We start from the raw sequence: 114,528 nt of genomic DNA on the forward strand, positions 1-114,528 counted from the left end.
GAATGCTTTCAGCACCTTGTTGAATCAATGCCACGTAGAATTAAGGCAGTTCTGAAGGCGAAAGGGGGTCAAACACAGTATTAGTATGGTGTTCCTAATAATCCTTTAGGTGAGTGTATATGGAAAAGGAACAATATGTGTACATCTCTGCATATGGTGCCCTAACAGATGTGCAAGTTACATGACAGACAGACACTCACACACACTTTCAAAGACAGACAGACAGACAGACACTCACACACACTTTCACACACTCACTTTCACAGACAGACAGACACAGACACAGACACACTCACTTTCACACAGAGACAGGCACATTTTCACACAGAGACAGACACACAAACACACACAAACAGACACAGACACACATACTTTGACAGACAGACAGACAGACACACACACACTTTCACACACAGACAGACAGACACACACAGAAACACACACACATACTTTGACAGACAGACAGACAGACACACGCATATTATGGGTCTTTGTTGGGTAGTGAAATGGGTAGCATCAGTCGCAGTGTGGGTAATGTCAGGGAGCCAATCATAGTCCCCGTTATTTGCATATCTGGGAAAAGCAACTAAACACGTTTAGTCATGTATTTGTCCATAGTTTACACATGAGATGAAAGAGACAGTATGACGTATTGAGCACCTGGGATTCCTCATGTGAATGTGAGGGGCAGAGGAACCGGATCCCAAGTGTGCGTCCCAGGTGCTATAGGTTTCAAAGCATGCAGGGGAATAGGCACCCCACCCTGACACCTATAGAAGACTGGATAGGGAGATATAAATAGCAATGGGGAGACTCTTGTACTTGGTGTGGCTCTATCCATATAGTGGGGCCAGCAGCCACTTAGCAGGTGTAGCAATAGAAGCTCAGCCTGGGGAGACTGGATTTAGCATTTCCTCTCCATTTTGATAACTATCCATAATCATTTCTGCAAAATACTTCTATGATACCTATGTATGTTTTTTACTTGTACTATATTATACTATCAAGTATCAGTGTACACATACAATGTGACCTGTTACATTAATACAGAGGCCACGGAAGGCCAGATCACTAATAGCCACTGTCCCCTGATATTACACTTTTTTACAATCACTTTGGCACTCATTTCAGAACCTTGATGTCATTTTTCAAAACTCTAGACACTAAACTCACACCCGATGATCAAAATGCACATTTTTCAAAACTCTAACACTTTTTTACAATTGCTTGGATACAATACACATCAACCTCAGATCATTTGTTCATTGAACTAAAATGACACAACTTAACATCAAAGTATTACCATTTCAAAATGCAATTCACACATTACATCTGAGATCACTGTCTATTCATTTCATTACAAAGATCTAACTATCAATTGATACAGCTGCTCAAAATGATAAGTGACTGTTGCATTACTCTTAATGCATAGTTTTATGGAAACTGACAAACAGTATTCCATGTTTCGATCATGAAAGTTTCAGGATAATGAGATCCATTGACACCAATAACCGAGGAGCATGGTTTCTTAGGGTTACCATAGACTTGACTGTGTCTTCTTGTTTGTGAAGGAACAGGACTGTGTTTTCCTGTCTGGGTTCCCGCAGGCTTAAGTGTGTTTGTAAACTGCAGCGTAGGTTTGACCTACTATTAGAAAAAAAAAAAAAAAGGAGCGCTAATTAATTGTTCAATATCTGATACGCCGGTGATAATATAAAATAACGTGTTTATAGTTTATAGAAGTTTATAGTGTTTATGGTAAATGAAGAAAAGTCATTAAGTTATATACAAGTTCTATAAATGCAAACATTGAAAAGCATGTTTGTTGTTATTCCTATATAGGATTTAGTATTATTTGTGTTTTCTTGTTTTTTGCTATGTTTTCTCCCCTGTCGTTTATTGTTATTTTGCGGGCTTGCACGCCTTGGTTGTTGTGTACAAAACGATACATAGAAAATGGGAAAACGTGTTACTGTGTGGGAACAGCTCTAGTAAGACGGGCGACCCGCCACTTAAAGGTACACATGTAAGGTACATGTATGATAACTATGGAGTGAAGCGGTGCGTTTGACTGGACAATAGGTGACAGAAAATTAAGGTTTCCAGAAGATGGGACTTTTGATTCAGATAGACTTGAGCACCTAAAAACGGTTTTGCAAAATAGGAATACAAAGCATTAAGAAATGAGAAACCAAAGCTAGCTATCTTAAAACATTTGTTAGAGAAAAGAAAGAAAAGACAACAGGCATAATTCAATCTGAATGCCCCGAAGACAAATTAAAAATATATATATATGTTTTTCAGTATAAATGACAGTCCTCAAGATACTGAAGGAAAATTACTAGATAAGTAATAAATAAGGGTAGTTTGAGACACTGCAGGTCAATATAACATGCCAACCAAAACCATGGTATCTGAATTTACTATGGATATAAATTAATATGTGTCTCTTTGTATGTTTGTACGTTTTCAGTTTGCGCAAGGTAAATGTCCATATTTTGACTTTTTCATGTACTGTATAGTCCAGAATATGACTAAGAGAGTCATAAGTCACAAATAGTTACAGAATGATAGCTAAAAAACGCCAGTTAAATATGTTGTAATAACAGACCTACAAGAAAGTCAGCATTTAACTGTACACAGAATGCTATTGCAAACAGAAATAATAATACAAAATTAAGTTATTTAAATAGGTCTTATGAATACAGAAGTTAAAAGTAACATGTTAGAAATGGAATTAGAGCCAAATTTAGAAATAGGAATCCGAGGCAACCACAAACATTCGGTGAAGGTTTCTTACATATTGATAAATAGATAACCAGATACTCCAGGAAATTAACGATGTGCTCATTTGGAAGCTATGAGTTCCACAATGAAGAGTTTTTAAATCCCTAGAAATAGATCCCTAAATACAATGTGTAGGTAAGAAATTAACTATTGATCAGTTCAATCTGGATTCGGGAACAGTTCTTCTGAACCTGTACTGGTGTAGATTGGACTTCAATAGGAGGAAGTGACACAATAAAGACATGAGCCGCGCAGGAGGACAGTCTTAGTGCCCACGCAGGTTCTTAGTTGGGGAAATCATTGACTGGACACATTTTTTGAAAATGTGCTTTCCTGAAGTACCTGGACATCATTATTGAGATCAATGAAAAGGCTTATTTTCCAAAGATTAAATACATTCATTAACTACAATAATGTAGTGAAATGTATATAAATAGTAATAATACAAATCGATCAAATATAACTTGCATTTTCTTGTAAGAAATTAGGAATAGGAGAAAGAACAGCTGTTGGGATGCAGTGCGATGTTATCCAAAATTGAAAGCGGTTGAGAAAGGAGAGTTTGTTCTGTGTGAGACAAATGTACTGCCACGAGAGACTCTGATGGTGATTGACTGGAATATGAGGGAAAATAATGAAGTTACTACAGGTATAACTAAAGGTGTAACATAACTAATTTAATGAAACATAGTCATGGCAAGTTATAAAACTGTTTGGAAATAGTCCTTTCACAAACAGAAATACCCTATCAATTAGGAAGAGGGGGGCAGGGGGCAAGGGCCGTATGTGCTCCTCTGCTCCCCCTGTTCGCCTGAGCAGACAAGCAGCCTGAGATGAGAGAGAGAGAGAGAGAGAGAGAGAGAGAAGTCAGAGACAAGGCAGAGACTGTAAGTACGTGTAAGGGTTCATAACTTATTACAAACAGAGCAAGAGTGTAATGAATGGTAATTTACACTGCTTGTATTAATAATGATAATAATATTGATGTTGATACAGACGAATACATCACATACTAGATGACAACCGCATAAAACTAATAATAATGAAAATAGGAATAATAGGAGTATGGAAATAATTTCAAATTATGGTTTATTGGTAAAAAATGAATTGAGAAACAAAGATTAATAACTGCCATCATTTACCCAACTACTATTAACTATGGTGTTGAAGGAGCTGCTGTAATAGTTATTGTAATGTTCTCAGGTATTTAAGTTAGATAAAAGGACAAAGATAAGCACATTGTTTTGAAACTTTGACAACTCCACACAAAAAGAGTATCTACACTAGGAAGTAAAGCTGATTCAATAAACACAGGAGATATGATGCTGCTGACGACAGCTGAGTGCTGTACTGAAATAATTTGATAAATGAGATAAATTGGAATCAAGATTATTATTATTTTGAATTGTCCCTTTACTAGAAACCTTATAGATTGTGCGAATGTCAACTAATGTGATAGAGATGCCTTTTATAAGGACGATCTCTGATGTTGTGTGAACCACACATTGTGTCTTCAGACTGATTTATTCCACATGGCAGATATGCATATTATGAATCGTGTCCTGAAGGAACCGATGTCTGACCCATATGGAGAAGATGCTGGTGTTCTTGTTGAGACACAGTAGGCCGAGGGCGCGGCTTTAAAGACAGCCTCACAGCAACTTGAACAGACCAATGCTGAGGTCCACTACGCTGAAGTGATGCTTGACTCAGTGGAGAAATAAGTTAAAATACTATAATTAAAGGTTTTCCAGATTATAGGAATCTACAATATATTGTGAAACTGCTCAGATGACGTCCGCAGTAGCACATATTCTTCTATTGATAGTTTAATTTATAATGTACTATTAGTGGAGATGTCACATTATTCAAATGAATAGAATGACAGCCATGAAGTCAGAATCAGTCCATTGCCCTTCACTTAAGATTTGTACAATGTATAATGTTTATAAATCAAAACGCAACAAATATATGTACAATACAGTTTACAAACTGAATTTGTAAAAAAGAATGTTTTGCTGACTTTTGTATTCTCTTTGAAGCAACAAAATGTATGTGTTATGTATGTCGTAACTAGGGTTTGACTTTTATGACCTGGGGCTGGATGAAATTTAATTTGAGATGCACTGTAAAAGCTCCAGGAAATTGCAACTGGCCACTGCACCTTCCATAAGAGAGCTCAAACATTTGCTAATGCATTGGTTGCCTCACAGGCACTCTTTCCCTGGTTTGCCCATGTGGCGCATGGTGTTGGCCACACGGGCAAAGGGGGGATGTGTGCATCAGTCTTTTAAATTGGTTTGCCCCAGGTTTTATAGTAACAGCTTAGCAATATTGTAGAACTTGCCACATTTGTCAAGCTCATAATCCTGCAATATGCAAATAGATTGTGTTCAAAAGCTTAAATGTTGTGGATATGAATATATACTTGTAATAATATATAGGTGTTCTAAATGGGTTGAAGCCTATCCCGTAGGAAGGCTGAAGTAGTAAAAGTAGCAAAAATACAGTTAAGGGATGTTATATGTAGATTTCGCATTCCAGGGAAATTTCCAGTGATAGGAACACTCACTTCACTGGGACAATAGTGCAGGAACTATGCAAAGCCCTGCGAGGTAAACAACATTTTCACTGCCCCATCAGGCTCAGTCAGCTGGAGCAGTGGAGAAACAAAATGGGATATTAAAGAATAAGCTGTCTAATATATGCAAACAAACAGGACTCAAACGTCCAGATCCCCTTCCTATAGTCCTAATGACAATGAAATCGTCAGCAAATTGAGAAAAACAGGTCTTTCTCTGTGTGAGATTATTATGGGATGACTTATGAGACTCTCCATCACTCCTCCATTGTCTGTAAGGGAAATGGACATCCACTTGATGGATGATGCTCTGTTGTCTTTTTGTATGGGACTAACACGTGCTTTCGAAGCTGTCCATTCACAGATGAAAGCCGCCCAGACTGAACCATCCCAGCAGGTTTACCACCCCTTCCAGCAAGGTGACTGTGTATATCAAAGCACACAAGAGAAAGTCCTCCCAACAGCCCAGGTGGACAGGGCCCTACCAGGTGCTCCTGACCACCCACACAGCTGTGAAGTGCCTAGGAACGACGACATGGATCCACTCCTCACACTGCAAACTTGCCAATCGAGGCGAACAGCACAACCCTGGTGGAGAACAGAGGGATAAAGGAATTGTTCTTCCACATCAGATTTGACATTACTGTATGTATGCAGGCCCTTGTAATTGCTTTTCCAATACTGCCAACTGGTTATTGATGATTGATTTCACATTGTGGTACGAGTATCGAGTGAAATGAGTGCTATCCACCTCAACAACACAGCGATAACATGGAGCCGGCAGGTGATCCAGGTCACAATAGAGGTCAAGCAGTGGGAGGAGGAAGACGTGGTGGTCAAAGGTGTAGCGTAAGGTACACTTATAAAATTCAATTAAAGAAGTGAATTTATAGTATCACCTTATCACGAATCCTGGAATCTTGTAGAACTCAATTTCTGTAATAATTGGACGCAGACACCAATTCCAAAGATATAAATTGTCAAATTTATTCAAAAACAAAGACTAAATGTAGCACTACACTAATTATACAAAAGGGAAAAACTAATTAAAATTCAACTCTAGATCAACAAATCAAAGACAAATCACTTCCGTGACCAAATCAAAGACCATGGGATCGCATATGATAACACACAAATCATTAAACAAAAAAGGTTATAAACACATTGACTACAATACCGGTTAGTAAGACGAAGGTGAGTCTCTCATTAGTATTGTTAGTCAGACATTCAATAACTATGCAGGTTAGTATTTATGTCAGGTAACTTCTCGTTATATATATATCAGTCTCATTAACGTTTAGGTGGAGAGAAAGATCCTATCATTACTTGTTACCACAATTTCCCTTAACTGATTATTATTCAATGATTAAGGATAGGCAGGGCCACCTATAATCTGGTGTCTATTAACTTGTGTCAATTTCAGACTAAACAGTTAAATAGGAATGAGAAGATATTTCTCGGCGTTGACAGATTTTATTTCTAAAATTATCAACAAAACAGTTGAATGCAACACACATTTATATTTAAGAAAACTAAATGATATTACACATTCTAGAGTTATGAATCACAGATTAACATTTCTAATTGATTTCTCAAATGTCATGAATCACAAACTCCAAACTGTTAAACTTATGTGAACTTCGTCGCAGAGAGGCCTCTCTGGCTTCGGGCTCAGATAACAGCACACGGCACGAGGTCCGTGTGGTTTGGAACAAAGGCAGTCCGGTTCGGCTTTGTCCAAGAACTTCCACTCAGTCGATGCACCTGGAAGTTGGGGTTTCGCGAATGTAGAGTCTTTTCCAAACAGATTTTCCACTGGTTTGAAGGCTCCAAGGTTGTGCACAAAATCTTCTTTGTAAGCAGGGTTCCACCGTAGTTACTTGAAGACAAAGTCTTTGAGGAAAGCAGGGCCCTGTTCGTTCCAAGGGTCAAGTTTCTTAAGACTCAAATAGCTATTTAAATGACTTTCGTATTCAGTCGACTTAGTCAATTGTCCAGCTGGATGGCTGGGCACAGGCGGGCAGCGCAGTCTGTAAAGTTCTTTATTTAATAAAGTCCTTTAAAAGAATTCTTCGTACGGCTCAATCTCCTTCTCCCAGTTTAACCCTTCTGTTGCTGGTAAAGACTTAGTTGGTTTCTGGTTCCGGTTCTGGCAACAGAGATACAAGTTGAGCTGTGGCAGCGAGTTACTGGTTTAGGTGAGAGAGAGAGAGAGATGCCGTGCGTTACCCTTTATACGCCTGTCAGATCAATAGGTGATTGGTTCTTTAGTTTGTGAGATTGGATTTCGGCTTCAGCCCCCAGTGTCCTATTGGAGGGGGGCTTGATGTATGACTGATGTCAATCCATGCCATCTTTTGGAAATGCCGGTTGGCACGGGTTCGTAGCTCTGTGTCGGGATTTCGGCTCTCGTCCATTTCAAAGAGTTTTTATTTCCTACAGGCCCCCTTCCCCAGACATCTCACAGCAGGGATTCCAAGCTATTTGGCCCATTCTTGGTGCCATCCTCCCAAGACTGTCACTTTGATGTAAACCAGTTCACATGCTGATGAGTTAAGGAAATCTGATAAATTTGGGGGGGAGAGGTCTTCTTTAGATCAGTGCTTCAGCTCAGAGCTAAAATGCTCTTATCAGAATACACCCAACATAATGCTACACTGGTTAATTCTGTTCTGGGAAAACCACAATCCTGCAGGTTTAATAAGTCTCTCTACACATCAGTCCCTGAGTACCTTCAACCAATGGTCATTTTGACCAATTAAGCCCAAGAATTGAGTCAATTAAGTTGTCATGGACTACCCAGTGAAGACGTGAACTAACGACTAGGTCACACTGTGAGCTCACCAGAGCAGACATTACACTGAGCTCACTGTGAGCTCACTTAGCGCTTTTCCAGCGACATGGTGCCGGTGCTGGAGCCGGAGCTGCTGCTCGGCCTGGGATCCAGCTGATCTTTTTTGAACCGGCCCGCTTTTCCACCGGTTTTGACGTCACTGGATGTGGGCGTTCCCAAGCATGGAGTAGAAGTGGAGAAACACAGCAATAGTAATCAGCACCGAGGCGACTGCGTCTTTAAACCCCATTTAACATCACAATCAAACTCATTCCGCGTCTATGGCAAATCGTAACCCTAATGTTACAAATGTTCCCTAAACACCTATTTTGCAGGATCAATAAAAAATTATTAGGATTTTTTAAACTTTTACTGACACACATAGTTAATAGCAATGTGTTATAACTTTACCGAAAATAATAATCTGTATATCTTTAATTGTTTAGACGTTATTAAGATATAATGCATCTTTCACATAGGGAACATTTGTAACATGTTAGGAAAAACAAACAAATGATTTGAAAATATTCATAATTACAGCATACAATTTGTCAGGCTTCATAAGAATGGTATTTATAACATACTCTGTAAAAATCAAGCAAATAGCATTTGTGGTTCACGAGAAAATATGTATATATAATCAAAGCTATCAGACTATAGCAGCCGGTGTATGAAGACACATACGATTATACAGCATTATTTGGCAGCTTCGCAAGACCTAATTTTAAACGTTGTTGGTAAGTTAGATAATTAGTGGGGACCCGCTATTTGCAGTTCTTCCCCTCCATAATTGCTAAAATAAAGTTTTACTGACATTTTATTGACCCTACCACTGCATAGGGCACATCTGTAACATGAACGCTACTGAATGGCACATACATTGAAAACTACGGAGAACTGAGACAAATCCACTTTACACTTCATAAATAATCTTAAAACGTTTCCAACCAAGGCAACACCCACTTGAAATACGTTCATTCTCATTTTTGGTAAACAAAAAGAGAGATTGTTACATATGTTCCCTATGATGCATCTACAGAGAGAGAGAGAGAGACAGACAGACACTAACTCTCTCTCTCTCTCTCTCTCTCTCTCTCTCTCTCTCAGCTGGGAGTGTGTGGGAGGGGTCTGCAGTGAGCGGGAGTGCTGCTGAGAGCTCTGTCCTTTGGCTGCGTTTTTTTGTTGCTTTACTTTTTTCAGTTTGTTTATTTTGTCTTCTGTTTTCAGTGCTTTTCTTATTGTGGGGGAACAGGGGAGGGGAGGGGGGAGTACCGGTAGTTCTTCCCGGGTCGGGGGGTCGGACCCCCTGAATGCGTCTTTTGAAAAACTGACCCGACGCCATGGAGTCAAGATCGCTCCGGTGCAGTTCTGCCCCCTAGAGCAGTGTGTGTTAGCGGTTGGGGAGGTAGCAGGGTGTGAAAATATCAAGTCTGCTGCCATTGTTATCTTCTTAAAAACCACTGATCTGCTCAATCAGCTAGTGGCTAATGGCACAGTGTTAGACGACACTTTCACCCCGGTGTTGCCGCTCGCTGCTCCTGCCCGGAAGGTAACGCTGTCTAACATCCCTCCGTTCATCCGCACCGGCTCGGGCAGCTGATGTCCGGCATTAAGAGGGTCCCGCTGGGCTGCAAAGCCCCGCAACTGAAACACGTCGTGTCCTTCCGAAGGCAGCTGTATATGATCCTCAATAACATCAATGAGGATCTTAATGTCTCCGAAGTTGGATCTCTCTTGCTGCCACCACCACGAAGATTGCTCTTTAGTAATGTTGGAAAGTCAAAGACAGCAACCGTCAGGGTTCTTGCATATGACGTATTCGTGCTGCACCTCTCTGCAAGGATCCAGGACAGTTTGTCAATGTAAACTCCAGTGCCTGGGAACTTTTCCACCTAAAAGACAATGGTAAATAAAAAACAAGTTTATCCCCAAACTATTCTTATATTATGTTAAGTGGAATACATTATCAGTAAGGCTGTGATTTTGTTACAGAAATGTGTTATTAAAGACCACAGTATGTCTCAATTCTAAGTTTATTAATTTACAGACATAATAAAGTCAGTGAATCTGTGACACCCATAATTCAATTACATTCTTATTATCAACTATAACTATGAATATAACTGATAATGTAGCATCATTAGATTGTTTACAACCAATATTTGTTTTCAATATATATATTTTTACCTTGTCTTTGTAATATTGTAGACCAAGAGTGTTATACCTGTTTTGGTGATTCTTTGTCAGATTCAGAACAATTTGCTGTGGGGCTGTCAGAACCACTTGATGGTGACACACTTTTGTCTTCATTGCTGATAAATGTGGCTTTTGTTACAATTTTTTTCAGATTGTCCAAAAGGTCTGGAATCTCTGGAGAAAAAAACCTTAGTATTAAATGATAATCATTTCTAGTAATATATTTAATGCAAAGTGAAAACAAAACCATCAATGCCTGCAATTATACTTGAGAGACTTGCTCTATGTTATTGGCAAACTGACCTTTTTGTGGGTCATTAACATTAGCTACGAAAAAAATAAAAAAGATAAAATACAAGAATTTCCAGGTCTAATGTAATGCATATAGTCATTAATGTAGGATTATGAAGTTATGTTGAAAAACTTTATTTAATAATCAGTATTATTAAACTATTAGACAGTGCACATTAAGAGTCTGTATTGTGGTTCTAGATTACTTCAGTATGATCAACTATAATACATTACTCTGGAATCTAAATTACTGAAGAATAACATTTATCAAGGTAAGGAATTATTTGCTATAAATAAAAAAACTTACCATCAACCATACGGTTTCGAAGACATTGGTTTTCATTTTTAAGTCTTGTGTTTTCCTTTTCGAGCTGCTTAACGTTTTGCTGTAGCTCAACTTCACTGGACTCTTTAAATGTCTGTAGAATATGACGGGATCTAATTCTTGAAGCTCCATCGGTTTTCTTTCTTATTTTGTGCTGTATTCAGAGAGGAAAAGAGTTTAAAATGAAAATATATATATATATATATGAATATGATTAAAAAAAAACAATCCTGCAATACATTTATTTAATATTTGCAGTAATTATCTCACCGGTAACTGTGGTTCATCAAGGTCACTATCATCTGAAATTTGAAGTTTTTTGTTTGGTTTAGGTACTCTCTTCATTTTAGGACAGGGCATTTTTGTTAGGTCATTAAGTTTTCTTCTTAGTTCGCCTTCTTTTCCTAAAATAAAAATAAAATAAATAAAACCCTGCATTATGTCCACAGATATTTGGGGATTATATTTATTTGTCATAAAAATACTGTGCTTTGACCATACAAATTAAGATGAACAGCCAACACTGAATCAAAACTGAAGTTAAATTATATCTGGTTTAATTTATTTTGTGATTTGGGGGATTTTATTGTAAAGCACAACACACAATAAATCGTTCTTACAAATGCCAGTCAAGTATGACGAGTTTTTAGCGCCCTCACCACCACCTACCATGTTATAAGAGTATGTTAGACGTACAACACATTAATAACTTAAACATTCATTTCAAATATACTGTGATTGTATATATCAAATAGCATGTAAAGACTTTAATGTTTTTTTTTTTTAAATAAACATTGTTACCAGTCATAATGATCTGCGCTTCATGGACAGGCCATCCACCTTTTGGAGGTTTGTTCGTGTCTCTCCACTCTGCTCTGAAGTTTCGAGTCGTCTCTTCGTCATCATCAGCAATGCTGAATAAATCAAAATTGCGAAAGCAAGCAGTGGGAATCACGCTGTAAGAGTCTTTGTCGACCCCGCTTTCCCACTTCACCAACGCGTGCATCACCGCCATACTACCTTCACCTTCTCGTCCGTTTTTTCTGCGCGTTTTTCCCCCGACAAATCACGGCACAAAAAACAGTCCCGCTCTGCATTCTGGTACTTGGCGTTCTTAATAACACCAACAGGGTGTAATCGCATAGACCACTCGAGTATAAAGTACTACATATCCCATCTGTTACAGTTTTTTTTCTTCTTCTGAAACTGCAAGCGCACTACATAAAGTTTGGCAAATGAAGAAATTTGGATGATGAGTTTACAATCTTATAAACAGTATTTAAGTAAACCTAGATATGCAATTCCAAAAAGAACAGCATCGAGATGGAGAAACAGGATACAAAAATAATAATACAATGTTTATACTTTTTGTATTTTAATTACAGTATGTAATTATTGCCTTTTGATTTACATTTACAGAAAAAGAACGGCGGCAAACGTGGACTACCCAACAAGAAGCAACAAAGTTACTAAAATATCAGATTCTCAGGTAAGCTTCATGCAGCCATACATGTATAATTATAAAATCAATCCAAAAAATAGACCTTGTTTACCCTACAACTGATTTGAGTGTTAATTCTATTTAAGATATAAAAAAATATTTTATTTTCTGAACTAATAATCTGTGAACATTCTATTATCTCTATAATTTTAATTAATACATTTATTTTATTATTGGTGGAACATTATGTTTTTCAGCTCAGATGATTTCACGTACCATCAATTTTTCTGTTAATAAATGTGCAAAAACAAATCAGATGGATAGGCCCCTACATATGAACATTAAGTTAAAGGCCTAGAGTGAGTGTTCTTCACTTCCAGTCATGGCGGGCCACAATCCAGCTCTTTGTAACTCATCAACAACCAAAGACCTGGGAAAAGGGTTAAATGGCTTCAGTTAAGCCAATTAGGTAATTAAGAGCTCAACTGGAAAAAAAACAGCAGGCATAGGGGTACTTTAGGACCACAGTCACTGATATAACCTACAATGTTGTTGTAATGAAAATCAGCAGACAGTGGGCCTCCTCCAGGACTAAGGTTGAGAAGCACTGGTCTTGAAGACCACAATAACAATCGACCTCAAGGGCTAGGGATATTCGAGGTGATGCTAAACCAGTCCTGAATGTTTAAATATAATGTTATTTTCTTGTAGTGTGCCGTTGCTGTTAATGCAACCAGTTATATTGAGCCATCAAATACAGAAGCTGACGAAAGACATCAACATGTAAATTTAGTTGTAAATTTAAAGTGTGTGTGAAAAGTATTTTGTATATGGAGATTAACCCATAGTTTCACAGATAAATTGTGGACCAGTGATATTCAGGATCTTCAAAACAAGTCCTGAATGCTCAAACTTAACACTTCTTTTTTTAGAGTGTCGTTGCTGTCAATCCAGCCAGTGATGTGGAGCCATCAGATACAGAAGCTGATGAAAAACAACATGTAAATTTCCTAAATTAATATGGTGCATCAAAATACTTATTTAGCACTTTCAACTGTTTCTTTGTGATTCCTAAAATTACTTTACAGGCTGGGGCTGGGGGAAGACACTGCGCCCGCCTGGAGAAGCCTGTACAAGCCCCCCTCAATAAGAGAGCTGGCAATCTGCAGTGGAGGGTGTTACACACCATTATTGCTGTCAATTCTTTTATTACTGTTCTTAACCCTGCTGTGTCCGACGCCTGCCCATTCTGTGCTCAGAGAGAGACCGTGTTTCACTGTTTCAGCACTTGCTCTCGGTTGTCACCCATTTTTAGTCTTTTAACTCGTCTTTTTACTGATCTTAACCTGATTTTTAACACAAAGGTTTTTATTTTAGGGGCGCGATACACCAGAAAGACCAAACATGTGGACCAGCTGGTAAACTTCTTGCTGGGCCAGGCTAAAATGGCCGTCTATAAGACTAGGAAGAACAGAGTGTGTGGGGAGGGCAGTGAGGATGCAGTGAGAGTGTTTGCCATGCTGGTCAAGTGCAGAGTCAGACTAGAGTTTAACTATTACAGGCTGATGAATGATTTGGAGAGTTTTGAACAGGTCTGGTGTATTAATGATGCCCTTTGTGAATTGTATGACGGGGAGTTGGTTTTTATTATGTAATTCATTTATAGGGTTTAGTATTTGATGGTTGTTTTGTTGTGTGTATTGGGTTGCTTTCTTTAAAAGTGTACAGATCAGTGGCGGAGTTAATGCTTGTTGGGGGGAGACAAACAAAGGGGAACACTATTTTTTATTTATTTATTTATTTTCTTTTGTATGAATTATTGCGTGTTGCAAACAGGCAATGAAGTCTGATAAAAGTCAAAAAGTCTCTCTCTCTCTCACACACACACACACAGCCAGCAAGACACACAGAGCCAGCCAGCTCAGCGATGACATCACAAACATCTCTCTCAGGTGACTCCTATGACATCACAGAGCACGTACATTCCGTTGCTTGCCGTCTGTCAACCACTCAGTCACTGCCAGCCAGACTGGCTGGCTGACTGGATGGTGGGGCTGCTTGCTGCTGCTGCGTACCTTAGCAAGCTTATTTGCTTGACCGGCCTTCCTCCTCCGCCCACATGCCCACCTATGTCCGATCTGCTGTTCACCTGGATCACAGCTCCGCCCCAACAAGGCAGAGCCTCCCAAGAATGGTACAAACTCACCCACGATCCCCTCCACGGAAAGCTATAGCAAAAGGCAAAAGCATTATACGTAATGAAGAGGAACCCGAGTCCAAGACGCATCCGACCAGCCATACATATTTGTGTGTATTAAAGATCACATTTTATTACATTTAGATTTTCTGTACTTTATTACATCTTTTTGTGATTTTTAAATGTATTGTTTCTTTTCCTTATATATGTATGTATGTATGTATGTATGTGTGTGTGTGTCTGTGTGAAAGTGTATGTGTTTGTGTGTCTCTGTGTGAAAGTGAGTGTGTGTGTGTCTGTCTCTGTGTTTGTGTGTCTGTCTCTGTGTGAAAGTGAGTGTGTGTGCGTGTGTCTGTCTGTGAAAGTGTGTGTGTGTGTGTGGGTGTGACAGTGTGTATGAGTGTCTGTCTGTCATGTAACTCGCACATCTGTGAGGGCACCATTTTTGCAGAAAGAGATGTACACATTTTGGAGCAACATATGCTGCCATCCAGACATCGTCTTTTCCAGGGACATCCCTGCATTTTTCAGCAGGATAACGCCAAACCACATTCTGCCCAGATTACAAGCGCATGGTTGCGTAGGCAGAGAGTGCGGGTGCTAGCATGGCCTGCCTGCAGTCCTGACCTGTCTCCGAATTGAGAATGTGTGGCGCACTATGAAGTGCAAATTAAGACAACGAAGGCCCTGTGCAGTTGCGCAGCTGAGGAAATGCATAATGGATGAATGGGGGGAAATCCCACTTGCTAAACTTAACCAAGTGGTGTCTTCAGTGCCCAAGTGCTTAATAAGTGTTATTAAAAGAAAAGGTGATGTTACATAGTGGTAAACAGTCGACTGTCCCAACTTTCTTGGTTTCTTTTCACTGCTAATGAGATGCTGTAGAGTGAGTTAGTTATATTGCTTTCAGGAGCTCTAATCGTATTGATGAGTTCATGCAGCATTTGTAATTGAATTTCAAAAAGAAATCCTTGCTGTCTGGCCTGTGTGTATGAGATGTACTCTGTCAATCTTTGGCTAACAACTGAAACATTGGTAGAACAGAAATGGCAACATAAAAAAGAAAAGTACATTTTAAAAGAGCACATTAAATAGGATGAATATACAGTTTTTTACAATCACTTTGTCACTAATTTCAGAACCTTGATGTCATTTTTCAAAACTCTAGACACAAAACTCAAAACGGTCATCACTTGTAACACAGGCTGTCCAATGTTCAAAACATTGCATTGTGCATTCATATCTTTAAAGAAACCTTGCACTTGCAGACTTGTTGGTTCAAATAATTCATTTATCATGAAATACCATAGTAACATTTATTTAGATCACCCACACAGAAGATACCGATAGTTTCACTGTGTAGTTGTTCGTACAATCATTAAATATTGTAGTACAAAATATGTGATACATGTTTCATTATGGTACTACACATAAATACATCACTGTAAAAGGACTAGTAGAGAGAATACTACAGACACAGTGGAATCATTGAACAAAATCTGAAATGTATTGATGCAATACAATCAAATCACACCATAGGTTTCTTTGAAGCCATGCAACAATAATTAGCTACAAAAAAGAACAAAACTACAGTAAAATGTCAACTGCAGTGTTCCTCACCTGGCTTAGTGTAAAACAAAGGATTGATTACTGTACTTCTGAATTTCCATCAGCCCTGTGTTCAGGTTCAGGTTCTCACAACCATTTTTCACAAGAGGCATCTTGAAACTGAACATACCTGAACATACTCAGTCATCAGCTGCTTCACTCTGTCTGCATTTCTTTCAAAAGGCACACTATACTCTGTGCTACACATTGGTATGCAGTATACAGTCATTTGACAATTGAGAGTAGCCTAATGTTTAGTGCATGCTGAAGACTTGCCGCTTCTCAGTACGGAAATTTCTGATGATTGAGGCCACAGTTGATCCTGAGTTGATTCTGAGGTTTGATTGAATCATTGTAGCTGCCTCAGTCATGGTCATGCCATGATTTACAACATGCTCTACAACTATTTCTCGGATTTCACTGGACACTATTTGCTGTTGCTGCCGCTGTCTGGTCCGTGGCCTTGTCCTCTACCACGTTCCCCCAACACCTCTCAAATGAGGCCCATGGCTGCCTCTCTGGTGAGGCCTAAGCCCTCCTCTATGACGAGGCCCACGACCACCTCTCAGAAGGGGTGCATGTCCCCTTCCATTCCTTTGACCACCACGTCCTCCCACTGCTTGACCTCTATTGTGACCTGGATGACTTGCCGGCTCCATGTTATCACTGTGTTGCTGGGGTGGATAGCACTCAATTCACTCGATACTCGTACCACAATGTGAAATCAATCATCAATAACCAGTTGGCAGTATTGGAAAAGCAATTACAAGGGCCTGCATACATACAGTAATGTCAAATCTGATGTGGAAGAACAATCATCTTCAACCAGGTTGGAGCGTTAGTTGCAATGCCTTTAATACACGCAGCGTGGAGAGGAACAGTGACTCAAGTAGATCCCAAAGTCGCTCTGCCTTCATTTTAACAGTCAGAGCTTTTATACACAAAAATCAAAGAGCTGGTTATAATCAGAAAGTCATTACTATGTTATCTTAAAAGTTAGCTAAGCAGAATTTATATCATTATAGGACAGAGTTCATAGATCAACACATGGATTAGGGAGCAGGCACTTCAATCATACTGTTTGACATTGTCTCCAAGATTCTCATCGTAAATAACAAACAGAAATCAAACTACCTTCTGGCCTGACCTTCTAGCTTGACCTTATCTTTCTTAAGTATACAAGAGAGAAAAACAGGTATTAGAGAAAGAATTTCTAACTTTCCTTCCACACTGCAAACATGGTGTGGAAAAGTGCTACATGATGATGAATGATGATGAAATATTACATCCATAGATAATGTAGTCCAACTGGTTCATGCTCCTCGTTTATTGATGTCAATGGATCTCATTATCCTGAAACTTTCATGATCGAAACATGGAATATTGTTTGTCAGTTTCCATAAAATTATGCATTAAGAGTAATGCAACAGTCACTTATCATTTTGAGCAGCTGTATCAATTGATAGTTAGATCTTTGTAATGAAATGAATAGACAGTGATCTCAGATGTAATGTGTGAATTGCATTTTGAAATGGTAATACTTTGATGTTAAGTTGTGTCATTTTAGTTCAATGAACAAATGATCTGAGGTTGATGTGTATTGTATCCAAGCAATTGTAAAAAAGTGTTAGAGTTTTGAAAAATGTGCATTTTGATCATCGGGTGTGAGTTTAGTGTCTAGAGTTTTGAAAAATGACATCAAGGTTCTGAAATGAGTGCCAAAGTGATTGTAAAAAAGTGTAATATCAGGGGACAGTGGCTATTAGAGATCTGGCCTCTGTATTAATGTAACAGGTCACATTGTATGTGTACACTGATACTTGATAGTATAATATAGTACAAGTAAAAAACATACATAGGTATCTGCTCGTTATATATATATCAGTCTCATTTACGTTTAGGTGCCGAGAAAGATCCTATTTGTTACCACAATTTCCCTTAACTGATTATTATTCAATGATTAAGGATAGGCAGGGCCACCAATAATCTAATGTCTATTAACTTGTGTCAATTTCAGACTAAACAGTTAAACAGGAATGAGAAGATATTTCTCGGCGTTGACAGATTTTATTTCTAAAATTATCAACAAAACAGTTTAATGCAACTCACATTTATATTTAAGAAAACTAAATGATATTACACATTCTAGAGTTATGAATCACAGATTAACATTTCTAATTGATTTCTCAAATGTCATGAATCACAAACTCCAAACTGTTAAACTTATGTGAACTTCGTCGCAGAGAGGCCTCTCTGGCTTCGGGCTCAGATAACAGCACACGGCACGAGGTCCGTGTGGTTTGGAACAAAGGCAGTCCGGTTCGGCTTTGTCCAAGAACTTCCACTCAGTCGATGCACCTGGAAGTTGGGGTTTCGGGAATGTAGAGTCGTTTCCAAACAGATTTTCCATTGGTTTGAAGGCTCCAAGGTTGTGCACAAAATCTTCTTTGTAAGCATGGTTCCACCGTAGTTACTTGAAGACGAAGTCTTTGAGGAAAGCAGGGCCCTGTTTGTTCCAAGGGTCAAGTTTCTTAAGACTCAAATAGCTATTTAAGTGACTGACACTTTCGTATTCAGTCGACTTAGTCAATTGTCCAGCTGTAAAACTCCACTGATCAGGTGGGTCTGTGAAGTTATTTATTTAATAAAGTCCTTTAAAATAATTCTTCGCTCAATCTCCTTCTCATAGTTTGACTCTTCTGTTGCCGGCAAAGACTTGGTTGGTTTCTGATTCCGGTTCTGGCAACAGAGCTACAGGTTGAGCTGTGGCAGCGAGTTTCTGGTTCAGGTGAGAGAGAGAGAGAGAGAGAAAGACTGTCCGCTGTTCCTTATAGTCTGTCAGATCAGTAGGTGATTGGTCCCTGAGTTCTTGAGATTGGATTTCGGTTTCAGCCCCCAGTGTCCTATTGGAGGGAGGCTTTATTTATGACTGATGTCAATCCATGCCATCTTTTGGAAATGCCGGTTGGCCTGGGTTCGTAGCTCTATGTCGGGATTTCGGCTCTCATCCACTTCAAAGAGTTTTTATCACCTACAGGCCCCTTTCTCCAGACATCTCATAGCAGAATTCCAAACTATTTGGCCTCTTCTCGGTGCCATCCTCCCCAAAACTGTCACTTTGATGCAAACCAGTTCCAAGCTGATGAGCTAAGGAAATCTGATAACTTTGGGGGGGGAGAGGTCTTCTTTAGATCAGTGCTTCAGCTCAGAGCCCAAATGCTCTTATCCAAATACACCCAACATAACGCTACATATGTATGTATGTATGTATATATGTGTAGAAGGAAAATTAGAAATTATTTTCTTACACCTGTTTTTCTCTCTTGTATACTTAAGAAAGATACGGTCAAGCTAGAAGGTCAGCCCAGAAGATAGTTTGATTTCTGTTTGTTATTTACGATGAGAACCTTGGAGACATTGTCAAACGGTATGACCTACGTGCCTGTTCCCTAAAACCATGTGTTGACCTATGAACTCTGTTCTATAATGATATATGTTCTGCTTAGTTAGCCTTTAAGATAACATAGTAATGACTTCCATAGCAAATCCATAGCATGTATGGATGTATGTATATATATATACATATGTATGTATGTCCAATTGCTTTGACAATACAAATGAATTGAATTGAGAGGAAGAGAGAGAGAGAGAGAGAGAGAGAAAGAGAGAGAGAGAGACAGACAGACAGACAGACAGCTCAGCGATGACATCACGAGCCTCTCTCAGCTGACTGCTATGACATCACAGAGCACGTACATTCCGTTGCTTGTCGTCTGTCAACCACTCAGTCACTGCTAGCCAGACTGTCCCTAAGACAAAGTGTACAATACTTCAATTATATCTCCTCCAGACAGATAGAGAGTATTAAGAGCTACGATAAAGTTACCCAGGAGACGTAAAAGCTAGCAGCACCAGGTATTTCCAGGAGGTCTCACATTCATGTACTGACCAGGTCCTGCCCCGTTTAGTTTCCAAGGTCTGACGAGACCGGGCACGTTCAGGACGGTGTGGCCGCAAGCCAAGATGCCTGGCTGCATGATGTCTCTTAAAGGCTGGCGGGTATTGACGGAATTTCCAGCAAAAAATAAAAAATAAAAAAATAAAAAAATGGAGGGAAAAATAACAGTGCAGGAAAGGGTGTTGAAAGTAGCCGGGAACGTGTACAATTCTTCAATTATATCTCCTCCAGACAGAAAGAGAGTATTAAGAGCTATGATGAAGTTACCCAGGAGACGTAAAAAGCTTGCAGCACCTGGTATTTCCAGGAGGTCACCCATCCAAGTACTGACCAGGCCCTGCCCTGTATAGCTTCCGAGATCTGATGAGATCGGTCGCGTTCAGGACGGCGTGGCCGCAAGCCAAGATGCCTGGCTGCATGATGTCTCTTAAAGGCTGGCGGGTATTGACGGAATTTCCAGCAAAAAATAAAAAATAAAAAAATAAAAAAATGGAGGGAAAAATAACAGTGCAGGAAAGGGTGTTGAAAGTAGCCGGGAACGTGTACAATTCTTCAATTATATCTCCTCCAGACAGAAAGAGAGTATTAAGAGCTATGATGAAGTTACCCAGGAGACGTAAAAAGCTTGCAGCACCTGGTATTTCCAGGAGCTCACCCATCCAAGTACTGACCAGGCCCTGCCCTGTATAGCTTCCGAGATCTGATGAGATCGGTCGCGTTCAGGACGGCATGGCCGCAAGCCGAGACGCCTGGCAGCATGATGTCTCTTAAAGGCGGGCGGGTTTTGACGGACCTTCCAGCAAAAAAAAAAAGAAAAAAGAAAAATGGAGGGAAAAATATCAGTGCAGCAAAGGGTGTTGAAAGTTGCCGGGTACGTGTACATTTCTTCAATTGTATCTTCTCCTGACAGAAAGAGAGTATTAAGAGCTACGATGAAGTTACCCAGGAGACGTAAAAAGTTTGCAGTACCTAGTTTTTCCAGGAGGTCACCAATCCAAATACTGACCAGGTCCTGCCACGTTTTGCTTCCTAGATCTGACAAGATCGGGCGCGTTCAGGACGGTGTGGCCGCAAGCCAAAAAGCCTGGCTGCATGATGTCTCTTAAAGGCTGGCGGGTATTGACGGAACTTCCAGCAAAAAAAAGAAAAATGGAGGGAAAAATACCAGTGCAGCAAATGGTGTTGAAAGTAGCCGGGTACGTGTACAAATCCTCAATTATAACACCTCCAGACAGAAAGAGAGTATTAAGAGCTACAATGAAGTTACTCAGGAGACTAAAAAGCTTGCAGCACCAGGTATTTCCAGAAGGTCTCCCATTCAAGTACTGACCAGGTCTTGCCCCGTTTAGCTTCCGAGATCTGATGAGATCGGGCGCGTTCAGGACGGTGTGGCCGCAAACCTAGAGGCCTGGCTGCATGATGTCTCTAAAAGGCTGGCGGGTATTGACGGAACATCCAAGAAAAAAAAATTAAAAAAAAATAGAAAAATGGAGGGAAAAATATCAGTGCAGGAAAGGGTGTTGAATGTAGCCGGGTACGTGTACAATACTTCAATTATATCTCCTCCAGACAGAAAGAGAGTATTAAGAGCTACGATGAAGTTACCCAAGTGATGAAAAAAGCTTGCAGCACCTGGTATTTCCAGGAGGTCACCCATCCAAATACTGACCAGGCCCTGCCCCGTTCAGCTTCCGAGATCTGACGAGATCGGGCGCATTCAGGACGGTGTGGCCGCAAGCCAAGAGGCCTGGATGTATGAAGTCTCTTAAAGGCTGGCGGGTATTGACGGAAGTTCCAGCAAAAAAAAAAGAAATAAGAAAAATGGAGGGAAAAATATCAGTGCAGCAACGGGTGTTAAATGTAGCTGGGTACGTGTACAATACTTCAATTATATCTCCTCCAGACAGAAAGCGAGTATTAAGAGCTACGATGAAGTTACCCAAGTGATGTAAAAAGCTTGCAGCACCTGGTATCTCCAGGAGGTCTCCCATCTAAGTACTGACCAGGCCCTGCCCCGTTAAGCTTCCGAGATCTGACGAGATCGTGCGCATTCAGGATGGTGTGGCCACAAGCCGAGATGCCTGGCTGCATGATGTCTCTTAAAGGCTGGAGGATATTGACAGAACTTCCAGCAAAATAAAGAAGAAAAAAGAAAAATGGAGGGAAAAATATCAGTGCAGCAAAGGGAGTTGAAAGTAGCCGGGTACGTGTACAATTCTACAATTATATCTCCTCCAGACAGAAAGAGAGTATTAAGAGCTATGATGAAGTTACCCAGGAGACGTAAGAAGCTTGCAGCACCTGGTATTTCCAGGAGGTCACCCATCCAAGTACTGACCAGGCCCTGCCCCGTTCAGCTTCCGAGATCTGACAAGATCGGGCGCGTTCAGGACGGTGTGGCCGCAAGCCGAGAGGCCTGGCTGCATGATGTCTCTTAAAGGCTGGCGGGTATTGACGGAACTTCCAGCAGAAAAATAAAATAAAAATAAAAATAAAAAGATGGATGGAAAAATATCAGTGCAGCAAAGGGTGTTGACAGTAGCTGGGTACGTGTACAATTCTTCAATTATATCTCCTCCAGACAGAAAGAGAGTATTAAGAGCTACGATAAAGTTACCCAGGAGACGTAAAAGCTTGCAGCACCAGGTATTTCCAGGAGGTCTCACATTCAAGTACTGACCAGGTCCTGCCCCGTTTAGCTTCCGAGATCTGACGAGATCGGGCGCGTTCAGGACGGTGTGGCCGCAAGCCGAGATTCCTGGCTGCCTGATGTCTCTTAACGGCTGGCGGGTATTGACGGAATTTCCAGCAAAAAAAAAAAAAAAAAAATAGAAAAATGGAGGGAAAAATATCAGTGCAGGAGAGGTTGTTGAAAGTAGCCGGGTACGTGTACAATTCTTCAATTATATCTCCTCCAGACAGAAAGAGAGTATTAAGAGCTACGATGAAGTTACCCAAGTGATGTAAAAAGCTTGCAGCACCAGGTATTTCCAGGAGGTCACCCATCTGAGTACTGACCAGGCCCTGCCCCGTTTAGCTTCCGAGATCTGACGAGATCGGGCGCATTCAGGACGGTGTGGCCGCAAACCAAGAGGCCTGGCTGCATGATGTCTCTTAAAGGCTGGCGGGTATTGACGGAACTGCCAGCAAAAAAAAAGAAATAAGAAAAATGGATGGAAAAATTTCAGTGCAGCAAAGGGTGTTGAAAGTAGCCGGGTACGTGTACAATACTTCAATTATATCTCCTCCAGACAGAAAGAGAGTATTAAGAGCTACGATGAAGTTACCCAAGTGACGTAATAAGCTTGCAGCTCCTGGTATTTCCAGGAGGTCTCCCATCCAAGTACTGATCAGGCCCTGCCCCGTTTAGCTTCCGAGATCTGACGAGATCGGGCGCATTCAGGACGGTGTGGCCACAAGCCAAGACGCCTGGCTTCATGATGTCTCTTAAAGGTTGGCGGGTATTGACGGAACTTCCAGCAGAAAAATAAAATAAAAATAAAAATAAAAAAATGGATGGAAAAATATCAGTGCAGGAAAGGGTGTTGAAAGTAGCCGGGTACGTATACAATTCTTCAATTATATCTCCTCCAGACAGATAGAGAGTATTAAGAGCTACGATGAAGTTACCCAGGAGACGTAAAAAGCTTGCAGGACCTGGTATTTCTAGGAGTTCTCACATTCAAGTACTGACCAGGCCCTGCCCCGTTTAGCTTCCGAGATCTGATGAGTTCGGGCGCGTTCAGGACAATGTGTCCGCATGCCAAGAGGCCTGGCTGCATGATGTCTCTTAAAGGCTGGAGGGTATTGACGGAACTTCCAGCAAAATAAAGAAGAAAAAAGAAAAATGGAGGGAAAAATATCAGTGCAGCAAAGGCTGTTGAAAGTAGCAGGGTACGTGTACAATTCCTCAATTATAACACCTCCAGACAGATAGAGAGTATTAAGAGCTACGATGAAGTTACCCAGGAGACGTAAAAGGCTTGCAGCACCTGGTATTTCCAGGAGGTCTCCCATCCAAGTACTGACCAGGCCCTGCCCCGTTTAGTTTCCGAGATCTGACGAGATCGGGCGCATTCAGTACGGTGTGGCCACAAGCCGAGAGTCCTGGCTGCATGATGTCTCTTAAAGACTGGCGGGTATTGACGGAACTTCCAGCAAAAAAAAAAGAAAAAAATAAACAGAAAAATGGAGGGAAAAATATCAGTGCAGCAAAGGGTGTTGAATGTAGCCGGTTACGTGAACAATTCTTCAATTATATCTCCTCCAGACAGATAGAGAGTGTTAAGAGCTACGATAAAGTTACCCAGGAGACGTAAAAAGCTTGCAGCACCAGGTATTTCCAGGAGGTCCCACATTCAAGTAATGACCAGGCCCTGCCCCGTTTAGCTTCCGAGATCTGACGAGATGGGGCGCGTTCAGGACGGTGTGGTTGCAAGCCAAGAGGCCTGGCTGCATGATGTCTCTTAAACGCTGGAGGGAATTGATGGAGCTTCCAGCAAGAAAAAAAAAAAAAAAAAATAGAAAAATGGAGGGAAAAATATCAGTGCAGCAAAGGGTGTTGAAAGTAGCAGGGTACGTGTACAATTCTTCAATTATATCTCCTGCAGACAGAAAGAGAGTATTAAGAGCTACGATGAAGTTACCCAGGAGACGTAAAAACCTTGCAGCACCTGGTATTTCTAGGAGGTCTCCCATCCAAGTACTGACCAGGCCCTGCCCCGTTTAGCTTCCGTGATCTGACGAGATCGGGACTGTGTGGCCACAAGCCAAGAGGCCTGGCTGCATGATGTCTCTTAAAGGTTGGCGGGTATTGACGGAACATCCAGCAAAAAAAAAAAAAAAAGAAAAATGGATGGAAAAATATCAGTGCAGCAATGGGTGTTGACAGTAGCTGGGTACGTGTACAATACTTCAATTATATCTCCTCCAGACAGATAGAGAGTATTAAGAGCTACGATAAAGTTACCCAGGAGACGTAAAAGCTTGCAGAAACAGGTATTTCCAGGAGGTCTCACATTCAAGTACTGACCAGGTCCTGCCCCGTTTAGCTTCCGAGATCTGACGAGATCGGGCGCGTTCAGGACGGTGTGGCCAAAAGCCAAGAGGCCTGGCTGCATGATGTCTCTTAAAGGTTGGCGGGTATTGACGGAACTTCCAGCAAAAAAAAAAAAAAAAAAAAAAGAGAAAAGAAAAATGGATGGCAAAATATCAGTGCAGCAAAGGGTGTTGACAGTAGCTGGGTACGTGTACAATACTTCAATTATATCTCCTCCAGACAGATAGAGAGTATTAAGAGCTACGATAAAGTTACCCAGGAGACGTAAAAGCTTGCAGCACCAGGTATTTCCAGGAGGTCTCACATTCAAGTACTGACCAGGTCCTGCCCCGTTTAGCTTCCGAGATCTGACGAGATCGGGCGCGTTCAGGATGGTGTGGCCGCAAGCCGAGATGCCTGGCTGCATGATGTCTCTTAAAGGCTGGCGGGTATTGACGGAACTGCCAGCAAAAAAAAAAAAGAAAAATAGAGGGAAATATACCAGTGCAGCAAAGGGTGTTGAAAGTAGCCGGGTACGTGTACAATTCTTCAATTATATCTCCTGGAGACAGAAAGAGAGAATTAAGAGCTACGATGAAGTTACCCAGGAGACGTAAAAAGCTTGCAGCACCTGGTATTTCCAGGACGTCTCCCATCCAAGTACTGAGCAGGCCCTGCCCCGTTTAGCTTCCGAAATCTGATATGATCGGGCGCGTTCTGGACGGTGTGACTACAAGCCAAGAGGCCTGGCTGCATGATGTCTCTTAAAGGCTGGCGGATATTGACGGAACTTCCAGCAAAAAAATAAAATAAAAAGAAAAATGAAGGGAAAAATATCAGTGCAGCAAAGGGTGTTGAAAGTAGCCTAGTACGTGTACAATTCTTCAATTATATCTCCTCCAGACAGAAAGAGAGTATTAAGAGCTACGATGAAGTTACCCAGGAGACGTAAAAGGCTTGCAGCACCTGGTATTTCACGGAGGTCTCCCATCCAAGTACTGACCAGGCCCTGCCCCGTTTAGCTTCCGAGATCTGACGAGATCGGGCGCGTTCAGGATGGTGTGGCCGCAAGCCGAGATGCCTGGCTGCATGATGTCTCTTAAAGGCTGGCGGGTATTGACGGAACTGCCAGCAAAAAAAAAAAAGAAAAATAGAGGGAAATATACCAGTGCAGCAAAGGGTGTTGAAAGTAGCCGGGTACGTGTACAATTCTTCAATTATATCTCCTGGAGACAGAAAGAGAGTATTAAGAGCTACGATGAAGTTACCCAGGAGACGTAAAAAGCTTGCAGCACCTGGTATTTCTAGGAGGTCTCCCATCCAAGTACTGACCAGGCCCTGCCCCGTTTAGCTTCCGAGATCTGACGAGATCGGGCGCATTCAGGACGGTGTGGCCGCAAGCCGAGAGGCCTGGCTACATGATGTCTCTTAATGGCTGGCGGGTATTGACGGAACTTCCAGCAAAAAAAAAAAAAAAAAAAAAAAAGAAAAAGAAAAATGGAGGGAAAAATATCAGTGCAGTAATGGGTTTTGAAAGTAGCCGGGTACGTGTACAATACTTCAATTATATCTCCTCCAGACAGATAGAGAGTATTAAGAGCTACGATAAAGTTACCCAGGAGACGTAAAAGCTTGCAGCACCAGGTATTTCCAGGAGGTCTCACATTCATGTACTGACCAGGTCCTGCCCCGTTTAGCTTCCGGGATCTGACGAGATCGGGCGCGTTAAGGATGGTGTGGCCGCAAGACAAGATGCCTGGCTGCATGATGTCTCTTAAAGGCTGGCGGGTATTGACGGAACTGCCAGCAAAAAAAAAAAAGAAAAATAGAGGGAAATATACCAGTGCAGCACAGGGTGTTGAAAGTAGCCGGGTACGTGTACAATTCTTCAATTATATCTCCTGGAGAAAGAAAGAGAGTATTAAGAGCTACGATGAAGTTACCCAGGAGACGTAAAAAGCTTGCAGCACCTGGTATTTCCAGGAGGTCACACATCCAAGTACTGACCAGGCCCTGCCCCGTTTAGCTTCCGAAATCTGATATGATCGGGCGCGTTCAGGACGGGGTGACTACAAGCCAAGAGGCCTGGCTGCATGATGTCTCTTAAAGGCTGGCGGATATTGACGGAACTTCCAGCAAAAAAATAAAATAAAAAGAAAAATGGAGGGAAAAATATCAGTGCAGCAAAGGCTGTTGAAAGTAGCCTAGTACGTGTACAATTCTTCAATTATATCTCCTCCAGACAGAAAGAGAGTATTAAGAGCTACGATGAAGTTACCCAGGAGACGTAAAAGGCTTGCAGCACCTGGTATTTCTCGGAGGTCTCCCATCCAAGTACTGACCAGGCCCTGCCCCGTTTAGCTTCCGAGATCTGACGAGATCGGGCGCGTTCAGGATGGTGTGGCCGCAAGCCGAGATGCCTGGCTGCATGATGTCTCTTAAAGGCTGGCGGGTATTGACGGAACTGCCAGCAAAAAAAAAAAAGAAAAATAGAGGGAAATATACCAGTGCAGCAAAGGGTGTTGAAAGTAGCCGGGTACGTGTACAATTCTTCAATTATATCTCCTGGAGACAGAAAGAGAGTATTAAGAGCTACGATGAAGTTACCCAGGAGACGTAAAAAGCTTGCAGCACCTGGTATTTCTAGGAGGTCTCCCATCCAAGTACTGACCAGGCCCTGCCCCGTTTAGCTTCCGAGATCTGACGAGATCGGGCGCATTCAGGACGGTGTGGCCGCAAGCCGAGAGGCCTGGCTGCATGATGTCTCTTAATGGCTGGCGGGTATTGACGGAACTTCCAGCAAAAAAAAAAAAAAAAAAAAAAAGAAAAAGAAAAATGGAGGGAAAAATATCAGTGCAGTAATGGGTTTTGAAAGTAGCCGGGTACGTGTACAATACTTCAATTATATCTCCTCCAGACAGATAGAGAGTATTAAGAGCTACGATAAAGTTACCCAGGAGACGTAAAAGCTTGCAGCACCAGGTATTTCCAGGAGGTCTCACATTCATGTACTGACCAGGTCCTGCCCCGTTTAGCTTCCGAGATCTGACGAGATCGGGCGCGTTCAGGATGGTGTGGCCGCAAGCCGAGATGCCTGGCTGCATGATGTCTCTTAAAGGCTGGCGGGTATTGACGGAACTGCCAGCAAAAAAAAAAAAAAAAAATAGAGGGAAATATACCAGTGCAGCAAAGGGTGTTGAAAGTAGCCGGGTACGTGTACAATTCTTCAATTATATCTCCTGGAGACAGAAAGAGAGTATTAAGAGCTACGATGAAGTTACCCAGGAGACGTAAAAAGCTTGCAGCACCTGGTATTTCTAGGAGGTCTCCCATCCAAGTACTGACCAGGCCCTGCCCCGTTTAGCTTCCGAGATCTGACGAGATCGGGCGCATTCAGGACGGTGTGGCCGCAAGCCGAGAGGCCTGGCTACATGATGTCTCTTAATGGCTGGCGGGTATTGACGGAACTTCCAGCAAAAAAAAAAAAGAAAAAGAAAAATGGAGGGAAAAATATCAGTGCAGTAATGGGTTTTGAAAGTAGCCGGGTACGTGTACAATACTTCAATTATATCTCCTCCAGACAGATAGAGAGTATTAAGAGCTACGATAAAGTTACCCAGGAGACGTAAAAGCTTGCAGCACCAGGTATTTCCAGGAGGTCTCACATTCATGTACTGACCAGGTCCTGCCCCGTTTAGCTTCCGAGATCTGACGAGATCGGGCGCGTTCAGGATGGTGTGGCCGCAAGCCGAGATGCCTGGCTGCATGATGTCTCTTAAAGGCTGGCGGGTATTGACGGAACTGCCAGCAAAAAAAAAAAAGAAAAATAGAGGGAAATATACCAGTGCAGCACAGGGTGTTGAAAGTAGCCGGGTACGTGTACAATTCTTCAATTATATCTCCTGGAGAAAGAAAGAGAGTATTAAGAGCTACGATGAAGTTACCCAGGAGACGTAAAAAGCTTGCAGCACCTGGTATTTCCAGGAGGTCACACATCCAAGTACTGACCAGGCCCTGCCCCATTTAGCTTCCGAGATCTGACGAGATCGGGCGCAATCAGGACGGTGTGGCCGCAAGCCGAGAGGCCTGGCTGCATGATGTCTCTTAAAGGTTGGCGGGTATTGACGGAACTTCCAGCAAAAAAAAAAAAAAAAAAGAAAAATGGATGGAAAAATATCAGTGCAGCAAAGGGTGTTGACAGTAGCTGGGTACGTGTACAATACTTCAAATATATCTCCTCCAGACAGATAGAGAGTATTAAGAGCTACGATAAAGTTACCCAGGAGACGTAAAAGCTTGCAGCACCAGGTATTTCCAGGAGGTCTCACATTCATGTACCGACCAGGTCCTGCCCCGTTTAGCTTCCAAGATCTAACGAGATCGGGCGAGTTCAGGATGGTGTGGCCGCAAGCCGAGATGCCTGGCTGCATGATGTCTCTTAAAGGCTGGCGGGTATTGACGGAATTTCCAGCAAAAAAAAAAAAAAAAATGGATGGAAAAATATCAGTGCAGCAAAGGGTGTTGACAGTAGCTGGGTACGTGTACAATACTTCAATTATAACTCCTCCAGACAGATAGAGAGTATTAAGAGCTACGATAAAGTTACCCAGGAGACGTAAAAGCTTGCAGCACGAGGTATTTCCAGGAGGTCTCACATTCATGTACTGACCAGGTCCTGCCCCGTTTAGCTTCCGAGATCTGACGAGATCGGGCGCGTTCAGGATGGTGTGGCCGCAAGCCGAGATGCCTGGCTGCATGATGTCTCTTAAAGGCTGGCGGGTATTGACGGAACTGCCAGCAAAAAAAAAAAAGAAAAATAGAGGGAAATATACCAGTGCAGCAAAGGGTGTTGAAAGTAGCCGGGTAAGTGTACAATTCTTCAATTATATCTCCTGGAGACAGAAAGAGAGAATTAAGAGCTACGATGAAGTTACCCAGGAGACGTAAAAAGCTTGCAGCACCTGGTATTTCCAGGAGGTCTCCCATCCAAGTACTGAGCAGGCTCTGCCCCGTTTAGCTTCCGAAATCTGATATGATCGGGCGCGTTCTGGACGGTGTGACTATAAGCCAAGAGGCCTGGCTGCATGATGTCTCTTAAAGGCTGGCGGATATTGACGGAACTTCCAGCAAAAAAATAAAATAAAAAGAAAAATGGAGGGAAAAATATCAGTGCAGCAAAGGGTGTTGAAAGTAGCCTAGTACGTGTACAATTCTTCAACTATATCTCCTCCAGACAGAAAGAGAGTATTAAGAGCTACGATGAAGTTACCCAGGAGACGTAAAAAGGCTTGCAGCACCTGGTATTTCTCGGAGGTCTCCCATCCAAGTACTGACCAGGCCCTGCCCCGTTTAGCTTCCGAGATCTGACGAGATCTGGCGCATTCAGGACGGTGTGGCCGCAAGCCGAGAGGCCTGGCTGCATGATGTCTCTTAAAGGTTGGCGGGTATTGACGGAACTTCCAGCAAAAAAAAAAAAAAAAAAAGAAAAATGGATGGAAAAATATCAGTGCAGCAAAGGGTGTTGACAGTAGCTGGATACGTGTACAATACTTCAATTATATCTCCTCCAGACAGAGAGAGAGTATTAAGAGCTACGATAAAGTTCCCCAGGAGACGTAAAAGCTTGCAGCACTAGGTATTTCCAGGAGGTCTCTCATTCATGTACTGACCAGGTCCTGCCCCGTTTAGCTTCCGAGATCTGACGAGATCGGGCGCGTTCAGGATGGTGTGGCCGCAAACCGAGATGCCTGGCTGCATGATGTCTCTTAAAGGTTGGCGGGTATTGACGGAACTTCCAGCAAAAAAAAATAAAAAAAAAATAGAAAAATGGAGGGAAAAATATCAGTGCAGGAAAGGGTGTTGAAAGTAGCCGGGTACGTGTACAATTCTTCAATTATATCTCCTGCAGACTGAAAGAGAGTATTAAGAGCTACGATAAAGTTACCCAGGAGACGTAAAAGCTTGCAGCACCTGGTATTTCCAGGAGGTCTCACATTCAAGTACTGACCAGGTCCTGCCCCGTTTAGCTTCCGAGATCTGACGATATCATGCGCATTCAGGACGGTGTGGCCGAAAGCCGAGAGGCCCGGCTGCATGATGTCTTTTTAAGGCTGGCGGGTATTGACGGAACTTCCAGCAAAAAAAAAAGAAAAAAGAAAAATGGAGGGAAAAATATCAGTGCAGCAAAGGCTGTTGAAAGTAGCCGGGTACGTGTACAATACTTCAATTATATCTCCTCCAGACAGATAGAGAGTATTAAGAGCTACGATGAAGTTTCCCAGGAGACGTAAAAAGCTTGCAGCACCAGGTATTTCCAGGAGGTCTCCCATCCAAGTACTGACGAGGCCCTGCCCCGTTTGGCTTCCGAGATCTGATGAGATCGGGCGTGTTCAGGACGGTGTGGCCGCAAGCCAAGAGGCCGGGCTGCATGATGTCTCTTAAAGGCTAGCGGGTATTGACGGAACCTCCAGCAAAAAATAAAAAATAAATAAATAGAAAAATGGAGGGAAAAATATCAGTGCAGGACAGGGTGTTGAAAGTAGCCGGGTACATGTACAATTCTTCAATTATATCTCCTCCAGACTGAATGAGAGTATTAAGAGCTACGCTGAAGTTACCCAGGAGATGTAAAAAGCTTTCAGCACCTGGTATTTCCAGGAGGTCACCCATCCAATTACTGACCAGGCCCTGCCTAGTTTCTCTTCCGAGATCTGACGAGATCTTGCGTCTTCAGGACGGTGTGGCCTCAAGCCAAGAGGCCTGGCTGCATGATGTGTCTTAAAGGCTGGAGGGTATTGATGGAACTTCCAGCAAAAAACAAAAGAAAAAAGAAAAATGGAGGGAAAAATATCAGTGCAGCAAATGGTGTTGACAGTAGCTGGGTACGTGTACAATTCTTCAATTATATCTCCTCCAGACAGATAGAGAGTATTAAGAGCTACGATAAAGTTACCCAGGAGACGTAAAAGCTTGCAGCACCAGGTATTTCCAGGAGGTCTCACATTCAAGTACTGACCAGGTCCTGCCCCGTTTAGCTTCCGAGATCTGACGAGATCGGGCGCGTTCAGGACGGTGTGGCCGCAAGCCGAGATGTCTGGCTGCATGATGTCTCTTAAAGGCTGGCGGGTATTGACGGAACTTCCAGCAAAAAAAAAAAAAAAAAGAAAAATGGATGGAAAAATATCAGTGCAGCAAAGGGTGTTGACAGTAGCTGGGTACGTGTACAATACTTCAATTATATCTCCTCCAGACAGATAGAGAGTATTAACAGCTACGATAAAGTTACCCAGGAGACGTGAAAGCTTGCAGCACCAGGTATTTCCAGGAGGTCTCACATTCATGTACTGACCAGGTCCTGCCCCGTTTAGCTTCCGAGATCTGACGAGATCGGGCGAGTTCAGGATGGTGTGGCCGCAAGCCGAGATGCCTGGCTGCATGATGTCTCTTAAAGGCTGGCGGGTATTGACGGAACTGCCAGCAAAAAAAAAAAAGAAAAATAGAGGGAAAAATACCAGTGCAGCAAAGGGTGTTGAAAGTAGCCGGGTACGTGAACAATTCTTCAATTATATCTTCTCCAGACAGAAAGAGAGTATTAAGAGCTACGATGAAGTTCCCCAGGAGACGTAAAAAGCTGGCAGCACCTGGTATTTCCAGGAGGTCTCACATTTAAGTACTGACCAGGTCCTGCCCCGTTTAGCTTCCGAGATGTGACAAGATCGGGCGCGTTCAGGACGGTGTGGCCGCAAGCCGAGATGTCTGGCTGCATGATGTCTCTTAAAGGCTAGCGGGTATTGTCGGAATTTCCAGCAAAAAAAAAAAAAAAAAAAAAGAAAAATGGAGGGAAAAATATCAGTGCAGGAAAAGGTGTTCAAAGTAGCCGGGTACGTGTACAATTCTTCAATTATATCTCCTGGAGACAGAAAGAGAGTATTAAGAGCTACGATGAAGTTACCCAGGAGACATAAAAAGCTTGCAGCACCTGGTATTTCTAGGAGGTCTCCCATCCAAGTACTGACCAGGCCCTGCTCCGTTTAGCTTCCGAGATCTGACGAGATCGGGCGCATTCAGGACTGTGTGGCCGCAAGCCGAGAGGCCTGGCTGCATGATGTCTCTTAAAGGTTGGCGGGTATTGACGGAACTTCCAGCAAAAAAAAAAAAAAAAAAGAAAAATGGATGGAAAAATATCAGTGCAGCAAAGGGTGTTGACAGTAGCTGGGTACGTGTACAATACTTCAAATATATCTCCTCCAGACAGATAGAGAGTATTAAGAGCTACGATAAAGTTACCCAGGAGACGTAAAAGCTTGCAGCACCAGGTATTTCCAGGAGGTCTCACATTCATGTACCGACCAGGTCCTGCCCCGTTTAGCTTCCAAGATCTAACGAGATCGGGCGAGTTCAGGATGGTGTGGCCGCAAGCCGAGATGCCTGGCTGCATGATGTCTCTTAAAGGCTGGCGGGTATTGACGGAATTTCCAGCAAAAAAAAAAAAAAAAATGGATGGAAAAATATCAGTGCAGCAAAGGGTGTTGACAGTAGCTGGGTACGTGTACAATACTTCAATTATAACTCCTCCAGACAGATAGAGAGTATTAAGAGCTACGATAAAGTTACCCAGGAGACGTAAAAGCGTGCAGCACGAGGTATTTCCAGGAGGTCTCACATTCATGTACTGACCAGGTCCTGCCCCGTTTAGCTTCCGAGATCTGACGAGATCGGGCGCGTTCAGGATGGTGTGGCCGCAAGCCGAGATGCCTGGCTGCATGATGTCTCTTAAAGGCTGGCGGGTATTGACGGAACTGCCAGCAAAAAAAAAAAAGAAAAATAGAGGGAAATATACCAGTGCAGCAAAGGGTGTTCAAAGTAGCCGGGTACGTGTACAATTCTTCAATTATATCTCCTGGAGACAGAAAGAGAGTATTAAGAGCTACGATGAAGTTACCCAGGAGACGTAAAAAGCTTGCAGCACCTGGTATTTCTAGGAGGTCTCCCATCCAAGTACTGACCAGGCCCTGCCCCGTTTAGCTTCCGAGATCTGACGAGATCGGGCGCATTCAGGACTGTGTGGCCGCAAGCCGAGAGGCCTGGCTGCATGATGTCTCTTAAAGGTTGGCGGGTATTGACGGAACTTCCAGCAAAAAAAAAAAAAAAAAAGAAAAATGGATGGAAAAATATCAGTGCAGCAAAGGGTGTTGACAGTAGCTGGGTACGTGTACAATACTTCAAATATATCTCCTCCAGACAGATAGAGAGTATTAAGAGCTACGATAAAGTTACCCAGGAGACGTAAAAGCTTGCAGCACCAGGTATTTCCAGGAGGTCTCACATTCATGTACCGACCAGGTCCTGCCCCGTTTAGCTTCCAAGATCTAACGAGATCGGGCGAGTTCAGGATGGTGTGGCCGCAAGCCGAGATGCCTGGCTGCATGATGTCTCTTAAAGGCTGGCGGGTATTGACGGAATTTCCAGCAAAAAAAAAAAAAAAAATGGATGGAAAAATATCAGTGCAGCAAAGGGTGTTGACAGTAGCTGGGTACGTGTACAATACTTCAATTATAACTCCTCCAGACAGATAGAGAGTATTAAGAGCTACGATAAAGTTACCCAGGAGACGTAAAAGCGTGCAGCACGAGGTATTTCCAGGAGGTCTCACATTCATGTACTGACCAGGTCCTGCCCCGTTTAGCTTCCGAGATCTGACGAGATCGGGCGCGTTCAGGATGGTGTGGCCGCAAGCCGAGATGCCTGGCTGCATGATGTCTCTTAAAGGCTGGCGGGTATTGACGGAACTGCCAGCAAAAAAAAAAAAGAAAAATAGAGGGAAATATACCAGTGCAGCAAAGGGTGTTCAAAGTAGCCGGGTACGTGTACAATTCTTCAATTATATCTCCTGGAGACAGAAAGAGAGTATTAAGAGCTACGATGAAGTTACCCAGGAGACGTAAAAAGCTTGCAGCACCTGGTATTTCTAGGAGGTCTCCCATCCAAGTACTGACCAGGCCCTGCCCCGTTTAGCTTCCGAGATCTGACGAGATCGGGCGCATTCAGGACTGTGTGGCCGCAAGCCGAGAGGCCTGGCTGCATGATGTCTCTTAAAGGTTGGCGGGTATTGACGGAACTTCCAGCAAAAAAAAAAAAAAAAAAGAAAAATGGATGGAAAAATATCAGTGCAGCAAAGGGTGTTGACAGTAGCTGGGTACGTGTATAATACTTCAAATATATCTCCTCCAGACAGATAGAGAGTATTAAGAGCTACGATAAAGTTACCCAGGAGACGTAAAAGCTTGCAGCACCAGGTATTTCCAGGAGGTCTCACATTCATGTACCGACCAGGTCCTGCCCCGTTTAGCTTCCAAGATCTAACGAGATCGGGCGAGTTCAGGATGGTGTGGCCGCAAGCCGAGATGCCTGGCTGCATGATGTCTCTTAAAGGCTGGCGGGTATTGACGGAATTTCCAGCAAAAAAAAAAAAAAAAATGGATGGAAAAATATCAGTGCAGCAAAGGGTGTTGACAGTAGCTGGGTACGTGTACAATACTTCAATTATAACTCCTCCAGACAGATAGAGAGTATTAAGAGCTACGATAAAGTTACCCAGGAGACGTAAAAGCTTGCAGCACGAGGTATTTCCAGGAGGTCTCACATTCATGTACTGACCAGGTCCTGCCCCGTTTAGCTTCCGAGATCTGACGAGATCGGGCGCGTTCAGGATGGTGTGGCCGCAAGCCGAGATGCCTGGCTGCATGATGTCTCTTAAAGGCTGGCGGGTATTGACGGAACTGCCAGCAAAAAAAGAAAAGAAAAATAGAGGGAAATATACCAGTGCAGCAAAGGGTGTTGAAAGTAGCCGGGTAAGTGTACAATTCTTCAATTATATCTCCTGGAGACAGAAAGAGAGAATTAAGAGCTACGATGAAGTTACCCAGGAGACGTAAAAAGCTTGCAGCACCTGGTATTTCCAGGAGGTCTCCCATCCAAGTACTGAGCAGGCCCTGCCCCGTTTAGCTTCCGAAATCTGATATGATCGGGCGCGTTCTGGACGGTGTGACTATAAGCCAAGAGGCCTGGCTGCATGATGTCTCTTAAAGGCTGGCGGATATTGACGGAACTTCCAGCAAAAAAAATAAAATAAAAAGAAAAATGGAGGGAAAAATATCAGTGCAGCAAAGGGTGTTGAAAGTAGCCTAGTACGTGTACAATTCTTCAACTATATCTCCTCCAGACAGAAAGAGAGTATTAAGAGCTACGATGAAGTTACCCAGGAGACGTAAAAAGCTTGCAGCACCTGGTATTTCTAGGAGGTCTCCCATCCAAGTACTGACCAGGCCCTGCCCCGTTTAGCTTCCGAGATCTGACGAGATCGGGCGCATTCAGGATGGTGTGGCCGCAAGCCAAGATGCCTGGCTGCATGATGTCTCTTAAAGGCTGGCGGGTATTGACGGAATTTCCAGCAAAAAAAAAAAAAAAAAATAGAAAAATGGAGGTAAAAATATCAGTGCAGGAAAGGGTGTTGAAAGTAGCCGGGTACGTGTACAATTCTTCAATTATATCTCCTGGAGACAGAAAGAGAGTATTAAGAGCTACGATGAAGTTACCCAGGAGACGTAAAAAGCTTGCAGCACCTGGTATTTCTAGGAGGTCTCCCATCCAAGTACTGACCAGGCCCTGCCCCGTTTAGCTTCCGAGATCTGACGAGATCGGGCGCGTTCAGGACGGTGTGGCCACAAGCCGAAAGGCCTGGCTGCATGATGTCTCTTAAAGGTTGGCGGGTATTGACGGAACTTCCAGCAAAAAAAAAAAAAAAAAAATAGAAAAATGGAGGGAAAAATATCAGTGCTGGAAAGGGTGTTGAAAGTAGCCGGGTACGTGTACAATTCTTCAATTATATCTCCTGCAGACTGAAAGAGAGTATTAAGAGCTACGATAAAGTTTCCCAGGAGACGAAAAAGCTAGCAGCACCTGGTATTTCCAGGAGGTCACCCATCCAAGTACTGACCAGGACCTGCCCCGTTTAGCTTCCGAGATCTGATGAGATTGGGCGCGTTCAGGACGGTGTGGCCGCAAGCCAAGAGGCCTGGCTGCATGATGTCTATTAAAGGCTGACGGGTATTGACGGAACTTCCAGCAAAAAAAAAATGGATAAAGAAAAATGGAGGGAAAAATATCAGTGCAGCAATGGGTGTTGAAAGTAGCCGGGTACGTGTACAATACTTCAATTATATCTCCTCCAGACAGAAAGAGAGTATTAAGAGCTACGATGAACTCACCTAAAGGATTATTAGGAACACCATACTAATACTGTGTTTGACCCCCTTTCGCCTTCAGAACTGCTTTAATTCTACGTGGCATTGCTTCAACAAGGTGCTGAAAGCATTCTTTAGAAATGTTGGCCCATATTGATAGGATAGCATCTTGCAGTTGATGGAGATTTGTGGGATGCACATCCAGGGCACGAAACTCCCGTTCCACCACATCCCAAAGATGCTCCATTGGGTTGAGATCTGGTGACTGTGGGGGCCAGTTTAGTACAGTGAACTCATTGTCATGTTCAAGAAACCAATTTGAAATGATTCGACCTTTGTGACATGGTGCATTATCCTGCTGAAAGTAGCCATCAGAGGATGGGTACATGGTGGTCAAAAAGGGATGGACATGGTCAGAAACAATGCTCAGGTAGGCCGTAGCATTTAAACGATGCCCAATTGGTACTAAGGGGCCTAAAGTGTGCCAAGAAGACATCCCCCACACCATTACACCACCACCACCAGCCTGCACAGTGGTAACAAGACATGATGGATCCATGTTCTCATTCTGTTTACGCCAAATTCTGACTCTACCATCTGAATGTCTCACCTCTTTTTCCTATTTGTAGTGGAGATGAGTGGTACCCGGTGGGGTCTTCTGCTGTTGTAGCCCATCCGCCTCAAGGTTGTACGTGTTGTGGCTTCACAAATGCTTTGCTGCATACCTCGTTTGTAACTAGTGGTTATTTCAGTCAAAGTTGCTCTTCTATCAGCTTGAATCAGTCGACCCATTCTCCTCTGACCTCTTGCATCAACAAGGCATTTTCGCCCACAGGACTGCCGCATACTGGATGTTTTTCCCTTTTCACACCATTCTTTGTAAACCCTAGAAATGGTTGTGCGTGAAAATCCCAGTAACTGAGCAGATTGTGAAATACTCAGACCGGCCCGTCTGGCACCAACAACCATGCCACGCTCAAAATTGCTTAAATCACCTTTCATTCCCATTCAGACATTCAGTTTGGAGTTCAGGAGATTGTCTTGACCAGGACCACACCCCTAAATGCATTGAAGCAACTGCCATGTGATTGGTTGATTAGATAATTGCATTAATGAGAAATTGAACAGGTGTTCCTAATAATCCTTTAGGTGAGTGTATATGTATGTATGTGTATGTATGTCCAATTGCTTTGACAATACAAATGAAATGAATTGAGAGAGAGAGAGAGAGAGAGGGAGAGAGAGAGAGAGAGAGAGAGAGAGAGAGAGAGAGAGAGAGGAATATGAGCTCCTAAAAAACATTTGTTTTTATACATAAGCGGATTTAATTTGTGATTTACAAATGAATATATAGCACTATAAACATACACAGAAGACATGGAATAGAAATCCAGAAGAAAAAGTATTCAAAAAATAATAATTTTAAGAGAAACACAAAAAGAAGAAAGCAGAGAGACAGTTCAGGAAGAAAAGTCAGAAAAGAAAAGCTGAAGACAAGAATTGGAGGTAAGAGACAAATAATTAAACAAAAAAATATGTATTAATAAAATAAATAAGCATTCTCAGTAGTTGACTCAGCCAATGAAAATGCAGAGCTCCGATTTGAATAGAGTGACAGTAGGAGAGAGCCCAACTGCCACTGAGACTGATAGAAATCTATCGAACAGCAGTCTGACTGCAGAGCTGCCTTTTGAAATCCGATACCCTGAAGACATTCGCTCTGCACAGGCTAAGAAGGACTACAAACAAGCTGTGATGAGAGCACCTCCTGAGACCCTCATCCTAGACTACACCGGTAAAGGAGAAAACAGGGTCAAGAACAATCTACTGTTCTACACCGCCTTTCACAAAACCCTGTGCCAGACATACCCCAATAACAACAAGAGGGGCATTAGCAGAGGCAGGCAGATCTCAGTGCTGGTAGAGAAAGACACAGACAGTGTGATGCTCACTTTTAATGTATACCACAACGGGACCATCATGGTGCAGGGCAGCGAGAGCAGCCTGGACCAATTAGCTCTCGGCTTCCACACCTCAAAGCAGCAGACTGAGGTAGAGAAACAAGAGCCAGAGCCGGCCACCCTGCAGTCTGCCCCCAGCCACACGGAGCCAGACAGTGCCCCATCTCCCACAGACTGCCCCCCTGTCTCCCCAAAACTCTCTAGCAACATTAAAACACTAAAGGAATGCCTATCAGTGCTGGAGCTGGAGTTTGCGGAGTTCAGGGAGCAGACCTTGAGCACCCTGGCCCAGACCTCCTTGTGTGATCAGCTCCGGGATGAGATGCACAGACTAAAGATGCAGCACAAGGCTGAGATCCATGAGCTGAGAGCAGCAGTGAGAGACCTGGAGGAGCAGAGCCAAACCCTGAGGACGGAGCTGCGCAGAGCGAGGGAGGAGCTGACCTGGACACCCCAGCACAGCTAGCTGAGGAGCCTGCAGAGCCAGCTGGAGGAGCTAAGAGAGGAGCTACACATCACTGGAGCACAGAGACTGCACTGCACTGACCCCACAACACCTCCAACCCCTGACGCACCCACTGATCCACCCACACTCCCCACCACTCCTGACACACCCACTATCACCAGACCTGCCACTAATACACAACCCCCTGAAACGCCACTCCCCCAAAACACACCCGCTGCCCCCACCACTCCCGACGCAAACCCGGAGTGGCAGGTCAATGCAGAGGTGGTCATTCTGAGCGAATCCAATGGGAAGTTCCTGGTTGAGAGGCGCCTCTTCCCTGGGCGAAAAGTGAAAAAGCTTTGGTGCTCCACAGCACAGAGAGCCCTGGAGCTGCTCTCCAAGAGGAGGCTTTGCCAAGTCAAACACATCCTCATCCACACCGGCACTAACGACCTGAGTGCCCGCAGGGGCGATGTGGCCTCAGCCCTGAGACAGGTAGCAACGAAAGCCACAGAGGAATTCCCAACTGCCAAAATTTCCATCTCCACACTGCTGCCCCGCACAGACGTGCCTCTGCACATCATCCAGGCCATCAACGCAGAAGTGTCCCGAAGATGTGCCCTCCTCCCCAACGTCCACCTGGCACACCACTGAGACATCCAGCCACATCACCTGTATGACCACGTCCACCTCAACAAGACGGGTGTGAGGATCATCTCAAAGGTCCTCAAGGACACAACCCTGGGCCGAAACCCCACACACCCCCACCTCGAGACCAGGAGCAAACCCCCCAGCCCCCGGCCACATCCCCAGCCACCGGCTCCACCCCAGCCCCAGCCCCTGAGACCCCGCGGCCCCATTCCCCACCCCCCCATCCCCAGAGGGCCCGTCCAGCACAGCAGAGCGGACAGCCGGGGACCAGCACAGCCACACAGCCACGCAGCAGCGGCTTCCAGAGCCTGGAGGCCCGATGCTGCCCAGCTGGCCCAGATAAGGCAACTCCTCAGTGTCATCTGTTCCACACTGCTGAGTTAACTGAGCCTCAACACACATATATATGGTTGTGGAGATGGAGAGTAAGAAAAAATGTGATTTAATTATTCTGATATTTTGATGCAAACATAAAATCTTTGAGTGATTATTATGTATATCCATATATAATTATTAATAGTAATATAATATCAGTTGTAGACCACAAATTAAACTTTCTTATGTAGAAGAGACAAGTATAATAAAATATATTAACATGTCCTTTAAAATAAGCAGTTGGAATATGCAGGGTTTACGCTCCTCAACTTTTGGAATGAAGAGCACAGGCCCTGAACTGATCAACACTGTAAATAGTTCAGATGTTTTCATTCTTGTAGAGACTTGGTGCTGTGCAGATATGTCTATACACTGGATGGATACAATGGATACAGGGAGCTGATTGTGCCCTCCTATAAAAAACCCAAAGTCAGGTGTGGCAGGGCCTCGTGGGGGATTATCGTGTGGTACAGGGAGGAGCTCCGAGCAGCCCTATGCCCAGTACAGAGAGGAGACACACACCTGTGGATGAAAATCAGAAAAGACACCCTACAAAATAACACAGATATATACCTATGTGCAATTTATATGCCACCCGCAGACTCCCCCTACTATAATGAGGAAGGCTTTCATGAGCTTCAAAACGAAATCTGCCACTTCCAGACCCTGGGCTCTGTACTGCTGTGTGGCGATCTCAATGCCAGGACTGGCAGAGAGATGGACTACATCAATACAGAGGGGAACACACACCTGTTCGGAGACTCCCCGCTGTGCCACACACACATCTCCACACTGACACAGCCACGACAGCGTGGTAAACAAGAGTAGGAAGCAGGTAGTGCGCCTATGTAAAAGCCTGGGTCTATATATCATCAATGGCAGGACCAGGGGGTACTCTCTGGGGAGATTCACATACTGCTCGGCTCTGGGCAGCAGTGTGGTGGACTACGCCATAACTGACCTGGACCCACAAGCCAACAATGCGTTTATAGTCAGACAACAATCTCCACTATCAGACCACAGCCAAATAACACTTTACCTAAAAAGATCAGCGCAGCCACAAGTCAGAGCCAAACTTCCCACAAAACTGGTCTCCCTGCCACCCAGTTAGAGATGGTCAGAGCCCAGCACAGAGAACTACACAAGAGCCCTGAATAGTGATGAGATTGAAAACATGTTAGACAGATATCAATCCTCACACTATCAAATAAACCAAAACGGAATAAACTCAGCCACCAAAACACTGAATGAAATATTTGAGAGACTGGCTTTAAAATCAAACATTAAAACAATTAAAAACCAAAATATGAAATCGTCTAAAAGAAAAAAAGAACAGTGGTGTGACCAGGAGTGTGAAACTTCTAGGAAACACCTGAGACATCTCTCCAACACTAAACACAGAGAGCCCGACAACCAGGAGGCTCGCCTCAGCTACTGCCAGGCCCTGCGGCACTACAAGCAACTCCTCAGTAAGAAAAAAGACCACTATATGGGCAGAATAAATACCCCAAAAACAAAAAATGAAATACCAATTCAAAATGGAGAAATCTGGAAAACACACTTTGAAAAACTTTACCAAAATGTTGAAAACAATCCAAAGCCAGAACAGGTTAAAATATTAAAAAACCTAAATAAATTGGAAGAAATCATTAAGAATAACCAAAATCCCTTAGATAACCCATTTACAATACAGGAACTAAAACATCAACTCAAAATCCTCAAACCCAGGAAAGCCAGCGGCCCCGACAGCATCAGCCCTGAGATGCTGAAGCACAGCAGCCCGCAGCTGCAGGAGGCTCTGCTCAAACTCTTTAACCTGGTACTGAGAGCCGGGTGTTTCCCTGAGGTCGGGAATCAAGGATTGATCACCCCGATTTTTAAAAGTGGAGACAAATTAGACCCCAATAACTACTGGGGCAGCTGTGTGAGCAGTAACCTGGGGAAGGTGTTCTGCAGTATCATCAACGCCCAGATACTGGCCTTCCTTACCAAGCACAGTGTCCTGAATAAGAGTCAGATTGGCTTCCTACCAAAACACAGCACAACCGATCATATTTACACTCTACACACCCTCATAAATAAATATACCCAAAACAATAAAGGAAAAATATTTGCCTGTTTTGTAGACTTTAGAAAGGCATTTGACTCAATCTGGCACAAGGGATTATTTTATAAACTTCTACAGAGTGGTGTAGGGGGTAAAGTTTATGACATCATTAAATCAATGTATTCTGAAAACAAATGCGGAGTTCAAATTGGCAACTCAAGAACAGAGTTCTTCACTCAGGGGCGGGGAGTGAGACAGGGCTGCAGTCTGAGTCCAACACTGTTCAACATCTACATCATCGAGTTGGCCACAGTGTTGGAGCAGTCTGACGCCCGCAGCCTAACTCTCCATGACACAGAGATCAAGTTCCTGCTCTACGCAGACGACCTGGTGCTGCTGTCGCCCACAGAGCAGGGGCTTCAGCAGAACCTGGCGCTGCTAGAGCAGTACTGTCAGAAATGGGCCCTGGCAGTCAATCTGGACAAGACCAGAGTTATGGTTTTCCAGAAAAAAGCCCCATCTCAGGGAAACAGGTACCGCTTCACTCTGGGCAGCACTGGATTAGAGCACTGCACCAGATACAACTACCTTGGCCTGACCATCAGTGCGTCAGGGAGCTTCAGCCTGGCTATAAACGCATTAAAAGACAAGGCACGCCGGGCATTTTATGCCATAAAGACACAATTTGGGAAAACAACAATACCAATAACTATTTGGATTAAAATATTAAACTCCATCATCCAACCAATCCTGCTATATGGGAGCGAAGTGTGGGGTCCCCTCATGAACCTCAATAACAACAATTGGGACAAAAGCCCCATGGAAATATTCCACCTAGAATTTAATAAAAACATCTTACACGTACACAGAAACGCCCCCACGGCTCTGAGGCTCACAGAGCCCGAACACACAATGACCAAAACAACAACAATTGGGAAAATTGACATGTACCTGAAAAGCAAATACACAAAAGATTAGAGACATGAATTAGAATTACAAAACAAATTGGAATGCTACCGGGCCCTGAATAGAAACATTACATTGGCTGAATACTTAAAAATCCAAAATATAAAAGAGAGACAAAATCTAACTAAATACAGGCTCAGTGACCACAGCCTCGCCATTGAAAAAGGCCGCTACAGAAAATTCTGGGTTGCCAGAGAAGAGCGGCTGTGCAGCCAGTGTGACCTAGGGGAGGTCGAAACACAGGCGCATTTCCTGCTGTCCTGCCCTAAATACACAAAAATCAGGGAGACATACTTTAAAATATTAAAAATGCATATCCCTGAGTTCAGCATGATCCCCGATTGCTGCAAACTCCCCGTCCTGCTGGGAGAGGAGGAGCGCACTGCCTTCTTAGCAGCGCAATATGTATCCACCTGCCACAGCCTGCGAGACAGTGTGTAGACACCAGCCTGTGGCACTCCATTTGCAAAACAAAATAAAAACAGTGATTTTTCTGATGTCATGACACAAATTTTGATACAAACAACAAATATGGTTTATATCCTACTTAATTTTATTTCAATGTGTACTATATTTGTTCCACTGAATCTTGTATTGCAATGTTTTGTCTTGATTGATAGAACATTTGTATCTGCTTTGGCAATATTGTGATAGATCATGCCAATAAAGCACCTTTGAATTGAATTGAAATGAATTGACAGACAGACAGACACACGCACACACACACACACACAGAGCCAGCCAGCCAGACAGCCAGCCAGCTCAGCCATGACATCACGAGCCTCTCTCAGCTGACTGCTATGACATCACAGAGCACGTACATTCCGTTGCTTGCCGTCTGTCAACCACTCAGTCACTGCCAGCCAGACTGGCTGGCTGGCTGGATGGGGGGGCTGCTTGCTGCTGCTGCGTATCTTAGCAAGCTAATTTGCCTGACCGGCCTTCCTACTCCTCTGCCCACATGCCCACCTAAGCCCGATCTGCTGTTCACCTGGATCACAGCTCCGCCCCAACAAGGCAGATCCTCCCAAAAATGGTACAAACTGATCCACGTTCCCCTCCACGGTAAGCTTTAGCCCAAAATAAGGGACACATTCTGTAACAACATAACGAATGCCCACCCAACCTGTGACAAAACTGAGAAAAAAGAAAAACGCTCAGTCCTCCTGGTGGAGGGACACACAGCCAACCTGGCTGCCCAATATGTCAGCGCCTACAACAGCCTGAGGGACACAGTGACACACGAGCACCGGCTGTAAATATAATGTAAATACTCGTTTGTAATGCATGTCATTGTATTTCAGAAAGGAATCTGGAAATAGTAAACCTATTTTCTTTATTTGAATGTATTAAAGATCACATTTTATTACATTTTCTTTTTCTGTACTTCATTACATTATATTGAGATTCATAATTCTATTATTTATTTTCCGTATGTATGTATGTATGTATTATTGTATGGAAGGAAAGTTAGAAATGATTTTCTCAAACCTGTTTTTCTCTCTTGTATACTTAAGAAAGATAAGGTCAAGCTAGAAGGTCAGGAGGCCATAAGGTAGTTTGATTTCTGTTTGTTATTTACGATGAGAACCTTGGAGACAATGTCAAACGGTATGACCTACGTGCCTGTTCCTTAAAACCATGTGTAGATCTATGAACTCTGTTCTATAATGAAATATGTTCTGCTTAGTTAGCCTTTAAGATAACATAGTAATGATTTTCTAGCATGTATGTATGTATGTATGTATGTCCAATTGCTTTGACAATACAAATGAATTGAATTGAGAGGGAGAGAGAGAGAGAGAGAGAGAGAGAGAGAGAGAGAGAGAGAGAGAGACAGACAGACAGACTGACAAACACAAACAGACACACACACACACACACACACACACACACACACACACAGACACACACACAGCCAGCCAGCCAGCCAGCCAGCCAGCTCAGCGATGACATCACAAGCCTCTCTCAGCTGACTGCTATGACATCACAGAGCATGAACATTCCGTTGCTTGCCGTCTGTCAACCACTCAGTCACTGCCAGCCAGACTGGCTGGCTGGCTGGATGGGGGGGCTGCTTGCTGCTGCTGTGTACCTTAGCAAGCTTATTTGCTTGACCGGCCTTCCTACTCCTCTGCCCACATGCCCACCTATGCCCGATCTGCTGTTCACCTGGATCACAGCTCCGCCCCAACAAGGCAGATCCTCCCAAAAATGGTACAAACTGATCCACGTTCCCCTCCACAGAAAGCTTTAGCCCAAAATAAGGGACACATTCTGCCCAATATGTCAGCGCCAACCACAGCCTGAGGGACACAGTGACACACGAGCACCGGCTGTAAATATAATGTAAATACTCGTTTGTAATGCATGTCATTGTATTTCAAAAAAGGAATCTGGAAATGGTATACCTATTTTCTTTATTTGTATGTATTAAAGATCACATTTTATTACATTTTCTTTTTCTGTACTTCATTACATCTTATTGTGATTCATAATTCTATTATTTATTTTCCGTGTATATGTATGTATGTATGTATTGTGACAAACCAAGGGGCAGGGTCATACATGGCAGATATGTCAGGCCAGGTCTGCTGCAAGGTGTGTACTCTAGGGTAGAATACCGACCCTAGGCAACTACACTCCCCAGAAACCCTCAGGCAGCCATTCTAGCACCTAATGTGGTCACTTGGTGTTACTTCCTCAATTATTCACCAGGTATATAAGGCGGGCCTGAGAGAGAGAGAAGTGAGAGACAATAGGGTGAGTTATCTGGAAAACAGAGGTAGCTCATAAGGAGAAAGCCAAGACTTATTTATTCCAGACTTTGTTTAAAATAGAATGATTATGTAAGATTAGTTACAACTCCAGTGTGAGTTAGGTTTTGTTTTCAGATTTGTTTTGTTTGAAGTAAACATACAGGCACAGCCCTGTATTTGCAACCTCCTCCCTGGGTCATGACTGGTTTTTACTCCTAAGAAGATCACAGAGAAGACCCGCACATGTGTACAGCCAAGGCGTTTTGTCACATTTGGTGTAGAATGCGGGCAGCACCTCATGAAACCCAGACTGGCTGAGTGAATTTTTTTATCCAAAAAAAAAAAACTACAGGCTGTAATAGCCCAACAGGAAGCGACCAGGGTGCAGCAGGTGGCTCACCAGGATGCTATGCGGATGCATCAGGAAGCACTGCAGGTCCAGCATGATACAAATAAAATGTTTAGAGAAGAGCAGGAAAAGGTGACTAAAGAGCTGAAAGAGAGTGTTGAAGCACTTGCAACCAGGATTGGGCCACAGGGGGCTGCAACCCATTCCACTCCCCGCACCAATCACTTTCTGCAGAAAATGACAAAACAGGACGATGTTGAGGCCTTCCTTATGACCTTTGAGAGGACAGCAGAGAGAGGGATGGCCAAAAGATTCCTGGGCAGGGCTTGTGGCACCTTATCTGGCAGGGGATGCACAGAAAGCGTACTTTGATCTGGAGCTGAAGGACGCCCAGGACTATGATAAATTGAAAGCGGAGATAATGACCCGATTGGGCGTGACCACCGCAGTGAGGGCACATCGGTTTCAGCAGTGGGCCTACCAACCAGGACAACCAATCTGAACGCAGATGTTTGATCTGATCCATCTGGCCAGGAAATGGCTACAGCCAGAGGTCCATTCATCAGCCGAGGTGGTGGAGGCCATAGTCCTTGACAACTACCAACGCTGTTTGCCCAAGGACGTTCGACGCTGGGTTGGCCAGAATGAGGTGCTGTCCGCTGACACCTTGGTGGCCATTGTAGAGCGGTTCTATACAGCCGGAGCAGCAGAGCATGTACCGGAGGTTAAAAACTCGTTCCCCAGGCCATGACGAACCAGCGGACCGGGTAAGATGGTTCCAAAGTTCTCTGGGAAACATGACGCGCTGGGTTGGAAGAAAAGAGCAAGACTGGGGGGGGCAAAGGTGGGGCCTAAAGCCGAGACTAAGGGTTATAGGGGGTCACCATCACAACCAATTGTCTGCTACAATTGTGACAAAGTAGGACATATTGCGGCCCACTGCCCAGGTAGAGAGGAACCAATGCAATGTAATGTGTGTGATATGGGGAAAGAGAAACCGGTATTTTATGCCTGCCCTGTTGGGACGGATGTTTTCATAGGCGGAGTACCTAATCCAAAACACATGTGTACAGTGATAGTCGATGAGAAAGAAGTGGCTGCTCTACTCGACTCTGGCAGTATGGTTACACTGGTCACAGAAAAATTAGTAGCGACCAACAAGCTGGATAGACATCAGGAGCTCAGTATCACATGCACACATGGTGACACACGCCCCTATCCCACAGCCCTTGTAAACATACAGACAGAGGCCAGGAAACTAGATTACGAAGTCGGTGTGGTACCCAACATGCCATATGATGTGATACTGGGACGATATTTTCCTAATTTTGGAAAACTAGATAGAAAACATAGTAAATTGGAAATGCACACTGAAAACTGTAAGCCAGAAGTTGCCTCGATCCCACAACTAGAGCTAAAAGTAGACCTGGTTCCAGTTGAGTCGACAGTGAAGGTTTTGGTTGATTAAACTGAAAACATAGGGGTGGAATGTAGTGACGTAGATGACCCTATGGAGGGTGAGGAACCCAGCACTAGCAGGGTGGGTGAGAATCCATTCATAGAGACCCCTGAAGCTGACAATGTAGAAGTGTCAGTGTTAGAGGGACTCCCCACTGATTTTGGCAGCGCACAGGTGCGAGATCTCACTCTACACTATGCTAAAGAAAATGTGAAGGTAGTAAATGGGACCCCTATGACTACTGCAGACCCGCCAACAGCTTATCCTTATTTTATGGTAAAAAATGACCTATTGTACCGTGTAAATAAGATAGGGGTGGACATTGTGGAGCAATTGCTAGTTCCCACCCCATTCAGACGAACAGTTCTCAATCTGGCACATGGGCATATCCTGGGGGGACATCTGGGGATGGACAAAACCAAGGATAGACTCCTGAGGTTTTACTGGCCAGGCGTACATGCAGACGTGACAGAACATTGTAGCTCATGTCCTGAATGTCAACTACATGCTCCTAAACCAGCCTTCAGAAGCCCACTGGTCCCTTTGCCCATCATAGAGACCCCCTTTGCTAGGATAGCTATGGATGTGGTGGGACCTCTCCCGAAATCAGCCAGAGGGCATCAGTATATACTGGTTATTTTGGATTATGCCACCAGGTACCCAGAAGCCATTCCACTGCGGACCATGGCTTCAAAAGGTATTGCAAAAGAGCTAATGTTGATGTGTAGTAGGGTGGGGATACCGAGGGAGATATTAACAGATCAGGGCACACCCTTTATGTCTAAGGTTATGACCGATCTGTGTAAATTGTTGCAGGTTAAGCAGTTGAGAACATCAGTCTACCACCCACAAACAGATGGGTTGGTTGAGAGATTTAATAGGACCCTGAAGTCCATGCTAAGAAAGGTAATCGATAAGGATGGGAAAAATTGGGAATTCATGCTGCCCTACTTGATGTCTGCCATTAGGGAAGTCCCACAGGCTTCCCTGGGCTTTTCGCCTTTTGAACTGTTATATGGGAGGCACCCCAGGGGGATATTAGACATAGCCCGTGAAACGTGGGAACACGATTCCACTCCTTTCCGGAGTGTAGTCGAGCACATCAATGCTATGCAAGAGAGAATAGCCACAGTCACTCCCATTGTGAGAGAGCACCTAAGGCAGGCACAGGAACACCAACAATTCGCCTATAATCGTCAGGCTACACTGAGGGTGTTCCAGCCTGGTGATAGGGTGTTGGTGTTGGTTCCCACTGTAGAATGTAAATTTCTGGCTACGTGGATGGGACCTTATGAGATTATAGAGCGAATACGGGAAGTGAACTATAAGGTTCAGCAACCCGGCCGCCGACCCCCAGAACAAATATATCATGTCAACTTAATAAAAGCCTGGAAGGACAGGGAAGTGTTGATGTTGACTTACCCCCCTCAGCCACTAGGGACACCGAAGGTGAATATTGCAGCTGCCTTGTCACCTGACCAGTTGAAGGAGGTGAACGACTTGATAATACGTAATAGGGAAGTTTTCTCAGGCATACCGGGGCGTACCCATTTAGTCTCTCACAACATTGTGTCTCTCCCAGGAAAGAAGGTAAATATGAGGCCTTACAGGGTACCAGAAGCTCGCAGGAACACTATTAGAAATGAGGTTAAGGAAATGCTGGAGGCAGGGGTTATTGAAGAATCCCACAGTGAGTGGTCCAGCCCTATAGTCATGGTTTCCAAACCTGATGGCTCCTGGAGATTCTGTAATGATTTTAGAAAGGTTAATGAAATTTCAAAGTTTGATGCATACCCAATGCCCCGAGTAGATGAATTGTTAGAGAATATTGGGAATGCTCGCTATATTTCAACTATTGACTTAGCCAAAGAAAAAACAGCCTTTGCAACCCCAGATGGTCTGTTTCACTACACAGTGATGCCCTTTGGCCTGCATGGTGCTCCTGCCACCTTTCAAAGGTTGATGGACCACATACTTAGACCACACAGGACGTATGCGGCAGCATATTTAGATGATGTGGTCATTCACAGTCCAGATTGGGAATCACATTTGTCTCAGCTCCAAGCGGTATTGGATTCAATACATGCAGCAGGCCTGATGGCTAATCCAACCAAATGCAATTTGGGGTTGGAAGAGGCCAAATACTTGGGCTATACAGTAGGGAGGGGTATGGTGAAACCCCAAATATCCAAGGTTGAAGCCATAAACTCTTGGCCTAGGCCTGTCAATAAAAAGCAGGTTAGGGCATTTTTAGGGTTAACTGGGTATTACCGGAGGTTTATTCCCAACTATGCTACCTTAGCGGCCCCTCTGACTGATATGACTAAGGCTACAGAACCCAATATGGTTAGATGGGGTGATACAGCAAACCGGGCTTTCCGGAGCCTACAGGAGGCGCTCTGCCGCAACCCCGTTTTAATGGTACCTGACTTTCAGAAAGAATTTATAGTCCAGACGGACGCCTCTGAGGTGGGGATCGGAGTGGTTTTGTCCCAAAGAATGGGTGATCACGAACACCCGGTGTTGTTCCTTAGCAGAAAGTTGGAATCCAATGAAATAAATTATTTGGTAGTTGAAGAAGAATGTTTGGCAGTGAAGTGGGCTTTGGACAGTCTTCGATACTATTTGTTGGGCAGGCACTTCACCCTGATCACTGACCATGCCCCCCTCACTTGGATGCATCGTTCGAAAGACAGGAATGCCCGTGTGATGAGGTGGTTTTTGAGTCTCCAACATTTTCATTTCACCCTGCAGCACAGGCCAGGGAAGGCCATGGGGAATGTTGATGGGCTGTCCCGGGTGCATGCTTTTTTGCGGCTGTCGCTCGACCTATGGGGTCGCAGCTGGGGGGGAGGATGTGGGACAAACCAAGGGGCAGGGTCATACATGGCAGACATGTCAGGCCAGGTCTGCTGCAAGGTCTGCACTCTAGGGAAGAAAACCGACCCTAGACAACTACACTCCCCAGAAACCCTCAGTCAGCCTAATGTGGTCACTTGGTGCTACTTCCTCAATTATTCACCAAGTATATAAGGCGGAAAGATAGAGTCAAGCTAGAAGGTCAGGCCAGAAGCTAGTTTGATTTCTGTTTGTTATTTACGATGAGAACCTTGGAAACAATGTCAAACGGTATGACCTACGTGCCTGTTCCCTAAAACCATGTGTAGACCTATGGACTCTGTTCTATAATGATATATGTTCTGCTTAGTTAGCCTTTAAGATAACATAGTAATGACTTTCTAGCATGTATGCATGTATGTATGTATATATATATATATATATATATATATATATATGTATGTATGAATGTATGTATGTCCAATTGCTTTGACAATACAAATGAATTGAATTGAGAGGGAGAGAGAGAGAGAGAGAGAGAGAGAGAGAGAGAGAGAGAGAGACAGACAGACTGAAAAACAGACAAACAGACACACACACACACACACAGACATACACACACACACACAGAGCCAGCCAGCCAGCCAGCTCAGCGATGACATCACGAGCCTCTCTCAGCTGACTGCTATGACATCACAGAGCACGTACATTCCGTTGCTTGCCGTCTGACAACCACTCAGTCACCGCCAGCCAGACTGGCTGGCTGGCTGGATGTGGGGGATGCTTGCTGCTGCTGCGTACCTTAGCAAGCTTATTTGCTTGACCGGCCTTCCAACTCCTCTGCCCACATGCCCACCTATGCCCGATCTGCTGTTCACCTGGTCACAGCTCCGCCCCAACAAGGCAGATTCTCCCAAAAATGGTACAAACTGATCCACGTTCCCCTCCACGGAAAGCTTTAGCCCAAAATAAGGGACAAATTCTGTAACAACATAATGGATGCCCACCCAACCTGTGACAAAACTGAGAAAAAAGAAAAACGCCAGTCCTCCTGGGGGAGGGACACACAGCCACCCTGGCTGCCCAATATGTCAGCGCCTACCACAGCCTGAGGGACACAGTGACACACGAGCACCGGCTGTAAATATAATGTAAATACTTGTTTGTTATGCATGTCATTGTATTTCAAAAAAGGAATCTGGAAATAGTAAACCTATTTTCTTTATTTGTATGTATTAAAGATCACATTTTTTTACATTTTCATTTTCTGTACTTCATTACATCTTATTGTGATTCATAATTCTATTATTTATTTTCCGTGTAGATGTATGTATGTATGTATGTATGTATGTATGTATGTATATGTATGTATGTCCAATTGCTTTGACAATACAAATTAATTGAATTGAGAGGGAGAGAGAGAAAGAGAGAGAGAGAGAGAGAGAGAGGAATATGAGCTCCTAAAAAACATTTGTTTTTATACATAAGCGGATTTAATTTGTCATTTACAAATGAATATATAGCACTATAAACATACACAGAAGACATGGAATAGAAATTCAGAAGAAAAAGTATTCAAAAAATAATAATTTTAAGAGAAACACAAAAAGAAGAAAGCAGAGAGACAGTTCAGGAAGAAAAGTCAGAAAAGAAAAGCTGAAGACAAGAATTGGAGGTAAGACCTTTCACCTATAGAGACAAATAATTAAACAAAAAAATATGTATTAATAAAATAAATAAGCATTCTCAGTAGTTGACTCAGCCAATGAAAATGCAGAGCTCCAATTTGAATAGAGTGACAGTAGGAGAGAGCCCAACTGCCACTGAGACTGATAGAAATCTATCGAACAGCAGTCTGACTGCAGAGCTGCCTTTTGAAATCCGATACCCTGAAGACATTCGCTCTGCACAGGCTAAGAAGGACTACAAACAAGCTGTGATGAGAGCATCTCCTGAGACCCTCATCCTAGACTACACCGGTAAAGGAGAAAACAGGGTCAAGAACAATCTACTGTTCTACACCGCCTTTCACAAAACCCTGTGCCAGACATACCCCAATAACAACAAGAGGGGCATTAGCAGAGGCAGGCAGATCTCAGTGCTGGTAGAGAAAGACACAGACAGTGTGATGCTCACTTTTAATGTATACCACAACGGGACCATCATGGTGCAGGACAGCGAGAGCAGCCTGGACCAATTATCTCTCGGCTTCCACACCTCAAAGCAGCAGACTGAGGTAGAGAAACACGAGCCAGAGCCGGCCACCCTGCAGTCTGCCCCCAGCCACACGGAGCCAGACAGTGCCCCATCTCCCACAGACTGCCCCCCTGTCTCCCCAAAACTCTCCAGCAACATTAAAACACTAAAGGAATGCCTATCAGTGCTGGAGCTGAAGTTTGCGGAGTTCAGGGACTAAAGATGCACCACAAGGCTGAGATCCATAAGCTGAGAGCAGCAGTAAGAGACCAGGAGGAGCAGAGCCAAACCCTGAGGACGGAGCTGCACAGAGCGAGGGAGGAGCTGACCAGGACACCCCAGCACAGCCAGCTGAGGAGCCTGCAGAGCCAGCTGGAGAAGCTAAGAGAGGAGCACAGAGACTGCACTGCACTGACCCCACAACACCTACAACCCCTGACGCACCCACTGACGCACCCACTGATCCACCCACACTCCCCACCACTCCTGACACCCCCACTATCACCAGACCTGCCACTAATACACAAACCCCTGAAACGCCACTCCCCTAAAACACACCCGCTGCCCCCACCACTCCCGACGCAAAACCCGGAGTGGCAGGTCAACACAGAGGTGGTCATTCTGAGCGACTCCAATGGGAAGTTCCTGGATGAGAGGCGCCTCTTCCCTGGGCGAAAAGTGAAAAAGCTTTGGTGCCCGACAGCACAGAGAGCCCTGGAGCTGCTCTCCAAGAGGAGGCTGTGCCAGGTCAAACACATCCTCATCCACACCGGCACTAACGACCTGAGTGCCCGCAGGGGCGATGTGGCCTCAGCCCTGAGACAGGTGGCAAAGAAAGCCACAGAGGAATTCCAAACTGCCAAAATCACCATCTCCACACTGCTGCCCCGCACAGACGTGCCCCTGCACATCATCCAGGCCATCAACGCAGAAGTATCCCGAAGATGTGCCCTCCTCCCCAACGTCCACCTGGCACACCACTGAGACATCCAGCCACATCACCTGTATGACCACGTCCTCCTCAACAAGACGGGTGTGAGGAAGGTCCGTTTTTAGTGTTTCTCTGAACACATCCAAGCTTACCTAGGCGCTACATATTATTTTCAATTACCCGTAATTCTGATCTGTATTTTGGCTTGTTAATAGAAGTTATTGAAGTTGGACTCCTAATTCAAAATAACCAATATGTATCTCAACGTAATTTACTGACAGACATCACTCTTTATCACTTTCACTTTTGAAGGAACTGCTTTGTATTCTGTGTATTGTTTTATTGTAGTGCTGCTTCCTTTCTTGGCCAGGTTTTACTTGCAAAAGTGATTTTATTCTCAATGTAAGCTCAAAGTCAAATAGTTTAAATAAGAAAACAATGTATTGAAATGAGAACATCATGAACCTGTGTAATTGTGCTGAAGGACAAGCACTGAAAGCAGAGAGAATTTTGTGTTTGGCATTGAATAGCCTTAAAGAAAACTATGCCGTTTTTGGAAACTTTCATATTTAAGTTGAATGTAGGCAAAAACATTCCAGTCACTCTGAAGAGAGAATACAGTTTACTGTTCGAATAAGTAGCCCCTGAATTGAAGATAAAAATCAAAAGTGCTGTTCGTAATTAGTTTACACTTTTACATCAGATGTCTTGTTTTTGCGTTCCAAATTGAGGAGTTGTGGCATATAATGTAAATGAAGTTACTTCACTAGTAGTGCGATTTCTACGTTGTGTATGTGTGTTTGTATATATGAACTCATACATTTTTTAAAGATTGTATTTGGAAAACAAATTCAGGTATAGCACGTGTCCCCCTTTTGAATGGGTTCTATATATAACATTTTAAAACGAATGGTTCTGTGTAGAACGCTATGTTTGGGGGTTCTTCATGTAACCCCTTTGAAGGGGTTCTACATAGAACCATAAAGGGATCCACCAGAGCGATTACTCGAGGAACCCTTTATGGTTCTGTGCAGAACCATTTCTTCTAAGAGTGTGGAGTGTCGCCACACAATTTCTCTCAGAGGGCTTTTGACCAATGGCAATCCAATCCTGAATGACGTCACCACTATCCTGTTGTACTTTATGGGAGAGATGTATTAAGTAGTTTATAATGAGAAGAATAACAATAATCACCTGTTTTTCATAGGTTTTGTATCCATGGTCTCCTTCATATTAGGAAAGGAAGTTGATCCATAGCCTACTCAGAGACAACTGAGAGTTGGTCTCTGAGCAGCAGCACAAAGGGGTCGAGTCTCTCAATGTCCGTGTGTTGGAGATATTCCACCATATTGGTCCCAGCCTTTAAAACAATGTTAAAGAAGATGTTAAAGATATTGTAGAAATATATTGCAGAAGAGCAGAACTACAATCACACTTTTTCAATGCTATTGCTGTTTTCTACCTCCCTGGTGAGGTACCAATGCGGGAAGTTTGAGAGAGTATTTCTAAAATGTGTATGATCCAATACACACAGTTATTTAAAAAGCTGACGTCTTGTACATGCTCACCAGAACCAAGCCTAATTAAATAACACATTTAATATTAAATAAGTACATGTGCAGTAGCCACTTGGACAATTACAGATCCCCAGGTCAAAACACAACAGAAAGACATGGAAGATCGTATTTTCAAATCACATCTGTGGCCCCCATAACTGTAATTTGGTATTAGTGGGTCAAAGGATTTATTTGGTTCAAGTGATAATAAGATCATATTTTGAAATGAAACACTACAGGATGTCATATTTAAAATGACTGTGAGTACCTTTCATTAGTGACGGTTCTGAGGGGGGCAGGGATTAGTTGAGTGTGCTAATTGGAGCTGTGAAGTGTGCAGAGAAAATACAAATGTTTTCTTTTAATATGAAAACAAAGAACTTTTTTTTAACACCGACCTGGGATTGTGTTTCTTTCCAAGTTTCCTTATTGTTTCTGAGAAGAGACTGTTCACTTGCAAAGTGAACTGGACCCGTGTGACTCGCAGGTAAGGAGAGCCCGTGTTGAACTAAGATGGCTACAGTGAGTTTTCCTGGACAAAGCTCGGGCAAAGGATAGCGCAGAGTGCACCTGCACCTGAGATTGTGTTGAGAAGCTTTGTGATAAGAGCAGGTAAAGAGGGAAAAGAAACACAAGTATTTTCTTTGTTTGAAGAACACATTTTGTTTTAACTGAAACGGGACTACAACTTTTGAAAGGGAAATAGTTGCTAGTGCACTGTATTTTTATTGAGTTTATTATAAGAAAAAAGCTTATATTTTGGACAGAACTAACTCGTTTGGCATGCAACTAGCAGCAAACGATGTGAAGCAAACAAAACAGTTAGCAAGTTAGCAAGTTAGCAAGTTACAGTCTGTCCTAGGTCCGGGGGTGCTTATGGTTGTTTATGGGTTCCCTTACCTTAGCCAGTGTCATGTACGGGTGTCCGTACCTTACTGGAGTGTTTGTTTTTATTATAATATATATACATAAAATAATATATAATAATGTAATATTTCAGATAAATCGTCACAGTGAGTGACACCAGCATTATTGGTTTTTTGAGAAATAAAAAAACAGAATGTAGAGAAGAAAATGTTGGAAGGAAGTTGGGAGAAAGACTGGTCTCCGAAGGAGCACCGGGACTGGTGGAAGCAACAACAACCAGATAAGACAGAGAAAGGAATTGTGATATTGTGTCAGGTTGGTGAGAATCAAGAAAAGAAAATAACAGAAATGGAAGATCATCATAAACAGTAATGTGAATTGAGAGAAGAAGTTGTGAAAAATACGATAGAATTAATAGAACTACAAGGCAAATTAGAAGGGCAAGAAAAGTGGTCAGAAAAGGTGAAGGTGTAGGTGCGCGATGTGCTGCCGTGTTAGGAGCGCGTCGCGACACAGATCACTCCGAGGACGACAGGCCCGATTGGGATGATTTAGATCGCAAAGCATGGGAATATGAAAAAGGAGGTTTTGCTAGCGCTCCTCCCCCATATAATCCGGAATATAAATCAATCACTGATTTTGGTTATAATAATACATTGTATCCAGATCTGACCGCTCTGAAAACGGTCCCAGCTGCACCCATGCAAGTCAAAACTAGACAGAGTAAAGAGGAAGGTCAATCAATAGTCTATACGACTAAAACCCATGTCCCCTTCTCCCCAGGAGAAAAAGAAATGATATGGGTGTCCCTCCCAAAATTAAAACCAAACCAGGGTAACACAACTTTTTGGGATATTCTAGATGAAAAGATGGTTATTCACCTCCTTCACCCGCACGATGTACACATCATCGTGAAGGCTAAATGTCCGCCCAACATTTGGATACAGTTACTACGAGAATATCAGACCGGGGAGTGGGCTAATGTAGCCTCTACAGATGAGGAGGAAATAACAGAACTTTTTCACAATGGATCAAGAAAACTGAGATAGTGAAATAATGAAATAATCGAGTGGGATTATTTGACATTTTATTCTAAATAATCATAAGCTTAAATAATAAGTTATAAGGGCTGTTTGAGACACTGCAGGGTCAATAAAACATGCCACAGATCGGATATCTGAATTATCTTTAGATATCAATGTGTATGTGCTTTGTGTGTTTATGAATATGTATAGTTTGAAGGTGATATAAGGTAAATGTCTATGTTTTGGCAATCATTTTAGAATTATATTTAAAAATGTAACAACAGATTTATCATATTCATGAGGATCTTTGGCTCTATACAGAGTGCCTCAAGCATCAGAAATCAGAAAGAAAGACTATTATAAGAAAAGTAATCCAAAATATACATTGAATAAACAGATGGATAATAATAGTAATACATAAATAGTCATGGTGTCTCCACAAGAAGAACCAGAATTTGTTTGTTAAACATCATGTTATGGACAAGCTCTGTCAAAAGTCAAATTCAAGGAAACGAAAGGCTAGAAGAGAGCCTGGTGCAGCCCTGACAGCCTGTGAAAGCAGGAGAATGTAAACAGTCTGGTGACATGTTACAGTCTTTCAGAAAATGTTTGGTTATTGGTGCCTAGCATATAATACCTGAAATGAAAGTCAAAGTAGACCATGGTTTTAAGATGAGTGATGTAGGAAAAGGGTAAGATACCGCAGAAGTATAAGATTACAACTATAGAATAAGTAAGCTCAAGTAATATAAAATGCTTTACAGGAGAAAAGTAAGAATGGAAAGGAAGAGTAAAAGAGAAGGTGTCCTAGGATTATGGGAATCATTATTGAGATCAATGGCCTATTGGCTAATATTTTGTTAGGTACATATATGACTTCAATAAACGAATAATGGAGTGACATCTGTATAAATATAAATAAAACATATTGATAAAAAAACCTGAATACATTTCTTGTAAGAAATTAAGAATAGGAGAAAGAATAGCTGTTAGAATGCAGAGCAATGTTAACCAAAGTTGAAGAGGGTTTGAGTAAGTTGACGAGGGTCTGAGTAAGTTGATAAGGCTTGGGAAGCAGGAAAAGGTGAGTTTGATGTGTGTGAGACAAATGTGCTGCCACTTTTAGCACAGAGAGCTTCTGATGGTGATTGAATGAAACGTGGGAAAATAAATAAACTTGATGTAGGATAAATGAATAAATAATTGAATGAGATATGAGCCGCAGAGACCTCCCACATTGGAAAGTGGACTACAGCAGATAATCCTCTCCTCTCCCAGGGCAGGGTGATTAAGTGGGGACGCGTGTGAAGAGTGCAGGTGGACCCAGGTGAGTTGTGAAAGAAAGAAGAAACAAAAATAATAAGGCACGCGTGCAAACAATCAAAATAATACTAAGTGAATAACAAATTAAACAATAAAGTGAAAGATAATCAACACACAAAATAATGGCAATATAGAACCAAACAAAATACACAAGCCATATTGCATAAAGTGAAGTGAAATATAAATATAATAAGTAATGGTGATTAAGGAGCTAATTAACACCGTCCGTGACATTTACATTGGTTGGGTGTGTGGATACCAGTAATAATTTTTGTTTTATTGAAATACAAAATAATTCTATTTTTCCGAAGTGCTGAACTTTAATACAGTCTAGAAAGATTAATATTTTTTGTCTTGGGCTATATTATTATTACCATAGTTTTTCTATTGTATAAGTATCTTGGAGTAGAGGCATAGGTGGGCATGTGGGCAGAGGAGTAGGAAGGCCGGTCAAGCAAATAAGCTTGCTAAGGTACGCAGCAGCAGCAAGCAGCCCCCACATCCAGCCAGCCAGCCAGTCTGGCTGGCAGTGACTGAGTGGTTGACAGACGGCAAGCAACGGAATGTACGTGCTCTGTGATGTCATAGCAGTCAGCTGAGAGAGGCTCGTGATGTCATCGCTGAGCTGGCTGGCTGGCTGGCTGGCTGGCGGGCTGGCTGGCTCTGTGTGTGTGTGTGTTTGTGTGTGTGTCTGTTTTTCTGTTTGTCAGTCTGTCTGTCTGTCTCTCTCTCTCTCTCTCTCCCTCTCAATTCATTTGTATTGTCAAAAGCAATTGGACATACATACATTCATACATATATATATATATATATATATATATATATATACATGCATACATACATGCTAGAAAGTCATTACTATGTTATCTTAAAGGCTAACTAAGCAGAACATATATCATTATCGAACAGAGTTCATAGGTCTATACATGGTATTAGTGAACAGGCACGTAGGTCATTCTGTTTGACATTGTCTCCAAGGTTCTCATTGTAAATAACAAAGAGAAATCAAACTACCTTATGGCCTCCTGACCTTCTAGCTTGACCTTATCTTTCTTAAGTATACAAGAGAGAAAAACAGTTGTGAGAAAAGAATTTCTAACTTTCCTTCCACACATACATACATACATACATACATACATACATACAAACCAGAGGCATGCAAAAAAATATAAAGAGGAAGAAAATGTTGTATAGCACATACAAAAGGGATGGTGATGAAACAAAATACATAGAATATGTTGAGCTGCAAAGAGATCTTAAGAAAGGGATCAGGAAAGCAAAGAGGGAAATAGAAAGAAACATAGCTCTTGGAGCTACAACCAATGCAATGAGCTTTTTTCAAAATTACAACAGCAAGCGGTCAATTAAGGAGGAGGTGAAACAGATAAAGGGCAAAAATGGAGGTATCTTGGAAAACGAACAAGATGTGGCAAATATTCTAAATGAGTATTTCACAGAGGTTTTTACAAAAGAAAAAACAGATGACATGCCACAGGTTGACAATCAATCCAGTCAAACCCTAAGAGAGATCAGGATAAATGAGGAGGAGGTACTAAAGGGACTAGCAGAATTAAAATCAAACAAATCACCTGGGCCAGATGGGATATTTCCAACAGTACTTAAAGAAATGAGGGAAATTATGTATAGGCCGTTAACTCGATTATTTCAAATGACACTTAGAACAGGGGATGTTCCCACTGACTGGAAGACAGCAAATTTCATACCAATCCACAAGAAAGGGGACAAAACTGAGCCAGGAAATTACAGACCAATCAGTCTCACCTGCATCACCTGTAAAATGTTGGAAAAAATGATTAGACAGAAAATAGAGGAGCATCTCAATGAAAACCATATTCTTGGAGATAGTCAACATGGGTTTAGACGAGGCAGATCATGTCTTACTAACTTAATACATTTTTTTGAACATGCAACTGCAGCTGTAGATCACGTGAAAGCATATGATATGATATACTTAGATTTCCAAAAAGCTTTTGATAAGGTTCCACACCAAAGACTGATCCTCAAATTGGAAGCTGTAGGCATTCAGGGTCATGTAAGTAGATGGATTATGAACTGGTTGATGTATAGGAAACAGATTAGAGGAGTCACTTCTAACTGGAGTGAGGTTGTTAGTGGAGTTCCACAGGGATCAGTACTAGGGCCTTTGCTTTTTCTAATCTATATTAATGATCTGGACTCTGGGATACTTAGCAACCTTGTCAAATTTGCAGATGATACTAAAATAGGTGGCTTAGCAGATACAATCTTGGCAGCACATGCTATTCAGAGGAACTTAGATAAATTCAGTTGTGGGCTGACACCTGGCAAATGAAATTCAATGTGGACAAGTGCAAGGTAATACATGCAGTAAAACAAAAATGTCCACTATAATTACACTATGGGAGGTACAGATCTAGATGAAGTAATGCATGAGAAAGACCTAGGAATCTATGTGGATTCACTTTCTCCATCCAAACAATGTGGGGAAGCAATACAAAAGGCATACAGAATGCTAGGGTATATCGTCAAAAGTGTAGAATTTAAGTAATGTTAAGACAGTACAATGCGCTAGACCTCATCTGGAATACTGTGTACAGTTCTGGGCACCACACTTCAAGAAGGATATTGCTGCTTTAGAGACAGTTCAGAGGAGAGCAACCAGACTTATTCCAGGTCTGAAGGGAAAGTCCTACTCGGAGAGACTGAGGGAACTGAACCTTTTCACCCTGGAACAGAGGAGATTACGTGGGGACTTGATCCAAGTCTTCAAAATCATGAAAGGTTCCTCAAACCAGAGGAGCTTTTCCAGATCAGCAGGGACACACGCACCAGGGGACAACAAATGGAAATTGGGCTTCAAGGCATTCAAGATGGAAAGTGGTAGAAGCTGAAAGTTTGGGAACATTTAAAAATAGACTGGATAGGATCCATGGATCACTTAGATATTAATGGACACCAAACGAGCATGATGGGTCGAATGGCCTCCTCTCGTTTGTAAACTTTCTTATGTTCTTATGTTCTTATGAATGTTCCCTAAGCATATTTCAAATGTTCCCTAATTTATGTTACAAATGTGCCTTAGCACCTCTCTCTCTCTCTCTCTCTCTCTCTCTCTCTGTCTCAATTCAGTGCATTTGTATTGTCAAAGCAATTGGACATGCATACATACATACATACATACATATATATGGAAAATAAACAATATGTGTACATCTCTGCATTAATGGTGCCCTAACAGATGTGCAAGTTACATGACAGACAGACAGACAGACACTCACACACACTTTCACACACACACACACACACACACACACTTGTATACCTGACACGTATAGAAGACTGGATAGGGAGATATAAATAGCAATGGGGAGACTCTTGTACTTGGTGTGGCTCTATCCATATAGTGGGGCCAGCAGCCACTTAGCAGGTGTAGCAATAGAAGCTCAGCCTGGGGAGACTGGATTTAGCATTTCCTCTCCATTTTGATAAGTATCCTTAATCATTTCTGCAAAATACTTCTATGATACCTATGTATGTTTTTTACTTGTACTATATTATACTATCAAGTATCAGTGTACACATACAATGTGACCTGTTACATTAATACAGAGGCCACGGAAGGCCAGATCAGTAATAGCCACTGTCCCCTGATATTACACTTTTTTACAATCACTTTGGCACTCATTTCAGAACCTTGATGTCATTTTTCAAAACTCTAGACACTAAACTCACACCCGATGATCAAAATGCACATTTTTCAATTGCTTGGATACAATACACATCAACCTCAGATCATTTGTTCATTGAACTAAAATGATACAACTTAACGTCAAAGTATTACCATTTCAAAATGCAATTCACACATTACATCTGAGATCACTGTCTATTCATTTCATTACAAAGATCTAACTATCAATTGATACAGCTGCTCAAAATGATAAGTGACTGTTGCATTACTCTTAATTCATAGTTTTATGGAAACTGACGAACAGTATTCCATGTTTCGATCATGAAAGTTTCAGGATAATGAGATCCATTGACACCAATAACCGAGGAGCATGAACCAGTTGAACTACATTATCTATGGATGTAATATTTCATCATCATTCATCATCATGTAGCACTTTTCCACACCATGTTTTCAGTGTGGAAGGAAAGTTAGAAATTCTTTCTCTAATACCTGTTTTTCTCTCTTGTATACTTAAGAAAGATAAGGTCAAGCTAGAAGGTCAGGCCAGAAGGTAGTTTGATTTCTGCTTGTTATTTACGATGAGAATCTTGGAGACAATGTCAAACAGTATGATTGAAGTGCCTGCTCCCTAATCCATGTGTTGATCTATGAACTCTGTCCTATAATGATATAAATTCTGCTTAGCTAACTTTTAAGATAACATAGTAATGACTTTCTGATTATAACCAGCTCTTTGATTTTTGTGTATAAAAGCTCTGACTGTTAAAATGAAGGCAGAGCGACTTTGGGATCTTCTTGAGTCACTGTTCCTCTCCACGCTGCGTGTATTAAAGGCATTGCAACTAACGCTCCAACCTGGTTGAAGATGATTGTTCTTCCACATCAGATTTGACATTACTGTATGTATGCAGGCCCTTGTAATTGCTATTCCAATACTGCCAACTGGTTATTGATGATTGATTTCACATTGTGGTACGAGTATCGAGTGAAATGAGTGCTATCCACCCGAGCAACACAGTGATAACATGGAGCCGGCAGGTCATCCAGGTCACAATAGAGGTCAAGCAGTGGGAGGAGGAAGACGTGGTGGTCAAAGGAATGGAAGGGGACATGCACCCCTTCTGAGAGGTGGTCGTGGGCCTCGTCATAGAGGAGGGCTTAGGCCTCACCAGAGAGGCAGCCATGGGCCTCATTTGAGAGGTGTTGGGGGAACGTGGTAGAGGACAAGGCCACGGACCAGACAGCGGCAGCAACAGCAAATAGTGTCCAGTGAAATCCGAGAAATAGTTGTAGAACATGTTGTAAATCATGGCATGACCATGACTGAGGCAGCTACAATGATTCAATCAAACCTCAGAATCAACTCAGGATCAACTGTGGCCTCAATCATCAGAAATGTCCGTACTGAGAAGCGGCAAGTCTTCAGCATGCACTAAACATTAGGCTACTCTCAATTGTCAAATGACTGTATACTGCATACCAATGTGTAGCACAGAGTATAGTGTGCCTTTTGAAAGAAATGCAGACAGAGTGAAGCAGCTGATGACTGAGTATGTTCAGGTATGTTCAGTTTCAAGATGCCTCTTGTGAAAAATGGTTGTGAGAACCTGAACCTGAACACAGGGCTGATGGAAATTTAGAAGTACAGTAATCAATCCTTTGTTTTGCTTTTTACACTAAGCCAGGTGAGGAACACTGCAGTTGACATTTTACTGTAGTTTTGTTCGTTTTTGTAGCTAATTATTTTTGCATGGATTCAAAGAAACCTATGGTGTGATTTGATTGTATTGCATCAATACATTTCAGATTTTGTTCAATGATTCCACTGTGTCTGTAGTATTCTCTCTACTAGTCCTTTTACAGTGATGTATTTATGTGTAGTACCATAATGAAACATGTATCACATATTTTGTACTACAATATTTAATGATTGTACGAACAACTACACAGTGAAACTATCGGTATCTTCTGTGTTACTATGTTACTATGGTATTTCATGATAAATGAGTTATTTGAACCAACAAGTCTGCAAGTGCTAGGTTTCTATAAAGATATGAATGCACAATGCAATGTTTTGAACATTGGACAGCCTGTGTTACAAGTGATGACCGTTTTGAGTTTTGTGTCTAGAGTTTTGAAAAATGACATCAAGGTTCTGAAATTAGTGACAAAGTGATTGTAAAAAACTGTATATTCATCCTATTTAATGTGCTCTTTTAAAATGTACTTTTCTTTTTTATGTTGCCATTTCTGTTCTACCAATGTTTCAGTTGTTAGCCAAAGATTGACAGAGTACATCTCATACACACAGGCCAGACAGCAAAGATTTCTTTTTGAAATTCAATTACAAATGCTGCATGAACTCATCAAAACGATTAGAGCTCCTGAAAGCAATATAACTAACTCACTCTACAGCATCTCATTAGCAGTGAAAAGAAACCAAGAAAGTTGGGACAGTCGACTGTTTACCACTATGTAACATCACCTTTTCTTTTAATAACACTTATTAAGCACTTGGGCACTGAAGACACCACTTGGTTAAGTTTAGCAAGCGGGATTTTCCCCCATTCATCCATTATGCATTTCCTCAGCTGCGCAACTGCACAGGGCCTTCGTTGTCTTAATTTGCACTTCATAGTGCGCCACACATTCTCAATTCGGAGACAGGTCAGGACTGCAGGCAGGCCATGCTAGCACCCGCACTCTCTGCCTATGCAACCATGCGCTTGAAATCTGGGCAGAATGTGGTTTGGCGTTATCCTGCTGAAAAATGCAGGTACGTCCCTGGAAAAGATGATGTCTGGATGGCAGCATATGTTGCTCCAAAATGTGTACATCTCTTTCTGCAAAAATGGTGCCCTCACAGATGTGCGAGTTACATGACAGACACTCATACACACTGTCACACCCATACACACACAAACACACACTTTCACAGACAGACACACGCACACACACACACACACACACACACTTTCACAGACAGACAGACAGACACACACACTTTCACACACAATCACTTTCACAGACAGACACACACACACACTTTCACACAGAGACAGACACACACACACTTACATACATACATACATACATACATACAGTGAGGGAAAAAAGTATTTGATCCCCTGCTGATTTTGTACGTTTGCCCACTGACAAAGAAATGATCAGTCTATAATTTTAATGGTAGGTGTATTTTAGCAGTGAGAGACAGAATAACAACAAGAAAATCCAGAAAAACGCATTTCAAAAAAGTTATAAATTGATTTGCATGTTAATGAGGGAAATAAGTATTTGATCCCCTATCAATCAGCAAGATTTCTGGCTCCCAGGTGTCTTTCATACAGGTAACGAGCTGAGATTAGGAGCACTCTCTTAAAGGGAGTGCTCCTAATCTCAGCTCGTTACCTGTATAAAAGACACTTGTCCACAGAAGCAATCAATCAATCAGATTCCAAACTCTCCACCATGGCCAAAGAGCTGTCCAAGGATGTCAGGGACAAGATTGTAGACCTACACAAGACTGGAATGGGCTACAAGACCATCACCAAGCAGCTTGGTGAGAAGGTGACAACAGTTGGTGCGATTATTCGCAAATGGAAGAAACACAAAATAACTGTCAGTCTCCCTCAGTCTGGGGCTCCATGCAAGATCTCACCTCGTGGAGTTTCAATGATCATGAGAACGGTGAGGAATCAGCCCAGAACTACATGGGAGGATCTTGTTAATGATCTCAAGGTAGCTGGGACCATAGTCACCAAGAAAACAATTGGTAACACACTACGCCATGAAGGACTGAAATCCTGCAGCGCCCGCAAGGTCCCCCTGCTCAAGAAAGCACATGTACAGGCCCGTCTGAAGTTTGCCAATGAACATCTGAATGATTCAGAGGAGAACTGGGTGAAAGTGGTCTCAGATGAGACCAAAATCAAGCTCTTTGCCATCAACTCAACTCGCCGTGTTTGGAGGAGGAGGAATGACCCCAAGAACACCATTCCCACCATCAAACATGGAGGTGGAAACATTATGCTTTGGGGCTGTTTTTCTGCTAAGGGGACAGGACAACTGCACCGCATCAAAGGGACGATGGACGGGGCCATGTACCGTCAAATCATGGGTGAGAACCCTAAGCCAGGGCATTGAAAATGGGTCAAATACTTATTTCCCTCATTAACATGCAAATCAATTTTATAACTTTTTTGAAATGCATTTTTCTGGATTTTCTTGTTGTTATTCTGTCTCTCACTGCTAAAATACACCTACCATTAAAATTATAGACTGATCATTTCTTTGTCAGTGGGCAAACGTACAAAATCAGCAGGGGATCAATTACTTTTTTCCCCCACTGTACATACATATATATGGAAAAGAAACATTACAAGTATAAATCACAATAAGATGTAATAAAGTACAGATAAACAAAGTGTAATAAAATGTGATCTGTTTGAAAATGCAGGGACGTCACTGGAAAAGATGATGTCTGGATGGCAGCATATGTTGCTCCAAAATGTGTACATCTCTTCTGCAAAAATGGTGCCCTCACAGATGTGCGAGTTACATGACAGACAGACAGACAGACACTCACACACACTGTCACACCCACACACACACTTTCACAGAGAGACATATATACACACACACACACACACACACACACACACACTATCACACAGAGACAGGCACACACACGTACAGACACACACACTAACTTTCACACAGAGACAGACACACACACACACACACACACACATACATACATACATATGGAAAAGAAACAATACTTTTATAAATCACAATAAGATGTAATAAAGTACAGAAAAACTAAATGTAAGAAAATGTGATCTTTAATACACACAAATATGTATGGCTGGTCGGATGCGTCTTGGACTCGGGTTCCTCTTCATTACGTACAACGCTTTTGCCTTTTGCTAAAGCTTTCCGTGGAGGGGATCGTGGGTGAGTTTGTACCATTCTTGGGGGGCTCTGCCTTGTTGGGGCGGAGCTGTGATCCAGGTGAACAGCAGATCGGGCATAGGTGGGCATGTGGGCAGAGGAGTAGGAAGGCCGGTCAAGCAAATAAGCTTGCTAAGGTACGCAGCAGCAGCAAGCAGCCCCCCCATCCAGCCAGCCAGCCAGTCTGGCTGGCAGTGACTGAGTGGTTGACAGACGGCAAGCAACGGAATGTACGTGCTCTGTGATGTCATAGCAGTCAGCTGAGAGAGGCTCGTGATGTCATCGCTGAGCTGGCTGGCTGGCTGGCTCTGTGTGTGTGTGTGTCTGTGTCTGTCTGTTTTTCTGTTTGTCAGTCTGTCTGTCTGTCTGTCTCTCTCTCTCTCTCTCTCTCTCTCAATTCAATTCATTTGTATTGTCAAAGCAATTGGACATACATACATACATACATACATATATGTAGCGTAAGGTACACTTATACATTTCAATTAAAGAAGTGAATTCATAGTATCACCTTATCACGAATCCTGGAGTCTTGTAGAACTCAATTTCTGTAATAATTGGACGCAGACACCAATTCCAAAGATATAAATTGTCAAATTTATTTAAAAACAAAGACTAAATGTAGCACTACACTAATTATACAAAAGGGAAAAACTAATTAAAATTCAACTCTAGATCAACAAATCAAAGACAAATCACTTCCGTGACCAAATCAAAGACCATGGGATCCCATAGGATAACACACAAATCGTTAAACAAAAAAGGTTATAAACACATTGACTACAATACCGGTTAGTAATTCTAGGAATCACTAAGAAACAGTTGAAAGTGCTAAATTGCAGTTTCAGAAGATGAAAAAAAACTGAAACTGATGGGATATGTAGTACTTTATACTCGAGTGGTCTATGCGATTACACCCTGTTGGTGTTATTAAGAACGCCAAGTACCAGAATGCAGAGCGGGACTGTTTTTTGTGCCGTGACTTGTCGGGGGAAAAAGGCGCAGAAAAAACGGACGAGAAGGTGAAGGTAGTATGGCGGTGATGCACGCGTTGGTGAAGTGGGAAAGCGGGGTCGACAAAGACTCTTACAGCGTGATTCCCACTGCTTGCTTTCGCAATTTTGATTTATTCAGCATTGCTGATGATGACGAAGAGACGACTCGAAACTTCAGAGCAGAGTGGAGAGACACGAACAAACCTCCAAAAGGTGGATGGCCTGTCCATGAAGCGCAGATCATTATGACTGGTAACAATGTTTATTTAAAAAAAAAAAAACATTAAAGTCTTTACATGCTATTTGATATATACAATCACAGTATATTTGAAATGAATGTTTAAGTTATTAATGTGTTGTACGTCTAACATACTCTTATAACATGGTAGGTGGTGGTGAGGGCGCTAAAAACTCGTCATACTTGACTGGCATTTGTAAGAACGATTTATTGTGTGTTGTGCTTTACAATAAAATCCCCCAAATCACAAAATAAATTAAACCAGATATAATTTAACTTCAGTTTTGATTCAGTGTTGGCTGTTCATCTTAATTTGTATGGTCAAAGCACAGTATTTTTATGACAAATAAATATAATCCCCAAATATCTGTGGACATAATGCAGGGTTTTATTTATTTTATTTTTATTTTAGGAAAAGAAGGCAAACTAAGAAGAAAACTTAATGACCTAACAAAAATGCCCTGTCCTAAAATGAAGAGAGTACCTAAACCAAACAAAAAACTTCAAATTTCAGATGATAGTGACCTTGATGAACCACAGTTACCGGTGAGATAATTACTGCAAATATTAAATAAATGTATTGCAGGATTGTTTTTTTTTTAATCATTTTCATATATATATATATATATATATATATATATATATATATATATATATATATATATATTCATTTTAAACTCTTTTCCTCTCTGAATACAGCACAAAATAAGAAAGAAAACCGATGGAGCTTCAAGAATTAGATCCCGTCATATTCTACAGACATTTAAAGAGTCCAGTGAAGTTGAGCTACAGCAAAAAGTTAAGCAGCTCGAAAAGGAAAACACTTAAAAAGACTTAAAAATGAAAACCAATGTCTTCGAAACCGTATGGTTGATGGTAAGTTTTTTTATTTATAGCAAATAATTCCATACCTTGATAAATGTTATTCTTCAGTAATTTAGATTCCAGAGTAATGTATTATAGTTGATCATACTGAAGTAATCTAGAACCACAATACAGACTCTTAATGTGCACTGTCTAATAGTTTAATAATACTGATTATTAAATAAAGTTTTTCAACATAACTTCATAATCCTACATTAATGACTATATGCATTACATTAGACCTGGTAATTCTTGTATTTTATCTTTTTTATATTTTTCGTAGCTAATGTTAATGACCCACAAAAAGGTCAGTTTGCCAATAACATAGAGCAAGTCTCTCAAGTATAATTGCAGGCATTGATGGTTTTGTTTTCACTTTGTATTAAATATATTATTAGAAATGATTATCATTTAATACTAAGGTTTTTTTCTCCAGAGATTCCAGACCTTTTGGACAATCTGAAAAAAATTGTAACAAAAGCCACATTTATCAGCAATGAAGACAAAAGTGTGTCACCATCAAGTGGTTCTGACAGCCCCACAGCAAATTGTTCTGAATCTGACAAAGAATCACCAAAACAGGTATAACACTCTTGGTCTACAATATTACAAAGACAAGGTAAAAATATATATATTGAAAACAAATATTGGTTGTAAACAATCTAATGATGCTACATTATCAGTTATATTCATAGTTATAGTTGATAATAAGAATGTAATTGAATTATGGGTGTCACAGATTCACTGACTTTATTATGTCTGTAAATTAATAAACTTAGAATTGAGACATACTGTGGTCTTTAATAACACATTTCTGTAACAAAATCACAGCCTTACTGATAATGTATTCCACTTAACATAATATAAGAATAGTTTGGGGATAAACTTGTTTTTTATTTACCATTGTCTTTTAGGTGGAAATATTCCCAGGCACTGGAGTTTACATTGACAAACTGTCCTGGATCCTTGCAGAGAGGTGCAGCACGAATACGTCATATGCAAGAACCCTGACGGTTGCTGTCTTTGACTTTCCAACATTATTAAAGAGCAATCTTCGTGGTGGTGGCAGCAAGAGAGATCCAACTTCGGAGAAAAAGACACCTCTGGATCGCTTAAAGGTGGAAGCCATATATGGTATGTAAATGCTGTTGTACAAAATTTCTAACTCTCCTTTTTAACTGTATAGAACACAAAGGGTTAGCATTTGAAATGTTCCTTTGGCCTTTGTTTTAGTTTCAGAGACTAGAGTTAATTTATTAATAAATAATAATACCTTACATGTAGCAGCTGGAAAGATCCCGAAGTGCTCTACAGACTCACTTCACCCACCACCCTCTGGGGTGCAGCCATTTTGTACCAGCAGATTACTACACAGCAGTAAAGGTGGAGTCATAACAAATTTGTTAGACCTGATTGAGGGAAGCCTGACTTAGAATTCAGCCACGTCACTCTTTCAACAACACCTTGTAAATCACCTTGGATTAATGCTTCAGACATATTAATACATAATAATAATGAATAGTGCCATGGGATCCTTGACAATATAAACTTTCATGTCTCATTTAAATTTGACTTTTGAGCTAATACTTCACATTTCAGTCCAGTTGTGCCACATCAATGTAATGCTTAAGCAAGGTATTAATGGAGAAAAGACTGCCTTTGCATAGCTGCTTCGCCAAGTACAGATTTTACTATGAACTAGTGTAAGACAAGTTTAAGAGCATACACCAAAACGTTTAAATACACCCACACACAAAAATGTTGATTTACTGTGGCAATATGTAACTAATGAACCCTTCTCAAAGATATGTGGTATGTTTATTAAAAGATTTTTATATATCTATGTGCAAGTCATTAAATCTATGTGATACATGTTTTTTAGGGGCTACCTTGAAAAAATTGCCCAGTAACCCAAAGAGTGTAATTGGTGGTGCAATTAACAGCAAGATAAATGAACTACGACACAGAATGAAACCAGAGTGAAGATTTGAAGAACCAGATCTGTATTTTTTGTTTTGTTTTCAACAGGGTTGGGGTCAATTCCAATTAAATTTTTAATTCCCTTTTCAATTCAATTCCAATAAAGAATATTCTGTGAATGCAAAAAGTAATTGCAATTTTGAATTGATTTGTAGGAGGAATTGGAATTGAAAAACAGGAATTGACCCCAACCATGGTTTTCAGTGAGTGTTGTACAAATTGATAGGTCAGGGTTTCTGTAAAAACTTAATAGAGGCCAGCAGGCGTGCACGATCTGGGAAAAACTGCTCCACTACAACAGACCTCTTTCCCTTCGTTTTCTCTAAAAACCTCCTGATATCCTTCACTGCAGCTCTGACTCACCGAGGACGAGGAGGCGAGAGAGGAATCCGTGAAGCCGCCCTCACTGTCACTCCGAGCCCGAGGCGTCCCCGGTGGCTGCCGCGATGCTCCAGCGTGTAGCCGGACCTTTCCCCACCAAGCCGCTCGCTACCCCAGCTTCACTACTGTGCCACCACTTCTTTTACTGCCACTATTTACCAACACCGTCCGTGCTCCCTCCCAGCACCTTCTTAGTGCGTTTTTTCCACCCGGTGCCTCGGCTTGTACCGCCGAGCCTGGCCCTGCCTCCTCCTCGGCTACACCCTGTGTGTCTGTCCGCCCGTCTGCTGGCTGCTGAGGTTGTTCCTCGTCACTAACCAGCGCCCCGTGCACCGCCTCAACACCATCTCCCCCCGGCGTCTCGGTCGTCACTATCCCCCGCTGCCTCGACCCCGTCCCCCAGCTGTGCGTCATCGCCTCCGGGCAGCTCTTCCCCCGTCACGGCATCAGTGGTACCATCGGTCCGACCGGCGACTGTCTCCTCCGCCGGGGCTCGATCTCTGTCTGCCCGCTGCATCTGTGGCTGCGGGCCGGTGTCTCTATTCCTCCCCGCGTCGCCCCGCTCCTCCTCCCGCTCCCTGTCCTGTTCAGGACAGTTCCTCACGACATGCCCCTCGCTCCCACACCTGAAACACTTCATGGACTCCGAAGTAGCGAACACGACGTAGTCGGTATTGTCGATCTTAAATTTAAAAATGACATTAAGATCCTCATTGATGTTATTGAGGATCATATACAGCTGCCTTCGGAAGGACACGACGTGTTTCAGTTGCTGGGCTTTGCAGCCCAGCGGGACCCTCTTAATGCCGGACATCAGCTGCCCGAGCCGGTGCGGATGAACGGAGGGACGTTAGACAGCGTTACCTTCCGGGCAGGAGCAGCGAGCGGCAACACCGGGGTGAAAGTGTCGTCTAACACTGTGCCATTAGCCACTAGCTGATTGAGCAGATCAGTGGTTTTTAAGAAGATAACAATGGCAGCAGACTTGATATTTTCACACCCTGCTACCTCCCCAACCGCTAACACACACTGCTCTAGGGGGCAGAACTGCACCGGAGCGATCTTGACTCCATGGCGTCGGGTCAGTTTTTCAAAAGACGCATTCAGGGGGTCCGACCCCCCGACCCGGGAAGAACTACCGGTACTCCCCCCTCCCCTCCCCTGTTCCCCCACAATAAGAAAAGCACTGAAAACAGAAGACAAAATAAACAAACTGAAAAAAGTAAAGCAACAAAAAAACGCAGCCAAAGGACAGAGCTCTCAGCAGCACTCCCGCTCACTGCAGACCCCTCCCACACACTCCCAGCTGAGAGAGAGAGAGAGAGAGAGAGAGAGAGAGAGAGTTAGTGTCTGTCTGTCTCTCTCTCTCTCTCTCTGTAGATGCATCATAGGGAACATATGTAACAATCTCTCTTTTTGTTTACCAAAAATGAGAATGAACGTATTTCAAGTGGGTGTTGCCTTGGTTGGAAACGTTTTAAGATTATTTATGAAGTGTAAAGTGGATTTGTCTCAGTTCTCCGTAGTTTTCAATGTATGTGCCATTCAGTAGCGTTCATGTTACAGATGTGCCCTATGCAGTGGTAGGGTCAATAAAATGTCAGTAAAACTTTATTTTAGCAATTATGGAGGGGAAGAACTGCAAATAGCGGGTCCCCACTAATTATCTAACTTACCAACAACGTTTAAAATTAGGTCTTGCGAAGCTGCCAAATAATGCTGTATAATCGTATGTGTCTTCATACACCGGCTGCTATAGTCTGATAGCTTTGATTATATATACATATTTTCTCGTGAACCACAAATGCTATTTGCTTGATTTTTACAGAGTATGTTATAAATACCATTCTTATGAAGCCTGACAAATTGTATGCTGTAATTATGAATATTTTCAAATCATTTGTTTGTTTTTCCTAACATGTTACAAATGTTCCCTATGTGAAAGATGCATTATATCTTAATAACGTCTAAACAATTAAAGATATACAGATTATTATTTTCGGTAAAGTTATAACACATTGCTATTAACTATGTGTGTCAGTAAAAGTTTAAAAAATCCTAATAATTTTTTATTGATCCTGCAAAATAGGTGTTTAGGGAACATTTGTAACATTAGGGTTACGATTTGCCATAGACGCGGAATGAGTTTGATTGTGATGTTAAATGGGGTTTAAAGACGCAGTCGCCTCGGTGCTGATTACAATTGCTGTGTTTCTCCACTTCTACTCCATGCTTGGGAACGCCCACATCCAGTGACGTCAAAACCGGTGGAAAAGCGGGCCGGTTCAAAAAAGATCAGCTGGATCCCAGGCCGAGCAGCAGCTCCGGCTCCAGCACCGGCACCATGTCGCTGGAAAAGCGCTAAGTGAGCTCACAGTGAGCTCAGTGTAATGTCTGCTCTGGTGAGCTCACAGTGTGACCTAGTCGTGAGTTCACGTCTTCACTGGGTAGTCCTTGACAACTTAATTGACTCAATTCTTGGGCTTAATTGGTCAAAATGACCATTGGTTGAAGGTACTCAGGGACTGATGTGTAGAGAGACTTATTAAACCTGCAGGATTGTGGTTTTCCCAGAACAGAATTAACCAGTGTAGCGTTATGTTGGGTGTATTCTGATAAGAGCATTTTAGCTCTGAGCTGAAGCACTGATCTAAAGAAGACCTCTCCCCCCCAAATTTATCAGATTTCCTTAACTCATCAGCATGTGAACTGGTTTACATCAAAGTGACAGTCTTGGGAGGATGGCACCGAGAATAGGCCAAATAGTTTGGAATCCTGCTATGAGATAGGAGAAAGGGGCCTGTAGGTAATAAAAACTCTTTGAAGTGGACGAGAGCCGAAATCCCGACATAGAGCTACGAACCCGGGCCAACCGGCATTTCCAAAAGATGGCATGGATTGACATCAGTCATAAATCAAGCCCCCCTCCAATAGGACACTGGGGGCTGAAACCGAAATCCAATCTAAAAAAATCAAGAACCAATCACCTATTGATCTGACAGACTATAAAGAACAGCGTACGGTCTCTCTCTCTTACTCTCTCTCTCACCTGAACCAGAAACTCGCAACCTGTAGCTCTGTTGCCAGAACCGGAAACAGAAACCAACCAAGTCTTTGCCGGTAACAGAAGAATTAAACTGGGAGAAGGAGATTGAGCCGTACGAAGAATTCTTTTAAAGGACTTTATTAAATAAATAACTTTACAGACCCACCTGATCAGTGGAGTTTTACAGCTGGACAATTGACTAAGTCGACTGAATACGAAAGTGTCAGTCATTTAAATAGCTATTTGAGTCTTAAGAAACTTGACCCTTGGAACGAACAGGGCCCTGCTTTCCTCAAAGACTTTGTCTTCAAGTAACTACGGTGGAACCCTGCTTACAAAGAAGATTTTGTGCACAACCTTGGAGCCTTCAAACCAATGGAAAATCTGTTTGGAAAAGACTCTACATTCGCGAAACCCCAACTTCCAGGTGCATCGACTGAGTGGAAGTTCTTGGACAAAGCCGAACCGGACTGCCTTTGTTCCAAACCACACGGACCTCGTGCTGTGTGCTGTTATCTGAGCCCGAAGCCAGAGAGGCCTCTCTGCGACGAAGTTCACATAAGTTTAACAGTTTGGAGTTTGTGATTCATGACATTTAAGAAATCAATTAGAAATGTTAATCTGTGATTCATAACTCTAGAATGTGTAATATCATTTAGTTTTCTTAAATATAAATGTGTGTTGCATTCAACTGTTTTGTTGATAATTTTAGAAATAAAATCTGTCAACGCCGAGAAATATCTTCTCATTCCTGTTTAACTGTTTAGTCTGAAATTGACACAAGTGAATAGACATTAGATTATTGGTGGCCCTGCCTATCCTTAATCATTGAATAATAATCAGTTAAGGGAAATTGTGGTAACAAGTAATGATAGGATCTTTCTCTGTACCTAAACGTTAATGAGACTGATATATATATATATAACGAGAAGTTACCTGACATAAATACTAACCTGCGTAGTTATTTAATGTCTGACTAACAATACTAATGAGAGACTCACCTTCGTCTTACTAACCGGTATTGTAGTCAATGTGTTTATAACCTTTTTTGTTTAAAGATTTGTGTTATCATATGCGATCCCATGGTCTTTGATTTGGTCACGGAAGTGATTTGTCTTTGATTTGTTGATCTAGAGTTGAATTTTAATTAGTTTTTCCCTTTTGTATAATTAGTGTAGTGCTACATTTAGTCTTTGTTTTTGAATAAATTGACAATTTATATCTGTCTGCGTCCAATTATTACAGAAATTGAGTTCTACAAGACTCCAGGATTCGTGATAAGGTAATACTATAAATTCACTTCTTTAATTGAAATTTATAAGTGTACCTTATACATAATGTATCTATTAAATTAACTGAACAATATGAAGCTAGTAACTATGTTTAATTAGTGCTGGTTTTACAGTTATAAATTGCTCAAATATTGTAAGAAAGACAATTTGACCGCCTGTTCTAAAGTGAAAGTTATATTCACATTAATTATTGCACTAATTCAGTGATATTTATGTTTATTGGCCTAGAATAAGGCAATAATTATGGCTAAACTGCCAACAACACAGTACTAAAGAGAATTGGACTCCCTGTTGTAAAGATTTACACTAGGGGTGTCCCGAAGCACAATACCTTATTCGGAAAGGCACGGATAATGGCTTCAAAACCAATAACGAATAATTTTGCCGAATAATATGCGGCTAAGGCTGAGACAGTCACAGCTTGTGTTTGATGGATAACAGGTGAGCCAGGGGATCATATCACGAAACTTAAATGTCTGAAATCACTAGGCAATAATGTCCGTGTGAAATGAATGTGTGTAAACTTTAGGAATGAAATGAGCGCAAATCAAATAGCAGCTCTCTGCGCTTCTCTCTGAAATCAGAGCTTTAACGGGGTGCTTGAATATGATTTCACTTTTCTAACTTTAGTTAGTGTGTAATGTTGCTGTTTGAGCATAAACAACATCTGCAAAGTTACGAAGCTCAAAGTTCAAAGCAAAGGGAGATATTTGCTGTTAAAGAAATCGTTTTTTAAGGACTACAACAAACGGCTGGGTTAGTGACATCACTAACCCTAGAATTGACATAAACCCCGTCCCCTGAACACAATTCAGAGATTATCAAGACAGAATATGCTAATCAATGAGTAGAAGATAACTAAACATAGTCCAGTTAACATAATAGATGGTGAGGTACATTACTACACACAAATAATATGGTTTGCTAAGTTGTTAATATGAAAGAATGTTGATCCTTCAAATGTTTAATACATGTTAAATAATGGGTAATATGTCCTTACTAATCAGAATTACTAGTGTACTTATGCTTAACTAATGCATCATTCTGGACTATTCAAATAAAGTGTTATCACAGTTCTTAATGACATGCATATTTTGGACATAGTCAGGTGCAAAAACAAGAAGGTTACTTTGTTGTCGGTGTTTGCGCAGAGGTTGCGTATGTTTGCGCACAGATAGCGGATAATCGCTCGCACCTTGGAACCTATTTCCGGGAGCGCGTTGTTGAGCCACCAGGCTCTGTTTTGTGCGGATGGGCGGCCGGAGCGCGTTAAGGGTTTTCTGTTACAACGTTGTCGTTAATAACTAATGATCTTCGCATGCAAGTCAATCAATCAAAACTAACTTGAGCTGGACAATATCTTTATTCTAGAGCTGCTGTAAAGCCAAAACAATCTCTGTCACTTTCATTTCTTATCACTGGAAAGCTGCTTTCAAACAATTCATATTGTTAAAAGCGCTATATAAATGAAGGTGATTGACTTCCCTTGCATAGACTTTTTGTCACTGCTGGTTTTACTGTTCTAAATAACAGTAGGACTTAGCCTAGATTTAATACCAGATTTCTTTGTTTTTTAAGTTCAAATGTATTATTATGTGAATTGGTACTTAAGTAAATGGTGTGTGATTATATGCATGACATTCATTCGGTGACAGTGGAATACAAACAGTCTTACCGGTGTATTCTCAACATCAGTTTCATCTGAATCCGTATATCCGTGTATCATAACAGCTTCACATTATTTATTGGCCCCGACAGTGTAAAAACAAATTAAATGCATTAGATAGGTCTACTTACTGCTCACAAACTTGATAGAGGCAGCGTACACTGGCCAGCCATGTTTTGGCTTTTTCCCTTTCTGCCATCCCACAGCAGCTGAACAGTCAGTTTGCGGGTATCCATCGTCATCCATCTTGGTGTCATCATATTTACGTATGGCTTCGGTTTCCACCTCGCTATACATCCCAGCATCCTCCCCACTGACCCATTGGACCACTGCAAACTTTCTCATCACACCTTGGGCTTTAGAAGAGTTTGGCTTTTAGTGAATTTAGATCACGGCTGTTTCATCAGATCTCACATGGGAAGGTCACAGTTTTGTGTCTTGTGAGTCTGATTGTAGCGTCATGGGCATCATTTTTGCTTTGTAAGACCAGTTTGCCAGACACAGACATAATGCTAGGCCAGCTAAATGTCAGCTGCATGCAAGTTAGCTGCAGATCTGTGAAAGATTAGTACAATCGATAATGAGGGCTGTCGATTTAACGCGGTAATCTGATTCATTAACGTTAGTTGTGAGAAACTAACGCGATTCAAATATTTTAACTCAATTAACCCACCCGCCCCTGACCAACGTAGGTAGATTTGTGTAATGAAATAGATTCAAAACTGAATCGCTTGACAGTAAAAAAAGTAAATGTAGTCTAATGTTAACGGTATAATACCCATTCAACATAAACCAACAAATACATGAATCCAGTTCACGTTACCTAAATACACGAAGCAAGGGCAATATCAAAGTTGTTGCTGGCTCAGTTAGCTCCTAGCAAGGTAACCTTAACTCTTGCAACTGTTGTCTTATTGAACAAACCAACTACTTTGCTTATAAATTACTAAATGAACCAACCTGAATCAACACAAATCCCTGAGTAATAATTACAACAAGATACAATTATTCTTTCCTTCGGGGTGACGTTAGAAATCCATGTTTAATCGATCTGAAACCTCTGTTGAAACTTAAAGCAACGGCCCGTTTTACCGCTGTCTGGCTGCTTCAATGAGTCAGTGATCTGGATTTCTATTGGATCCCGCGCAGCAGTTCAAACATCAACCAATCGGCATATTGTATGGTCTTATGGCCCTAATTCACTTGCCTACATGTAGCGATGTGTTTTCTATTATGCAAAATGGCGAAACGAAAATTGTGTTGCTTTAACAGTTGCCAAGAAGAAAGAATGATTCCTCGTCGTACTCGGACCAGGTGGAAAACAAGGCAAAACTTGTTTTTCCAGCAAAGTTTTGGTCATATTGATAATTTATAGGCCCTAGAAATGTGTGTATTAAATATGATAAACTATAATATATTCATAAATAGGCATTATACTTATTGTTGAACATAATTGTACAAATAATGTTTAGTTTAAGTTATGTTAAGTTTTAAGGTTTTAAAAATGTGTTTAAAATGTTGTAAAATGCATTGACAAACATATCTGAAGGCGAGTAGATTTCCCACTACAGCTGGTCATGTTGTTTTTAAATGCTGCCCGTGAACTGAACAATGAACGAAGTCACCATATCTAAATATTCACAACAAACACCCTTTCGACATGAAACCAAGAAATGAGAGCAATGCTTTCACTGCTCGCCATAGCGTCTCAATGTTAGTGTCCCTCAGCAGGATATGTCGCCCATTTTAGGTTTACAGACATTCTATAAATTAGCAGCCTGGCATTAGTACTGTCAGTAAAATATTATGCATGGCTAATAATTTTATGTCATAATAATATATTCATCTGTAGCCTATGGAGATGGCTTCCATCTCAAGACACCAATATAAATCTAAGCACAACAGCAATGCTAAAATGTAATGTATTATTGTGTCTGTAAAAGTGAAAGGAGCATACAGGTAGATGGTGGGGTGGGTTGTGAACACTAGCTTTAATCTTGATGAACATCCTGGGAATTAATAACAGTCAAAACAGCTTGCCATATTGTTGAACAAGAATATCAACATTTAGAGTAAAACAGGTTTCTTTTGGTACACACTTTGCTTATGATCACTCAAATTTGGATTCTTTCCCATTTGTTACAGAATACCAACCAATCAAACCTGGTGTCTTCAGGTCCCTCAAATGACCATGTCACAGATGCCAGTTGGCTGAACATCCTCGCATTTTCCATGAAGCACAATGTAACAGAGGCTTTAATGGAGGACCTACTGAAGCTGTTAAGGTTATGTAGTGGGGATGCTGCAAGCATCCCAAGTAGCAAGTACATGCTAGAGAAGGAGTTTAAAGATTATGTAGACAAATCAGAATACCATCTGTGAGACAAAGTTTAGAGTTGGGTCAATTTTTTATTTGTATACCTTTGAGGAATCAACTTCAAGCTCTTTTGGAGAATGAGCCTATTCCAAATATTTACAATGACCAAAACAGATGGAATAACAGATTTTTCAGATGGGAAGTTGTACAAATATCTGAAATCAGTTAGTGATTCATTCTTTTCCCTGTCTTTCAATTGTGATGGAGTGCCAGTGTTCCAGTCATCTAAATACAGCATATGGCCCTTACTATGCTCTGTTAATGAATTACCCCCAGAGGAAAGAGATACAAATGTCATACTATGTGCCTTGTGGTTTGGGTCATCAAAACCACAAATGACTAGCTTCCTCAAACCTTTTGTGGAGGAATGCAAAAGTCTTGGACAAACAGGTCTTCAGTGGCAGGATCCAGTAGATCACTCAATCAAAACGACAAAGGTCTATGCATTATGTGCCATATGTGATGCTGTTGCACGACCTTTACTGCAAAATTTCAAGCAGTTTAATGGAGAGTATGGGTGTGGGCACTGTCTTCATCCAGGTGTTCCTTAGAGATCATGACACAACTGTGCAAATAGGTGAGATTGCCAAAAATAATGAACAGAGCATTTTGGGCATAAAAGGGCCATCTCCAATTGTGGACTTGCCAGATTTTGACCTGATCAATGGCATGGTCCCTGATTACATGCATTGTGTGTTGCTGGGGGTTTGCCGGCAAATAGCCACTTTATGGTTTGATTCCAAAAGCTATAGTAAACCATGGTATGTTGGTTTGAACACTGTAACAGTGGATGTAAATCTTTTAGCAATCAAGCCTCTAAGCATTTTTTCCAGAATCCCACGGTCTATTGTTGAGCTAAGGTTTTGGAAAGCTCACGAATGACAGAACTGGCTTTTATATTACAGTTTGCCAGTCCTGGAGGGGATACTTCCAAACAGGTATCTTTGCCACTGGGCTCTACTTGTGGAGGGTGTGAGCATTTTGCTAGGTTCAGACATTAGCCAAGAGGATATTGACCATGCTCATGAGGCTCTTGAGCTTTATGTTAAATCAGTTCAGTCTTTGTATGGCGAAGATCAGGTGACCTACAATATGCATTCACTTCTGCATTTGACTAAGAGTGTTGAGAATTTGGGTCCTCTCTGGGCCCAGTCTGCTTTCATGTTTGAGAGCTATAATGGCTACTTGCTCAAGCAAGTCAAAAGCAGTAATGCAGTGCCTCAGCAGCTTTGCAAAAGAGTAGCATGGTCTCGGGCATTGCCACGCATAGCTAAGGCCTGCTCATCCAATGATGTTTCACCTGAAATTAAATCATTCTACACAGAAATGACCTCTGGTAAACGTCATGTAAAGAATTATACTAGATATGACTTGCACTTGGAGTGCCAAAGATTAGGCCAGTGTCTGAAAATAATATGAATGCATTGCATGCATTGCTAGATGTACCTGGGACCTCTATTGGCAGGTACTACAACAGAATAGTTATCAACGGAGAGGTCATTCAAAGCCAAACATACACAAAGACAAAGAAAAGGAACAACTTGGTTGTGATATTGAAAGATGGCAGTATTTTCACGGTTTCACACTTTCTCTGTGTCAGTGATGACCAATATCACTTATATGCAGTTGGCAAATTTGGAAATTGTACAGTGCAGAAACTGGTTCGAGGATCTGCTATCAAAATATCACTGACCTTTATGCGGACTGTTCATTTTCCTACAGGATTTGAAAGAGCAGTTGATCTACGGTTGATTATACAGTATATGACCATGTTTGATTATAGGCATAGGGCTCCACTTAGGACAAGGCAAGAGCATGAGTTAAGTACAGCCTTATACTGCTAAACTGCACTGTGTTTTATACATGTCTTCATATGCTGGACATTCATATTAAATTTGCACTATTTTCCTATGTTTTTACTTCATCAAAAACGATATGCCTTTAGTTGTATGTAGGACATATATGATTAAAAATACATTAATATTATGCAATTTATATATGTGTTTTTTGCAGCATATATGTCCCTTACAATATTCGGTTTGAACATATAAGAATCACAGGTTTTTTTAGGAAAAGGAAAGGATCCAAGTGCAGGCTTTAGAGTTGAAGCAGATAATCCAATAAGGGCAAAACGAGAGAGCATAAACAGGGACAGTCCAGGTCAAACGATCAAGCGAACAGGCTAGTAGAGAGATCCGAAAGGGGTAAACGAGAGAAGGAAGCAAGAGGTCAAAAATACACGGGAAGGCAATCAAGAAACAAGGCTTAGAATTGATTCAGGAGAGAATGCAAGACTTCGCGATGAATCTAGGAAACAGAGGGGTACTGTGTACTGTGAAGGAGAGAGGGATTGAACGAGGTGAATGAAGGATTGACCAATGATAGGAGAGGAGGACAGAACAGGTGCACCTGGTAGGGAAGAATGTGGAAAGACTGGTTTGACTGGACAAAGGACAAGAGAAGCACTAAACTAGTATTTGGGAGAGGGAGACCTCTGGTGGTGAACTAAGGTAGAAGCAGGGGAGACCGTGACAGTCTCCAAGGTTCTCATCGTAAATAACAAACAGAAATCAAACTACCTTCTGGCCTGACCTTCTAGCTTGACCTTATCTTTCTTAAGTATACAAGAGAGATTAACAGGTGTGAGAAAAGAATTTCTAACTTTCCTTCCACACATACATACATACATACATACATACATACATACATACATACATACATACGGAAAATAAATAATAGAATTTTGAATCACAATAAGATGTTATCAAGTACAGAAAAAGAAAATGTAATAAAATGTGATCTTAAATACATACAAATAAAGAAAATTGGTTTACTATTTCCAGATTCCTTTTTTGAAATACAATGACATGCATTACAAATGAGTATTTACATTATATTTACAGCCGGTGCTCGTGTGTCACTGTGTCCCTCAGGCTGTGGTAGGCGCTGACATATTGGGCAGCCAGGGTGGCTGTGTGTCCCTCCCCCAGGAGGACTGACCGTTTTTCTTTTTTCTAAGTTTTGTCACAGGTTGGGTGGGCATCCATTATGTTGTTACAGAATGTGTCCCTTATTTTGGGCTAAAGCTTTCCGTGGAGGGGAACGTGGATCAGTTTGTACCATTTTTGGGAAGATCTGCCTTGTTGGGGCGGAGCTGTGATCCAGGTGAACAGCAGATCGGGCATAGGTGGGCATGTGGGCAGAGGAGTAGGAAGGCCGGTCAAGCAAATAAGCTTGCTAAGGTACGCAGCAGCAGCAAGCAGCCCCCCCATCCAGCCAGCCAGCCAGTCTGGCTAGCAGTGACTGAGTGTTTGACAGACGGCAAGCAACGGAATGTACGTGCTCTGTGATGTCATAGCAGTCAGCTGAGAGAGGCTCGTGATGTCATCGCTGAGCTGTCTGTCTGTCTGTCTGTCTCTCTCTCTCTCTCTCTCTCTCTCTCTCTCTCTCTCTCTCTCTTCCTCTCAATTCAATTCATTTGTATTGTCAAAGCAATTGGACATACATACATACATACATACATACATATATACACTCACCTAAAGGATTATTAGGAACACCATACTAATACTGTGTTTGACCCCCTTTCGCCTTCAGAACTGCCTTAATTCTACGTGGCATTGATTCAACGAGGTGCTGAAAGCATTCTTTAGAAATGTTGGCCCATATTGATAGGATAGCATCTTGCAGTTGATGGAGATTTGTGGGATGCACATCCAGGGCACGAAGCTCCCGTTCCACCACATCCCAATGATGCTCTATTGGGTTGAGATCTGGTGACTGTGGGGGCCAGTTTAGTACAGTGAACTCATTGTCATGTTCAAGAAACCAATTTGAAATTATTCGACCTTTGTGACATGGTGCATTATCCTGCTGGAAGTAGCCATCAGAGGATGGGTACATGGTGGTCATAAAGGGATGGACATGGTCAGAAACAATGCTCAGGTAGGCCGTGGCATTTAAACGATGACAATTAGCACTAAGGGGCCTAAAGTGTGCCAAGAAAACATCCCCCACACCATTACACCACCACCACCAGCCTGCACAGTGGTAACAAGGCATGATGGATCCATGTTCTCATTCTGTTTACGCCAAATTCTGACTCTACCATCTGAATGTCTCAACAGAAATCGAGACTCATCAGACCAGGCAACATTTTTCCAGTCTTCAACTGTCCAATTTTGGTGAGCTTGTGCAAATTGTAGCCTCTTTTTCCTATTTGTAGTGGAGATGAGTGGTACCCGGTGGGGTCTTCTGCTGTTGTAGCCCATCCGCCTCAAGGTTGTACGTGTTGTGGCTTCACAAATGCTTTGCTGCATACCTCGGTTGTAACGAGTGGTTATTTCAGTCAAAGTTGCTCTTCTATCAGCTTGAATCAGTCGGCCCATTCTCCTCTGTCCTCTAGCATCAACAAGGCATATTCGCCCACAGGACTGCTGCATACTGGATGTTTTTCCCTTTTCACACCATTCTTTGTAAACCCTAGAAATGGTTGTGCGTGAAAATCCCAGCTACTGAGCAGATTGTGAGATACTCAGACCGGCCCGTCTGGCACCAACAACCATGCCACGCTCAAAATTGCTTAAATCACCTTTCTTTCCCATTCAGACATTCAGTTTGGAGTTCAGGAGATTGTCTTGACCAGGACCACACCCCTAAATGCATTGAAGCAACTGCCATGTGATTGGTTGGTTAGATAATTGCATTAATGAGAAATTGAACAGGTGTTCCTAATAATCCTTTAGGTGAGTGTATATATATATATATATATATACATACATACATACATCCATACATGCTAGAAAGTCATTACTATGTTATCTTAAAGGCTAACTAAGCAGAACATATATCATTATAGAACAGAGTTCATAGGTCAACACATGGTTTTAGGGAACAGGCACATAGGTCAAACCGTTTGACATTGTCTCCAAGGTTCTCATCGTAAATAACAAACAGAAATCAAACTATCTTCTGGGCTGACCTTCTAGTTTGACCGTATCTTTCTTAAGTATACAAGAGAGAAAAACAGGTGTAAGAAAATAATTTCTAATTTTCCTTCTACACATATATACATACATACATACATATGTAGCGTTATGTTGGGTGTATTTGGATAAGAGCATTTGGGCTCTGAGCTGAAGCACGGATCTAAAGAAGACCTCTCCCCCCCCAAAGTTATCAGATTTCCTTAGCTCATCAGCTTGGAACTGGTTTGCATCAAAGTGACAGTTTTGGGGAGGATGGCACCGAGAAGAGGCCAAATAGTTTGGAATTCTGCTATGAGATGTCTGGAGAAAGGGGCCTGTAGGTGATAAAAACTCTTTGAAGTGGATGAGAGCCGAAATCCCGACATAGAGCTACGAACCCGGGCCAACCGGCATTTCCAAAAGATGGCATGGATTGACATCAGTCATAAATCAAGCCCCCCTCCAATAGGACACTGGGGGCTGAAACCGAAATCCAATCTCAAGAACTCAGGGACCAATCACCTACTGATCTGACAGACTTTAAGGAACAGCGGACAGTCTTTCTCTCTCTCTTTCTCTCACCTGAACCAGAAACTCGCTGCCACAGCTCAACCTGTAGCTCTGTTGCCAGAACCGGAATCAGAAACCAACCAAGTCTTTGCCGGCAACAGAAGAGTTAAACTGGGAGAAGGAGATTGAGCCGTACGAAGAATTCTTTTAAAGGACGTTATTAAATAAATAACTTTACAGACCCACCTGATCAGTGGAGTTTTACAGCTGGACAATTGACTAAGTCGACTGAATACGAAAGTGTCAGTCACTTAAATAGCTATTTGAGTCTTAAGAAACTTGACCCTTGGAACAAACAGGGCCCTGCTTTCCTCAAAGACTTCGTCTTCAAGTAACTACGGTGGAACCCTGCTTACAAAGAAGATTTTGTGCACAACCTTGGAGCCTTCAAACCAGTGGAAAATCTGTTTGGAAAAGACTCTACATTCGCGAAACCCCAACTTCCAGGTGCATCGACTGAGTGGAAGTTCTTGGACAAAGCCGAACCAGACTGCCTTTGTTCCAAACCACACAGACCTCGTGCCGTGTGCTGTTATCTGAGCCCGAAGCCAGAGAGGCCTCTCTGCGACGAAGTTCACATAAGTTTAACAGTTTGGAGTTTGTGATTCATGACATTTGAGAAATCAATTAGAAATGTTAATCTGTGATTCATAACTCTAGAATGTGTAATATCATTTAGTTTTCTTAAATATAAATGTGTGTTGCATTAAACTGTTTTGTTGATAATTTTAGAAATAAAATCTGTCAACGCCGAGAAATATCTTCTCATTCCTGTTTAACTGTTTAGTCTGAAATTGACACAAGTTAATAGACATTAGATTATTGGTGGCCCTGCCTATCCTTAATCATTGAATAATAATCAGTTAAGGGAAATTGTGGTAACAAATAGGATCTTTCTCGGCACCTAAACGTAAATGAGACTGATATATATATAACGAGAAGTTACCTGACATAAATACTAACCTGCGTAGTTATTTAATGTCTGACTAATAATACTAACGAGAGACTCACCTTCGTCTTACTAACCGGTATTGTAGTCAATGTGTTTATAACCTTTTTTGTTTAACGATTAGTTAAACGGAATGTACGTGCTCTGTGCTGTCATAGCAGTAAGCTGAGAGAGGCTCGTCATGTCATCGCTGAGCTGGCTGGCTGGCTCTCTGTGTGTGTGTGTGTGTGTGTGTGTGTCTCTCTGTCTGTCTGTCTGTCTGTCTCTCTCTCTCTCTCTTACTCTCTCTTTCTCCCTCTCAATTCAATTCATTTGTATTGTCAAAGCAATTGGACATGCATACATACATACATACATATATATGGAAAATAAACAATATGTGTACATCTCTTTCTGCATTAGTGGTGCCCTCACAGATGTGCAAGTTACATGACAGACAGACAGACAGACACACACACACTTTCACACACAGACAGACAGACACAGACACACACAGAAACACACACACATACTTTGACAGACAGACAGACAGACACACGCATATTATGGGTCTTTGTTGGGTAGTGAAATGGGTAGCATCAGTCGCAGTGTGGGTAATGTCAGGGAGCCAATCATAGTCCCCGTTATTTGCATATCGTGGCGCAAAGCATTCTGGGAAAAGCAACTAAACACGTTTAGTCATGTATTTGTCCATAGTTTACACATGAGATGAAAGAGACAGTATGACGTATTGAGCACCTGGGATTCCTCATGTGTATGTGAGGGGCAGAGGAACCGGATCCCAAGTGTGCGTCCCAGGTGCTATAGGTTTCAAAGCATGCAGGGGAATAGGCACCCCACCCTGACACACAGAAGACTGGATAGGGAGATATAAATAGCAATGGGGAGACTCTTGTACTTGGTGTGGCTCTATCCATATAGTGGGGCCAGCAGGTGCAGCAATAGAAGCTCAGCCTGGCGAGACTGGATTTAGCATTTCCTCTCCATTTTGATAACTATCCATAATCATTTCTGCAAAATACTTCTATGATACCTATGTATGTTTTTTACTTGTACTATATTATACTATCAAGTATCAGTGTACACATACAATGTGACCTGTTACATTAATACAGAGGCCACGGAAGGCCAGATCACTAATAGCCACTGTCCCCTGATATTACACTTTTTTACAATCACTTTGGCACTCATTTCAGAACCTTGATGTCATTTTTCAAAACTCTAGACACTAAACTCACACTCGATGATCAAAATGCACATTTTTCAAAACTCTAACACTTTTTTACAATTGCTTGGATACAATACACATCAACCTCAGATCATTTGTTCATTGAACTAAAATGACACAACTTACATCAAAGTATTACCATTTCAAAATGCAATTCACACATTACATCTGAGATCACTGTCTATTCATTTCATTACAAAGATCTAACTATCAATTGATACAGCTGCTCAAAATGATAAGTGACTGTTGCATTACTCTTAATGCATAATTTTATGGAAACTGACAAACAATATTCCATGTTTCGATCATGAAAGTTTCAGTATAATGAGATCCATTGACACCAATAACCGAGGAGCATGAACCAGTTGGACTACATTATCTATGGATGTAATATTTCATCATCATTCATCATCATGTAGCACTTTTCCACACCATGTTTTCAGTGTGGAAGGAAAGTTAGAAATTCTTTCTCTAATACCTGTTTTTCTCTCTTGTATACTTAAGAAAGATAAGGTCAAGCTAGAAGGTCAGGCCAGAAGGTAGTTTGATTTCTGCTTGTTATTTACTATGAGAATCTTGGAGACAATGTCAAACAGTATGATTGAAGTGCCTGCTCCCTAATCCATGTGTTGATCTATGAACTCTGTCCTATAATGATATAAATTCTGCTTAGCTAACTTTTAAGATAACATAGTAATGACTTTCTGATTATAACCAGCTCTTTGATTTTTGTATATAAAAGCTCTGACTGTTAAAATGAAGGCAGAGCGACTTTGGGATCTACTTGAGTCACTGTTCCTCTCCACGCTGCATGTATTAAAGGCATTGCAACTAACGCTCCAACCTGGTTGAAGATGATTGTTCTTCCACATCAGATTTGACATTACTTTATGTATGCAGGCCCTTGTAATTGCTTTTCCAATACTGCCAACTGGTTATTGATGATTGATTTCACATTGTGGTACGAGTATCGAGTGAAATGAGTGCTATCCACCCCAGCAACACAGTGATAACATGGAGCCGGCAAGTCATCCAGGTCACAATAGAGGTCAAGCAGTGATAGGAGGAAGACGTGGTGGTCAAAGGAATGGAAGGGGACATGCACCCCTTCTGAGAGGTGGTCGTGGGCCTCGTCATAGAGGAGGGCTTAGGCCTCACCAGAGAGGCAGCCATGGGCCTCATTTGAGAGGTGTTGGGGGAACGTGGTAGAGGACAAGGCCACGGACCAGACAGCGGCAGCAACAGCAAATAGTGTCCAGTGAAATCCGAGAAATAGTTGTAGAGCATGTTGTAAATCATGGCATGACCATGACTGAGGCAGCTACAATGATTCAATCAAACCTCAGAATCAACTCAGGATCAACTGTGGCCTCAATCATCAGAAATTTCCGTACTGAGAAGCGGCAAGTCTTCAGCATGCACTAAACATTAGGCTACTCTCAATTGTCAAATGACTGTATACTGCATACCAATGTGTAGCACAGAGTATAGTGTGCCTTTTGAAAGAAATGCAGACAGAGTGAAGCAGCTGATGACTGAGTATGTTCAGGTATGTTCAGTTTCAAGATGCCTCTTGTGAAAAATGGTTGTGAGAACCTGAACCTGAACACAGGGCTGATGGAAATTTAGAAGTACAGTAATCAATCCTTTGTTTTGCTTTTTACACTAAGCCAGGTGAGGAACACTGCAGTTGACATTTTCATGTAGTTTTGTTCTTTTTTGTAGCTAATTATTGTTGCATGGATTCAAAGAAACCTATGGTGTGATTTGATTGTATTGCATCAATACATTTCAGATTTTGTTCAATGATTCCACTGTGTCTGTAGTATTCTCTCTACTAGTCCTTTTACAGTGATGTATTTATGTGTAGTACCATAATGAAACATGTATCACATATTTTGTACTAAAATATTTAATGATTGTACGAACAACTACACAGTGAAACTATCGGTATCTTCTGTGTTACTATGTTACTATGGTATTTCATGATAAATGAGTTATTTGAACCAACAAGTCTGCAAGTGCAAGGTTTCTTTAAAGATATGAAAGGCTGTCCAATGTTCAAAACATTGTATTGTGCAGTGTTACAAGTGATGACCGTTTTGAGTTTTGTGTCTAGTTTTGAAAAATGACATCAAGGTTCTGAAATTAGTGACAAAGTGATTGTAAAAAACTGTATATTCATCCTATTTAATGTGCTCTTTTAAAATGTACTTTTCTTTTTTATGTTGCCATTTCTGTTCTACCAATGTTGTTAGCCAAAGATTGACAGAGTACATCTCATACACACAGGCCAGACAGCAAGGATTTCTTTTTGAAATTCAATTACAAATGCTGCATGAATTCATCAATACGATTAGAGCTCCTGAAAACTCACTCTACAGCATCTCATTAGCAGTGAAAAGAAACCAAGAAAGTTGGGACAGTCGACTGTTTACCACTATGTAACATCACCTTTTCTTTTAATAACACTTATTAAGCACTTGGGCACTGAAGACACCACTTGGTTAAGTTTAGCAAGTGGGATTTCCCCCCATTCATCCATTATGCATTTCCTCAGCTGCGCAACTGCACAGGGCCTTCGTTGTCTTAATTTGCACTTCATAGTGCGCCACACATTCTCAATTCGGAGACAGGTCAGGACTGCAGGCAGGCCATGCTAGCACCCGCACTCTCTGCCTTCGCAACCATGCGCTTGTAATCTGGGCAGAATGTGGTTTGGCGTTATCCTGCTGAAAAATGCAGGGACGTCCCTGGAAAAGATGATGTCTGGATGGCAGCATATGTTGCTCCAAAATGTGTACATCTCTTTCTGCAAAAATGGTGCCCTCACAGATGTGCGAGTTACATGACAGACAGACACTCATACACACTGTCACACCCACACACACACACACACTTTCACAGACAGACACACGCACACACACACACACACACACACACACTTTCACAGACACACACACACACACACACACTTTCACACAGAGACAGACACACACACACTTACATACATACATACATACATACATACATACAGTGAGGGAAAAAAGTATTTGATCCCCTGCTGATTTTGTGCGTTTGCCCACTCACAAAGAAATGATCAGTCTATAATTTGAATGGTAGGTGTATTTTAACAGTGAGAGACAGAATAACAGCCAAAAAATCCAGAAAAACGCATTTCAAAAAAGTTATAAATTGATTTGCATGTTAATGAGGGAAATAAGTATTTGATCCCCTATCAATCAGCAAGATTTCTGGCTCCCAGGTGTCTTTCATACAGGTAACGAGCTGAGATTAGGTGCTCTCTCTTAAAGGGAGTGCTCCTAATCTCAGCTCGTTACCTGTATAAAAGACACCTGTCCACAGAAGCAATCAATCAATCAGATTCCAAACTCTCCACCATGGCCAAGACCAAAGAGCTGTCCAAGGATGTCAGGGACAAGATTGTAGACCTACACAAGGCTGGAATGGGCTACAAGACCATCACCAAGCAGCTTGGTGAGAAGGTGACAACAGTTGGTGCGATTATTCGCAAATGGAAGAAACACAAAATAACTGTCAGTCTCCCTCAGTCTGGGGCTCCATGCAAGATCTCACCTCGTGGAGTTTCAATGATCATGAGAACGGTGAGGAATCAGCCCAGAACTACATGGGAGGATCTTGTTAATGATCTCAAGGTAGCTGGGACCATAGTCACCAAGAAAACAATTGGTAACACACTACGCCATGAAGGACTGAAATCCTGCAGCGCCCGCAAGGTCCCCCTGCTCAAGAAAGCACATGTACAGGCCCGTCTGAAGTTTGCCAATGAACATCTGAATGATTCAGAGGAGAACTGGGTGAAAGTGGTCTCAGATGAGACCAAAATCAAGCTCTTTGCCATCAACTCAACTCGCCGTGTTTGGAGGAGGAGGAATGACCCCAAGAACACCATTCCCACCATCAAACAAGGAGGTGGAAACATTATGCTTTGGGGCTGTTTTTCTGCTAAGGGGACAGGACAACTGCACCGCATCAAAGGGACGATGGACGGGGCCATGTACCGTCAAATCATGGGTGAGAACCTCCTTCCCTAAGCCAGGGCATTGAAAATGGGTCAAATACTTATTTCCCTCATTAACATGCAAATCAATTTATAACTTTTTTGAAATGCATTTTTCTGGATTTTGTGGCTGTTATTCTGTCTCTCACTGTTAAAATACACCTACCATTAAAATTATAGACTGATCATTTCTTTGTCAGTGGGCAAACGTACAAAATCAGCAGGGGATCAAATACTTTTTTCCCCCACTGTACATACATATATATGGAAAAGAAACATTACAAGTATAAATCACAATAAGATGTAATAAAGTACAGATAAACAAAATGTAATAAATTGTGATCTTTTTGAAAATGCAGGGACGTCACTGGAAAAGATGATGTCTGGATGGCAGCATATGTTGCTCCAAAATGTGTACATCTCTTCTGCAAAAATGGTGCCCTCACAGATGTGCGAGTTACATGACAGACAGACAGACAGACACTCACACCCAAACACACACACTTTCACAGACAGACATACACACACACACACACACACTCACTTTCACACAGAGACAGGCACACACACACACACATACATACATACATACATATGGAAAAGAAACAATACATTTATAAATCACAATAAGATGTAATAAAGTACAGAAAAACTAAATGTAAGAAAATGTGATCTTTAATACACACAAATATGTATGGCTGGTCGGATGCGTCTTGGACTCGGGTTCCTCTTCATTACGTATAACGCTTTTGCCTTTTGCTAAAGCTTTCCGTGGAGGGGATCGTGGGTGAGTTTGTACCATTTTTGGGAGGATCTGCCTTGTTGGGGCGGAGCTGTGATCCAGGTGAACAGCAGATCGGGCATAGGTGGGCATGTGGGCATGAGGAGTAGGAAGGCCGGTCAAGCAAATAAGCTTGCTAAGGTACGCAGCAGCAGCAAGCAGCCCCCCCATCCAGCCAGCCAGCCAGTCTGGCTGGCAGTGACTGAGTGGTTGACAGACGGCAAGCAACGGAATGTACGTGCTCTGTGATGTCATAGCAGTCAGCTGAGAGAGGCTCGTGATGTCATCGCTGAGCTGGCTGGCTGGCTGGTTCTGTGTGTGTGTGTGTGTGTGTGTGTGTCTATGTCTGTCTGTTTTTCTGTTTGTCAGTCTGTCTGTCTGTCTCTCTCTCTCCCTCTCAATTCTATTCATTTGTATTGTCAAAGCAATTGGACATACATACATACATATATATATATATGTAGCGTAAGGTACACTTTTAAATTTCAATTAAAGAAGTGAATTCATAGTATCACCTTATCACGAATCCTGGAGTCTTGTAGAACTCAATTTCTGTAATAATTGGACGCAGACACCAATTCCAAAGATATAAATTGTCAAATTTATTTAAAAACAAAGACTAAATGTAGCACTACACTAATTATACAAAAGGGAAAAACTAATTAAAATTCAACTCTAGATCAACAAATCAAAGACAAATCACTTCCGTGACCAAATCAAAGACCATGGGATCCCATAGGATAACACACAAATCGTTAAACAAAAAAGGTTATAAACACATTGACTACAATACCGGTTAGTAATTCTAGGAATCACTAAGAAACAGTTGAAAGTGCTAAATTGCAGTTTCAGAAGATGAAAAAAAACTGAAACTGATGGGATATGTAGTACTTTATACTCGAGTGGTCTATGCGATTACACCCTGTTGGTGTTATTAAGAACGCCAAGTACCAGAATGCAGAGCGGGACTGTTTTTTGTGCCGTGACTTGTTGGGGGAAAAAGGCGCAGAAAAAACGGACGAGAAGGTGAAGGTAGTATGGCGGTGATGCACGCGTTGGTGAAGTGGGAAAGCGGGGTCGACAAAGACTCTTACAGCGTGATTCCCACTGCTTGCTTTCGCAATTTTGATTTATTCAGCATTGCTGATGATGACGAAGAGACGACTCGAAACTTCAGAGCAGAGTGGAGAGACACGAACAAACCTCCAAAAGGTGGATGGCCTGTCCATGAAGCGCAGATCATTATGACTGGTAACAATGTTTATTTAAAAAAAAAAAAACATTAAAGTCTTTACATGCTATTTGATATATACAATCACAGTATATTTGAAATGAATGTTTAAGTTATTAATGTGTTGTACTTCTAACATACTCTTATAACATGGTAGATGGTGGTGAGGGCGCTAAAACTCGTCATACTTGACTGGCATTTGTAAGAACGATTTATTGTGTGTTGTGCTTTACAATAAAATCCCCCAAATCACAAAATAAATTAAACCAGATATAATTTAACTTCAGTTTTGATTCAGTGTTGGCTGTTCATCTTAATTTGTATGGTCAAAGCACAGTATTTTTATGACAAATAAATATAATCCCCAAATATCTGTGGACATAATGCAGGGTTTTATTTATTTTATTTTTATTTTAGGAAAAGAAGGCGAACTAAGAAGAAAACTTAATGACCTAACAAAAATGCCCTGTCCTAAAATGAAGAGAGTACCTAAACCAAACAAAAAACTTCAAATTTCAGATGATAGTGACCTTGATGAACCACAGTTACCGGTGAGATAATTACTGCAAACATTAAATAAATGTATTGCAGGATTGTTTTTTTTTAAATCATTTTCATATATATATATATATATATATATTCATTTTAAACTCTTTTTCTCTCTGAATACAGCACAAAATAAGAAAGAAAACCGATGGAGCTTCAAGAATTAGATCCCGTCATATTCTACAGACATTTAAAGAGTCCAGTGAAGTTGTGCTACAGCAAAACGTTAAGCAGCTCGAAAAGGAAAACACAAGACTTAAAAATGAAAACCAATGTCTTCGAAACCGTATGGTTGATGGTAAGTTTTTTTATTTATAGCAAATAATTCCTTACCTTGATAAATGTTATTCTTCAGTAATTTAGATTCCAGAGTAATGTATTATAGTTGATCATACTGAAGTAATCTAGAACCACAATACAGACTCTTAATGTGCACTGTCTAATAGTTTAATAATACTGATTATTAAATAAAGTTTTTCAACATAACTTCATAATCCTACATTAATGACTATATGCATTACATTAGACCTGGTAATTCTTGTATTTTATCTCTTTTATTTTTTTCGTAGCTAATGTTAATGACCCACAAAAAGGTCAGTTTGCCAATAACATAGAGCAAGTCTCTCAAGTATAATTGCAGGCATTGATGGTTTTGTTTTCACTTTGTATTAAATATATTACTAGAAATGATTATCATTTAATACTAAGGTTTTTTTCTCCAGAGATTCCAGACCTTTTGGACAATCTGAAAAAAATTGTAACAAAAGCCACATTTATCAGCAATGAAGACAAAAGTGTGTCACCATCAAGTGGTTCTGACAGCCCCACAGCAAATTGTTCTGAATCTGACAAAGAATCACCAAAACAGGTATAACACTCTTGGTCTACAATATTACAAAGACAAGGTAAAAATATATATATTGAAAACAAATATTGGTTGTAAACAATCTAATGATGCTACATTATCAGTTATATTCATAGTTATAGTTGATAATAAGAATGTAATTGAATTATGGGTGTCACAGATTCACTGACTTTATTATGTCTGTAAATTAATAAACTTAGAATTGAGACATACTGTGGTCTTTAATAACACATTTCTGTAACAAAATCACAGCCTTACTGATAATGTCTGAGTATTCCACTTAACATAATATAAGAATAGTTTGGGGATAAACTTGTTTTTTATTTACCATTGTCTTTTAGGTGGAAATATTCCCAGGCACTGGAGTTTACATTGACAAACTGTCCTGGATCCTTGCAGAGAGGTGCAGCACGAATACGTCATATGCAAGAACCCTGACGGTTGCTGTCTTTGACTTTCCAACATTACTAAAGAGCAATCTTCGTGGTGGTGGCAGCAAGAGAGATCCAACTTCGGAGAAAAAGACACCTCTGGATCGCTTAAAGGTGGAAGCCATATATGGTATGTAAATGCTGTTGTACAAAATTTCTAACTCTCCTTTTTAACTGTATAGAACACAAAGGGTTAGCATTTGAAATGTTCCTTTGGCCTTTGTTTTAGTTTCAGAGACTAGAGTTAATTTATTAATAAATAATAATACCTTACATGTAGCAGCTGGAAAGATCCCAAAGTGCTCTACAGACTCACTTCACCCACCACCCTCTGGGGTGCAGCCATTTTGTACCAGCAGATTACTACACAGCAGTAAAGGTGGAGTCATAACAAATTTGTTAGACCTGATTGAGGGAAGCCTGACTTAGAATTCAGCCACGTCACTCTTTCAACAACACCTTGTAAATCACCTTGGATTAATGCTTCAGACATATTAATACATAATAATAATGAATAGTGCCATGGGATCCTTGACAATATAAACTTTCATGTCTCATTTAAATTTGACTTTTGAGCAAATACTTCACATTTCAGTCCAGTTGTGCCACATCAATGTAATGCTTAAGCAAGGTATTAATGGAGAAAAGACTGCCTTTGCATAGCTGCTTCGCCAAGTACAGATTTTACTATGAACTAGTGTAAGACAAGTTTAAGAGCATACACCAAAACGTTTAAATACACCCACACACAAAAATGTTGATTTACTGTGGCAATATGTAACTAATGAACCCTTCTCAAAGATATGTGGTATGTTTATTAAAAGATTTTTATATATCTATGTGCAAGTCATTAAATCTATGTGATACATGTTTTTTAGGGGCTACCTTGAAAAAATTGCCCAGTACCCCAAAGAGTGTAATTGGTGGTGCAATTAACAGCAAGATAAATGAACTACGACACAGAATGAAACCAGAGTGAAGATTTGAAGAACCAGATCTGTATTTTTTGTTTTGTTTTCAACAGGGTTGGGGTCAATTCCAATTAAATTTTTAATTCCCTTTTCAATTCAATTCCAATAAAGAATATTCTGTGAATGCAAAAAGTAATTGCAATTTTGAATTGATTTGTAGGAGGAATTGGAATTGAAAAACAGGAATTGACCCCAACCATGGTTTTCAGTGAGTGTTGTACAAATTGATAGGTCAGGGTTTCTGTAAAAACTTAATAGAGGCCAGCAGGCGTGCACGATCTGGGAAAAACTGCTCCACTACAACAGACCTCTTTCCCTTCGTTTTCTCTAAAAACCTCCTGATATCCTTCACTGCAGCTCTGACTCACCGAGGACGAGGAGGCGAGAGAGGAATCCGTGAAGCCGCCCTCACTGTCACTCCGAGCCGCGATGCTCCAGCGTGTAGCCGGACCTTTCCCCACCAAGCCGCTCGCTACCCCAGCTTCACTACTGTGCCACCACTTCTTTTACTGCCACTATTTACCAACACCGTCCGTGCTCCCTCCCAGCACCTTCTTAGTGCGTTTTTTCCACCCGGCGCCTCGGCTTGTACCGCCGAGCCTGGCCCTGCCTCCTCCTCGGCTACACCCTGTGTGTCTGTCCGCCCGTCTGCTGGCTGCTGAGGTTGTTCCTCGTCACTAACCAGCGCCCCGTGCACCGCCTCAACACCATCTCCCCCCGGCGTCTCGGTCGTCACTATCCCCCGCTGCCTCGACCCCGTCCCCCAGCTGTGCGTCATCGCCTCCGGGCAGCTCTTCCCCCGTCACGGCATCAGTGGTACCATCGGTCCGACCGGCGACTGTCTCCTCCGCCGGGGCTCGATCTCTGTCTGCCCGCTGCATCTGTGGCTGCGGGCCGGTGTCTCTATTCCTCCCCGCGTCGCCCCGCTCCTCCTCCCGCTCGGGACAGTTCCTCACGACATGCCCCTCGCTCCCACACCTGAAACACTTCATGGACTCCGAAGTAGCGAACACGACGTAGTCGGTATTGTCGATCTTAAATTTAAAAATGACATTAAGATCCTCATTGATGTTATTGAGGATCATATACAGCTGCCTTCGGAAGGACACGACGTGTTTCAGTTGCGGGGCTTTGCAGCCCAGCGGGACCCTCTTAATGCCGGACATCAGCTGCCCGAGCCGGTGCGGATGAACGGAGGGACGTTAGACAGCGTTACCTTCCGGGCAGGAGCAGCGAGCGGCAACACCGGGGTGAAAGTGTCGTCTAACACTGTGCCATTAGCCACTAGCTGATTGAGCAGATCAGTGGTTTTTAAGAAGATAACAATGGCAGCAGACTTGATATTTTCACACCCTGCTACCTCCCCAACCGCTAACACACACTGCTCTAGGGGGCAGAACTGCACCGGAGCGATCTTGACTCCATGGCGTCGGGTCAGTTTTTCAAAAGACGCATTCAGGGGGTCCGACCCCCCGACCCGGGAAGAACTACCGGTACTCCCCCCTCCCCTCCCCTGTTCCCCCACAATAAGAAAAGCACTGAAAACAGAAGACAAAATAAACAAACTGAAAAAAGTAAAGCAACAAAAAAACGCAGCCAAAGGACAGAGCTCTCAGCAGCACTCCCGCTCACTGCAGACCCCTCCCACACACTCCCAGCTGAGAGAGAGAGAGAGAGAGAGAGAGAGAGAGAGAGAGAGAGAGAGAGAGAGAGAGAGAGTTAGTGTCTGTCTGTCTCTCTCTCTCTCTCTCTGTAGATGCATCATAGGGAACATATGTAACAATCTCTCTTTTTGTTTACCAAAAATGAGAGTGAACGTATTTCAAGTGGGTGTTGCCTTGGTTGGAAACGTTTTAAGATTATTTATGAAGTGTAAAGTGGATTTGTCTCAGTTCTCCGTAGTTTTCAATGTATGTGCCATTCAGTAGCGTTCATGTTACAGATGTGCACTATGCAGTGGTAGGGTCAATAAAATGTCAGTAAAACTTTATTTTAGCAATTATGGAGGGGAAGAACTGCAAATAGCGGGTCCCCACTAATTATCTAACTTACCAACAACGTTTAAAATTAGGTCTTGCGAAGCTGCCAAATAATGCTGTATAATCGTATGTGTCTTCATACACCGGCTGCTATAGTCTGATAGCTTTGATTATATATATATATTTTCTCGTGAACCACAAATGCTATTTGCTTGATTTTTACAGAGTATGTTATAAATACCATTCTTATGAAGCCTGACAAATTGTATGCTGTAATTATGAATATTTTCAAATCATTTGTTTGTTTTTCCTAACATGTTACAAATGTTCCCTATGTGAAAGATGCATTATATCTTAATGACGTCTAAACAATTAAAGATATACAGATTATTATTTTTGGTAAAGTTATAATACATTGCTATTAACTATGTGTGTCAGTAAAAGTTTAAATTTCCTAAAGGATTTTTATTGATCTTGCAAAATAAGTGTTTAGGGAACATTTGTAACATAGAGGTGGGTTAGCCACCGGCTAAGGGCAGCGGCTCCGGCTCCAGCACCGTCACCATGTCGCTGGAAAAGCGCTAAGTGAGCTCACAGTGAGCTCAGTGTAATGTCTGCTCTGGTGAGCTCACAGTGTGACCTAGTCGTGAGTTCACGTCTTCACTGGGTAGTCCTTGACAACTTAATTGACTCAAATCTTGGGCTTAATTGGTCAAAATGACCATTGGTTGAAGGTACTCAGGGACTGATGTGTAGAGAGACTTATTAAACCTGCAGGATTGTGGTTTTCCCAGATCAGAATTAACCAGATCACCACAAAGGAACATGGTAGGTGCTATTGCAACACAGATTACACAAATACATTGAAATCCAAGTTTGCAGTGGTCCTTGGGCCATTGTGTGGTGATCCAGATCACTTCAGCAGGAATTTTGCAGTGGTCTGGACTACAACTCTCTCTCTCTCTCTCTCTCAATTCAGTGCATTTGAATTGTCAAAGCAATTGGACATGCATACATACATACATACATATACACTCACCTAAAGGATTATTAGGAACACCTGTTCAATTTCTCATTAATGCAATTATCTAACCAACCAATCACATGGCAGTTGCTTCAATGCATTTAGGGGTGTGGTCCTGGTCAAGACAATCTCCTGAACTCCAAACTGAATGTCTGAATGGGAATGAAAGGTGATTTAAGCAATTTTGAGCGTGGCATGGTTGTTGGTGCCAGACGGGCCGGTCTGAGTATTTCACAATCTGCTCAATTACTGGGATTTTCACGCACAACCATTTCTAGGGTTTACAAAGAATGGTGTGAAAAGGGAAAAACATCCAGTATGCGGCAGTCCTGTGGGCGAAAATGCCTTGTTGATGCTAGAGCTCAGAGGAGAATGGGCCGACTCGATTCAAGCTGATAGAAGAGCAACTTTGACTGAAATAACCACTCGCTACAACCGAGGTATGCAGCAAGGCATTTGTGATGCCACAACACGTACAACCTTGAGGCGGATGGGCTACAACAGCAGAAGACCCCACTGGGTACCACTCATCTCCACTACAAATAGGAAAAAGAGGCTGCAATTTGCACAAGCTCACCAAAATTGGACAGTTGAAGACTGGAAAAATGTTGCCTGGTCTGATGAGTCTCGATTTCAGAGTCAGAATTTGGCGTAAACAGAATGAGAACATGGATCCATCATGCCTTGTTACCACTGTGCAGGCTGGTGGTGGTGGTGTAATGGTGTGGGGGATGTTTTCTTGGCACACTTTAGGCCCCTTAGTGCCAATTGGGCATCGTTTAAATGCCACGGCCCGTTGTTTCTGACCATGTCCATCCCTTTATGACCACCATGTACCCATCCTCTGATGGCTACTTCCAGCAGGATAATGCACCATGTCACAAAGGTCGAATCATTTCAAATTGGTTTCTTGAACATGACAATGAGTTCACTGTACTAAACTGGCCCCCACAGTCACCAGATCTCAACCCAATAGAGCATCTTTGGGATGTGGTGTGTAACGTTATGTTGGGTGTATTTGGATAAGAGTATTTGGGCTCTGAGCTGAAGCACGGATCTAAAGAAGACCTCTCCCCCCCAAAGTTATCAGATTTCCTTAGCTCATCAGCTTGGAACTGGTTTGCATCAAAGTGACAGTTTTGGGGAGGATGGCACCGAGAAGAGGCCAAATAGTTTGTTATTCTGCTATGAGATGTCTGGAGAAAGGGGCCTGTGGGTGATAAAAACTCTTTGAAGTGGATGAGAGCCGAAATCCCGACATAGAGCTACGAACCCAGGCCAACCGGCATTTCCAAAAGATGGCATGGATTGACATCAGTCATAAATCCAAAGTCACAAAAGATTAAGTCTGTTTTAGTTACTTGTGATAAATTGTTGATATCCTAAGCGTTGGCATTAGAGTCATTAGGTGATTAATCGAGTACTGTTCTGTTGGGTTGTTACTGAATAGCCAAAACAATGATTACCCAAATGTCCCCATGTGAAGCATTGATTGTTAAGGTACCAGGAACAGAGATTCCTGAATTCCTTGGACGCCTAGGCAGTTTGGACTTTGAAGTAGAGTCGCGTCGAACTCAGTTGGCAAACGACACTACGACGCAACTCGAAAAAGAGTCGATAGAGGTGATGAAAGTTATGGCTAGCTTAGCACTTGCGAGCTCAAGGGTAGTGAACTGGATCATAAGCAAGTTTGAAAAACTGAAAAAGCTAGGAGAAAAGTATGCTAAAGCGAAAGAAGAAAGAGCCAAACGGCATGGAATGGTTTTAGAATTTGAAGGAAAGCTAGATACTTGTGGAAAACAAGTCATTGTGTTGAATGCTGAAAAAGAGGACTTAATTGAACAGAGAGAGCAATTAGGAAATGATTTAAGACAATGTCAAGTTGAATTGGAAACAACTCTGATCCAAGTAAAAGGTCTGCAAAATGACAGATGTAAAGCGGTTGAAAATGAAAGGATAGTTTTGAAGGACCGGGATGTTTTGGAAATGCGTCTTTGCAAAACAGTCAGGGAGAAAGATTTGGGCACTGTAAAAATGGAGATACTCGAAGGCGAGGTCATACATTTAAAAAGGGACAGTGAAGAAATGAGGAGAGTAAATCAGGTGCTTAGGGGAGAACTCAAATCAACTGAAGTTGAAAATGAGCGTCTCAAGCAACAAATAGGGGCCCTGAAAGCTGCCTCTTGGTGGGCTGCAAAGCTGACACCTGACAGCATAAAGGAACAGCCGGAACCGGCCAATGCACGGAGTCGCACACCGTCTCCACATTTAGGCCCCGGGTTGCCTCGTCCTGATCGTACCCCTCCCTGTAGTCTTTCTCCACCCAGGGTAAGAAGCTCGTCGCACAGACGAACTTCCTCTCCCGAGAGTCCAGACCGAAAGGTTAACATGCGCCAGTTGAGAGAACTGGCTAAAGATTGTGAAACCTTTAACCCAGCAGACAAGGAAGGAAATGTGGAAGCGTATATTAAGGACATTAAGTATGCTTTGAGTTTCTATCCTGAGGCTACGGAGAAGGAAAAGGTTCTCCTAATCCGCAAAACTACCTCTCGCCAAGTCCATTCTTGGATGGAGAGGCAAGGGTCCATGGTCTGCGATAGGTTTCAACGCTTGTGCAGAGCATTAGTTAGGGACTATTCCAGGTTCATTGATCCAGTGGCAGCAGTGACTGCCGCACAGCAGATCAAACAGGGTAAGCATGAGTCCCCCCGTGATTACTATGAAAAGCTTAGGAAAACCTATTTTGCGGGTCAAGATCGACCCGGGGCCGAGGAAGAGGTGAGCTTTAAAGGGTTGTTTGTTGCTAATTTGTTCCCAGCGATTAAGGAAATGATCATATTACATGCAGACGCAATGTATATGAACATAGCTGAAATTCGAAAAAATGGCACAGAAAGCTTGTGAAAGCAAGTACAATAGCACTTCTGATCGTAAAGATTCAAGCACCCAAGTACTGGCAAGGCGCTCTGAGAGCCCTATTTCTCCACTGGAGTTAGAGGGGACAGAGATTCAAAGAAGGAAAGAACCTCCCAAGGATGGAATCCAAGACACCCAGGCTTACAATAAAAAAAAGAAATCTGCTCCTAGCCTAGGTGGGTTAACTCAGTCTCTGAGCAATGTTGCAGTTTCTGAGCTACTGCTACGCTTAGCTCTGCTCCCTTTGCCCCCTCTTCCCAAACTGGAAGTTAGTAGCCAGGGTAAAGGGCCGGACTCGCCACCTAAGGAATGACTAGCTCTGGAACCACCCCCTGTCCCCGCCTCTGTGTTTTTGATTGGATGTGAGGAACAGCAGGGGGGTTTCTCTGACACATCAGCCCACTGGGACCTCCCAGTGGGGGAAGTTGCCTGCAGGCAAGCTGAACCTTTGGTGATGTTACTGGGTGATCTGACACAGAGAGGCAGAGCCAAGCAAGTTTACATAGAAGTGACCATTGAGAATGTGTGGGAGTGAGGAGCCTTGTTGGACACTGGGGCTGAAATTTGTTTAATGTCTGCCACCACAATGGGCAACCTGAAACAAATTATGGAAACCTCAGACCAACGACTGAAAGTGGAAGCTTGTAGTGTGAACATTACAAGTTACACAGAGACTAAGGCACAGCTCACTCAAAAGGCATTGTTAGAGTTCACCTTTGGGAAGATTAAGTTGGTTCATCCAGTTTATATTTCCAAATTTGAGTTGAGTTGAGTTGAGTTGAAGTTGATCATTGGTCAGGATCTATTGAACAGGTTGTGGGCTCAAGTTGAATCACCAAAGCCGGTGGAATTGAATGACAGATATGATACAGCCACCAAGGTACAACTTCCCAATGAGACCATTTTTTGTGCATGTCCCTAAAGGGGGCACCGGCTTACCATGTAAGCCAACCATTCGAACCCAGGTCCCTACCAACTATTATAGACATAGTGAAGGTCAGGTGCCTGAATAACACCTGAATTCCCAGTCACCTCCCTCTGTTAATCAACTTCCACCTATTGGTTACCGTCAGTAACCATACTCAATACTGAGTAATACCAATTGTTTTTTTGTTTTAATGTACTAGTGTTATAATATGTAACCTGTATATGTGCTAGTATAGGATTGTCAATTTGATTGGAATACATTCTGCTTAAATAATGAACTATTAGTTTGTTTTCTTTGATTTCTCGGGGTCATGAATGGTGAAGTCCACTGTTGAATTCTGTTACATAACTTTGAGATAAATGCTTAACGTCTTATTTTGTCTTGAAGGGGATAACGTCCTAGTCGACCTCAGTCCCATTCAAGAAAGGGGGTATGTAGCGTTATGTTGGGTGTATTTGGATAAGAGTATTTGGGCTCTGAGCTGAAGCACGGATCTAAAGAAGACCTCTCCCCCCCAAAGTTATCAGATTTCCTTAGCTCATCAGCTTGGAACTGGTTTGCATCAAAGTGACAGTTTTGGGGAGGATGGCACCGAGAAGAGGCCAAATAGTTTGTTATTCTGCTATGAGATGTCTGGAGAAAGGGGCCTGTAGGTGATAAAAACTCTTTGAAGTGGATGAGAGCCGAAATCCCGACATAGAGCTACGAACCCAGGCCAACCGGCATTTCCAAAAGATGGCATGGATTGACATCAGTCATAAATCAAGCCCCCCTCCAATAGGACACTGGGGGCTGAAACCGAAATCCAATCTCAAGAACTCAGGAACCAATCACCTATTGATCTGACAGACTATAAAGGACAAACACGGCCTTTCTTTCTCTCTCTCTCTCACCTGAACCAGTAACTCGCTGCCACAGCTCAACCTGTAGCTCTGTTGCCCGAACCGGAACCAGAAACCAACCAAGTCTTTGCCGGCAACAGAAGAGTTAAACTGGGAGAAGGAGATTGAGCCGTACAAAGAATTCTTTTAAAGGACTTTATTAAATAAAGAACTTTACAGACTGCGCTGCCCGCCTGTGCCCACCTGATCAGTGGAGTTTTACAGCTGGACAAATGACTAAGTCGACTGAATACGAAAGTGTCAGTCATTTAAATAGCTATTTGAGTTTTAAGAAACTTGACCCTTGGAACAAACAGGGCCCTGCTTTCCTCAAAGACTTTGTCTTCAAGTAACTACGGTGGAAACCTGCTTACAAAGAAGATTTTGTGCACAACCTTGGAGCCTTCAAACCAGTGGAAAATCTGTTTGGAAACGACTCTACTTTCGCGAAACCCCAACTTCCAGGTGCATCGACTGAGTGGAAGTTCTTGGACAAAGCCGAACCGGACTGCCTTTGTTCCAAACCACACGGACCTCGTGCCGTGTGCTGTTATCTGAGCCCGAAGGCAGAGAGGCCTCTCTGCGACGAAGTTCAGATAAGTTTAACAGTTTGGAGTTCATGATTCATGACATTTGAGAAATCAATTAGAAATGTTAATCTGTGATTCATAACTCTAGAATGTGTAATATCATTTAGTTTTCTTAAATATAAATGTGTGTTGCATTAAACTGTTTTGTTGATAATTTTAGAAATAAAATCTGTCAACGCCGAGAAATATCTTCTCATTCCTGTTTAACTGTTTAGTCTGAAATTGACACAAGTTAATAGACACCAGATTATAGGTGGCCCTGCCTATCCTTAATCATTGAATAATAATCAGTTAAGGGAAATTGTGGTAACAAGTAATGATAGGATCTTTCTCTCCACCTAAACGTTAATGAGACTGATATATATATAACGAGAAGTTACCTGACATAAATACTAACCTGCGTAGTTATTTAATGTCTGACTAATAATACTAACAAGAGACTCACCTTCATCTTACTAACTGGTATTGTAGTCAATGTGTTTATAACCTCTTTTGTTTAACGATTTGTGTTATCATATGCGATCCCATGGTCTTTGATTTGGTCACGGAAGTGATTTGTCTTTGATTTGTTGATCTAGAGTTGAATTTTAATTAGTTTTTCCCTTTTGTATAATTAGTGTAGTGCTACATTTAGTCTTTGTTTTGAATAAATTTGACAATTTATATCTTTGGAATTGGTGTCTGCGTCCAATTATTACAGAAATTGAGTTCTACAAGATTCCAGGATTCGTGATAAGGTGATACTATAAATTCACTTCTTTAATTGAAATTTATAAGTGTACCTTACGCTACAGGTGGAACGGGAGCTTCGTGCCCTGGATGTGCATCCCACAAATCTCCATCAACTGCAAGATGCTATCCTATCAATATGGGCCAACATTTCTAAAGAATGCTTTCAGCACCTTGTTGAATCAATGCCACGTAGAATTAAGGCAGTTCTGAAGGCGAAAGGGGGTCAAACACAGTATTAGTATGGTGTTCCTAATAATCCTTTAGGTGAGTGTATATGGAAAAGGAACAATATGTGTACATCTCTGCATATGGTGCCCTAACAGATGTGCAAGTTACATGACAGACAGACACTCACACACACTTTCAAAGACAGACAGACAGACAGACACTCACACACACTTTCACACACTCACTTTCACAGACAGACAGACACAGACACAGACACACTCACTTTCACACAGAGACAGGCACATTTTCACACAGAGACAGACACACAAACACACACAAACAGACACAGACACACATACTTTGACAGACAGACAGACAGACACACACACGCATATTATGGGTCTTTGTTGGGTAGTGAAATGGGTAGCATCAGTCGCAGTGTGGGTAATGTCAGGGAGCCAATCATAGTCCCCGTTATTTGCATATCGTGGCGCAAAGCATTCTGGGAAAAGCAACTTAACACGTTTAGTCATGTATTTGTCCATAGTTTACACATGAGATGAAAGAGACAGTATGACGTATTGAGCACCTGGGATTCCTCATGTGAATGTGAGGGGCAGAGGAACCGGATCCCAAGTGTGCGTCCCAGGTGCTATAGGTTTCAAAGCATGCAGGGGAATAGGCACCCCACCCTGACACCTATAGAAGACTGGATAGGGAGATATAAATAGCAATGGGGAGACTCTTGTACTTGGTGTGGCTCTATCCATATAGTGGGGCCAGCAGCCACTTAGCTGGTGCAGCAATAGAAGCTCAGCCTGGGGAGACTGGATTTAGCATTTCCTCTCCATTTTGATAACTATCCATAATCATTTCTGCAAAATACTTCTATGATACCTATGTATGTTTTTTACTTGTACTATATTATACTATCAAGTATCAGTGTACACATACAATGTGACCTGTTACATTAATACAGAGGCCACGGAAGGCCAGATCACTAATAGCCACTGTCCCCTGATATTACACTTTTTTACAATCACTTTGGCACTCATTTCAGAACCTTGATGTCATTTTTCAAAACTCTAGACACTAAACTCACACCCGATGATCAAAATGCACATTTTTCAAAACTCTAACACTTTTTTACAATTGCTTGGATACAATACACATCAACCTCAGATCATTTGTTCATTGAACTAAAATGACACAACTTAACATCAAAGTATTACCATTTCAAAATGCAATTCACACATTACATCTGAGATCACTGTCTATTCATTTCATTACAAAGATCTAACTATCAATTGATACAGCTGCTCAAAATGATAAGTGACTGTTGCATTACTCTTAATGCATAGTTTTATGGAAACTGACAAACAGTATTCCATGTTTCGATCATGAAAGTTTCAGGATAATGAGATCCATTGACACCAATAACCGAGGAGCATGGTTTCTTAGGGTTACCATAGACTTGACTGTGTCTTCTTGTTTGTGAAGGAACAGGACTGTGTTTTCCTGTCTGGGTTCCCGCAGGCTTAAGTGTGTTTGTAAACTGCAGCGTAGGTTTGACCTACTATTAGAAAAAAAAAAAAAAAGGAGCGCTAATTAATTGTTCAATATCTGATACGCCGGTGATAATATAAAATAACGTGTTTATAGTTTATAGAAGTTTATAGTGTTTATGGTAAATGAAGAAAAGTCATTAAGTTATATACAAGTTCTATAAATGCAAACATTGAAAAGCATGTTTGTTGTTATTCCTATATAGGATTTAGTATTATTTGTGTTTTCTTGTTTTTTGCTATGTTTTCTCCCCTGTCGTTTATTGTTATTTTGCGGGCTTGCACGCCTTGGTTGTTGTGTACAAAACGATACATAGAAAATGGGAAAACGTGTTACTGTGTGGGAACAGCTCTAGTAAGACGGGCGACCCGCCACTTAAAGGTACACATGTAAGGTACATGTATGATAACTATGGAGTGAAGCGGTGCGTTTGACTGGACAATAGGTGACAGAAAATTAAGGTTTCCAGAAGATGGGACTTTTGATTCAGATAGACTTGAGCACCTAAAAACGGTTTTGCAAAATAGGAATACAAAGCATTAAGAAATGAGAAACCAAAGCTAGCTATCTTAAAACATTTGTTAGAGAAAAGAAAGAAAAGACAACAGGCATAATTCAATCTGAATGCCCCGAAGACAAATTAAAAATATATATATATGTTTTTCAGTATAAATGACAGTCCTCAAGATACTGAAGGAAAATTACTAGATAAGTAATAAATAAGGGTAGTTTGAGACACTGCAGGTCAATATAACATGCCAACCAAAACCATGGTATCTGAATTTACTATGGATATAAATTAATATGTGTCTCTTTGTATGTTTGTACGTTTTCAGTTTGCGCAAGGTAAATGTCCATATTTTGACTTTTTCATGTACTGTATAGTCCAGAATATGACTAAGAGAGTCATAAGTCACAAATAGTTACAGAATGATAGCTAAAAAACGCCAGTTAAATATGTTGTAATAACAGACCTACAAGAAAGTCAGCATTTAACTGTACACAGAATGCTATTGCAAACAGAAATAATAATACAAAATTAAGTTATTTAAATAGGTCTTATGAATACAGAAGTTAAAAGTAACATGTTAGAAATGGAATTAGAGCCAAATTTAGAAATAGGAATCCGAGGCAACCACAAACATTCGGTGAAGGTTTCTTACATATTGATAAATAGATAACCAGATACTCCAGGAAATTAACGATGTGCTCATTTGGAAGCTATGAGTTCCACAATGAAGAGTTTTTAAATCCCTAGAAATAGATCCCTAAATACAATGTGTAGGTAAGAAATTAACTATTGATCAGTTCAATCTGGATTCGGGAACAGTTCTTCTGAACCTGTACTGGTGTAGATTGGACTTCAATAGGAGGAAGTGACACAATAAAGACATGAGCCGCGCAGGAGGACAGTCTTAGTGCCCACGCAGGTTCTTAGTTGGGGAAATCATTGACTGGACACATTTTTTGAAAATGTGCTTTCCTGAAGTACCTGGACATCATTATTGAGATCAATGAAAAGGCTTATTTTCCAAAGATTAAATACATTCATTAACTACAATAATGTAGTGAAATGTATATAAATAGTAATAATACAAATCGATCAAATATAACTTGCATTTTCTTGTAAGAAATTAGGAATAGGAGAAAGAACAGCTGTTGGGATGCAGTGCGATGTTATCCAAAATTGAAAGCGGTTGAGAAAGGAGAGTTTGTTCTGTGTGAGACAAATGTACTGCCACGAGAGACTCTGATGGTGATTGACTGGAATATGAGGGAAAATAATGAAGTTACTACAGGTATAACTAAAGGTGTAACATAACTAATTTAATGAAACATAGTCATGGCAAGTTATAAAACTGTTTGGAAATAGTCCTTTCACAAACAGAAATACCCTATCAATTAGGAAGAGGGGGGCAGGGGGCAAGGGCCGTATGTGCTCCTCTGCTCCCCCTGTTCGCCTGAGCAGACAAGCAGCCTGAGATGAGAGAGAGAGAGAGAGAGAGAGAGAGAGAGAGAGAGAGAGAGAAGTCAGAGACAAGGCAGAGACTGTAAGTACGTGTAAGGGTTCATAACTTATTACAAACAGAGCAAGAGTGTAATGAATGGTAATTTACACTGCTTGTATTAATAATGATAATAATATTGATGTTGATACAGACGAATACATCACATACTAGATGACAACCGCATAAAACTAATAATAATGAAAATAGGAATAATAGGAGTATGGAAATAATTTCAAATTATGGTTTATTGGTAAAAAATGAATTGAGAAACAAAGATTAATAACTGCCATCATTTACCCAACTACTATTAACTATGGTGTTGAAGGAGCTGCTGTAATAGTTATTGTAATGTTCTCAGGTATTTAAGTTAGATAAAAGGACAAAGATAAGCACATTGTTTTGAAACTTTGACAACTCCACACAAAAAGAGTATCTACACTAGGAAGTAAAGCTGATTCAATAAACACAGGAGATATGATGCTGCTGACGACAGCTGAGTGCTGTACTGAAATAATTTGATAAATGAGATAAATTGGAATCAAGATTATTATTATTTTGAATTGTCCCTTTACTAGAAACCTTATAGATTGTGCGAATGTCAACTAATGTGATAGAGATGCCTTTTATAAGGACGATCTCTGATGTTGTGTGAACCACACATTGTGTCTTCAGACTGATTTATTCCACATGGCAGATATGCATATTATGAATCGTGTCCTGAAGGAACCGATGTCTGACCCATATGGAGAAGATGCTGGTGTTCTTGTTGAGACACAGTAGGCCGAGGGCGCGGCTTTAAAGACAGCCTCACAGCAACTTGAACAGACCAATGCTGAGGTCCACTACGCTGAAGTGATGCTTGACTCAGTGGAGAAATAAGTTAAAATACTATAATTAAAGGTTTTCCAGATTATAGGAATCTACAATATATTGTGAAACTGCTCAGATGACGTCCGCAGTAGCACATATTCTTCTATTGATAGTTTAATTTATAATGTACTATTAGTGGAGATGTCACATTATTCAAATGAATAGAATGACAGCCATGAAGTCAGAATCAGTCCATTGCCCTTCACTTAAGATTTGTACAATGTATAATGTTTATAAATCAAAACGCAACAAATATATGTACAATACAGTTTACAAACTGAATTTGTAAAAAAGAATGTTTTGCTGACTTTTGTATTCTCTTTGAAGCAACAAAATGTATGTGTTATGTATGTCGTAACTAGGGTTTGACTTTTATGACCTGGGGCTGGATGAAATTTAATTTGAGATGCACTGTAAAAGCTCCAGGAAATTGCAACTGGCCACTGCACCTTCCATAAGAGAGCTCAAACATTTGCTAATGCATTGGTTGCCTCACAGGCACTCTTTCCCTGGTTTGCCCATGTGGCGCATGGTGTTGGCCACACGGGCAAAGGGGGGATGTGTGCATCAGTCTTTTAAATTGGTTTGCCCCAGGTTTTATAGTAACAGCTTAGCAATATTGTAGAACTTGCCACATTTGTCAAGCTCATAATCCTGCAATATGCAAATAGATTGTGTTCAAAAGCTTAAATGTTGTGGATATGAATATATACTTGTAATAATATATAGGTGTTCTAAATGGGTTGAAGCCTATCCCGTAGGAAGGCTGAAGTAGTAAAAGTAGCAAAAATACAGTTAAGGGATGTTATATGTAGATTTCGCATTCCAGGGAAATTTCCAGTGATAGGAACACTCACTTCACTGGGACAATAGTGCAGGAACTATGCAAAGCCCTGCGAGGTAAACAACATTTTCACTGCCCCATCAGGCTCAGTCAGCTGGAGCAGTGGAGAAACAAAATGGGATATTAAAGAATAAGCTGTCTAATATATGCAAACAAACAGGACTCAAACGTCCAGATCCCCTTCCTATAGTCCTAATGACAATGAAATCGTCAGCAAATTGAGAAAAACAGGTCTTTCTCTGTGTGAGATTATTATGGGATGACTTATGAGACTCTCCATCACTCCTCCATTGTCTGTAAGGGAAATGGACATCCACTTGATGGATGATGCTATGTTGTCTTTTTGTATGGGACTAACACGTGCTTTCGAAGCTGTCCATTCACAGATGAAAGCCGCCCAGACTGAACCATCCCAGCAGGTTTACCACCCCTTCCAGCAAGGTGACTGTGTATATCAAAGCACACAAGAGAAAGTCCTCCCAACAGCCCAGGTGGACAGGGCCCTACCAGGTGCTCCTGACCACCCACACAGCTGTGAAGTGCCTAGGAACGACGACATGGATCCACTCCTCACACTGCAAACTTGCCAATCGAGGCGAACAGCACAACCCTGGTGGAGAACAGAGGGATAAAGGAATTGTTCTTCCACATCAGATTTGACATTACTGTATGTATGCAGGCCCTTGTAATTGCTTTTCCAATACTGCCAACTGGTTATTGATGATTGATTTCACATTGTGGTACGAGTATCGAGTGAAATGAGTGCTATCCACCTCAACAACACAGCGATAACATGGAGCCGGCAGGTGATCCAGGTCACAATAGAGGTCAAGCAGTGGGAGGAGGAAGACGTGGTGGTCAAAGGTGTAGCGTAAGGTACACTTATAAAATTCAATTAAAGAAGTGAATTTATAGTATCACCTTATCACGAATCCTGGAATCTTGTAGAACTCAATTTCTGTAATAATTGGACGCAGACACCAATTCCAAAGATATAAATTGTCAAATTTATTCAAAAACAAAGACTAAATGTAGCACTACACTAATTATACAAAAGGGAAAAACTAATTAAAATTCAACTCTAGATCAACAAATCAAAGACAAATCACTTCCGTGACCAAATCAAAGACCATGGGATCGCATATGATAACACACAAATCATTAAACAAAAAAGGTTATAAACACATTGACTACAATACCGGTTAGTAAGACGAAGGTGAGTCTCTCATTAGTATTGTTAGTCAGACATTCAATAACTATGCAGGTTAGTATTTATGTCAGGTAACTTCTCGTTATATATATATCAGTCTCATTAACGTTTAGGTGGAGAGAAAGATCCTATCATTACTTGTTACCACAATTTCCCTTAACTGATTATTATTCAATGATTAAGGATAGGCAGGGCCACCTATAATCTGGTGTCTATTAACTTGTGTCAATTTCAGACTAAACAGTTAAACAGGAATGAGAAGATATTTCTCGGCGTTGACAGATTTTATTTCTAAAATTATCAACAAAACAGTTGAATGCAACACACATTTATATTTAAGAAAACTAAATGATATTACACATTCTAGAGTTATGAATCACAGATTAACATTTCTAATTGATTTCTCAAATGTCATGAATCACAAACTCCAAACTGTTAAACTTATGTGAACTTCGTCGCAGAGAGGCCTCTCTGGCTTCGGGCTCAGATAACAGCACACGGCACGAGGTCCGTGTGGTCTGGAACAAAGGCAGTCCGGTTCGGCTTTGTCCAAGAACTTCCACTCAGTCGATGCACCTGGAAGTTGGGGTTTCGCGAATGTAGAGTCTTTTCCAAACAGATTTTCCACTGGTTTGAAGGCTCCAAGGTTGTGCACAAAATCTTCTTTGTAAGCAGGGTTCCACCGTAGTTACTTGAAGACAAAGTCTTTGAGGAAAGCAGGGCCCTGTTCGTTCCAAGGGTCAAGTTTCTTAAGACTCAAATAGCTATTTAAATGACTTTCGTATTCAGTCGACTTAGTCAATTGTCCAGCTGGATGGCTGGGCACAGGCGGGCAGCGCAGTCTGTAAAGTTCTTTATTTAATAAAGTCCTTTAAAAGAATTCTTCGTACGGCTCAATCTCCTTCTCCCAGTTTAACCCTTCTGTTGCTGGTAAAGACTTAGTTGGTTTCTGGTTCCGGTTCTGGCAACAGAGATACAAGTTGAGCTGTGGCAGCGAGTTACTGGTTTAGGTGAGAGAGAGAGAGAGATGCCGTGCGTTACCCTTTATACGCCTGTCAGATCAATAGGTGATTGGTTCTTTAGTTTGTGAGATTGGATTTCGGCTTCAGCCCCCAGTGTCCTATTGGAGGGGGGCTTGATGTATGACTGATGTCAATCCATGCCATCTTTTGGAAATGCCGGTTGGCACGGGTTCGTAGCTCTGTGTCGGGATTTCGGCTCTCGTCCATTTCAAAGAGTTTTTATTTCCTACAGGCCCCCTTCCCCAGACATCTCACAGCAGGGATTCCAAGCTATTTGGCCCATTCTTGGTGCCATCCTCCCAAGACTGTCACTTTGATGTAAACCAGTTCACATGCTGATGAGTTAAGGAAATCTGATAAATTTGGGGGGGAGAGGTCTTCTTTAGATCAGTGCTTCAGCTCAGAGCTAAAATGCTCTTATCAGAATACACCCAACATAACGCTACACTGGTTAATTCTGTTCTGGGAAAACCACAA

At 41.9% G+C, this 114,528-nt stretch overlaps 17 non-coding genes and 37 pseudogenes across 17 annotated transcripts; 2 read left to right on the top strand and 52 right to left on the bottom strand.

Annotated features, from left to right (window-relative positions):
• Positions 1 to 14,617: 14,617 nt before the first annotated feature.
• Positions 14,618 to 14,732, bottom strand: LOC136762300 (U5 spliceosomal RNA). Its single transcript, XR_010820505.1, has one exon. It is a non-coding gene; the product is annotated as a U5 spliceosomal RNA (small nuclear RNA).
• A 5,427-nt stretch (positions 14,733 to 20,159) lies between these two features.
• On the bottom strand, positions 20,160 to 20,278 carry LOC136762084 (uncharacterized; annotated as a pseudogene).
• Positions 20,279 to 20,499: 221 nt separating this feature from the next.
• Positions 20,500 to 20,618, bottom strand: LOC136760651 (5S ribosomal RNA). Its single transcript, XR_010820269.1, has one exon. It is a non-coding gene; the product is annotated as a 5S ribosomal RNA (ribosomal RNA).
• A 221-nt stretch (positions 20,619 to 20,839) lies between these two features.
• Positions 20,840 to 20,958, bottom strand: LOC136760989 (uncharacterized; annotated as a pseudogene).
• Positions 20,959 to 21,174: 216 nt separating this feature from the next.
• On the bottom strand, positions 21,175 to 21,293 carry LOC136762218 (uncharacterized; annotated as a pseudogene).
• Positions 21,294 to 21,498: 205 nt separating this feature from the next.
• On the bottom strand, positions 21,499 to 21,617 carry LOC136760832 (uncharacterized; annotated as a pseudogene).
• A 220-nt stretch (positions 21,618 to 21,837) lies between these two features.
• LOC136762616 (5S ribosomal RNA) lies at positions 21,838 to 21,956 on the bottom strand. Its single transcript, XR_010820810.1, has one exon. It is a non-coding gene; the product is annotated as a 5S ribosomal RNA (ribosomal RNA).
• Positions 21,957 to 22,171: 215 nt separating this feature from the next.
• On the bottom strand, positions 22,172 to 22,290 carry LOC136761437 (uncharacterized; annotated as a pseudogene).
• Positions 22,291 to 22,506: 216 nt separating this feature from the next.
• On the bottom strand, positions 22,507 to 22,625 carry LOC136760624 (5S ribosomal RNA). Its single transcript, XR_010820243.1, has one exon. It is a non-coding gene; the product is annotated as a 5S ribosomal RNA (ribosomal RNA).
• Positions 22,626 to 22,848: 223 nt separating this feature from the next.
• Positions 22,849 to 22,967, bottom strand: LOC136760836 (uncharacterized; annotated as a pseudogene).
• A 219-nt stretch (positions 22,968 to 23,186) lies between these two features.
• On the bottom strand, positions 23,187 to 23,305 carry LOC136761415 (5S ribosomal RNA). The gene has a single exon (XR_010820353.1). It is a non-coding gene; the product is annotated as a 5S ribosomal RNA (ribosomal RNA).
• Positions 23,306 to 23,519: 214 nt separating this feature from the next.
• On the bottom strand, positions 23,520 to 23,638 carry LOC136762457 (5S ribosomal RNA). The gene has a single exon (XR_010820656.1). It is a non-coding gene; the product is annotated as a 5S ribosomal RNA (ribosomal RNA).
• Positions 23,639 to 23,862: 224 nt separating this feature from the next.
• On the bottom strand, positions 23,863 to 23,981 carry LOC136761837 (uncharacterized; annotated as a pseudogene).
• A 216-nt stretch (positions 23,982 to 24,197) lies between these two features.
• Positions 24,198 to 24,316, bottom strand: LOC136760740 (uncharacterized; annotated as a pseudogene).
• Positions 24,317 to 24,538: 222 nt separating this feature from the next.
• Positions 24,539 to 24,657, bottom strand: LOC136761999 (uncharacterized; annotated as a pseudogene).
• Positions 24,658 to 25,200: 543 nt separating this feature from the next.
• On the bottom strand, positions 25,201 to 25,319 carry LOC136762130 (uncharacterized; annotated as a pseudogene).
• Positions 25,320 to 25,545: 226 nt separating this feature from the next.
• On the bottom strand, positions 25,546 to 25,664 carry LOC136760791 (uncharacterized; annotated as a pseudogene).
• Positions 25,665 to 25,874: 210 nt separating this feature from the next.
• LOC136761922 (uncharacterized) lies at positions 25,875 to 25,993 on the bottom strand (annotated as a pseudogene).
• Positions 25,994 to 26,209: 216 nt separating this feature from the next.
• On the bottom strand, positions 26,210 to 26,328 carry LOC136762451 (5S ribosomal RNA). The gene has a single exon (XR_010820650.1). It is a non-coding gene; the product is annotated as a 5S ribosomal RNA (ribosomal RNA).
• Positions 26,329 to 26,538: 210 nt separating this feature from the next.
• LOC136760738 (5S ribosomal RNA) lies at positions 26,539 to 26,657 on the bottom strand. Its single transcript, XR_010820283.1, has one exon. It is a non-coding gene; the product is annotated as a 5S ribosomal RNA (ribosomal RNA).
• Positions 26,658 to 26,884: 227 nt separating this feature from the next.
• Positions 26,885 to 27,003, bottom strand: LOC136761966 (uncharacterized; annotated as a pseudogene).
• A 210-nt stretch (positions 27,004 to 27,213) lies between these two features.
• Positions 27,214 to 27,332, bottom strand: LOC136761633 (uncharacterized; annotated as a pseudogene).
• A 216-nt stretch (positions 27,333 to 27,548) lies between these two features.
• LOC136762386 (5S ribosomal RNA) lies at positions 27,549 to 27,667 on the bottom strand. Its single transcript, XR_010820586.1, has one exon. It is a non-coding gene; the product is annotated as a 5S ribosomal RNA (ribosomal RNA).
• Positions 27,668 to 27,877: 210 nt separating this feature from the next.
• Positions 27,878 to 27,996, bottom strand: LOC136760750 (5S ribosomal RNA). Its single transcript, XR_010820284.1, has one exon. It is a non-coding gene; the product is annotated as a 5S ribosomal RNA (ribosomal RNA).
• A 226-nt stretch (positions 27,997 to 28,222) lies between these two features.
• On the bottom strand, positions 28,223 to 28,341 carry LOC136761183 (uncharacterized; annotated as a pseudogene).
• A 210-nt stretch (positions 28,342 to 28,551) lies between these two features.
• Positions 28,552 to 28,670, bottom strand: LOC136760761 (5S ribosomal RNA). The gene has a single exon (XR_010820285.1). It is a non-coding gene; the product is annotated as a 5S ribosomal RNA (ribosomal RNA).
• Positions 28,671 to 28,885: 215 nt separating this feature from the next.
• On the bottom strand, positions 28,886 to 29,004 carry LOC136761184 (uncharacterized; annotated as a pseudogene).
• A 210-nt stretch (positions 29,005 to 29,214) lies between these two features.
• Positions 29,215 to 29,333, bottom strand: LOC136760725 (uncharacterized; annotated as a pseudogene).
• A 215-nt stretch (positions 29,334 to 29,548) lies between these two features.
• LOC136761969 (uncharacterized) lies at positions 29,549 to 29,667 on the bottom strand (annotated as a pseudogene).
• A 208-nt stretch (positions 29,668 to 29,875) lies between these two features.
• LOC136761662 (uncharacterized) lies at positions 29,876 to 29,994 on the bottom strand (annotated as a pseudogene).
• Positions 29,995 to 30,204: 210 nt separating this feature from the next.
• Positions 30,205 to 30,323, bottom strand: LOC136762095 (uncharacterized; annotated as a pseudogene).
• Positions 30,324 to 30,540: 217 nt separating this feature from the next.
• Positions 30,541 to 30,659, bottom strand: LOC136760684 (uncharacterized; annotated as a pseudogene).
• Positions 30,660 to 30,875: 216 nt separating this feature from the next.
• Positions 30,876 to 30,994, bottom strand: LOC136761628 (uncharacterized; annotated as a pseudogene).
• Positions 30,995 to 31,213: 219 nt separating this feature from the next.
• Positions 31,214 to 31,332, bottom strand: LOC136762161 (uncharacterized; annotated as a pseudogene).
• Positions 31,333 to 31,547: 215 nt separating this feature from the next.
• Positions 31,548 to 31,666, bottom strand: LOC136760658 (uncharacterized; annotated as a pseudogene).
• Positions 31,667 to 31,887: 221 nt separating this feature from the next.
• On the bottom strand, positions 31,888 to 32,006 carry LOC136762210 (uncharacterized; annotated as a pseudogene).
• Positions 32,007 to 32,221: 215 nt separating this feature from the next.
• On the bottom strand, positions 32,222 to 32,340 carry LOC136760838 (uncharacterized; annotated as a pseudogene).
• Positions 32,341 to 32,554: 214 nt separating this feature from the next.
• LOC136761465 (uncharacterized) lies at positions 32,555 to 32,673 on the bottom strand (annotated as a pseudogene).
• A 210-nt stretch (positions 32,674 to 32,883) lies between these two features.
• LOC136762088 (uncharacterized) lies at positions 32,884 to 33,002 on the bottom strand (annotated as a pseudogene).
• A 219-nt stretch (positions 33,003 to 33,221) lies between these two features.
• Positions 33,222 to 33,340, bottom strand: LOC136760988 (uncharacterized; annotated as a pseudogene).
• A 215-nt stretch (positions 33,341 to 33,555) lies between these two features.
• LOC136761970 (uncharacterized) lies at positions 33,556 to 33,674 on the bottom strand (annotated as a pseudogene).
• Positions 33,675 to 33,882: 208 nt separating this feature from the next.
• On the bottom strand, positions 33,883 to 34,001 carry LOC136761925 (uncharacterized; annotated as a pseudogene).
• Positions 34,002 to 34,211: 210 nt separating this feature from the next.
• LOC136762688 (5S ribosomal RNA) lies at positions 34,212 to 34,330 on the bottom strand. Its single transcript, XR_010820880.1, has one exon. It is a non-coding gene; the product is annotated as a 5S ribosomal RNA (ribosomal RNA).
• Positions 34,331 to 34,545: 215 nt separating this feature from the next.
• On the bottom strand, positions 34,546 to 34,664 carry LOC136761971 (uncharacterized; annotated as a pseudogene).
• Positions 34,665 to 34,872: 208 nt separating this feature from the next.
• Positions 34,873 to 34,991, bottom strand: LOC136761926 (uncharacterized; annotated as a pseudogene).
• A 210-nt stretch (positions 34,992 to 35,201) lies between these two features.
• Positions 35,202 to 35,320, bottom strand: LOC136762689 (5S ribosomal RNA). Its single transcript, XR_010820881.1, has one exon. It is a non-coding gene; the product is annotated as a 5S ribosomal RNA (ribosomal RNA).
• Positions 35,321 to 35,535: 215 nt separating this feature from the next.
• On the bottom strand, positions 35,536 to 35,654 carry LOC136761972 (uncharacterized; annotated as a pseudogene).
• Positions 35,655 to 35,862: 208 nt separating this feature from the next.
• On the bottom strand, positions 35,863 to 35,981 carry LOC136761663 (uncharacterized; annotated as a pseudogene).
• Positions 35,982 to 36,191: 210 nt separating this feature from the next.
• On the bottom strand, positions 36,192 to 36,310 carry LOC136761859 (uncharacterized; annotated as a pseudogene).
• Positions 36,311 to 36,527: 217 nt separating this feature from the next.
• Positions 36,528 to 36,646, bottom strand: LOC136762661 (5S ribosomal RNA). Its single transcript, XR_010820855.1, has one exon. It is a non-coding gene; the product is annotated as a 5S ribosomal RNA (ribosomal RNA).
• Positions 36,647 to 36,864: 218 nt separating this feature from the next.
• On the bottom strand, positions 36,865 to 36,983 carry LOC136762287 (5S ribosomal RNA). The gene has a single exon (XR_010820492.1). It is a non-coding gene; the product is annotated as a 5S ribosomal RNA (ribosomal RNA).
• Positions 36,984 to 37,201: 218 nt separating this feature from the next.
• On the bottom strand, positions 37,202 to 37,320 carry LOC136760825 (uncharacterized; annotated as a pseudogene).
• Positions 37,321 to 67,823: 30,503 nt separating this feature from the next.
• On the top strand, positions 67,824 to 67,938 carry LOC136762254 (U5 spliceosomal RNA). Its single transcript, XR_010820460.1, has one exon. It is a non-coding gene; the product is annotated as a U5 spliceosomal RNA (small nuclear RNA).
• A 25,264-nt stretch (positions 67,939 to 93,202) lies between these two features.
• LOC136762281 (U5 spliceosomal RNA) lies at positions 93,203 to 93,317 on the top strand. The gene has a single exon (XR_010820487.1). It is a non-coding gene; the product is annotated as a U5 spliceosomal RNA (small nuclear RNA).
• Positions 93,318 to 114,528: the final 21,211 nt, after the last annotated feature.

The sequence above is a fragment of the Amia ocellicauda genome, chromosome 10 (genome assembly GCF_036373705.1).
Source record: "Amia ocellicauda isolate fAmiCal2 chromosome 10, fAmiCal2.hap1, whole genome shotgun sequence".
Lineage (NCBI taxonomy): Eukaryota > Metazoa > Chordata > Actinopteri > Amiiformes > Amiidae > Amia > Amia ocellicauda.